This window comes from Hyla sarda, chromosome 6 (assembly GCF_029499605.1).
Source record: "Hyla sarda isolate aHylSar1 chromosome 6, aHylSar1.hap1, whole genome shotgun sequence".
Taxonomy (NCBI): domain Eukaryota; kingdom Metazoa; phylum Chordata; class Amphibia; order Anura; family Hylidae; genus Hyla; species Hyla sarda.
The window spans coordinates 36,881,337-37,025,515 of NC_079194.1; the positions used below are offsets into that span (position 1 = coordinate 36,881,337).

General features: G+C 43.9%; 2 protein-coding genes and 1 long non-coding RNA gene across 3 annotated transcripts; 1 reads left to right on the forward strand and 2 right to left on the reverse strand.

Annotated features, from left to right (window-relative positions):
- Nucleotides 1–2,732: 2,732 nt before the first annotated feature.
- Nucleotides 2,733–66,335, reverse strand: LOC130277423 (integumentary mucin C.1-like). Its single transcript, XM_056528094.1, has 8 exons — nucleotides 66,138–66,335; nucleotides 62,937–63,071; nucleotides 60,367–60,498; nucleotides 52,378–52,518; nucleotides 52,156–52,299; nucleotides 5,092–5,232; nucleotides 4,879–5,022; nucleotides 2,733–2,770 (listed from the first exon to the last, which is right to left on the reverse strand). Exons 1-8 carry the CDS (start codon nucleotides 66,325–66,327, stop codon nucleotides 2,733–2,735), a joined length of 1,065 nt encoding a protein of 354 aa, XP_056384069.1. The 5' UTR covers nucleotides 66,328–66,335.
- On the forward strand, nucleotides 44,245–44,947 carry LOC130275485 (uncharacterized). Its single transcript, XR_008844796.1, has 2 exons — nucleotides 44,245–44,607; nucleotides 44,693–44,947. It is a non-coding gene; the product is annotated as an uncharacterized LOC130275485 (long non-coding RNA).
- Nucleotides 66,336–116,152: 49,817 nt separating the features above from the next.
- Nucleotides 116,153–142,052, reverse strand: LOC130275487 (complement factor H-related protein 2-like). The gene is made up of 5 exons (XM_056523532.1): nucleotides 141,920–142,052; nucleotides 134,245–134,427; nucleotides 130,262–130,459; nucleotides 124,037–124,234; nucleotides 116,153–116,775 (listed from the first exon to the last, which is right to left on the reverse strand). The coding sequence occupies exons 3-5, from the start codon at nucleotides 130,431–130,433 to the stop codon at nucleotides 116,771–116,773; spliced, it is 375 nt and encodes a 124-aa protein (XP_056379507.1). The 5' UTR covers nucleotides 130,434–130,459; nucleotides 134,245–134,427; nucleotides 141,920–142,052; the 3' UTR covers nucleotides 116,153–116,770.
- Between the last annotated feature and the right edge of the window lie 2,127 nt (nucleotides 142,053–144,179).

Here is a 144,179-nt window from a genome sequence, read left to right on the forward strand (position 1 = left end):
TGTATATAGTATACCTATATGTGTCCTGTATATAATATACCTATATGCGTCCTGTAGATAATATACCTATATGCTTCCTGTAGATAATATACCTATATGTGTCCTGTATATAATATACCTATATGTGTCATGTATATAAGATACCTATATGTGCCCTGTATATAATATACCTATATGTGGGCTTTATATAATATACCTATATGTGTCCTGTATATAATATACCTATATGTGCCCTGTATATAGTATACATATATGTGCCCTGTATATATAATGTACATATATGTGTCCTGTATATAATATACCTATATGTGCCCTGTATATAGTATACCTATATGTGCCCTGTATATAATATACCTATATGTGCCCTGTATATATAATGTTCATATATGTGTCCTGTATATAAAATACCTATATGTGCCCTGTATATAGTATACCTATATGTGCCCTGTATATAATATACCTATATGTGTCCTGTATATATAATGTACATATATGTTTCCTGTATATAAAATACCTATATGTGCCCTGTATATAGTATACCTATACGTGCCCTGTATATAATATACCTATATGTGTCCTGTATATATAATATACCTATATGTGTCCTGTATATAGTATACCTATATGTGTCCTGTATAGAATATAACTATATGTGTCCTGTATAGAATATACCTATATGTGTCCTGTAGATAATATACCTATATGTATCCTGTATATAATATACCTATATGTGGGCTTTATATAATATACCTATATGTGTCCTGTATATAAGATACCTATATGTGCCCTGTATATAGTATACCTATATGTGCCATGTATATAGTATACCTATATGTGCCATGTATATAGTATAACTATATGTGTCCTGTATAGAATATAACTATATGCGTCCTGTATATAATATACCTATATGTGTCCTGTAGATAATATACCTATATGCGTCCTGTAGATAATATACCTATATGTGTCCTGTAGATAATATACCTATATGTGTCCTGCAGATAATATACCTATATGTATCCTGTATATAGTATACCTATATGTGGGCTTTATATAATATACCTATATGTGTCCTGTAGATAATATACCTATATGTGCCCTGTATATAATATACCTATATGTGTCCTGTATATAATATACCTGTATGTGCCCTGTATATAATATACCTATATGTGCCCTGAATGTAATATTCCTATATGTGTCCTGTATATAATATACCTATATGTGCCCTGTATATAGTATACCTATATGTGCCTTGTATATAATATACCTATATGTGTCCTGTATATAATATACCTATATGCGTCCTGTAGATAATATACCTATATGCGTCCTGTAGATAATATACCTATATGTGCCCTGTATATAATATACCTATATGTGCCATGTATATAGTATACCTATATGTGTCATGTATATAATATACCTATATGCGTCCTGTATATAATATACCTATATGTGTCCTGTATATAATATACCTATATGTGCCCTGTAGATAATATACCTATATGCGTCCTGTAAATAATATACCTATATGTGTCCTGTAGATAATATACCTATATGTGCCATGTATATAGTATACCTATATGTGTCCTGTATATAATATACCTATATGCGTCCTGTAGATAATATACCTATATGTGTCCTGTAGATAATATACCTATATGTGTCCTGTATATAATATACCTATATATGTCCTGTATATAAGATACCTATATGTGCCCTGTATATAATATACCTATATGTGGGCTTTATATAATATACCTATATGTGTCCTGTATATAATATACCTATGTGTTCCCTGTATATAGTTTACCTATATGTGCCCTGTATATAATATACCTATATGTGTCCTGTATATATAATGTACATATATGTGTCCTGTATATAAAATACCTATATGTGCCCTGTATATAATATACCTATATGTGCCCTGTATAAAATATACCTATATGTGCCCTGTATATAATATACCTATATGTGCCCTTTATATAGTATACCTATATGTGGGATGTTTATAATATACCTATATGTGCCCTGTATATAATATACCTATATGTGCCCTGTATATAATATACCTATATGTGCCCTGTATATAATATACCTATATGTGCCCTGTATATAATATACCTATATGTGCCCTGTATATAATATACCTATATGTGCCCTGTATAAAATATACCTATATGTGCCCTGTATAAAATATACCTATATGTGCCCTGTATAAAATATACCTATATGTGCCCTGTATATAATATACCTATATGTGCCCTGTATATAATATAACTATATGTGCCCTGTATATAATATAACTATATGTGCCCTGTATATAATATACCTATATGTGCCCTGTATATAATATACCTATATGTGCCCTGTATATAATATAACTATATGTGCCCTGTATATAATATACCTATATGTGCCCTGTATATAATATACCTATATGTGCCCTGTATATAATATACCTATATGTGCCCTGTATATAATATACCTATATGTGCCCTGTATATAATATACCTATATGTGCCCTGTATATAATATACCTATATGTGCCCTGTAGAGAATATACCTATATGTGCCCTGTATATAATATAACTATATGTGCCCTGTATATAATATACCTATATGTGCCCTGTATACAATATACTACATACTATATTAAGGGGGTTTGCGACTTTTTTACGAAAGTCTCAGTTGATAAATTCATTACCACTGCACAAGACTAGCCCTTAACATCGATGTAAATCGAAAAGGTACAGCGATATGCCTAAATAGAGACAAATCTACACACAAAAACAGCTCTAAAGACAATGATAAAGGCCCCAATTATTCCTACTAATGGAGTCTCAACTAAATATTGATAAGCACTGTATGGCAGTATTATATAAGCACTGTATGGCAGTATTATATAAGCACTGTATGGCAGTATTATATGAGCAGTGTATGGCAGTATTATATAAGCACTGTATGGCAGTATTATATAAGCACTGTATGGCAGTATTATATAAGCACTGTATGGCAGTATTATATAAGCACTGTATGGCAGTATTATATAAGCACTGTATGACAGTATTTTATAAGCACTGTATGGCAGTATTATATGACCACTGTATGACAGTATTATATAAGGATTGTATGACAGTATTATATAAGCACTGTATGACAGTATTATATGAGCACTGTATGACAGTATTATATAAGCACTGTATGGCAGTATTATATGACCACTGTATTACAGTATTATATAAGCACTGTATGACAGTATTATATAAGCATTGTATGACAGCATTATATAAGCACTATATGACAGTATTATATGACCACTGTATGGCAGTATTATATAAGCATTGTATGACAGTATTATATAAGCACTGTATGGCAGTATTATATGAGCACTGTATGACAGTATTATATAAGCATTGTATGACAGTATTATATAAGCACTGTATGGCAGTATTATATAAGCTATGTATGGCAGTATTATATAAGCATTGTATGGCAGTATTATATAAGCATTGTATGGCAGTATTATATAAGCTATGTATGGCAGTATTATATAAGCACTGTATGGCAGTATTATATAAGCACTGTATGGCAGTATTATATAATCTATGTATGGCAGTATTATATAAGCACTGTATGGCAGTATTATATAAGCACTGCATGGCAGTATTATATAAGTACTGTATGGCAGTATTATATAAACACTATATGACAGTATTATATAAGCTATGTATGGCAGTATTATATAAGCACTGTATGGCAGTATTATATAAGCACTGTATGGCAGTATTATATAAGTACTGTATGGCAGTATTATATAAGCTATGTATGGCAGTATTACATGAGCACTGTATGACAGTATTACATGAGCACTGTATGGAAGTATTATATAAGCACTGTATGGCAGTATTATATAAGCACTGTATGGCAGTATTATATAAGCACTGTATGGCAGTATTATACAAGCACTATATGGCAGTATTATATAAGCTATGTATGGCAGTATTATATAATCACTGTATGGCAGTATTATATAAGCACTGTATGGCAGTATTATATAAGCACTGTATGGCAGTATTATATAAGCACTGTATGGCAGTATTATATAAGCACTGTATGGCAGTATTATATGAGCAGTGTATGGCAGTATTATATAAGCACTGTATGGCAGTATTATATGAGCAGTGTATGGCAGTATTATATAAGCACTGTATGGCAGTATTATATGAGCAGTGTATGGCAGTATTATATAAGCACTGTATGGCAGTATTATATGAGCAGTGTATGGCAGTATTATATGAGCAGTGTATGGCAGTATTATATGAGCAGTGTATGGCAGTATTATATAAGCACTGTATGGCAGTATTATATAAGCACTGTATGGCAGTATTATATGAGCAGTGTATGGCAGTATTATATAAGCACTGTATGGCAGTATTATATGAGCAGTGTATGGCAGTATTATATAAGCACTGTATGGCAGTATTATATGAGCAGTGTATGGCAGTATTATATAAGCACTGTATGGCAGTATTATATGAGCAGCGTATGGCAGTATTATATAAGCACTGTATGGCAGTATTATATGAGCAGTGTATGGCAGTATTATATAAGCACTGTATGGCAGTATTATATGAGCAGTGTATGGCAGTATTATATAAGCACTGTATGGCAGTATTATATGAGCAGTGTACTGCAGTATTAGGAGTAGTTTAGACAGTATTTGAGTCTGTCTGAGATTCTGCATATTCACAGTGAATGAATAATTTTAATTAAGAAATGTAAATAGCAAGTTAGGTCTTTATCTAAATCAACTAGATTAGGAGGGGAAAGGAAGGGAGGGGTAAAGAGGGGTATAAAATAACGTCTTACTCCTGTCTTGTGGAGCGTAGCACCCTTTTCCTCCAGGAACACTTGAGTTGAAGCAGCATCCTTTGTCATAACACTCTCTGGCGCTTATTCCGGGGTCACCACATGCTTTCCTGTTATAGCGGTTCACACTACACTGGGCCTTGTCTGCAACACAAAGTCATTACTACTGATGTATGATTACTGGACCCATGTCTGCAGTGCTATAGTACTTACTAGTTGTCTGTTCATAGAAGCACGAGATCGCCCCAATTTTACTGGAGTCATAGCAGCACTTTCTCTTTTTGCAGTCTTCAAGACTAATCCCTGGATATCCACATTCCCGTCTTTGCTGAGGAGATCCTCCACACTCATTAACTGTTACCAATAAAAAAGAAAACATTTTTTGTGGCCTTATAATACGACTTGAGTTGATTTACAGTATTCCTGAATCCTCTACAGTAAGGAGTCTACTGTGTCATGGTATAGACCCATAAAACAGTGTCCATGCATTTCTATGGGCCCATCTTCATATGACAGCAGTTTTATATGATAGTATTTAAATGGGTATTCTGGGCAAAAACATCTTATCCCCTATCTAAAGGATAGGGGATAAGATGTCTGATTGCAGGGGGGCCCGCTGCTGGGACCCCCCGCGATCTCCCTGCAGCACCCGCAATGCGGGTGCTGCAGGGAGATCGCGAGGGGTCCCAGCAGCGGGACCCCCCCGCGATCAGACATCTTATCCCCTATCCTTTTGGATAGGGGATAATATGTTTTTGCCCGGAATACCCCTTTAATGCATTCAATCAAGAAGTCTTCACTTTCGTTTTTCACATTTTGTTACGTTGCGCCTTGTGCTAAAATGAGAAAAAATGAAGTTTCCCTCATTAATCTGCACTCAATACCCCATAAACAAACAAAGTGAGAACAGAATGTAAGACATGTTTGCTAACTTATTGAGAAGGAAACTCAAATGTTGCAGTGACATAAGTATTCAGACCCTGAACCTTTACTCAGTACTTAGTTGAAGTCCATCTGGCAGTGATTACAGTCTCCTTTCTTCTTGGGGCTGATGCCACAAGATTTACACACTTGGACTTGGTGATTTTCCTCTATTCTTCTATACAGACCCTCTCAAGCTCAGTCAGGTTGGATGGGGACCAATGGTGGAAGCCATTTTCATGTCTCTACAAAGATGTTCAGTTTGATTCAAGTCAGGCTAGGGTCTGGCTGGGCCACTAAAGAACATTCACAGAGTTGGCCCTAAACCACACCTGTGTTATCCTGACTGTGTGCTTAAAGGGGTACTCTGGCCCTAAGACATATTATCCTTTCTCCAAAGGATATGGGATAAGATGTCTGATCGCGGGGGTCCTGCCACTGGGGACCCCCGCAATCTCTCATGCAGACACCCACCTGTGCCAATGTTCGCTCTGTGTCTGAAGGGTGACGACTACAGGGCCAGAGTTTTGCGATGTCATGACTCCGCCCCTTGTGATGTTAAGCTCTGCCCCCTCAATACAATTCTATGAGAAGTGGAGTGACACCCTAAAGTCTGGGGGTGTTTCTTCAGGACCATGACAAACTTGCTCCTCTCCTCCCCCCTCCCTTGCCATGAGGTTTGCCAAACATTTTTACATTTGCAAAGCTTTGTGCCTAAAGTGCATGCATAAGATTCCCAGTTGCCCGCTCTATAACACCCTTGTTTACTTGCCCTGTCAATTGGATCTCACTATATGGTGCCCACTTCTGCCACCCCAGCTCCATATCTAAATGTACTTTGTTATGGAAAAAGCATTTATTGTGTTTCTCACTTTATAATGCCATTGTAGCTTTAATGTCATGTGAAAAGTTGATGGCATTTCTTTATGAGGATGGGTAGAGAAACCACATGAGCAGTCCAACCAATCAGGGCCCTCCAACCCTGCCTCCACCCAGGTCTGACTAGACAGGGAGGAGTTGCCCAGCCCAAGACCAAGTGCCTAAATTATTGGATTAAGAGCAACTATACTCTTAACACAGACCCCTGTGACCAGGTCGTCAGTCCAGTCTAAGTCAAGCTTTGGGGAAAAATAAAAGTATCTGACAGGCCCCATAGCACTCAAGTATAAAAGGTGTGAAGATTAAATGACTCAGATCAGCAAAATCATAAAGCATAACAAACAAATAAAAAGCAAATGAAGAATAAAAAATGAGCAATTTAGTTAATTCTTTAATAATAGGAGATTTAGAAAAAAGCCACATCTGTCCGTTGTATTCCACCCTGGCGGTAAGCACCAAAATTGGAATTGTGGTCGTGGCTTAGATGGAACACGTACTTACCAACGTATGTTCTAACAACCTACCCTACGGTCTGAGGTGTACCAAAACCGTAAAGCGTGGGCACGCCTATAGAGGGCATGCCCTACTGAAAGCTGAAATAAAGGGCGGGATTAGGGTGGGTTTCATACAACCCACATACGCCCTGATTGCTGCAGGAGGGGGGTATTTATAGGAAACCGCCCCCTCCCACAAATACAGCCCAAGGGCTTAACACTTGTGGCCGTGGCTTAGATGGAACACGTACTTACCAACGTATGTTCTAACAACCTACCCTATGGTCTGAGCTGTGCCAAAACCGTAAAGCATGGGCACGCCTATAGAGGGCAAAAGACAACGTGTTTAGGTAAAATATTTATTTAGATCGTAAGCAGTTACAAAGCCAAATACGTAAACACATGAGCCACCTCGACATGCGGGTTGGGAATGTACCTGGCATAACAGAACGACTTCCACCTACCCATGGCCTTGATTAAGTATGCAGGCACTTTGTGCTGGGAAGCAGCTGAGGCTGCCCCCATGTGAAACTAATGACCCGAAATGAGCTTCGGGTCATGCCCTAAAGCAGCCACTAGAGTGCGGACTTTCTGAACGAAGCAGGAGGTGGACAGCGGCAGCTGACCCACCGGGAGTAGCAGACTGGTAGGAGAGGCGTGTGCGCTGGCAACTAGGAGGGCGTCCAAGACTGTCACCGGGCACCACCCGGTGGGAAAGAAGGTGACCTGAACCTCATGCCGTGACGTCTTGGTGGAGGTGAGTGTGAGGACCCTGGTGTGACCCCTGCTGGACAACTGTCCTCTGACCAACCCTGTCCCTGTGTGGGAGGAGTGTGTGTACTCCCCGGTTCGTAGGAACCCGTAGAAGCCCATGTAAATGGCAGCTTTAATGACTAGGCTAAGAAGTAAACCGAAAGGGGAGGAGTCCAACATATCGGACATGCCCCTATACAGCTCTCCTGAGACAGGAACCCTGGTGGGCACCTTAGCAGGTGCCACATTGCTGATGCCCTTCAGTATGGCCTTGATAGGATGGGCCTCAAACAGTGAGGGAGTACCCGGGTGCTGCATGGCCGTAAAATGTTGAACCCCTGCTAAATACCCCTTGATGGTGCTGTGAGACAGTGCTAAGGTAGAGTGGCAAAAAGCAACAAATCTAAGTAGGGAAGGGATGTAACCGGTATTGTCCTCTGGGTGTGCAGCCAGAAACTGCTGATAAGCGTTCCAAGCTACCTGGTAACGACATTTGCTGGTGGCTGAGAGGGAACTGGTGATGAGGTTATTGACCAGAAGTCTGAACCGAGTTAGCCCATCACCAGCGACTGGAACAGGGGTACTGGTGTGCCGACTGGATCCGCCCCTGGTGACACCTGGAAGAAAAGAACTGTGTTAGCCCGTGAGAGAGCATCAGCTGCAATGTTGCGTGAACCCTCGATAAAAGTGGCCGTGAACTGAAAGTTGTAACGCAAGGACAGCCACACCAACCTCCTGCGAGGACTTGGACCTACCCTTATTGAGAATCTCCACTGTGGCCTGGTTGTCACACACGAACATGACCAGTTGGCGAGACCAGCCCTGCCCCCACACCTGAGCTGCCACCACTATGAGGAAAATTTGAAATAAAGCCGAGCACGTAGCAAAGACCGGGATCTGAATGACCTGCTGCGGCCAACGATTGACCACCCAGTGAACAACAAAAATAGCAGCGAACCCGATTAAAGAGGACGCATTGGTGAACACCCTAGGAGACGAGTCTGATGCCACTGGATCAAAAAAGGACACGCCATTCCAGGATTCTAGAAACTGCTGCCACATCAGAAGATCCTCTACCGCCTCATGACCTACCTGAATGAGGCTGTCCTGGCAGGGTGCTGCTGACAACAGAGCCAGCAGCCTGGAGACAAAAGCCCGACCCTGAGGAATGATCCTCATGGCAAATGCCAGCATGCCCAGTAGACTCTGCAACTCTACCCTAGTAGTATCTTGGGACCGGGTGAACTTACCTATCACCGTCCTGATCCTATCCAACTTCTCCTGGGGCAACCTAGCTTCCATCTTGGCCCCGTCCAACACTACCCCTAGAAATATCAGACAATTGACGGGACCCTCCACTTTCTTAGGAGAAACCGGAACCCCTAGAGACTGGAAAAGCTGCAGCTAGCTGACATGGGACAACCCCTGGTGGCTCAATTAGCAGAAAGTCATCTAGGTAGTGGAGCACATGTCTGCACCCCACCACCCGCTCGAGAGCCCAGTGTAGGGCTATAGCCAGCTGGTCAAAGAGCCAAGGACTACTCTTCGAACCGAATGTGAGCCTGACTGCGAAGTAGTACTTGTCCTCCCATTTGATGCCACACCACTGCCACAGGTCCGGTTTGACTGGAAGGAGCTTGAAGGCATCTGCGATGTCGATTTTAGACAAAAACACCCCCGGCCCTAACAGAGGGTTAACCTCTAAGCGCAGCACAGCAACATCGGCAGCACCTCAGCTCACACTGAGCGGCGCGAGCTGCTGCCTGCCCTCCCCTAAAGCCACGCCCCCCGCAGAGAAAACCGCCTCCCCTGCAAGGGATGTGACCGCCGGGTGTAGACATGCCCAGAGCGGCGTCCCCGCTACACAGCTATGCGGCGCCAGCCACACCTGAACTGGCGGCGCGACACACCGCGAAGTGGAGCGCACCGAGAGGTACGTGGGAAACCAAGTACGAGGCCCCGTGAGTACCCGCACCCATCCCCGGAGGCCCCCCGTCCTGACGTGATGCGTAGCGTGCCCCCCCGCTGCTGCAAGCGAGTAAAGCCCGCAGTGGGGGAGACACTGATCACAACAGAACTGGGCACAATTAGGAGTGAAATGAGAGGGATGTGACAAGAGCAGGGACCCCTTGGGGACAGCGGCTGGCACGGCAGCCAGTGACATGTAGACAACATAGCAGGGCCGAGACGGCGCTTACCTGACAAAACGCCGGAGCGGGCAGGAACAAAACACACGGAGGAACACACGGACACGTGGAACAGCATCGGGAACGTATGAGCTAACTGCAGTGTAAACACTGCACAACGCCACATACGCCCTGATTGCTGCAGGAGGGGGGTATTTATAGGAGACCGCCTTCTCCCACAAATACAGCCCAAGGGCTTAACACTTCCTATTGTGAAGCAGCTCAAGTCACCGTAAGTCAACTCCCATTAAGTCAAGTCTAGTCAAGTCTAGTCAAGTCATAGTCGGTCAAGACTACAAGTCCCAGCCAGCCCTTAAATGCAACTTAGGTTTCTTGCTTCATCCACTGCTACAATTGCACATCTGTTTGTGCCTCTGAACTGTACTGTCTACATTACTATCCTGCAATTGTTCCAATTCCAGTTACAAGTGGTTAACGTAGCCTGGCATTTGATGAATTATTTCCTAGCACTTGGTGACCGGCAACCACTTTCCTTGGAGTCTGGTAGGTTAACACTCCTGGTATCATGAACATTCACTAATAGTCACATCACTCACAAGTCTACAATACACACCATTCCTTTACCCTACTATAGTGGCATTCGCTGGGGTGGAGGTGAGTTGATCGCAGACCCGACAATGACACTTGGAGATATATATAGCAGGACTGTCGGGCTGCTGATCTGTACATGTATTATATTCCTTCGTGTCCCGCTCTGCATCTCTTTTAGAAGGCATTATCACAGGTCCTCAACGTACAGATCCTGGACTCTGTGTTGATAACTAGAGATGGGCGAACTGAAGCTGACGAAATTGAATTCGCACTGAATTTCTTGAAAAATTTGATTCTGAACGAATCCGAATTTCCTCGTGCTTTGTGGTTACGAATCGCTTCATTCACTACATTTTGTGCGGGCCGGGGGGCTAAAATGGCATGTGAGGACATGGGGCATGGAAGTCTGGGAAGGTGGGAAGGCGGGAAGGCGGGATCACCCTGAATCACATGGTGGCATGCAGCCAATCAGCAGCCAGAAAGCCCTGTGATATCACAGTCCTAAATATTTGGCAGCCATTACCGAAGACGGGCATTTCTCAGAATGTTTTGCTGAGAGAGCAGAGACTGTGTGTGCACACTAATCACCGTTACTGACAATACAGATCTTTTAAGCAGCAAATCCATTCACCTCAAGCCCGCATTCGTTCTGGCTAGAGAGAGAGCAGACACTGTGTGGTCACTAATCAGCATTACTGACAATACAGAGAGATCAGCACAGGGGAAATCCATTGACCTCAAGCCCGCATCACTGCAATCAGGCAGGGAGAGTTTAGAAGTCGTTTCATAATCTGCAAATTGAGATCATCACAGGAAGCACTCCCCATTTAAAGACTGCAGGCAACCATAGTGCAGGCAGGGACAGTTCAGAGAGAGAGAGTACACTTTTTTCTGTTGCAACTGTACTGAGGTTTATTGCTGTAAAAAAAAATTGAAATATATACACACTCCGCAGTTCTACGTTTTTTCTGGTTAAAGCTAAGAGGGGGCAGTAAGTGTAAAAGCACTAAAAGACTTACGCACTAGATTGTTACGCTTATATATATATATACGCACTTCGCTGTTGCACATGTTTTCTGTTTCAAGCGTGTTGTGGTTTGCTCATTTAAAAGCAGGGCTATATATATATATACACACATTGAGTGTTCCGCAAGTTTCTGTTGATTGGTTAATTCGTCATCCACTTCATCACAAGTGACATCCGACACCAAGCACTTGCACAGACATTTTGGAGGGAAGGGGCTCAGGTAAAAAGGGCACTTCTCATAATTTAAAAAATGTCTGTCAGACTTATTAGGTATGCTCTGCAGAAAGCAGGAGTGACGTCACAGGAGAGAGGTGCTGCGGCCCAGGGACACAGTGGACCTCTTGAAAGGCCTCCTTGACATTTCTAGCCCTCATAAAAGTGGTTGTTTTTGTAAAATAAAGTCAAGAACAGCTTCTGTGAAGGTATGTCATGTATATCTACACTTTGGCTGTGCCCCCAGTTTTATTTACAGAAATCATGTGACAGATGCACTATAATATACGGTATTATAGAGGAGATTTATCAAAACCTGGGCAGAGGAAGAGCGGTGCATTCCTCCATAGCAACCAATCAGATTTCTTCTTTTATTTTGCAGAGGGCTTTTCCTCTGCAAAGGTTTAGATAAATCTCCCCTAATAAGCCTAGGTCTGACCTTCATATGACAGAATGTGCACCGTACCCGGCCTCACCCATCACCGATTACCAAGCACCCACTCCATGTGGGAATCTCCACACAGTCCTAGTTCTCACACTGAAGAGATGGGCACCACACAAATATATGCTACAATATACTAGAATTGGCAAAAAAAAAAAAACTAGGATGTGAGAACAAAGAATTATAAATATGCAGAAGATAGGCGGGCATAGCACGGCATACAGGACAGAGGCAGGTAAGTTTGGCAAACTGACTCCGCCTCCATTGCGCACAAGACTGACTTTGCATACTAGCAATGGGGGCAATATCTAGAAAACGGCTGGACTTATTTTAGTAAGTACAACATTATTTTTCTCATGTTCACCTGCACTATAACACTGTGTATTGGGTTTAGTGCAAGTAAACAGCCTATAAGTATCCCTTCAATTATATACCGTACCCCCATTAATCAACTATATAGTATTATTTAACCCCTTGGGGACCGAGGGTTTTTCCATTTTTGTACTTTCGTTTTTTCCTCCTTACCTTTTAAAAATCATAACCCTTTCAATTTTGCACCTAAAAATCCATATGATGGATTATTTTTTGCGCCATCAATTCTACTTTGTAATGACATCAGTCATTTTACCCAAAAATCTACGGCGAAACGGGAAAAAATATCATTGTGCGACAAAATTGAAGAAAAAACGCCATTTTGTAACTTTTGGGGGCTTCCGTTTGTTTTTCCTTAAAAATGAAACCTTATCTTTATTCTGTAGGTCCATACGATTAAAATGATACCCTACTTTTATAGGTTTGATTTTGTCAAACTTCTGGAAAAAATCATAACTACATGCAGGAAAATTTATGCGTTTAAAATAGTCATCTTCTGACCTCTATAATTTTTTATTCTTCCACGTATGGGGCGGTATGAGGGCTCATTTTTTGCGCTGATTTCTGAAGTTTTTAGTGGTATTCATTTTGTATTGATCAGTCTTTTTGATTGCTTTTTATTCCTTTTTTCATAATATAAAAAGTGACCAAAAATACGCTATTTAGGAATTTTTTGGTGCGTACGCCATTGGCCGTGCGGTTTAATTAACAATATATTTTTATAACTCGGACATTTACGCACGCGGCGATATCACATATGTTTATTTTTATTTACACTGTTTTTTTTTTTAAATGGGAACAGGTGGGTGATTCCAACTTTTATTAGGGAAGGGGTTAAATGATCTTTATTCACTTTCTTTTGCAGTGTTATAGCTCCCATAGGGGGCTATAACACTGCACACACTGATCGTTTACATTGATCTCATAGGAAACAATTGATCGATGATTCTGCCGCTTGACTGCTCATGCCTGGATCTCAGGCACTGAGCAGTCATTCGGCGATCGGACAACAGGAGGCAGGTAACGGGACCCTCCTGCTGTCCTACAGCTGTTCAGGATGCCACGATTTCACCGCGGCAATCCCGAACAGCCCACTGAGCTAGCAGTTTACTTTCATTTTAGACACACCGTTCAACTTTGAACGCTGCGTCTAAAGAGTTAATAGCGTGTGGCAGCGGGTCCCGGCCTTGTTAGAGTGGCCCCGCGTTATAGAAAGGGAATGGGCGGAGGGCGTACAGGTACGCCCTTCGTCCCCAACAGGTTAACTATATATCATGCCACCATTAAGGATGTATACACTGTGCCAGCATACATGAAGAATATATTGTGTGTCACGATGCCGGCTGGCAGGTAGTGGACCCTCTGTGCCAGAGAGGGATTGGCGTGGACCGTGCTAGTGGACCGGTTCTAAGCCACTACTGGTTTTCACCAGAGCCCGCCGCAAAGCGGGATGGTCTTGCTGCGGCGGTAGTGACCAGGTCGTATCCACTAGCAACGGCTCACCTCTCTGGCTGCTGAAGATAGGCGCGGTACAAGGGAGTAGGCAGAAGCAAGGTCGGACGTAGCAGAAGGTCGGGGCAGGCAGCAAGGATCGTAGTCAGGGGCAACGGCAGAAGGTCTGGAAACACAGGCAAGGAACACACAAGGAACGCTTTCACTGGCACTAAGGCAACAAGATCCGGCAAGGGAGTGCAAGGGAAGTGAGGTAATATAGGGAAGTGCACAGGTGATTACCCTAATTGGAACCACTGCGCCAATCAGCGGCGCAGTGGCCCTTTAAATCGCAGAGACCCGGCGCGCGCGCGCCCTAGGGAGCGGGGCCGCGCGCGCCGGGACAGAACAGACGGGGAGCGAGTCAGGTAGGGGAGCCGGGGTGCGCATCGCGAGCGGGCGCTACCCGCATCGCGAATCGCATCCCGGCTGGCAGCGGGATCGCAGCGCCCCGGGTCAGAGGACGTGACCGGAGCGCTGCAGCGGAGGGAGTGAAGCGAGCGCTCCGGGGAGGAGCGGGGACCCGGAGCGCTCGGCGTAACAGTACCCCCCCCCCCTTGGGTCTCCCCCTCTTCTTGGAGCCTGAGAACCTGAGGAGCAGACTTTTGTCAAGGATGTTGTCCTCAGGTTCCCAGGATCTCTCTTCAGGACCACAACCCTCCCAGTCTACTAAAAAAAAAATTTTCCCTCTGACCTTTTTGGCAGCCAAAATTTCCTTGACCGAGAAGACGTCCGAGGAGCCGGAAACAGGAGTGGGAGGAACAGATTTGGGAGAAAAACGGTTGAGGATGAGTGGTTTGAGAAGAGAGACGTGAAAGGCATTAGGGATACGAAGAGAAGGAGGAAGAAGAAGTTTATAAGAGACAGGATTAATTTGACACAAAATTTTGAAAGGACCAAGATAGCGTGGTCCCAACTTGTAGCTAGGGACACGGAAGCGGACATATTTAGCGGAGAGCCATACCTTGTCTCCAGGGGAAAAAACGGGGGGAGCTCTTCTTTTCTTATCCGCGAACCTCTTCATGCGTGAAGAAGCCTGTAAGAGAGAATTTTGGGTCTCTCTCCATATAATGGAAAGGTCACGAGAAATTTCATCCACAGCGGGCAGACCAGAGGGCAAGGGGGTAGGGAGGGGGGGAAGAGGGTGACGGCCGTACACCACGAAAAATGGGGATTTGGAGGAAGATTCAGAGACCCTGAAGTTATACGAGAATTCGGCCCATGGAAGGAGATCTGCCCAGTCATCCTGGCGGGAGGAAACAAAATGTCGCAAATAATCACCCAAGATCTGGTTAATTCTTTCTACTTGTCCATTGGATTGAGGATGATATGCAGAGGAAAAATTTAATTTAATCTTGAGTTGTTTACAGAGAGCCCTCCAGAATTTAGACACGAATTGGACGCCTCTATCCGAGACAATCTGCGTAGGCAACCCGTGAAGACGAAAAATGTGTACAAAAAATTGTTTAGCCAACTGAGGCGCAGAAGGAAGACCAGGAAGAGGGATGAAATGTGCCATTTTGGAGAATCGATCAACGACCACCCAAATAACAGTGTTGCCACGGGAAGGGGGTAAATCAGTAATAAAATCCATACCAATCAGAGACCAAGGCTGTTCGGGGACAGGCAGAGGATGAAGAAAACCAGCGGGCTTCTGGCGAGGAGTCTTATCCCGGGCACAGATAGTGCAGGCTCGCACAAAGTCCCCAACATCCGTCTCCAGAGTCGGCCACCAATAGAAGCGGGAGATGAGTTGCACAGATTTCTTGATGCCCGCATGACCTGCGAGATGGGAGGAGTGACCCCATTTGAGGATTCCGAGGCGTTGGCGTGGAGAAACAAAGGTCTTTCCTGGAGGAGTCTGCCTGATGGAGGCAGGAGAAGTGGAGATCAGGCAGTCAGGTGGAATGATGTGTTGCGGAGGGAGATCAACTTCTGAGGCATCCGAGGAACGAGAGAGAGCATCGGCCCTAATGTTCTTATCGGCAGGACGAAAGTGAATCTCAAAATTAAATCGGGCAAAGAACAGAGACCACCGGGCCTGGCGAGGATTTAGCCGTTGGGCAGACTGGAGGTAGGAGAGGTTCTTGTGGTCGGTGTAGATAATAACAGGAAATCTTGATCCCTCCAGCAGATGCCTCCATTCCTCAAGTGCTAATTTAATGGCTAAAAGCTCTCGATCCCCGATGGAGTAGTTCCTCTCCGCTGGAGAGAAGGTCCTAGAGAAAAAACCACAAGTGACAGCATGCCCGGAAGAATTTTTTTGTAGAAGAACAGCTCCAGCTCCCACTGAGGAGGCATCAACCTCCAATAGGAAGGGTTTGGAAGGGTCAGGTCTGGAGAGCACGGGAGCCGAAGAAAAGGCAGACTTGAGTCGTTTAAAGGCGTCTTCTGCTTGAGGAGGCCAGGACTTGGGATCAGCATTTTTTTTGGTTAAAGCCACGATAGGAGCCACAATGGTAGAAAAATGTGGAATAAATTGCCTGTAATAATTGGCGAACCCCAAAAAGCGTTGGATAGCACGGAGTCCGGAGGGGCGTGGCCAATCTAAGACGGCAGAGAGTTTGTCTGGATCCATCTGTAGTCCCTGGCCAGAGACCAAATATCCTAGAAAAGGAAGAGATTGGCATTCAAACAGACATTTCTCAATTTTGGCATAGAGTTGGTTGTCACGAAGTCTCTGAAGAACCATACGGACATGCTGGCGGTGTTCTTCTAGATTGGCAGAAAAAATTAGGATATCGTCCAGATATACAACAACACAGGAGTATAACAGATCACGAAAAATTTCATTGACAAAGTCTTGGAAGACGGCAGGGGCATTGCACAGTCCAAAGGGCATGACCAGATACTCAAAGTGTCCATCTCTGGTGTTAAATGCCGTTTTCCACTCGTCCCCCTCTCTGATGCGGATGAGGTTATAGGCGCCTCTTAAGTCCAATTTAGTGAAGATGTGGGCACCTTGGAGGCGATCAAAGAGTTCAGAGATGAGGGGTAAGGGGTAGCGGTTCTTAACCGTGATTTTATTAAGACCGCGGTAGTCAATGCAAGGACGTAGGGAGCCATCTTTTTTGGACACAAAGAAAAATCCGGCTCCGGCAGGAGAGGAGGATTTACGGATAAAGCCCTTTTTTAGATTCTCCTGGACGTATTCGGACATGGCAAGAGTCTCTGGGGCAGAGAGAGGATAAATTCTGCCCCGGGGTGGAGTAGTGCCCGGGAGGAGGTCGATAGGGCAATCATAAGGCCTGTGAGGAGGTAGAGTCTCAGCTTGTTTTTTGCAGAAAACATCCGCGAAGTCCATATAGGCCTTAGGGAGACCGGTTACTGGAGGAACCACAGAGTTACGGCAAGGGTTACTGGGAACCGGTTTTAGACAGTTCTTGGAACAAGAGGACCCCCAACTCTTGATCTCCCCAGTGGACCAATCCAGGGTTGGGGAATGAAGTTGAAGCCAGGGAAGTCCAAGGAGAATTTCTGAGGTGCAATTGGGGAGGACCAAAAGTTCAATCCTCTCATGATGAGCTCCGATGCTCATAAGAAGGGGCTCCGTGCGGAAACGTATGGTACAGTCCAATCTTTCATTATTTACACAATTGATGTAGAGGGGTCTGGCAAGACTGGTCACCGGGATGTTGAACCTGTAGACGAGAGAGGCCAAAATAAAATTTCCTGCAGATCCAGAGTCCAAGAAGGCCACCGTAGAGAAGGAGAAGGCAGAGGCAGACATCCGCACAGGCACAGTAAGACGTGGAGAAGCAGAGAAGACATCAAGGACTGTCTCACCTTTGTGCGGAGTCAGCGTACGTCTTTCCAGGCGGGGAGGACGGATAGGACAATCCCTCAGGAAGTGTTCGGTACTAGCACAGTACAGGCAGAGGTTCTCCATACGGCGTCGTGTCCTCTCTTGAGGTGTCAGGCGAGACCGGTCGACCTGCATAGCCTCCACGGCGGGAGGCACAGGAACGGATTGCAGGGGACCAGAGGAGAGAGGAGCCGAGGAGACGAAACGCCTCGTGCGAACAGAGTCCATATCTTGGCGGAGTTCCTGACGCCTTTCAGAAAAACGCATGTCAATGCGAGTGGCTAAGTGAATAAGTTCATGTAGATTAGCAGGAATTTCTCGTGCGGCCAGAACATCTTTAATGTTGCTGGATAGGCCTTTTTTGAAGGTCGCGCAGAGGGCCTCATTATTCCAGGACAATTCTGAAGCAAGTGTACGGAACTGTACGGCATACTCGCCAACGGAAGAATTACCCTGGACCAGGTTCAACAGGGCAGTCTCAGCAGAAGAGGCTCGGGCAGGTTCCTCAAAGACACTTCGGATTTCCGAGAAGAAGGAGTGTACAGAGGCAGTGACGGGGTCATTGCGGTCCCAGAGCGGTGTGGCCCATGACAGGGCTTTTCCGGACAGAAGACTGACTACGAAAGCCACCTTAGACCTTTCAGTGGGAAACAGGTCCGACATCATCTCCAGATGCAGGGAACATTGGGAAAGAAAGCCACGGCAAAACTTAGAGTCCCCATCAAATTTATCCGGCAAGGATAAGCGTATCCCAGGAGCGGCCACTCGCTGCGGAGGAGGTGCAGGAGCTGGCGGAGGAGATGACTGCTGAAGCTGTGGTAGTAACTGTTGTAGCATAACGGTCAGTTGAGACAGCTGTTGGCCTTGTTGCGCTATCTGTTGTGACTGCTGGGCGACCACCGTGGTGAGGTCAGCGACAACTGGCAGAGGAACTTCAGCGGGATCCATGGCCGGATCTACTGTCACGATGCCGGCTGGCAGGTAGTGGACCCTCTGTGCCAGAGAGGGATTGGCGTGGACCGTGCTAGTGGACCGGTTCTAAGCCACTACTGGTTTTCACCAGAGCCCGCCGCAAAGCGGGATGGTCTTGCTGCGGCGGTAGTGACCAGGTCGTATCCACTAGCAACGGCTCACCTCTCTGGCTGCTGAAGATAGGCGCGGTACAAGGGAGTAGGCAGAAGCAAGGTCGGACGTAGCAGAAGGTCGGGGCAGGCAGCAAGGATCGTAGTCAGGGGCAACGGCAGAAGGTCTGGAAACACAGGCAAGGAACACACAAGGAACGCTTTCACTGGCACTAAGGCAACAAGATCCGGCAAGGGAGTGCAAGGGAAGTGAGGTAATATAGGGAAGTGCACAGGTGATTACCCTAATTGGAACCACTGCGCCAATCAGCGGCGCAGTGGCCCTTTAAATCGCAGAGACCCGGCGCGCGCGCGCCCTAGGGAGCGGGGCCGCGCGCGCCGGGACAGAACAGACGGGGAGCGAGTCAGGTAGGGGAGCCGGGGTGCGCATCGCGAGCGGGCGCTACCCGCATCGCGAATCGCATCCCGGCTGGCAGCGGGATCGCAGCGCCCCGGGTCAGAGGACGTGACCGGAGCGCTGCAGCGGAGGGAGTGAAGCGAGCGCTCCGGGGAGGAGCGGGGACCCGGAGCGCTCGGCGTAACAGTGAGCCAATATAAATGAAATATAAACTGTGCTTTCATGAATTCCCTTTACACTGTGTTTCAATAAATTTCCTATATACTGTGCTTACACGTCTCAATTAATTCCCTATATACTGTGCTTACATTCCTCTATTAATTTGCTCTATACTGTGCCTCCATTTATTCCCTACATAAATATGCACATACACATATATACTGTACACTGGAACCTACATATACACATGCATACAAGCACATTACAGAAAAGCACATACAGTACATATGAAATATTCACATACAAATGGACAGTGTGACACATACATACAGGTACAAATATACATATAAAAACATATATACAAACACATATATAACATGGAATATATACAAACAGATATAGCGAACAGGCACATCATATATACAGGTACACACATACATTTACATATATATATATATATATATACTGTATTTATTGGGGTATACCACACACCAGCCTATAACACGCACCCTCATTTTTCCAAGGAAATTTGGGTAAAAAAGTTTTTTTACCCAAATATCCTTGTTAAAATGAGTGTGCGTGTAGGTGCGTGTATAAACTCTGGCCACGCAAAAGCTGCTGCAATAACTGCAGCGGCTTCCGCGGGGCCAGAGTCCTCCCACCGCCGCCCGATTCTCACCCCATCCCCGGCTTTCATATTTACCTGTCCTGGGGCATGTTCCTGCAGGCTCTGGTATCGGCGGCGTCCTCCACTGTCGCTGTGGGATGTGCGCTGCGCAATAACGAGTGACATCTCATTGACGTCTCATCAGTGCACAGCAACAGCGTAGGACGCTGCCGATACCGGATCCTGCAGGAGCATGCCCCAGGACAGGTAAATATGAAAGCCGGGGATGGGGAGGGAATCGGGCGGCGGCGGGGGACTCTGGGCCCGCAGAAGCCGCTGCAGTTACATGATTTAAAGCGGCCGCTTTAAATCATTAAACCGCAGCGGTTTCTGCAGAGCCAGAAAGAGTTTATCGGCGTATAACATGCAGATAGACTTTAAGCTAAAAATGTTTGCTTAAAAAATGTGTGTTATACGCCGATAAATACGGTATATACACAAACACACACATACATTCACTCCCATATATACAAATAATTACTTACACAGTAAGTAGTTATTTGTAATCTGCACAGGCAAACACATACAGGTGCACACAAACACACACATATAGACACATCATACAGGCACACATACATTCCCACACACACACATATATATATATATATACACACAGACATACAGATACATACAGGTACACACATACATTCACTCACATATATATATATATACACACCAGTATTTCCCAACCAGGGGGCCTCCAGCTATTGCAGAACTACAAATCCCAACATGCCCGGACATGCCCAGACAGCTGCGAGTTTGAAAGGAAATTACCTGCGGGGAGAGGGTGACACCATGTTCTAGCGCACCAGGTGACACCAATCCAAGCTATACCACAGGCACTGATCAGTGTTATCGGCTCTTCATTAGGAGCACTAATCGGGACAAGCCAGAGACAGGACGGGATCTTCCGCCCATCCGCTGAGCTGTTTTGGACCCAACAATTTCACTGCAGTGGTCCTGATCTAATCTAATCCCCTGAGCTAATTTATTTCCACATATCTAGACGCAATATACACACATAGCTCCCAACCGTCTGGGATCCAGTAGGATATTCCCGCTTTTTGGGGTGATGTCCCGCCGGCCCGAAACGGCCCCCATATGTCCCACATTTAACTGTAATTGCCTCCTAATGAGACTTCTACAGTTAAATGTCGCACTCAGAGGGGCTTTAGCTTGCCATTGGCTTGTCACCCTCTTATTCACACTTGTGCTTGTGGCTGCATTAAGCCAGCAAAACACAAAAGAGAGAGGCTTAGCACAAAGAAAGAAAAGTGGAGAGAAGAGGCAGAGTGGAGGGAGCTGCAGTAGCTGAACGGGAAGAAGACAGAAGACAAGAGCTGCAGGAGGTAAGTATGTGGGTAAGAGTGGAGGGAGACTGCTGCTGCCTACTATGGGGAACTCGCTGCTGCCTTTTATGGGGGAACTGCTGCTGCTTACTATGGGGGAAACTGCTGCTTCTTATTATGGGGGAAACTGCTGCTGCCTACTATGAAGAAACCGCTGCTGCCTACTATGGGGGAAACTGCTGCTGCTTACTATGGAGGGACTGCTGCCTACTATGGGGGACTGCTGCTGCCTACTATGGGGGAAACTGCTGCTGCATACTATGGGGGAAACTGCTGCTGCTGCCTACTATGGAGGGAGTCTTCTGCCTACTATGGGGGCAATCTTTTGCCTGAAGTGCAGGACAACTGCTGCCCACTGTGGGGAAACTGTTGCCTACTATGGAGGTACTGTTGCCTACTATGGGAGACTGCTGCCTACTATGATGGGAATCTGTTGCTTACTATGAGGGGAATCTGCTGCCTACCTAATGTGGGGACATCTGCTGCCTACTATGGGGGGAATCTGCTGCCTACTAGGGGAGGACTTCTGCCTACATAATGTAGGAGGCCTTTTGCTGCCTTCTATGGGGGATTTCTGCCTACCTAATGTGGGAGACATCTTCTGCCTACCTAATGTGGGGGGCTTCTGCTGCCTACCTTATGTGTGGGACTATCTACTACGTTTCTGCCTAGCTAATGTGGGGGCTACCTACATAGCTTACATGGAGGTTTTCATACAGGAGATACAGCTATCTGGGGGATTTACCTACAGGGAAAACACTCTTTGGGGTGTGGGGGGGGGGGGGAACCTACCTACTTGAGGCGAGGCACCTATGTGATGGGAGAAACTACCTGAAGGGACCTGTCTACCTACAGGAGTGACCTAATCCACTTATCTACCCACTCAACTAAGGGAGGCATCATTCTTTATTACAGTTTGGGGCATAATTGTTCTGGGAAAAGTGCAGAGCCTAAAATGTTTTTTCCCGCCATGCTCTCCAGAGATGAGTCATAGCTGGAAGAAATCATCATGGCGGTCCAAGCTAGATGGAGAAGGGAAAGAAAAGTGAACAACTTCAGAGAATCAGAGAAGATGTCTCCTGTGAGTCATCATCCTGTAGGCATGGTTAGGGCACAACTGAGGGTGTGGTTAGGGGTGTGGCTTGTCCCCCTTTTTGATTTGTTAGGGTGCCCAGGTCCTTAAGTGCAGCAGAAATGTTTTGTACCCTTCTCTAGATCTGTGCCTTATCACAATCAGTTTCTGACCTCTACAGGCAGTTGTTTCTCCCCTTGGCTTGTCAGCTGTGAGACCTTATATAGATAGGGCCATGTTTTTCCAAATCATGTCTAATCAGCTGAATTTACCACAGCTGACTCCAACCGAGATGTAGAAAATCTTTAAGATGATCAGAAGAAATAAGAGGCCCCCAGAGCAAAATTTCAAGTACCATAGCGAAAGGTCTGAATACTTATGTCCATGCTTTTCCTTTTAAATAAAATTGCAAAGATTTCTAAAATCTTGTTTTTACATTCTGATTATGGAGTCCTGAGCTCAGAATGATGGGGAAAACTTGATTTTTTAAGTTAAAGGGGTACTCCGGCCCTAAGACATCTTATCCCCATCCAAAGGGGAGGAAATAATGAAAATGCAAAAATAAAAATTCCTGTGTCCTTAAGGCCAAAATGGCCTGTGTCCTTAAGGGGTTAAAATTTTCATTTATCTTTTGCTTATGTACAGATTATCTGAAATATATATATATTACATTTCCTCTTATATACTTTTTCATGTTATTGTATTTTATAATATGAAGGATTATTGTTCCATTTTAGCTCCCTTGGTGAAGTTACGAGATCCATATTAGTATTCCACTTTGAATCCTTTCATATACTGCCGATCTATACCAGGTTTTATTTATACCTAATGTTGGTAGCTAAAGGGAGGGTTATCTTCTATATATAAATCAGATATGCAGACCCCTGAGCTCATGATATTATTATACTGCTGCTGAAGAAAGCATCTACGGAGGTCCTGAAACGCATCAAGCTATAGTGTGCCACCACCAGTATAAAACTATATTGCATTTCTGCTTATAGGTCCATAAGGATTCATCTTTGCCATCAAAAATGTCACACAGGTACCTGATGTTAATCAAAGTATCCAGCGCACGCTTCCATTGTATTCCACGAGGACGCCGCCGACTGACTCATCCCTGGACCGCACCTATCCCCTCTAAGGCCCCTTTCACACTGTCATTGCTCCATTAACCCCTTCAGGACGGAGCCCATTTTGGCCTTAAGGACCGGAGCGTTTTTTGCACATCTGACCACTGTCACTTTAAACATTAATAACTCTGGAATGCTTTTAGTTATCATTCTGATTCCGAGATTGTTTTTTCGTGACATATTCTACTTTAACATAGTGGTAAATTTTTGTCGATACTTGCATCCTTTTTTGGTGAAAAATCCGTAAATTTGATGAAAAATTTGAAAATTTTGCATTTTTCTAACTTTGAAGCTTTCTGCTTGTAAGGAAAATGGATATTACGAATACATTTTTTTTTGGTTCACATATACAATATGTCTACTTTATATTTGCATCATAAAATTGATGAGTTTTTACTTTTGGAAGACACCAGAGGGCTTCAACGGTCAGCAGCAATTTTCCGATTTTTCACAAAATTTTCAAACTCAGTATTTTTCAGGGACCAGTTCAGGTTTGAAGTGGATTTGAAGGGTCTTCATATTAGAAATACCCCATAAATGACCCCATTATAAAAACTACACCCCCCAAAGTATTCAAAATGACATTCAGTCAGCGTTTTAACCCTTTAGGTGTTTCACACGAATAGCAGCAAAGTGAAGGAGAAAATTCACAATCTTCATTTTTTACACTCACATGTTCTTGTAGACCCAATTTCTGAATTTTTACAAGGGGTAAAAGGACAAAATTTTTACTTGTATTTGTAGCCCAATTTCTCTCGAGTAAGCACATACCTCATATGTCTATGTAAAGTGTTCGGCGGGCGCAGTAGAGGGCTCAGAAGGGAAGGAGCGACAAGGGGATTTTGGAGAGTACGTTTTTCTGAAATGGTTTTTGGGGGGCATGTTACCTTTAGGAAGCCCTTATGGTGCCAGAACAGCAAAAAAAAACCACATGGCATACCATTTTGGAAACTAGACCCCTCGGGGAATGTAACATGGGATAAAGTGAACCTTAATACCCCACAGGTGTTTCACGACTTTTGCAAATGTAAAAAATAAATAAAAAATTTAACCTAAAATGCTTGTTTTCCCCCAAAAATTTTATTTTTAAAAAGGGTAATAGCAGAAAATACCCCTAAAAATTTGAAGCCCAATTTCTCCCGATTCAGAAAACACCCCATATGGAGGTGAAAAGTGCTCTGCTGGCGCACTACAGGTCTCAGAAGAGAAGGAGTCACATTTGGCTTTTTGAACGCAAATTTTGCTCTGGGGGCATGCCGCATTTAGGAAGCCCCTATGGTGCCAGGATAGCAAAAAAAAAACCACATGGCATACCATTTTGGAAACTAGACCCCTCGGGGAACGTAACAAGGGGTTAAGTGAACCTTTATACCCCACAGGTGTTTCACGACTTTTGCATATGTAAAAAAATTTTTTTTTTTTTACCTAAAATGCTTGTTTTCCCAAAAATTTTACATTTTTAAAAAGGGTAAAAGCAGAAAATACCCCCCAAAATTTGTAACACAATTTCTCCCGAGTACGGCGATACCCCATATGTGACCCTAAACTGTTGCCTTGAAATACGACAGGGCTCCAAAGTGAGAGCGCCATGCGCATTTGAGGCCTAAATTAGGGACTTGCATAGGGGTGGACATAGGGGTATTCTACGCCAGTGATTCCCAAACAGGGTGCCTCCAGCTGTTGCAAAACTCCCAGCATGCCTGGACAGTCAACGGCTGTCCGACAATACTGGGAGTTGTTTTGCAACAGCTGGAGGCTCCGTTCTGGAAACAGTGGTGTACCAGACGTTTTTCATTTTTATTGGGGAGGGGAGGGGGGCTGTGTAGGGGTATGTGTTTATGTAGTGTTTTTACTTTTTATTTTATTTTTTGTGTTAGTGTAGTGTAGTGTTTTTAGGGTACAGTCGCACGGGCGGGGGTTCACAGTAGTTTCTCGCTGGCAATTTGAGCTGCAGCAGAAAGTTTGCGGCAGCTCAAATTTGCAGCCCGATACTTACTGTAAGCCTCCGCCCATGTGAGTGTACCCTGTACGTTCACATTGGGGGGGGGGGGGACATCCAGCTGTTGCATAACTACAACTCCCAGCATGCCCGTTGGCTGTCGGTGACTGCTGAGAGTTGCAGTTTTGTAACAACTGTAGGCACACTGGTTATGTATCACTGAGTTTGTGACCTAACTCAGTGTTTCACAACCAGTGTGCCTCCAGCTGTTGCAAAACTACAACTCCCAGCATGTACGGTGCATGGTGTACGGCGACTGCTGAGAGTTGTAGTTTGCAACAGCTGGAGGCACACCGGTCGTGAAACACTGAGTTAGGTAAAAAAAAACTGAGTTTCACAACCAGTGTGCCTTCAGCTGTTGCAAAACTACAACTCTCAGCAGTCACCGACAGCCAACGGGCATGCTGGGAGTTGTAGTTATGCAACCAGCAGATGCACCACTACAACTCCCAGCATGCACTTTAGCTGTTTGTGCAAGCTGGGAGTTGTAGTTATACAACAGCTGAAGGTACACTTTTCCATAGAAAGAATGTGCCTCCAGCTGTTGCAAAACCATAAGTCCCAGCATGCCCATAAGGGAATGCTGGGAGTTGTGGTGGTCTGCCTCCTGCTGTTGCATAACTACAGCTCCCAGCATGCCCTTTTTGCATGCTGGGAGCTGTTGCTAAGCAACAGCAGGAGGCTGTCACTCACCTCCAACGATCCAGACGCTGCAGGTCAGTCCCGCCGCCGCAGCTGCTCCTGGGGCCCCGATCCCAACAGGGGCGCCGGGGATCGGGGTCCCCAGCACCGGGGGTCGTCTTCCCGCACCCGCTCACGTCCTCCAGAAGAGGGGCGGAGCGGGTGCGGGAGTGACACCCGCAGCAGGCGCCCTGATTGGTCGGCCGGTAATCCGGCCGACGAATCAGGGCGATCGTGAGGTGGCACCAGTGCCACCTCACCCCTGCAGGCTCTGGCTGTTCGGGGCCGTCAGAGACGGCCCCGAACAGCCAGTAATTCCGGGTCACCGGGTCACCGGAGACCCGATTGACCCGGAATCGCCGCAGATCGCTGGACTGAATTGTCCAGCGATCTGCGGCGATCGCCGACATGGGGGGGGCATAATGACCCCCCTGGGCGATATGCCGGGATGCCTGCTGAACGATTTCAGCAGGCATCCGGCTCCGGTCCCCAACCGGCTAGCGGTGGGGGCCGGAATTCCCACGGGCGTATGGATACGCCCTCGGTCCTTAAGGACTCGGGATTCAGGGCGTATCCATACGCCCTATGTCCTGAAGAGGTTAAAGTCTCTCTCTCTCTTTTATTTATTTTTTTTTTTTGTGTGACTTTAACGGCCGTTCTCGTGATGGGGCACAGCGGGCAACAATGGGTCTCAACAGCTCCCATTTACTATTATGGGGGCCGTTGGGCACCGTTTTTTTTACGGGAATAACGGAAGAAAAAGACGGCGCAAGCAATTTTTTTTCTTCCGCTATTCTCCCCGGCTCCCCTGACGGATGTCACGCTGCCGTGTCCTAACGGCAGTGTGAAAGAAGCATAAGACTCTCCCCTCTAAGAAGTTTCTGCAGCTACAGCCGTCTGTGACAGCGCTTGCCCGCTCAGTGGGCGGGAGCGATATCCATCCAGCGCTCAAATTGTGTCAGTCACGGGCTGGCGAAGACCAGCCTGCACCATCCAACAGACAAGCCGGGAACCAGGTCAGGTGTGCGGTACATAGTACCTTGGCTTCCCCATACAGAGGATACCTGGACCGGAGCTTTAAAAGCTTAGTTGTGGAAGCTATTTAACTGAGTTATTAGTCCATTTCTAAGCCGGAACTTAGCATTAACCCCAATTACAACAAGCGATAACCCCCAATTACCCTGGTACCCACTGCCACAGGAGTGCCGTGAAGAGACGGTACCAACAAGCCTGGAGCGTCAAAAATGGCACTCCTGGGCCAAGGCGGTAACAGGCTGGCATTACTTAGGCGGGGAGGGCCAGTAACAATTGCCTGGTATCATTAGGCTGTTGCTGGTTGGTTGGTATTTGGCTGAGAATGAAAATATGGGTAACCACACATGTTTTTTGCAAAAACAAACAAAACAAAAACAAAACAAAAACATGTGGTTCGACTCATTTTTTTTCTCAGCCAGATACCAAACAAACAGTAACAGCCTGAAGTTACTAGGGTGGGTGAGGACCATTGTTACTGGCCCTCCCCAGCCTAAATAACGCCAGCCTGTTATCGCCTAGGCCCAGGAGCGGCTCCTTTGTCTGGCTGTAATTTCATATTTCCTACAGGAGCTGTGATCACTTGATAAATCCCTGACCACTGTGTTGTGTCCCGGTACCGTATTGCATACAGTACCTAGTGTGGTGGTCCCCAAAGTCAGAGTAACTACGCTCAGGTAGGGTCCCCAAGGTGGGACAGCCCCTAGTCGTCTCTTCTCAACTCTATTTATATACTGTTAATATGTATATATTTCGTAATAATGTATATTTAATATAATGTATAGTACTTACCTTGTTTAGCGTTGCAGGACCTTCGGTCATGTGACCATGTTAATATCCTCTATGGTATGTTGGAGGACCTTTGGAGGTCCTTGGGTCACGTGTTACCCACAATCCTTTGAAATGGTGATTGACACAAGTATGGACCAATTAGCATTAGTGCAGCCCCTGCCCATATAAGGGAGCTGTAGCCAATTATCGCTCTCTTGGGTTGCTGCTCTCGTGGATGCCAAACTAGCAGGATGGATCTGCGCAACTTGCAAAGACATGCTGTGCCTGAAAAACCTACCGGCCTCAGCGGAACTTAAACTGTGAGTTCTAAACTACCCCCGCTAAAGCTAGCGTGACTACTGGACCGCAACTAATCCACTAAATCCAATGGAAGAGCGCATATTTTCCTAAAGACTCTAAACTGCTAAAGTCCCAACCTTTGTCAATCTCCAAAGAAAGCTTGCATGTATAGCAACTGTTCCGGTTATGAAGCTTGCATAAAATCTTCAGTAAAAGTTACAACTGTTTCAGAAAACTTTCCGGTTGTGGACATTCCATTATAATCTACCTCCCTATCGCTCTTGGGAAGGGTGGCGGTAGCACAAGCATTACTGAGGAGCAAGCAAAAGGTATAGATCAGCTCACCAAAGTCCATATGAAACAAGCATCTGGTTGAAGTCCAGGAGCACGGATGCAGGGAGCCGTCACTCCCCGTAGTACAGAGAAAGGAAAGATAGCAAGGGTCCAGCTCCCGGGTATGCAGAGATCCAATAAAACCTAACCTTTAATTCGTGCACATTAAAAACATGGACAAGATTGCCACATGGTGGTAAGTGACATGTCACTTAAAAAAGGGGGGGGGGGTGAAATGCCGACGCGTTTCGAGCTATCGCTCTTAGTCATGGCGTTGGCACCTTGTCACTTAAATAAATATTTACACTGGCATATAGCCAGGTCCCACCATGAATCAAACTCCCCGCCTCCCGTCCAACAGGATGTGACGTGGCGTGGAAAGAGTAGCTGGGTGAAAAATAGACCAGGTGAAACCTAATCAAAGTGTTGCATGGAGCTAATTAACCCATGAATAGCCTTTAGTATAAGATAGTGAAATGAAATTATGATATAACACATACAAATACCAAACTTCCCCTGATTGCACACTAGAATGTATGTGTGCCTATCATATATAGGGAAAATGTACCAATAATATGATGTCACAGACAAGGTATACACTTGATCTATATATATATCAGTGAATAGTATAAAAAAAAAACACCTGTATATTGAAAAAATGTGCTATGGCCCCAAGAGAAAGACGTCTCGTATTATAAGGCTATATGATGTACCGATATATGCATATGCATATGTGCCACATAATGTGTGCACTCATGTCCTACACAGCGCATGCACATACTTATCCATATGGGATATTTAAAAAGACAAAAACAATACCATAAACCAGGATCAAACACTGACTTTTCACCCAGCTACTCTTTCCACGCCTCGTCACATCCTGTTGAGTTTGATTCATGGTGGGACCTGGCTATATGCCAGTGTATATTTAAACCCCCCGAGTGACTAGGTGCCAACGCCATGACTAAGAGTGATAGCTCGAAACGCGTCAGCATTTCACCTCCCTTTTTTTAAGTGACATGTCACTTGCCACCACGTGGCAATCTTGTCCATGTTTTTAATGTGCACAAATTAAAGTTTAAGTTTTATTGGATCTCTGCATACCCGGGAGCTGGACCCGTGCCATCTTTCCTTTCTCATTACTGAGGACCCCTCATCCTGGCGTCACGAATAGCAAGGGTTAACAATCACCCTTTAGTAACCGCACAGCTACACTCCCCATACCCAACTCCCCCAGGCTATCACATAGCTTTTTGGCATCCTACGAACAGGATTCGGGTGTGTGCCTACAGCTGTTGCCACCAAGTAAAGTGTACTCCCCCTATGTAAAAGACTGTATTAATGTGTTACGAAGCACCATCCAAGAATACGGAATTGTGTGTATGGGGCCGCGTGCAGAGAGTACACGCGAAAAGTAAAGGGGGAGGTGAAAATTTATTTGCTGAGACAATGTGTAAAGTGAGAAATTAATTTATGCTACGATCCTCTGGTCCGGTCAGCAATGCAAGAGTTAATCCGCTGCCGGAAAAGCACGCGAAGAAAGCCTGCGCTGCGCCATGACCTGCCCCTGGACGTGGCTACCAAGTAAATGTGTCGCAGCCGAAAGGGAACTTAAATTCACTGCTGTTGTTTCCGGGGGGACAGGAAGTTGGGGCTCCGCCAATGATGTCCTTCCGGACGGCAGCCATTTTGGCAAAGCCCATTATAAAGGGAGCCCTGCACAGCGACCTCTGTAGTCTGCACAGAGGAGAGTTAAAGAGTACAAACATGGCAGAGATCAGCGTTCCACATGGCGTGAGCATCAAGATGGCACCGGAACAAAGGAAAGTTGCGGCGGTCGCAGCCCAACTGTTCCACGATCTTTCCGATCGTCTGCAGTGGTTATCATTGGATGAAGAGGGGGCCTGCAATCTTCCCCCACTGCCCGATGATGAGGACGACTGGCCGGATACCCCTCCAAGAAAAGCCGCTGGGACATCTGGAGGATCCTCACCAGTGAGACTGTCCCCTCACCACTGGACATGGGGTTCGTGGGCTGAGATCCCGAAGGAGGAATCCTCTGTAAGTACACCATCAGAGGCTGTCTTCTCTTCCTCCACCAGTCCTGAGACAGAAATTCCCCTGTCCGCCTTGCAGAGTGCACGACCGTGCTCACCAAAATTGCCCCAATGGGTCTTTGGGGATGAACCTGATTTGATATAATACATGCATGATGTTCTTCAACCCCTGCCTGGGAAACCCCTTCCACCGGTTCCTAAGGCACAGCAGGAAAGGGCCTGTCAGGAGGCCGAAGTAGCCGACTTGATGGACAAGCTAAAGGCCAGAGAACACAGAGAACAGAGAACTTAATGCCCCTAAACATGTTCATCTGCCTCATGAGGAGAGGATCCGCTATCAAGAGAACACCAAAGAGATGGAGGCACTCTTCATACGCATGTGGGATCATCCCCGAGAAGAGGAGAAGCCCTTGGAACGTCGTAGAACAACAGTGGCCAAGTTCGACAAGGTCAGAGGTTACGGTACCCTTCTTGATTGCTGCACCGGCTATACTATCCTCGTAAACCAGCGAGCTGTACAGAGGCCATATCTCCACAAAAAGTTCCATTCCCTGGAGGTGGGTGAGATAGTGGAGTACACCCCCGCCCAGGGCCTGCGAGGAGAGTGGGCTGCCGCAGTCACCAGACCAGCCGCTCCAACCCAGCTGCCTTTCAAGTACTTTCCTTCTAATGATTGGGAAGCGGACCCCTTCCAGCTGAGGCCAAAATTGCCTGCTCCTTATGCCTCCACCTACGAACCCAAGGAGGAGTCTCTACAGCAGCAGCCACTTCCTTCTACCTTCAACAAAGTACCCTGGCCTACTCCTGTCCAGGAGGTTTGGCCTCGACCACGGGTACCAACCGAAGTACCTAGGCCTACTCCTGAAGAGGAGGTTTGGTCTGCCCACCAGGTACCAACAAAAGTGCTGTGGCCCACTCCCGACAAGGAGGTGGGGCCGAATCAACCAGCACCAACTGTAAGTCTCAATCCTACAGTGTCACACTCTACCCTTACTAGTGTGGTGTGGGAGAGCCACATTAACTATTCACCTGCTTGTGATCCTAAGAGGGGTAGAGTCTCTAGGCGAGGAGCAGGATGTCATCGCCAGAGTTTTGCCTGAACTATGACACTATTTTTGTCTTAAAGTTTTTGTCTTCACAGACTTTTTGCAATGTTTAAAGGGGTACTCCGGTGAAAACCTTTTTTCTTTTAAATCAACTGGTGGCAGAAAGTTAAACATATTTGTAAATTACTTCTATTAAAAAAACTTAATCCTTCCTGTACTTATTAGCTGCTGAATACTACAGAGGAAATTATTTTCTTTTTGGAATGCTCTCTGATGACATCACGAGCACAGTTCTCTCTGCTGACGTTATTATAATAATAATAATAACGCTTTATTTATTGTTGTCCTTAGTGGGATTTGAACCTAAGTCCCCAGCACTGCAAGGCAGCAGTGCTAACCACTGAGCTGCCCTTAGCATACATCTGCTATGCATGGTTGCTAAAGTGGACAGAGATGTCAGCAGAGAACACTGTGCTCGTGATGTCATCAGTGTTACAAAAAGAAAGGAATTTCCTCTGTAGCATTCAGCAGCTAATAAGTACTGGAAGGATTAAGATTTTTTAATAGAAGTAATTTACAAATATGTTCATCTTTCTGCCACCAGTTGATTTAAAAGAAAAAAGGTTTTCACCAGAGTACCCCTTTAAGCAATGTGCCTAGCAGGACTATGCTAAGACTGTTCAAGTTGAAACCCTAACCGTCAAGCTTTTGTGCCTGGTCCTTAGACCAAGAGACTCCTAGTGGTAGGAGATTCGTAAGTGTGTGCCCGGCTACTAGGTCTAGCCGTGAAGTTTAGACTCTTAGTGCAGGTGGACTACTGATCCTTGCGCGTCCGTTTACATGTATATACCTCAATAGTAACGTGACATTCTTTGCACTTATCAGGTGAATGCACCTGAACCCTGTTGGAGTGTTTAATAAATGTTTGTGCTAAGGTAACTCAATGCTAATGGTTATTGTACACGGATAAAATTAGCCTTGTACACGTGTACATAAAAAAATTTAAATAATAGGTGTTGTAAGAGTTTCTAGTAGGTGGCTTTCTCAGCTCCTCTGAGGATAACATTTTTGTTAACCCTCACTAACACCGTCTCAAAGGTCCACTTACCCGTAAGGTATCAAGACTGACCTCTGACCTCATAGTACTACACACAGAGTACCCCAAAGTAATCACTTAAGTGTACTTACCTCACTTAAACTTAGTACACCATACAAAAAAAAAGCATCTCACACTCAAGTAAATGCTTTTGGGAATTGTAGCTAATGTCATTTTCCAATTCCTGCCACTGTTATGTACACTAACTCTTCTCTCTCCTACGTGTGCGAGATGCCCTGCATGGCCAGTAGGTGCTCTTGCGAGCTAAAAATAATACACGTAATCAAAAGGTAACCTAGGTAAGGTTTATCTGTTGTGTTCTAGGGATAAGAGCGTGTAGCCAATGGACCCTAGTAGCCAGTTTTATTGGTAGAAAGCCTCAGGCAAGCCAGTAAAGTTTACAGTGTACTAAACAGGAAAGTAAAATGGCAAAAATGTATAGTGAGATGCAAAATGTCTAGTAAGCTTTAAAAATGTTATGTAGGATGTATTTCATGCAAATAATATCATCCTGTTACTAAATTCATGTTACCTAACAATCCTGTTCATGAGTTTACCCAAACAAATGTATGTACCTCAGAAAAAGTTAAGTAGCTTTATAATGTTGTTACCTGATCTTCACTTCGTCCCTCTGTCTTAGGGGACAGACATCGAGGTCGACTTATTTTAATTAAGGGGGTTTGTGGTATCCCAGTACCGTATTGCATACTGTACCTAGTGTGGTGGTCCCCAAAGTCAGAGTAACTACGCTCAGGTAGGGTCCCCCAGGTAAGACAGCCCCTAGTTGCCTCTTCTCAACTCTACTTCTATACTGTTAATATGTATATATTTCGTAATAAGGTATATTTAATATAATGTATAGTACTTACCTTTGTTTAGCATTGCAGGACCTTCCGTCATGTGACATGTTAATATCCTCTATGGTATGTTGGGGGACCTTTGGAGGTCCTTGGGTCACGTGTCACCCACAATCCTTTGTAATGGTGATTGACACAAGTATGGACCAATTAGAATTAGTCCAGCCCCTGCCCATATAAGGGAGCTGTAGCCAATTATCGCTCTCTTGGGTTGCTGCTCTCGTGGATGCCGGACTAGCAGGATGGATCTGCGCTACTTGCAAAGACACGCTATGCCTGAAAAACCTACCGGCCTCAGCGGAACTTAGCAACTTTTCCGGTTATGAAGCTTGCATAAAATCTTCAGTAAAAGTTACAACTGTTTCAGAAAACTTTCCGGTTGTGGACATTCCATTATTATCTACCTCCCTATCGCTCTTGGGAAGGGTGGCGGTAGGACAAGCATTACTGGGGAGCCCTCACCCTGGCATCACGAATAGCAAGGGTTAACAAGCACCCTTTAGTAACGGCACAGTTACACTCCCCATACCCAACTCCCCCAGGCTATCACAACTGCAAAGTGAAAACTTAAATTCCCTTTAGTAAGCTCTTTTGTAGCTTTTTGCTTACAGCCAAAAGCCTACTTTTTGTAAGCAAAAAAAGAGCTCTAAATCCCTTGATAAATCTCCCCCAATGTGATTATGAGTCTGAAATGCTCTAATTAAAAAGTTGCAGAAAAGTTGTACAGGGACTGGTTGTGTACACTTTGTGAGACAAATTTAGACTAAATTTTAAACTGTTTGATGATTTTCCTCAAACAGTGTGTTAAATTTTGGGGTGAATTTTCTCCATTTTAGAAGCTATGTACAGTAAATATGTCCAGCAAATTATACATTTATAAAAATAAGTCTCTCTGAAATATCAAATTTTTGTATTACCGTATATACTCGAGTATAAGCCGAGTTTTTCAAAACGATTTTTCGTGCTGAAAACACTGATGTCGAAGGCCACAGTGGTATTCAACCTGCGGACCTCCAGAGGTTTCAAAACTACAACTCCCAGCAAGCCCGGACAGCCGATGGCTGCCCGGGCTTGCTGGGAGTTGTAGTTTTGAAACATCTGGAGGTCCGCAGGTTGAAGACCACTGTATCAGACATTGACAAGCGCTGATGAAGAAGGTGGGGGGGGGGTGGCTGATGACATGTGGTGATGATGAAGGGGGGGTGTGGGATGATGACAAGGGGATGATGAAGGGGGGCTGGGATTATGACAAGGGGATGATGAAGGGGGGTGGGGATGATGACAAGGGGATGATGAAGGGGGGTGTGGGGTGATGACAAGGGGATGATGAAGGGGGGAGGGGATGATGACAAGGGGATGATGAAGGGGGGAGGGGATGATGACAAGGGGATGATGAAATGGGGGTGTGGGGTGATGACAAGGGGATGATGAAGGGTGGGGTGTGGGATGATGACAAGGGGATGATGAAGGGGGGGTGGGATGATGACAAGGGGATGATGAAGGGGGGTGTGGGATGATGACAAGGGGATGATGAAGGGGGGGTGTGGGGATGATGACAAGGGGATGATGAAGGGGGGGTGGGATGATGACAAGGGGATGATGAAGGGGTGTGTGGGATGATGACAAGGGGATGATGAAGGAGGGTGTGGGGATGATGACAAGGGGATGATGAAGGGGGGGTGTGGGATGATGACAAGGGGATGATGAAAGGGGTGTGTGGAATGATGACAGGGGGATGATGACAGGCGGTGATGATGAAGGGGGGATGATGACAGGGTGATGATGATGAGGGTGTTAATGACGGGGGTCTGGATGATGACATGGGGGGATGATGTATTTCCCACCCTAGGCTTATACTCGAGTCAATAACTTTTCCTGGGATTTTGGGGTGAAATTAGGGGCCTCGGCTTATATTCGGGTTGGCTTATACTCGAGTATATACGGTATGACAGTGACCATTTAATGGCTGCTCTATTATTTCTCTGGTATCAGTACTACTCCCCCTCCCATAGACTTGCATAGCAGGGGTGGGGCGTGACGTCACACAGGGGGCGGAGTCATGACATCGCGATACTCCGGCCCCGTGGTTGGCTCCTGGCAGTTTGTGAGCTTGCAGCGTGGTGTGCAGCTCAAAGAGGTGGGTGCCGAATGCAAGATTGTGGGGTCCCCAGCGGCGGGACGCCCGTGGTCAGACATCTTATCCCCCTATCCTTTGGAAAGGGGATAAGATGTCTTAGGGCCGGAGTACCCCTTTAACCACTTAAGGACCAAGGACGTTCTGGAACGTCCCCGCACCCTGGGCTTTAAGGACCAAAGATGTTCCAGAATGTCCTGGTGTTTCTCTGGTCTCTGCCGCGCGCCGGGCAGAGATCGGAAGCGGATGCCTGCTGAAATGATTCAGCAGGCATCCAGGGCAAACGCCGAGGGGGGCCATGTCGGCCCCCCATGTCGGCGATTGTCGCAAATTGCAAGGGAAATCGCCCCTGCGATCTGCGGCGTTGCCACGCTGATCGGGTCTCTGGGACCCGACCACCCGGTAATTTTGCTTAATCCCGGTTGTCACAGACAGCCAGGACAATGCTGAAGTATAGGAGCGAGGTGGCGATTCCGGCCCCTGGAAGTCCAGAGAGAACGAGAGGAAGACCGGAGGACGCGGCGGGGGATGGGGGAGTGCTGGGGCCCGGCCCTGGTACTTACCTTGTCCCTGAAGACCCGGATCCCGGCAGCGGAGACGGCGGCGGTGGCGACAGGTGAGTGGATCTTCAGCGGCGTTGCGGGACCTTTGCAGCAGTCCAGCCATAAAGCGATCTGGACTGCTCCATCTGGTCCCCTTACACTACAACTCCCAGCATGCCCAGACAGCCCTTGGCATCTGGGCATGCTGGGAGTTGCAGTTTTGCAACATCTGGAGGTCCACAGTTTGGAGACCACTGTGCCCTTCCAGATGTTGCAAAACTACACATCCTCAGCATGCCATTACTGTCCAGGCATGCTGGGAGTTGTAGTTCTGTAACATCTGGCCCTTCAGATGTTGCAGAACTACAATTCCCAGCATGTCTGGACAGTTTTGGCATACTGGGAGTTGTAGTTTTGCAACATCTGGAAGGGCACAGATTGGGAACCACTGTATTAGTGATCTGCAAACTGTAGTCCTCCAGATGTTGCAAAACTACAACTCCAAGCATGCTGCGAGTTGTAGTTCGGCAACATCTGGCTCTAAAGATGTTGCCGAACTACTACTTCAAGCATGCCTGAGAATGCTTGGAGTTGTGGTTTTGCAACAACTGGAGGCACACTGTTTGGGAAACATTGTCTGTTTCCTAACTCAGTGTTCCCCAACCCGTGTGTCTCCAGCTGTTGCAAAACTATAACTACCAGCATGCACTGATAGACCATGCATGCTGGGAATTCTAGTTTTGCAACAGCTGGAGGTCCCCCCCCTGTGAATGTACAGGGTACATTCACATGGGCAGGGGGCTTACAGTGAGTATCAGGCTGCAAGTTTGCGATGCAGCAAATTTTGCGCGGCAGCTCAAACTCGCAGCGGGAAACTTGCTGTAATCCCCCGTCCGTGTGACTGTACCCTAAGAACACTACACTACACTACACTAACACAAAATAAAATAAAATAAAAAGTAAAAAACACTACATATACACATACCCCTACACAGCCCCCCTCCCCTCCCCAATAAAAAGGAAAAACGTCTGGTACGCCACTGTTTCCAAAATGGAGCCTCCTGCTGTTGCAAAACAACAACTCCCAGTATTGCCGGAAAGCCGTTGACTGTCCAAGCATGCTAGGAGTTTTGCAACAGCTGGAGGCACCCTGTTTGGGAATCACTGGCGTAAAATACCCCTATGTCCACCCCTATGCAAAACCCTAATTTAAGCCTCAAATGCCATGGCGCTCTCACTTTGGAGCCCTGTCGTATTTCAAGGCAACAGTTTAGGGCCACATATGGGATATCGCCGTACTCGGGAGAAATTGCCTAACAAATTTTGGGGGGCTGTTTCTCCTTTCATCCCTTATGAAAAGGTGAAGTTGGGGTCTACACCAGCATGTTAGTGCAAAAAAAATACATTTTTTACATTAACATGCTAGTGTTGCCCTATACTTTTCATTTTGACAAGAGGTAAAAGGGAAAAAAGCCCCCCAAAATTTGTAATGCAATTTCTCCCGACTACGGAGATACCCCATATGTGGGCGCAAAGTGCTCTGGGGGCGCACAACAAGGCCCAGAAGGGAGGGTGATTTTAGGTGATTTGCACAGGGGTGGCTGATTGTTACAGGGGTTTTGACAAACGCAAAAAAAACAAAACCCCACATGTGACCCCATTTCGGAAACTACACCCCTCACGGAATGTAATGAGGAGTGCAGTGAGAATTTACACCCCACTGGTGTCTGACAGATCTTTGGAACAGTGGGCTGTGGAAATTAAAAATTTTGTACAGCCCACTGTTCCAAAGATCTGACAGACACCAGTGGGGGGTAAATGCTCACTGTACCCCTTGTTACGTTCCTCAAGGGGTCTAGTTTCCAAAATGGTATGGCATGTGTTTTTTTTTCTGCTGTCCGGGAACCATAAGGGCTTCCTAAATGTGACATGCCCCCCGAGCAAAATTTGCTCTCCAAAAGCCAAATGTGAAACACATTTTAGTGAAAAAATGTTTTTTTTTTTTTTTACATATGCAAAAGTCGTGAAACACCTGTGGGGTATTAAGGCTCACTTAATTCCTTGTTACATTCCTCAAGGGGTCTAGTTTCCAAAATGGTATGCCATGTGTTTTTTTTGCTGTTCTGGCACCATAGGGGCTTCCTAAATGCAACATGCCCCCCAAAAACCATTTCAGAAAAACGCACTCTCCACAATCCGCTCCTTCCCTTCTTTGCTCTCCAAAAGCCAAATGTGACTCCTTCTCTTCTGTGCATTGTAGTTCGCCAGCAGTGCACTTTAGGTCCACTTATGGGGTACCTTCATACTCAGAAGAGATGGGGTTACAAATTTTGGGGGGTCTTTTCTGCTATTAACATTTGCAAAAATGTGAAATTTATGGGGAAACACACATTTTAGTAAAAAAAACATTTTTTTTTTACATATGCAAAAGTCGTGAAACCCCTGTGTGGTATTAAGGCTCACTTTATTCCTTGTTATGTTCTTAAAGGGGTCTAGTTTCTAAAATTTTATGCCATGTGTTTTGTTTTTTTTGCTGTCCTGGCACCATAGGGGCTTCCTAAATGCGACATGCCCCCGAGCAAAATTTGCTCTAAAAAAGCCAAATATGACTCCTTCTCTTCTGAGCATTGTAGTTCGCCCGTAGTGCACTTCAGGTCAACTTATGGGGTACCTCATACTCAGAAAAGATGGGGTTACACATTTTGGGGGGTATTTTCTGCTATTAACCCTTGCAAAAATGTAAAATTTGGGGGAAACACACATTTTAGTGAAAAAATGTTTTTTTTTTTTTTTTTTTTTTTACATATGCAAAAGTCGTGAAACACCTGTGGGGTATTAAGGCTCACTTAATTCCTTGTTACATTCCTCAAGGGGTCTAGTTTCCAAAATGGTATGCCATGTGGGTTTTTTTTTTTGCTGTTCTGGCACCATAGGGGCTTCCTAAATGCAACATGCCCCCCAAAAACCATTTCAGAAAAACGCACTCTCCACAATCCGCTCCTTCCCTTCTGAGCCCTCTACTGCGCCCGCCGAACACTTTACATAGACATATGAGTTATGTGCTAACTCGAGAGAAATTGAGCTACAAATAGAAGTATACATTTTCTCCTTTTACCCCTTGTAAAAATAAAAAAATTGGGTCTACAAGAACATGCGAGTGTAAAAAATGAAGATTGTGAATTTTCTCCTTCACTTTGCTGCTATTCCTGTGAAACACCTAAAGGGTTAAAACGCTGACTGAATGTCATTTTGAATACTTTGGGGGGTGCAGTTTTTATAATTGGGTTATTTATGGGGTATTTCTAATATGAAGACCCTTCAAATCCATTTCAAACCTGAACTGGTCCCTGAAAAATAGTGAGTTTGAAAATTTTGTGAAAAATTGGAAAATTGCTGCTAAACTTTGAAGCCCTCTGGTGTCTTCCAAAGTAAAAACTCATTAATTTTATGATGCAAACATAAAGTAGACATATTGTATATGTGAATCAAAAAAAAAATATTTGGAATATCCATTTTCCTTACAAGCTTCAAAGTAAAAAAAATTCTACATTTTAACATTTTTCATCAAATTTTGGGATTTTTCACCAAGAAAGGATGCAAGTTACCACAAAATTTTACCACTATGTTAAAGTAGAATATGTCACGAAAAAAACAATCTTGGAATCAGAATGATAACTAAAAGCATTCCAGAGTTATTAAAGGAGTACTCCGGCACGCACTTTTTTCCTTTTATCCCGTCCGGGCTGCAAAATAAAAGAAAACACACTTTCTCTTACCTGCCAACGAGCCCCCGGAGCTCCGGTATACTCCGGTACAGGTGTTCGGTCCCCGGGCTGTATTCTTCTTACATCCTATTAGCCCGGCACGTCACACGGAGATTCAGCCTATCACTGGCCGAGACGGGACATCGCTGCAGCTGGTGATAGGCTGAAGCTCCATGTGACGTGCCGGGCTAACAGGAAGTAAGAAGAATACAGCCCGGGGACCGAACACCTGTACCGGAGTGTACCGGAGCTCCGGGGGCTCGTTGGCAGGTAAGAGAAAGTTTGTTTTCTTTTATTTTGCTGCCCGGACGGGATAAAAGGAAAAAAGTGCGTGCCGGAGTACTCCTTTAATGTTTAAAGTGACAGTGGTCAGATGTGCAAAAAACGCTCTGGTCCTAAGGTGTAAAATGGCCTGGTCCTTAAGGGGTTAAAGCATTGGACAGCAGTATTATATGTGCAGTGTAAAGCAATATCATATAAGCCATGTATGGTAGTATTATACAAGCCATGTATGTTAGTATTATATGAGCCATGTATGGTAGTATTATATGAGCCATGTATGGTAGTATTATATGAGCCATGTATGGTAGTATTATATGAGCCATGTATGTTAGTATTATATGAGCCATGTATGGTAGTATTATATGAGCCATGTATGGTAGTATTATATGAGCCATGTATGGTAGTATTATATGAGCCATGTATGGTAGTATTATATGAGCCATGTATGGTAGAATTATATGAGCCATGTATGGTAGAATTATATGAGCCATGTATGGTAGTATTATATGAGCCATGTATGGTAGTATTATATGAGCCATGTATGGTAGTATTATATGAGCCATGTATGGTAGTATTATATGAGCCATGTATGGTAGTATTATATGAGCCATGTATGGTAGTATTATATGAGCCATGTATGGTAGTATTATATGAGCCATGTATGGTAGTATTATACGAGCCATGTATGGTAGTATTATACGAGCCATGTATGTTAGTATTATACGAGCCATGTATGGTAGTATTATATGAGCCATGTATGGAAGTATTATATGAGCCATGTATGGTAGTATTATATGAGCCATGTATGGTAGTATTATATGAGCCATGTATGGTAGTATTATATGAGCCATGTATGGTAGTATTATATGAGCCATGTATGGTAGTATTATATGAGCCATGTATGGTAGTATTATATGAGCCATGTATGGTAGTATTATATGAGCCATGTATGGTAGTATTATATGAGCCATGTATGGTAGTATTATATGAGCCATGTATGGTAGTATTATATGAGCCATGTATGGTAGAATTATATGAGCCATGTATGGTAGTATTATATGAGCCATGTATGGTAGTATTATATGAGCCATGTATGGTAGTATTATATGAGCCATGTATGGTAGTATTATATGAGCCATGTATGGTAGTATTATATGAGCCATGTATGGTAGTATTATATGAGCCATGTATGGTAGTATTATATGAGCCATGCATGGTAGTATTATATGAGCCATGTATGGTAGTATTATATGAGCCATGTATGGTAGTATTATATGAGCCATGTATGGTAGTATTATACGAGCCATGTATGGTAGTATTATACAAGCCATGTATGTTAGTATTATACGAGCCATGTATGGTAGTATTATACGAGCCATGTATGGAAGTATTATATGAGCCATGTATGGTAGTATTATATGAGCCATGTATGGTAGTATTATATGAGCCATGTATGGTAGTATTATATGAGCCATGTATGGTAGTATTATATGAGCCATGTATGGTAGTATTATATGAGCCATGTATGGTAGTATTATATGAGCCATGTATGGTAGTATTATATGAGCCATGTATGGTAGAATTATATGACCCATGTATGGTAGTATTATATGAGCCATGTATGGCAGTATTATATGAGCCATGTATGGTAGTATATAAGCACTGTACAACAGTATTATGTGAGCAGTGTGTGACAGTATTATACAAAAACTTCACAGCAGTATTATATTAGCACTAGACAGCACTATTGTATGTGCAGTATATAGCAGTAATATCTTAGCCATGTATGGTAGTATTTGAGCAGGGTACTGAATTATTATAAGTACTATATGACAGTGCAGTCACCCCCGACTTACGATAGCCCCGACATACCATCATTTCAACATTAGTGTTGAGCAGCATAGGCCATATTCGAATTTGCGATATTTCGCGAATATATGGACGAATATTCGTCATATATTCGCTAAATTCGCATATTCGTAATATTCACGTTTTATTTTCGCATATGCAAATTTTTGCATATGCGAAAATTAGCATATACAAAAATTCACATATGCGAAAATTAGCACCTTCTTTACACCACACAAGCTGGAAGCAGAGAGGGATGATCACTGTGATGTGTACTGTGACAAAAAATATATTCGCATTATATTTTCGCATATGCGAAAATTTGCATATACTAAAATTAGCAGACACAAAAATTTGCATGTGCGAAAATTAGCACATGCAAAGATTTGCATAATCGAAAATTTGCGTATGCGGAAATTAGTATATGCAAATTTTCCCATATGCGAAAATTCGCATGCCAGTCTCACACAGTAGTATTAGAGCCTTCATTACACCACACAAGCTGGAAGCAGAGAGGGGTGATCACTGTGATGTGTACTGTGAAAAAAAACAACAATATTTGTAATTACGAATATTTAGTGCTATATTCTCGAATATTCGCATTGTGAATATTCGCGAGCAACACTAGTCGCGAATTCGAGAATATTCGCGAATATAGCACTATATATTCGTAACTACGAATATTGTTTTTTTTTTTTGTTTTTTTGTTTTTTGTCACAGTACACATCACAGTGATCATCCCTCTCTGCTTCCAGCTTGTGTGGTGTAAAGAAGGTGCTAATTTTCGCATATGCTAATTTCCGCATATGTGAATTTTTGTATATGCTAATTTTCGCATATGCAAAAATTTGCATATGCGAAAATAAAACGTGAATATTACGAATATGCGAATTTAGCGAATGTATGACGAATATTCGTCCATATAGTCGCGAAATATCGCGAATTCGAATATGGCCTATGCCGCTCAATACTAGTCTTGATTAGTGTTGAGCGGCATAGGCCATATTCAAATTCGCGATATATCGCGAATATATGGACGAATATTCATCATATATTCGCTAAAGTCGCATATTCGTAATATTCGCGGTTTATTTTCGCATATGCGAAAATTCGTGCATACGAAAATTTGCATATGCGAAAATTGGCATATACAAAAATTAGCATATGCTAAAATTTGCATTTGCGAAAATTCGCACGCCAGTCTCACACAGTAGTATTAGAGCCTTCTTTACACCACACAAGCTGGAAGAAGAGAGGGATGATCACTGTGATGTGTACTGTGGAAAAAAAAAAAAAAGAATTGTCGTAATTACGAATATGTAGTGCTGTATTCGCGAATATTCGCAAGTTCACGAATATGCGATATTCGGGAATAAAATTTGCATTGCGAATATTCGCGAGCAACACTAGTGAAGAATCTCCCCCATTGAGTCTGCCAGAGCCGCAGTGATCTGTGTAAGAAACCTATGGGCCCCGGCTGTTAGGGCCACCAAATGATATTACACATACTGGGGGAGATTTATCAAAACCTGTGCAGAGGAAGAGTGGTGCAGTTGCCCATAGCAACCAATCAGATTGCTTCTTTCATTTTCCACAGGCCTCTTTAGAGGCCTGTGGAAAATGAAAGAAGCAATCTGATTGGTTGCTATGGGCAACTGCCCCACTCTTCCTCTGCACAGGTTTTGATAAATCTCCCCCACTGAGTGTCTGGTTAGGAGAAACAAATATAATGTACCCACAGGGAGTAGCGCCATTTTTATAAAAATTGCCAAAAATCCCTGAGATAAGTCATGCAGAATATGTTAAAAAGCTTTTTGGATTTTCAGCCAATCAGAAAGCAACACTACTAGTTGTTTGATTTTCAGCCAATCAGAAAGCAGCACGACTCAAATAGAACTCCCGTGAGGTCACACATGTGATGTCATCACCATTGTCATTGGTGAGGGGCCTAAACTGTAGGAACCTAGGATTGCAACTTCATACCCGCCTGTGACTGGTAAGTATCACATCTTTTTGTCCAGTTCCATGTGCATTTCTATAATAAACATGTAACTAATCTCTCTTTTCTTTTCCTTTCTTAGATGCACACCTTCCAGGCTGTGGGGCAGCACATACACTGACACTTTGGCCCAAATTCTAGAGGTAACCTCCTTTAGTATGCCCAGAGGAAGGGCAGTACAGTAGCCATGGATTCCCTACAGGTTTCCTCCCCTCTGGAGGTTTTTCCTGTCCTGAGTTAGTTACTGTCCGCTCTTTGTGAGTGATGGAGGTTACATAAAATCCCTACACAAACATTTTTGTAAATAATAAATAAAGTTCCCTTTGTTTAAACTGTTCTTTGACTTGTTCGACTCATTTATTTCTGTGTGTGAAAAATATTGTTATCAAAATGTGGATGACAGAAGTGTCCAAAACTGCTGCCCGATCTGCCCCATGTGATGAGGGGAGAGGCGGCTGATGCTGGGGGGTACAGTTGTCCGGGCAACCGTAGGGCACCCAGCAAGTTCTGATGTTTTATGCCCAGAAATGGTCGGCTACTCCCTGTGTCAGAAGATTCTCATCCTAGATATGAAGACAATCAGGGATCAAAACCTGTGGAGAGGGAAAGGTGACCAGTTGCCCATAGCAACCAATCAGATCACTTCTTCTAGTTTTCAGAGGCCTTGTTAAGAATGAAAGAAGCGATCTGATTGGTTGCTATGGGCAACTGATCAACTTTTAACCTGCATGAGTTTTGATAAATCTCCCCAATAATTATTACAACCATGTCACACACTTAGGGTTGCCACCTGGCTGCTATTTTACCAGCACAGCTGGTATTTTAGACACCCTGCCAGTATTTTTAATATTAGGGTGCGTTCACACTGAGTAATTCAAGAGGAATTTACTCGAGTAATTCCTCTTGAATTCTCCGCTCCAAATTAATGCACATCTCCTCTGCCCATTGACTTTAATGTTATTTCTGCTGGCCTGTTCACACTGCGGAAATTCTGCTAGCAGAATTCCGACGCTGAATTCCGTTCCGCTTGAAGAAAGAACATGTTCTTTCGCGGGCAATTCGTGTGCAATTTGCGCAGAATTCGCGCGCAATTTGCACGGAAATGGCTGAAAAACCCTTCACTTCTTTCTCCCTCATGTCCACGCGCAATTTTGCACGCAATTTCGTGCAAATTGTGCGCAAATTTCCCGCAATTTAAAAAAAAAAAAATTTCGCCCATAAATTTTTCAGCGTGAATTACTCTTCATTTACTCCGTGTGAACGCACCCTAAAAATACCAGCAATTCAATGGCTGGTTTTTATCTAAGCCTCCTGGGCTTTGATATGCAGAGATGGAGAGGCGAGAGCTAACCCCGCCCCTTCCCTCTTCCAGCTGAGCTCTGATTGGTGAAGATTTCTCCCTCACACACAGGAGCTCAGCACACAGCACAAAGGGAGAAGATTAACCCCTTAAAGACCACGGGCGTATGGGTACGCCCATGCTCCCTGATACTTAAGGACCAAGGGCGTACCTGAATGCCCGGGAGAATTTCCATTACCCTCACGCACCACGCCGGGCAAGGACCGGACCGGGATGACTGCTGATATTTATCTGCAGGCATCCCGTGCCAATGCCCAGGGGGGTCCTGAGACCCCCCCCCCCCCCCGTGTCGACGATCGCCGCAAATCGCCGGTGAATTCACACCAGCGATTTGCGGCAATTCCGAGTGATACGGGTCTCCGCTAACCCGGTGACCCAAAAAATAAGAAGGATCGGGGGTGTCCAAGACACCCCCGGTCCCCCTGAAGGGATAGGAGTTAGGTGGCAGGGGTGCCACCCTCCTATCCCTGCTATTGGTCGATCAGAAGCGATCGACCAATAGCAGATCGGGGGCCGGGGGGTTAACATTCGGTCATCCTCCCCAAACCCCCCCCCCCGCTCTGCCCACCCACTGTTGTCCGGGCAGAGTAGGGGAACCGTTGGTGACCGGCGCCGGAGGTCACTTACCCTCGGCGGCAATGCCCGGCGGCGATGACATGCGGCAGGCTCCATGGATCCTACGGAAGCCGATGAGTAGATGCCTAGCAACATCTGGAGGGCTACAATTTGAGACCACTATACAGTAGTCTCTAAACTGTAGTCCTCCACATGTTGCAAAACTACAACTCCCAGCATGCCCAGACAGCTGTTTGCTGTTTGGGCATGTTGTGATTTGTAGTTCTGCAACAGCTTGATGGCTACAGTTTGGAGATCACTGTGCAGTGGTCTCTAAACTGTGGCCCTCTAGATCTTGTAAAACTACAACTCCCAGCATGCCCACACAGCAGTTTGCTGTCTGGGCATGCTGGGATTTGTAGTTTTGCAACATCTGGAGGGCCACAGTTTGGAGATTACTGTGCAGTGGTCTCTAAACTGTAGCCCTCCAGATGTTGCAAAACTGCAAATCCCAGCATGCCCAAACAGCTGTCTCAGCATGCTGGGAGTTGTAGTTGCATACCTCCAGCTATTGCATAACTACATCTCCCAGCATGCCCTTCGGCGATCAGTACATGCTGGGAGTTGTAGTTTTGCAACAGCTGGAAGCACATTGGTTGGAAAATACTGTTAGGTAACAGAACCTAACTGAAGGCTTTCCAACCAGTGTGCCTCCAGCTGTTGCAAAAGTATAACTCCCAGCATGCACAGTCTGTCAGTGAATGCTGGGAGTTGTAGTTTTGCAACAGCTAGAGGTTTGCCCCCCCCATATGAATGTACAGGGTACATTCACACGGGTGGGTTTACAGTGAGTTTCTTACTTCAAGTTTGAGCTGCGGCAAATTTTCCGCCGCAGCGCAAACTGATAGCTGGAAATTCACTATAAACCCCGCCAGTGGGAATGTATCCTAAAACACTGCACTACACTACCACATAATAAAGGATAAAACACTACATATACACCCCTTACACTGTCCCCACCAATAAAAATGAAAAACGTATCATAAGGCAGTGTTTCCTAAATGGAGCCTCCAGCTGTTGCAAAACAAAAACTCCCAGCATTTCTGGACTGACTGTCCAGGCATGCTGGGAGTTTAGCAACAGCTGGAAGCACCCTGTTTGGGAATCACTGGCGTAGAATACCCCTATGTCCACCCCTATGCAATCCCTAATTTAGTCCTCAAATGCTCATGGCGCTCTCTCACTTTGGAGCCCTGTCGTATTTCAAGGAAACAGTTTAGGGCCACATATGGGGTATCTCCGTACTCGGGAGAAATTGCTTTTTCTCCTTTTACCCCTTATGAAAAGGAAAAGTTGGGTTCTACACCAGCTTGTTAGTGAAAAAAAAATAAAAAATGTTACACTAACATGCTGGTGTTGCCTCATACTTTTATTTTTACAAGCGGTAAAAGGAAAAAAAGACCACCAAAATTTGTAATGCAATTTCTCCTGAGTACGGAAATACCCCATATGTGGGCGTAAAATGCTCTGCGGACGCACAACAAGGCTCAGGAGTGAAAGAGCGCCATGTACATTTGAGGCCTAAATTGGTGATATGCACAGGGGTGGCTGATTTTACAGCGGTTCTGACATAAACGCAAAAAAATAAATACCCACATGTGACCCCATTTTGGAAACTACACCCCTCACGGAATGTAACAAGGGGTATAGTGAGCCTTTACACCCCACAGGTGTTTTGAAGAGCCAGAGATACACGAGCGCTGTAAATAACCCTGCTGCATGTGCAAAGGGAGCCAGGGCACTGTAGCTGGGGACCAGCGATAATAGCAGACATGTGGCGATTGCCGCAGCCGGCTATTAACCCTTTAGATCGCAGCTGTCAAAGTTGACAGCGGCGTCTAAAGGGACATTTAAATCATCCCTGGTGGTCCAGCGGGGTGGACGGTACGGGGGGGGGGGGTACAATGTCCATTTTAGGACAGCATCAGCCGTCAAGCTGTACCTCGCTCATCCTTCAGCCAAAACTGCGTCCCGCCTCCTCCCTCCTCTGTCAGGCGTCATTCAAAACCTTTGTCATCCTTAAGTCTGTCATACCTCACATGAAAATGAAAGTGCTGAGTCAACAGAGCTTCGGCAGACCTGCTAGCACAGACAGTTTGTGATTGGCTGCCAGCAAAGATACTGTGATTGGTTGATGGGAGCGAAGGTGTGTGCAGTCCTGCTCCACTGTTTGTGGATGCAAAATGTGGATGACAGAAGTGTCCAAAACTGCTCTCCTGCACGATCTGTACCATGCACGATCTGTACCACACTTCTTTACAAACCCTAATCCTCTAATGTACCCAGCTTTTCCCGATTCCTGCAAAACAAACCTGCGCTCTCAGCTTTTCCCCTATTCCTGCAAAACCTACAGTTATGTAGTCAGCTGTAGGTTTATCAGGAATTGTTAAAAGCTGAGTAGATAACTGTAGGTTTTTCAGGAATCCGGAAAAGCTGAGTACATAACTGTAGGTTTTGCAGGAATCGGGAAAAGCTGAGTACATAACTGTAGGTTTTTCAGGAATCGGGAAAAGCAGAGTACATAGCTGTAGGTTTTTCAGGAATCGGGAAAAGCTATGTACTCAGCTTTTCCCAATTCCTGCAAAACCTAGTTATGTACTCAGCTTTTCCCAATTCCTGAAAAACCTACAGCTGAGTACATAACTGTAGGTTTTGCAGGAATCGGGAAAAGCTGAGTACATAACTGTAGGTTTGGCAGGAATCGGGAAAAGCTGAGTACATAACTTTAGGTTTTTCAGGAATCGGGAAAAGCAGAGTACATAGCTGTAGGTTTTGCAGGAATAGGGGAAAAGCTGAGAGTGTAGGTTTGTTTTGCAGGAATCGGGAAAAGCTGGGTACATGAGAGGATTAGGGTTTGTAAAGAAGTGTGTCTAAACAGTGGAGCGGGACTGCATACACCTACGCTCCCATCAACCAATCACAGTATCTTTGCTGGCAGCCAATCACACACTGTCTGTGCTAGCAGGTCTGCTGAAGCTCTGCTGACTCAGCACTTTCATTTTCGTCTGAGGCATGAGAGAGTTTAGGTTGACAAAGGTTTTGCCTGACGCCTGACGGAGGAGGCGGGATGCAGTTTCGGAGGAGGCGGGACGCAGTTTTCGCTGAAGGATGAGGGAGGTTCGGCTGAAAACTGACAGCGATTTGTCTGAGGGAGAAGCAGGGACGCCGTTTTGGCTGAAGGATGAGCGAGGTACGGCTGACGGATGATGCTGTCCTAAAATGGACACTGTAGGGGGGGCAATCAAATGCTGAGGTAGCCGGAGGGCTTACCTCTCCTCCTGTGGCTGCTGTGACTCTGAGAATGATAAAGCCTGGCAGGACCAGCTTTATCAATCAAGCACAGAGCCCACAGATCAATGTGGTTCTATGAAACCACATTGATCTGTATGAGAAATCTAATGATTCCGCCTAAAAGTCCCCTAAGGGGACTAAACGTGTAAAAAAAAAAAATATATAAAAGTTGAATAAAAAGTTAAAAAAAACACCCATTAACCCCTTTCTTATTAAATCACCCCCCTTTTCCCAAATTCCATATAAAAAAATATCTAACCATGATAAAAAATAAACATATGTGGTATCGCCGTAGGCATGAATGTCCGAACTATAAAAATGTATCATTGATTAAACCACATGGTCAATGGCGTACGCGCAAAGTCCGAAATAGCGTATTTTTGGTCACTTTTTATATAATGAAAAAATGAATAAAAAGCGATCAAAAAGTCCGATCAATACAAAGATGGTACCGTTAAAAAACTTCAGATCACTGTGCAAAAAATTAGCCCTCATACTGTCCCATACGTGGAAAAAGAAAAAAGTTTTAGGGGTCAGAAAATGACAATTTTAAACGTATACATTTTCGTGCATGTAGTTATGTGTTTTACCAGAAGTACGACAAAATCAAATCTATATAAGTAGGGTATCATTTTAACCGTATGGACCTACAAAATAAAGAAAAGGTGTAATTATTAGCGTTGAGCGGCATAGGCCATATTCGAATTCGCAATATTTCGGGAACATATGGATGAATATTCGTCATATATTCGCTAAATTCGCATATTCGTAATATTCACGTTTTATTTTTGCATATGCGAAAATTCGCACGCCAGTAGTATTAGAGCCTTCTTTACACCACACAAGCTGGAAGCAGAGAGGGGTGATCACTAGTGTTGAGCGGCATAGGCCATATTCGAATTCGCGAATATTCTCGAATATATCGACGAATATTCGTCATATATTCGCGAATATTCGCATATTCGTAATATCCCCGTTTTATTTTCGCAAATGCGAAAAATTTGCGTATGCGAAAATTAAGATATGCGAAAATTCGCATATACAAAATTAGTTTACGTGAAAATTCGCATATGCGAAAATTTGCACGCCAGTGTCACACAGTAGTATTACAGCCTTCTTTACACCACACAAGCTGGAAGCAGAAAGGGATGATCACTGTGATGTGTACTGGGAAAAAAAACAAAAAAAAAAAAAACGAATATTCGTAATTATGAATATATAGCGCTATATTCGCGAAATTCGCGAATTCGCGAATATGCGATATTCGCGAATAATATTCGAATTGCGAATATTTGCGAGCAACACTAGTGATCACTGTGATGTGTACTGTGAAAAAAAAACAAAAAAAAACGAATATTCGCAATTACGAATATATAGTGCTATATTTGCGAATATTCGCGAATTCGCGAATATGCGATATTCGCGAATAAAATTCGCATTGCGAATATTCGCGAGCAACACTATTCAACATGCAATGGCCTCTCAGAGGTCATCGCATGTTGAAGGCAGCATCAATATCCGATGCTTTTGTATGTCGGGGCCATCGCATAAATGGCTATCCGGCAGCGCAGACTGCTTCAGCTGCCACCGGATAGCCGTTTACGGTGCCCAATGTGGTCCGCTGACGATCACTTACCTGTCCTCGGGGCTCCGGCACGTCCTCTTCGGGATCCCCTGCATCGTCGGCGCTCTCTATCGTCGTCATCACGTCGCTGCACACGCCGTCCCCTCATCCAATAGGAGCGGTGTGCGTAGCGACGTGATGGCGGCGACGGAGAGCCAGTATCCCGGGGAAGCAGAGGACTTGTCGGAGCGTCGGGGACACCCCAGGGACGCGGCGACAACAATGGAAGGCGTCATCCAGGGCAGCGGTGACGAGTGGAGCGGCGGGGACACTGGGACACCTCCAATACCAGTGGTCTTCAACCTGCAGATCTCAAGATGTTGCAAAACTACAACTTCCAGCATGCTCGGACAGCCGTTGGCTGTCCGGGCATGCTGGGTGTTGTAGTTTTGCAACATCTGGAGGTCCGCAGGTTGTAGACCACTGTCCTATACTTTACATTGCACGGATCCTTCAACAAACGATGGTCCATTTGGAACGGATTACCATCGTATGTCGAGGGACCACTGTATCTGAGTCTGTCTGAGATTCTGCATCTTCGAAGTGAAATAATAATTATGCTTCAGAAATGTAAATAGCGAGTTATGTCTAAATCAACTAGATAAGAAGAGGAAAGGAAGGGAGGGGTAAAGAGGGGTATCTAGTAATTACTCACTTGGCTCTTTTGGACTGTAGCACGCTTGTTCTTCTGGAACACTTGAGTTGAAGCAGCATCCTTTGCTATAACACTCTGTGGCTCTTATTCCGGGGTCACCGCATGCTTCTCTGTCCGGGGGGTCCACAGCGCATTGGTCCTTGTCTACAACACAATCATTTGTCTGTCACTAATACTGATGTATGATTACAGGATCTATGTCTGCAGTGTTATACCACTTACCTTGTGACTGAGTATAGAAGCATGTGATCGCCCAAGCAATACTGAAGTCAAAACAGCACATTTTCTCCATACATTCTTCATAGGAAATCAATTGAGATCCGCATTGCCTTCTTAGATGAGGAGGTCCAACACAACCCTTTGCTGTTACCATTAAAAAGAAAACATATATATATATATATATATATATATATATATATATTTATTTTTATTTTTTATTATTATTTTATTTTATTTTTTTGGGGTGGGGTACCATAATGTGGCCCTATAATATTACCTGAGTTGGTGTACAGTATAACTGAATCATCTACCGTGAGGAGTCTACCATGTCATGGTATGGATCCATAAAACAGTGTCCATGTATTTCTATGGGCCCATACTGTACCTTCATAGGACTTCATGTTACTCCTTGGGGTTCATGCACCATTAATTATGGTTCTGAATAGTGTTGAGCGGCATAGGCCATATTCGAATTCGCGAATATTCGCGAATATATGGACGAATATTCGTCATATATTCGCGAACATTCGCATATTCGTTATATTCTCATTTTATTTTCGCATATGCGAACATTCGCGTATGCGAAAATTAACATATGTGAATATTAGCACATAAAAAATTAGCATACGCGAACATTCACATATGCGAATATTCGCATATGCTAATTTTCGCATATGCGAATTTACGCGCGCCAGGCTCACACAGTAGTATTACAGCCTTCTTTACACCACACAAGCTGGAAGCAGAGAGGGGTGATCACTGTGATGTGTACTGTGAAGAAATAAAAAAAAAAAAACTAATATTCGTAATTACGAATATATAGCGCTATATTCGCGAAATTCGCGAATTCGCGAATATGCGATATTCGCGAATAATATTCGAATTGCGAATATTCGCGAGCAACACTAGTCCTGAATAGATGTGCATGTGTGTTACCACCTGCAAGTTGTTGGTGGTAAAAAAAAGTGTGGAGTCAGGCTGTCGAAAGCCCAACAAGAAGGTGTATTGGGCCAAAAGAGGACAGAAATAAGACAAGTTCATGCAGATGATTTACTCGTATGTATGCAGGCAGTTATTTCTTAGTATATATGCAGTATTATATGAGCATTGTATGCCATAATTATATAAGCCATGGATGGCATTGTAACAGTCATGGCCGTAAATGTTGGCACCCTGAAATTTTTGCTATATGTTTTGCTATACACATGTTTATTCCCTTTGTGTGTATTTGAACTAAACCAAAAAAGGGAGGAAAAAAAATATCAAATTGGACATAATGTAACACCAAACTTCAAACATGGTCTCGACAAAAATTATTGGCACCCTGTCAAAATTGTGGATAAATAAGATTGTTTCAAGCATGTGATGCTTCTTTAAACTCACCCGGGGCAAGTTACAGGTGTGGGCAATATAAAAATCACACCTGAAATCACATAAAAAGGAGAGAAGTTCAATTAGTCTTTGAATTGGGTGTCTGTGTGTGCCACACTAAGCATGGACAACAGAAAGAGGAGAAGAGAACTGTCTGAAGAATTGAGAACCAAAATTGTGGGAAAATATCACTAATCTCAAGGTTACAAGTCCATCTCCAGAGATCTAGATTTGCCTTTGTCCACAGTGCGCAACATTATCAAGAAGTTTGCAACCCATGGCATTGTAGCTAATCTCCCTGGGCGTGGACAGAAGAGAAAAATTGATGAAAGATGTCAACGCAGGATAGTCCGGATGGTGGATAAGCAGCCCCAAACAAGTTCCAAAGATATTCAAGCTGTCCTGCAGGCTCAGGGAGCATCAGTGTCAGCGCGAACTATACGTCAATATTTAAATGAAATGAAACGCTATGGAGGAGACCCAGGAGGACCCCACTGCTGAGACAGAGACATAAAAAAGCAAGACTAAATTTTGCCAAAATGAATTTGAGTAAGCCAAAATCCTTCTGTGAAAATGTCTTGTGGACAGATGAGAACAAGATAGAGCTTTTTGGTAAAGCACATCATTCTACTGTTTACCAAAAACGGAATGAGGCCTATAAAGAAAAGGAGGGTCAATGATGTTTTGGGGTTGTTTTGCTGCCTCTGGCACTGGGTGCCTTAAATGTGTACAAGGCATCATGAAATCTGAGGATTACCAACAGATTTTGGGTCACAGTGTACAGCCCAGTGTCAGAAAGCTGGGTTTAAGTTTGAGATCTTGAGTCTTCCAGCAGGACAATGACCCCAAACATATGTCAAAAAGCCCCCAGAAATGGATGACAACAAAGCGCTGAGAGTTCTGAATAGTGTTGAGCGGCATAGGCCATATTCAAATTCGCGAATATTCGCGAATATATGGACGAATATTCGTCATATATTCGCGAATATTCGCATATTCGTTATATTTCCGTTTTATTTTCGCATATGCGAACATTCGCGTATGCGAAAACTATCATATGTGCATATTGGCATACACAAAATTAGCATTCGCGAGAAATTCGCATATGCGAAATTAGCATATGCTAATTTTCGCATATGCGAATTTTCGTACGCCAGTCTCACACAGTAGTATTACAGCCTTCTTTACACCACACAAGCTGGAAGCAGAGAGGGGTGATCACTGTGATGTGTACTGTGAAAAAAAACAAAAAAAAAAACGAATATTCGTAATTACGAATATATAGCGCTATATTCGCGAAATTCGCGAATTCGCGAATATGCGATATTCGCCAATAATATTCGAATTGCGAATATTCGTGAGCAACACTAGTTCTGAAGTGGCAGCAATGAGTCCAGATCTAAATCCCATTGAACACCAGTGGAGAGATATTAAAATTGCTGTTGGGAAAAGGCGCCTTCCAATAAAAGAGACCTGGAGCAGTTTGCAAAGGAAGAGTGGTCAAACATTCCGGCTGAGAGGTGTAAGAAGCTTATTGATGGTTATAGGAAGCCACTGATTTCAGTTATTTTTTCCAAAGGGTGTGCAACCAAATATTAAGTTAAGGGTGCCAATAATTTTGTCCAGACCATTTTTGGAGTTTGGTGAGACATTATGTCCAATTTCCTCCCTTTTTTGATTTAGTTCCAATACACACAAAGGGAATAAACATGTGTATAGCAAAACATGTGTTACTGCAATCCCTTTCTGTGAGAAATACTTAATTTTCTTGAAAAATTTCAGGGGTGCCAACATTTACTGCCATGACTGTATATGAGCAGTGTATGGCAGTACTATATAAGCAGTGTATGGTAGTTGAATGAATGGTAGATCAACATCCGCCATGTCATTACCTCCTGTGTTTTCATTTTACGTAGTTGGCGGCAGACCTGAGGCTTAACCTGGAAAATGGATTAATTCTGGATTTTAGTAGTGATCTGGCTTCGACTTTTTCAATCTTATTTAAGGAATTATTTTACCTCTGTGCACCTGCAAGTCAAAGTCTCTCTGAGATTTCTGGGGAGATTGATCAAAACCTGTGCAGAAGAAAAGTTGACCAGTTGCCCATAGCAACCAATTAGATCGCTTCTTTCATTTTTGAAAAGGCCTCTGCAAAATGAAAGAAGCGATCTGATTGGTTGCTATGGGCAACTGGTCAACTTTTCTTCTCCGCGGGTTTGATAAATCTCCCCCATAGTCTTTGTCTCTCCTTGTCTTTGGCTTTTAGTGTTTTATTGATTTATGTATGTGTGTATTGGCCAATATTTATTCCCTTGCATGTTTATTATTTACTTTAACACCTCAACCCCTTAAGGACACAGCCAAATTTTTCAAATCTAACCTGTATCACTTTATGCCTTAAAGGGGTACTCCCTGCTCAGAGTTTGGAACAAACTGGTCCGAATGCTGGAGCCGGAGCTTGTTACTTCATAGCCACGCCCCCTCACAATTTCACGCCCCACCCCCTCAATGCAAGCCTATGGGAGGGGGCGTGATGGCTGTCACACCCCCTCCCATAGACTTGCATTGAGGGGACGGACCGTGACGTCATGAGGGGGTCGGGGCTATGATGTCACGAGCTCCTGGCGCCAGCGGAGTACCCCATTAATAACTCTGGGATGATTTTTCGGGGGTTGCATTTCCACACAGTGCAATTTTAACTAAAAATGACACATTGGCCCTCATTTACTATTGCAAACCCGACACGTTTTGTCGGGTTGTGCGCCAGATTCTGTCGCATTGCGCCAGAAATTCTGCCTGCGCCAGATTTTGCGTCAGAATTTGCGCCAGAATTAAAAAAAACCCGACTAATTCTCCATTTTGGTAAGAAAACCCGAAAAGGGGCGTGACTGCCGGGAAAAGGGGGCGTGGTCTCCGAAATGGGGCATGTTCCCGACATTTTCCCCAAAAAGCTACATATTTACTAAGGTTTTCACATAAAGGCCCTCATTTACTAAGAGTGTTGTGTAGGTTTCTTTGTGGGTTTTAATTCCCTACAATTTATTTTCCACAGTATTTACTAAGGTTTCCCTACATTTTCCACTTTCCCTACATTTTGCTTTTTTTACACATGTTCTGATCTGTCTGGTTTTCCTCAAATCCACCACATTTTATGTGGAAACTTTAGTAAATATGTTGGGTTTTTGTGAAAATGTCGAGAACACGCTCCTTTTCAGAGACCACGCCCCTTTCCCGAGACCACATCGGCGGCCACGCCCTTTTTGGGGTTTTCTTAGCAAAATGGAGAAATAGTCGGGTTTTTTTCAATTCTGGCGCAGACAGAATTTCTGGCGCAATGCGACAGAATCTGGCGCACAACCCTACAAAACATGTCTGGTTTGCAATAGTAAATGAGGGCCATTATCTTTAACCCCTTCACGACCACGGACGTAAATGTACGTCCTGGCTTGGCGGGACTTCCCGCACCAGGACGTACATTTACGTCCTGTGTATGACCGCGAGCATCGGAACGGTGCTCGCGTCATACACGGCAGGTTCCGGCTGCTAGCAGCAGCCGGGGACCTGCCCGTAATGGCCAACATCCGCGATCGTGCAGATGTCTGCCATTAACCCCTCAGATGCCGTGATCAATACAGATCACGGCATCTGCGGCATTGCGGTAGTTTGATTGGAGGATCGGATCGCCCGCAGCGCTGCCTCGGGGATTTGATCATCCAGCATGGCGGCCGGAGGTCCCCTCACCTGGCTCCGGCCGTCTCCCGGGGTCTTCTGCTCTGGTCTGAGATCGAGCAGACCAGAGCAGAAGATCACCGATAATACTGATCAGTGCTATGTCCTATGCATAGCACTGCTCAGTATTAGCAATCAATGGATTGCTATAGATAGTTCCCTATGGGGACATAAAAAGGGAAAAAAGGTGAAAAATTTTAAAATAAAAAGTGAAAAAAAAGTGAAAAATCCCTTCCCCCAATAAAAATGAAAATTGTCAGTTTTTCCCATTTTACCCCCAAAAAGCGTAAAATATTTTTTTAATAAACATATTTGGTATCGCCGTGTGCGTAAATGTCCGAACTATCAAAATATTATGTTAATGATCCCGTACGGTGAATGGCGTAAACGTAAAAAAAAAAAGTCCAAAAATGCAGCTTTTTTGGCACATTTTATTAAAAAAAATAATAAAAATGATCTAAAAGTTTTATATATGCAAATGTGGTATCTAAAAAAAGTACAGATGACGGCTCAAAAAATGAGTCCTCATACCGCCCTATATACGGAAAAATGAAAAAGTTATAGGTGGTCAAAATAGGGCGATTTTAGATTACTGATTTTGTACAAAAAGTTTTAGATTTTTTTTAAGCGGTACAAAAATATAAAAGTATCTAGCCATGGGTATCATTTTAATCGTATTGACCCACAGAATAAAGAACATATCATTTTTACCGTAAATTGTACAGTGTGAAAACGAACCCCTCCAAAATGTGCAAAATTTTGGTTTTCATTCAAATTTGCTCCCTAAAAATTTTTTTTTTTTGGGTTCGCTGTACATTTTATGGTAAAATGAGAGGTTTCATTACAAAGTACAATTGGTCATGCAAAAAACAAGCCCTTATATGGGTCTGTAGATGTAAATATAAAGGAGTTATGGATTTTAGAAGGCAAGGATGAAAAAACGAAAACGCAAAAATAAAATTGGCCTGGTCCTTAAGGTGAAAATGGGCTTGGTCATTAAGGGGTTAATGTCCATGCAATTCCAACGATACACATTTTATATAGGTTTTGTTTTATTTTGCTAGTGGAAAAAAATATATAACTTTTGGTAACATTTAGAACATTATTAGGCTTAAAATTGTCCTCTTCTGATCCCTATAACTTTTTTATTTTTCTGTATACAGGGCTATATGAAGGCTCATTTTTTGCACCATGATCTGTAGTTTTTAACGGTACCATTTTTTCTGCTATATGAAGTGACCAAAAATGAGCAATTTTGGACTTTGCTTTTTTTTCCTTGTTTACGCCATTGACCGTGTGGTTTAATTTAATGTTTTATTTTATTTAATTCAGACATTTATAGGCAGAGATACCACCTAGGTTTACTTTATTTATTTTTTTACATAATTTTTTTTTATAAAATGGGAAATGGGGGGGTGATTCAAACTTTCATTAGGGGAAGGGGATATACCCATTCATTACTTTTTTTATTAAACATTTTTTTTTACATTTTTATTAGTCTCCACAGGGGACTATTTTATGGAATCTTTAAATTTCTAACACTGATCAATGGTATGCTATTACACAGCATTGATCATTGTTATCTGCGGATTGTTGCTCTAGCCTGCAGTCTGGAGACACAGAGAAAAGATCGGACGGCACAGAGGAAGGTAAGGACCCTCCGGCTGTCAGCTAAAGGGGTTATCCAGGAAAAAACTTTTTTTATATATATCAACTGGCTCCAGAAAGTTAAACAGATTTGTAAATTACTTCGATTAAAAAATCTTAATCCTTTCAGTACTTATGAGCTTCTGAAGCTTAGGTTGTTATTTTCAGTCTAAGTGCTCTCTGATGACACGTGTCTCGGGAACCGCCCAGTTTAGAAGAGGTTTGCTATGGGACTTTGCTTCTAAACTGGGCATTTCCCGAGACACGTGTCATCAGAGAGCACTTAGACAGAAAAGAACAACCTTAACTTCAGAAGCTCATAAGTACTGAAAGGATTAACATTTTTTTATAGAATTAATTTACAAATCTGTTTAACTTTCTGGAGCCAGTTGATATATATATATATATATATATATATATATATATTTATAACGTTTTTTCCTGGATAACCCCTTTAAGGTGATTGGGACAGCACGATTGCCCTGTTGTGATCCTGATCACCCATAGCAACCAGCTGGGAATATTGAGTTGCCAGCTTTCGGTCCCGCGATCAGCTTTGACTGCGGGATCTAAAGGGTAACAGTCTTGCAGTGGCAATCACTTCTGCAGGCTATTAGCAGCGGCCCCTGGCGGTTAATTCCAGCCAGGGGCTATATGGTACGGAGCGGGAAGACGTCACAATCCCATTCCGTAGCTGCTCCCCCCTTCTGAGGACGTGCGCATATGTCCTGGGGAGGGAAGGGGTTAATTGTATGAACCTACATAATGGCTTTTTCTTTCAATTTTTTCCCACAAATAATCTTTCTTCGTTTTTTTCATAGATTTTGTGGAAAGTGAGTGATGTCACTACAAAGTACAATTCAATCTGTAGGTTGAAAATTAAAGGCATTATGGCTATTAGAAGGCGAGGAGGAAAAAACGAAATTATAATAATAAAAAAAAACTGATGTCCCTTAGGGGTTAAACAAACAGGTTTGTGAGAGTGGGGAGAGAATTGCGCAGCTGTGATTCACTGAGCCGCAGTATAATACAATCGGGCTTCGGCGTCATGCTGCAGCTCAGGAATAGGATCACATAAAATACTTTATGACAGCATTTGAGTCTGTCTGAGATTCTGCATCTTCACAGTGAATAATTATAAGTTAGAAATGTAAATAGCGAGTTAGATCCATTATTGTATCTAAATCCACTAGACTAGGAGGGTAAAGAGGAAAGGGATAAATATGGTATCTAATAATTTCTTACGTGGCTCTTCTGGAGAGTAACATCCAGGTAAAAAGCGTCTGAAGCAGCATCCTTTCTTATAACAGTCACTGATGGAAATTCCGTCACCGCAATGTTTTTTCTTAAAGTGGCTCAAAAAACACTGTGCATTGTCTACAACACAAGCATTTGTCTGTCATTAATACTCATGTATGATTACCGGATCTATATCTGCAGTGTTAGGCTAGGATTCCACTTGGTTTTTTTTTTCCTGCGTTTTTTCACAGAAAAAAACGCCAGTGCAATTTCCTGGCGTTTTTTCTGGCGTTTTTGCATTTGAGTGGAAATTGCGTTTTTGGCCCCTTTGGCATTTAAAAAAAAAAAATTTGGGTATCAAAGAACAAGAAAAAAATAAAAAAAAGGATGCAGTAGGGATGGGAAAAAACTTATTTAACAAAATTTTGAGTTTTTTTTTTATAAGAAAATGTTAATAAATTTTTTATAAAGTGTGTGTGTTTCACTTTTTTTCCCCTATTTTTTTTAATTTTTTTAGGTAGTACTACTACTCCCAGCATGATGGGAGTAGTAGTACCTGTACTAATAGACAGATCGCCCCGGCTGTCATTCATATTTTCTGCCCAGAGTGAGGATTGGCCGCATGGTTTCAGCCAATCACAGCTCTCAGAGGGAAATGTGAATGATGGGAATTTCTATTCACATCACTGGCCGGCCGGAGTATAGTGCAGAGATGCGAGCTCTGTAGAGAGCCGCTCCGCAACTCTGCAGTAGTTCCTGCATTAATAGACAGATCCCAGCAAGTGTAACTTCTGACACCTGCTGCGATCTGTCTATAAATGCAGGTACTACAGCTCCCAGCAGAGTGCGCTCCATGTTGGGAGTAGTAGTACCTGCAGTTAAAGAAAGATCACAGAAGATGTCACTCCTGAAACCCGCTGTTATCCTCCTGTATAATGTATACAGGCTGGGCCCAAAGATAAAAGTCTAAGGGGGTCAGATCGGGAGACCTTGGGGGGCCATTCACGATGACCAATCCACTTTCCAGGAAACTGTTCATCTAGAAATGCTCGGACCTAACACCCATAATGTGGGTGTCACCATCTTGCTGGAAAAACTCAGGGAACGTGCCAGCTTCAGTGCATAAAGAGGGAACCACATAATCATGTAGCAATTTTGCATATCCAGTCAAATGGCCTCCAAGGTCTCCAGATCTGATCCCCTTAGACTTTTATCTTTGGGGTCATCTGAAGGCAATTGTCTATGCTGTGAAGATACGAGATGTGCAGCACCTGAAACTACGGATACTGGAAGCCTGTGCTAGCATTTCTCCTGCGGCGTTGCTATCAGTGAGTGAAGAGTGGGAGAAGAGGGTTGCATTGACAATCCAACACAATGGGCAGCACATTGAACACATTTTATAAGTGGTCAGAAACTTGTAAATAACTCATGAAAGAATAAAGTTACATTAAAACCAAGCACATCATTGTTTTTCCAATAAGTTTGATGTGTCACATGACCCTCTTCCTATTGAAAAAACAAAAGTTGGATTCAAAATGGCCGACTTCAAAATGGCCGCCATGGTCACCACCCATGTTGAAAAGTTTCCCCCCTCACATATACTAATGTGCCACAAACAGGAAGTTAATATCACCAACCATTCCCATTTTATTAAGGTGTATCCATATAAATGGCCCATCCTGTAGATGGGGCTGGCCACTCTTCCATGGTCCCCAGCACTGACGTGTATATATACACCTATTCATATTTGCCACAGAGAGTTTTGATTGGCTGGAACCATCTTGCCAATCACAGCTCTCTGTGGGAAATATGAATAGGTGTATATATAGCTCAGTGCAGGGTACCATAGAAGAGCGGCCGGCCGCATCTATACATTATACAGAAGGATCTCAACGGACCCGGGGAGATCTGTCAATTAGTACAGGTACTACTACTCCCATCATGGAACAATGTGTTCCATGCTGAGAGTAGTAGTACTACCTAAAAAATGTAAAAAATGAAGAATGAAAAGTGAAAAACACACACACACTACATTTTTATTATTGTCAGCTACATTTTTAGGTCCCCACCCGCCCACATAAATTGATCCCTGTTTAAAAATTAATAAAAAATGTTGTTACAAAAAATACATTTTGTTAAATACAATTTTTTCCATCACTACTGTATCTTTATTATTTATTAATTAATGGTACCCTCCAAAATGTTATTAAAAAATGTATCTCCATCACTTTTTTTGATCGCTAAAGTCCAAAAAAGAATAAAAACCGCCAGCAAAAACGCCAAAGTTAAAACCCACATGGCGTTTTTCTTGGCCATAGGCTCAACACGCTATGATTTTGCAAAACCACCAAGGAGCTGAAAAAAGAGTGAAAAAAATGCCAAAAGGATTAAGAAAACGCCAAACTGAAAAATTGGAAAAAGTGGAAAAAAGAATTTAGCGTTTTTTTTCCATTGATTTACAGTTAACATCTGGCCACAGATTTTTCGGCTAAAAAACGCCATGCGGCAGAATTGGTGTTTTTCTTGGAGTTTTTCCCAAAAAGAAACAAGTTAAATTTCAGCCTTATAGTACTTACCTTGTGACTTAGAATAGAAGCATGAGATCGCCCCTGGAATACTGGAGTTATAGCAGCAATCTCTCCTTTTGCATTCTTCAGAGCTTATTCCTTTATATCCACATTCTCTTCTTTTCGCGGGATTCCCTCCACACTCTGTTGTTATCATTAAAAAGAAAAAGGTTGTTTTTGTTATTGTAAAATGTACCATAATGTGGCCTTTTAATATTGCATGAGGTGGTCTCTACTGTAAAGAATCTACCGTGTCATGGTATGGATCCATAAAACAGTGTCCAGGCATTTCTATGGGCCCATACTGTACCTTCATATGACTGCAGTTTTATAAATCCACTAGCTGAGTACACGGCGTTGCCCGGTTTTTCCTTCCTAATCCTTGTTGGGGAGGAAAATCAACAAAGGAGGAAGTTTTTGATTTCAAATCCCATCCCCATATATTGTTGTCATACCCCAACCCCATATCCCATCCTCATATCTCGTCCTCATACCCCGACCTTCTATCCCGACCTCCTATCCCGTCCTCCTATCTCGACCTCCTATCCCAACCTCCTATCCCGACCTCCTATCTCGACCTCCTATCCTGTCCTCCTATCTCAACCTCCTATCCTGTCCTCCTATCCCGTCCTCCTATCCCGTCCTCCTATCCCATCCTCCTATCCCGACCTCCTATCTCGACCTCCTATCCCGACCTCCTATCCCGTCCTCCTATCCCGTCCTCATATCCCGACCTCCTATCCCATCCTCCTATCCCGACCTCCTATCCCGTCCTCATATCCCGACCTCCTATCCCGTCCTCCTATCTCGACCTCCTATCCCAACCACCTATCCCGACCTGCTATCCTGACCTCCTATCCCCTCCTCCTATCCCGTCCTATCCCGCCAAGCTTCATGTTAATATCTTTAGCCGTTTGGAAGTTTTTGTGGAACAAACATACATACATACATACACACACACACGTTGAGTTATATATATATATATATATATAGATATACTATGCATTCAAGGCTTGTGCTCAAATAAGTAAGTAAAAAAAGTTTTCCTCTTGATTCTGCACTCAATATCAATACCCCACATATTATAACGTTGGAAATATTTGCAAATTAATTGATAAGGAAAAACTTAAATATTGCATTTCCATACATATTCAGACCCTTTATTCACACTGCATTCACACTGTGTTCCCGTGAAAAAAATAAATAAAAAAAGGACTTTAAAGAAAAAAATAATAAAATAAAACAGACAATAACGGATGCAAACGGATGTTATCCGTTTGTATCTGTTTGGATCCGTTATTGTTCAGTTAATAAACCCCAAAAAATGTTTTCTTCTGAGCATGCTCAGAAGTAAAAACGGATAAAAAAACGGATAGAAAAACGGATGCAAACGGATGACATTAAAGGCTCATCCGTTTTCCATAGACTTCAATGTTAAGTTTACTGTTTGACTGGAGAAAAAATAATGGATGCACCGTCTTTTCTCCCGTTAAAAAAATAAAATAAAATAATAAAAATAAGGAAATGAGCGCAGACGGGTGCAATCGGATGTGAAAGGATTGTAAAAAAATCCCATTGACATTAATGGGATTATTTTACAACTGTTTGTAATCCGTTTACAAGCACCAACAACGGAACCTAAATATGGGGGGGGGGGAATGAGGACAAACGGCCGTGTGAACGCACCCTAACTCAGGATTTAGGTAAAGCCCCTTTAGCAGTGATCACACCCTCCAGTCTTCTTGGGGATGAGGCCACAAGGTTTGCACACCTGGATTTGGGTATTTTCTGGCATTCTTCTCTGTAGATCCTCTCAAGCTTGAATGTAAATATCAGAGAACAGGCATTTTTAGGTCTTTCCAGAGATGTTTGACTGGATTCAAGTCAGGGCTCTGACTGGACTACTCAGAGGACATTCTGTGTTGTCACTAAGCCGCCCCTATGTTGTCTTGGCTCTCTGCTCAGGGTCATTGTTGGAAGGTAAACTTTCAGCCCCTGCTGAGGTCTAGAGTGCTCTGGATCAGGTTTTCATTAAAGAGTAGCTCCCACCATCCTTTTTTTTTTTTTTTTTTTCTGTCCCTGCCTATTGCCCATCCATCCCTAACCCCCTCCCTGCCTTTACATTTTTTTTTTACTATCTGAGAAATGGCTTTTTGTCTGCCTGGTTTGGGGCTCACTTACCAGGCAGACTTCCCCAGCAGGCGCAACGACACTGATGCCTGCTGGGGGCTGACTTCCGCCCTTAGTTCACCTATACAGGGTGCCTCCAGCTGTTTCACCACTACAACTCCCAGCTTGCCCTGACATGTATTGGCTGTCAGGGCATGCTGGGAGTTGTAGTGGTGAAACAACTGGAGGCTCTCTGTGTTGAAAACAATAACTTTGTTAGGGCCATAACCGCGGTGCTACTCTGAACCCCGCTCTCCCCCCCCCCCCCCTGTTGAAAACAATAGTTTTGTTAGGGCTGCGGCGCTATCCCGAACCCCGCTCTCACCCCCCCTGTTGAAAACAATAGCTTTGTTATAACTGCAGGGCTACCCCGAACCCCGCTCCCCCCCCCCCCCCCCCCGCGTGCAAAAGCCATACCCGAGTGCAGAGCAGCAGCAGCGGCAACATATCAAAAAAGAAGTTTGGTGACAGTGTCCATTTAAGAATATGTAGTGTTCCATTACTAATGGTCCAGCTATTATCCACAGTAAGTTTTTATGTGGCTAAGAGAAAAAAAGGTTCAGAATTCTGCATACACATGTACAAGGTACTAGAGATTGATTTGTAAATGAATTAATGTGAATTAAACCATGTTTAAAGGGGTACTCCGTTGCTCAGCGTTTGGAACAAATTGTTATGAATGCTGGATCCGGTGCTGGGAACTCGTCATGCCCCCTCCCATAGACTTTCATTGAGGGGGCGGGGCGTGACGTAATGAGGGGCGGGTCTATGACATCACATGCTCCCGGCACCGGCTCCAGCCTTCGGAACAGATTATTCCAAACACTGAGCAGCAGGGTACCCCTTTAATGCATACCCTGAGATATTTAAAGTGTAAAAAGCGAGTTTGCAGAAATCTATGACCTGCAATCTACATTTTCTCTAGGGAAAGGACCGGCAACTAGCAACAGCTAACGGGCACAGGTGACACCTCCTAGTTCTGTCTGAAAAGTAACTGATGTATGATTACCGGATCTATATCCACAGTATTATAATACTTACCTTGTGACTTAGAATAGAAGCACGAGATCGCCCCTGGAATACTGGAGTCATAGCAGCAGTTTCCCTTTTTGCATTCTTCAGAGCTTATTCCTTCATATCCACATTCTCTTCTTTTTGCGGGATTCCCTCCACACTCTGTTGTTACCATTAAAAAGAAAAAAGTTGTTTTTGTTATTGTAAATTGTACCATAATGTGGTCTTATAATATTATGTGGTCTTATAATATTACTGTAAGGAATCTACCATATCATGGTATGGATCCATAAAACAGTGTCCAGGCATTCCTATGGGCCCATACTGTACCTTCATATGACTGCAGTTTTATATGATAGTATACAATGCATTCGGGACTTGTGCTCAAAAATCTTTGCTAATTCATTGAAAAGAATTCATTGTTGTCGGATTAATTATGTATGTACTGTAATATCAGATTAATATATTTTCCTAAATGAATTTCATTGTTGTTACATGTATTTATGTTTCCCATGTTATTGTGCCTTTAAGGGTGCTACCCATGAGACCCTGCAGTGAACCCCATGTGACCCTGCCTGCCAATGAGACCCCAAAAGTCTCCCCCGTATAGTGAGGTGCAGGGGAAAAGTTGGTCTGTCTAGTCTAGTGGCTCCTGTGCAACAGCTTAGCTCGGGTGTGCTGTGCGTCGTGTGCCCTGAGGAGAGGCCTACTTCAAATCTAGTCTCTTAACTGGTCATCCTGAAAGTGTTACTCACAAGGAGGAAATTAATGCCTCTGCGGAACGTTCTTCAGTACCTTGACAGGACCCTAGCATCCAGGATTTAAACCCTTAAAGGGGTGCTCCACCCCTAGACATCTTATCCCCTATCCAAAGGATAGGGGATAAGATGTCAGATCGCCGGGGTCCCGCTGCTGGGGACCCCTGGGATCTACCATGCAGCACCCACCTTTAGCGGCTTCTGGAACCGCTGGAGGTCCTCAGGCTGAGTCCATCTCGACCACAAGGACGGAGCATAGTGATGTCATGGCTCCGCCCCCGTGTGATGTCACGCTCCGCCCCCTCAATGCAAGTCTATTGGTCTATTGGAGGGGCGTGATAGCTGTCATGCCCCCTCCCATAGGCTTGCACTGAGGGGGCGGATCGTGACGTCACACGGGGCGGAGCCGTGACATCACTATGCTCCGTCTCCATGATCGCCAGTAATCAGACCCGGAGCGAACACGCACCGGGGACTGATTCTAACGGGGTGCGGCGTGGAAGATCACGGGAGTCCCCAGCGGCGGGACCCCCGCGATCAGGAATCTTATCCCCTATCCTTTGGATAGGGGATAAGATGTCTTAGCGCCGGAGTACCACTTTAACCCCTTAAGGACTCAGACCATTTTGGCCTTAAGGACTCAGACAATTAAATTTTTACGTTTTCATTTTTTCCTCCTCGTCTTCTAAAAATCATAACTCTTTTATATTTTCATACACAGACTAGTATGAGGGCTTGTTTTTTGCGCGACCAATTGTCCTTTGTAATGACATAACTCATTATGCCATAAAATGTATGGTGCAATCAAAAAACACTATTTTTGTGGGGAAATTAAAACGAAAAACGCAATTTTGCTAATTTTGGAAGGTTTCGTTTTCACGCCGTACAATTTACGGTAAAAATGACATATGTTCTTTATTCTGAGGATCAATACAATTAAAATGATACCCATTATTACATACTTTTATATTATTGTTGCGCTTAAAAAAAATCACAAACTTTTTAACCAAATTAGTACGTTTATAATCCCTTTATTTTGATGACCTATAACTTTTTTATTTTTCCGTATAAGCGGCGGTATGGGGGCTCATTTTTTGCGCCATGATCTGTACTTTTTTTTGATACCACATTTGCATATAAAAAACTTTTAATACATTTTTTATAATTTTTTTTAAATAAAATGTATTAAAAAAGTAGGAATTTTGGACTTTTTTTTTTTCGTTCACGCCGTTAACCGTACGGGATCATTAACATTTTATTTTAATAGTTCAGACATTTACGCACGCGGCGATACCAAATATGTCTATAAAAAAAAATTTTTACGCTTTTTGGGGGTAAAATAGGAAAAAACGGACGTTTTTTATCGGGGGGAGGGGATTTTTCACTTTTTTTGAACTTTTACTTTTACATTTTTTTTACACTTGAATAGTCCCCATAGGGGACTATTCATAGCAATACCATGATTGCTAATACTGATCTGTTCTATGTATAGGACATAGAACAGATCAGTATTATCGGTCATCTCCTGCTCTGGTCTGCTCGATCTCAGACCAGAGCAGGAGACGCCGGGAGCCGCACGGAGGAAGGAGAGGGGACCTCCGTGCGGCATTATGAATGATCGGATCCCCGCAGCAGCGCTGCGGGCTATCCGATCATTCATTCAAATCGCGCACTGCCGCAGATGCCGGGATCTGTATTGATCCCGGCACCTGAGGGGACCACGGGACCAATATTCTTCCAATACGGATAAAATGATACCCATGGCTAGATACTGTTATATTTTTGTACCGCTTAAAAAAAATCTAAAACTTTTTGTACAAAATCAGTGATCTAAAATCGCCCCATTTTGACCACCTATAACTTTTTCAGTTTTCCGTATATAGGGCGGTATGAGGGCTAATTTTTTGCGTCGTCATATGTACTTTTTATCGATACACCATTTGCATATATATAACTTTTAGCTCATTTTTTATTCATTTTTTGGGGAATAAAATGTGACAAAAAAGCAGCATTTCTTTAACTTTTTTTTTTTTTTTTTTTTTTTTTACGTTCACACCGTTCTACGTATGGGATCATTAGTATTATTTTTTGATAGTTCGGACATCTATAAAAAAAAAAAACTTTTATCCTTTTTGGGGGTAAAATGGGAAAAACGGACAATTTTCATTTTTATTGGGGGAAGGGATTTTTCACTTTTTTTCACTTTTTATTTTTACATTTTTCAACTTTTTTTCCCCACTTTTTCTGTCCCCATAGGGGACTATCTATAGCAATCCTTTGATTGCTAATACTGTTCAGTGCTATGCATAGGGCATAGCACTGATCAGTATTATCGGTGATCTTCTGCTCTGGTCTGATCAATCTCAGGCCAGAGCAGGAGACGCTGGGAGATGGACGGAGGCAGAAGCGGGGACCTCCGTCCACCATTACAGATGATCGGATGCCTGTGTGTGATCCGATCATCTTTTTTGACATGAGCATTGCTGCAGATGCCGTGATCTGTACTGATCACGGTATCTGAGGGTTTAATGGTGGACATCCGCACCATCGCGGATGTTGGCCATTCCCGGCGGGTTCTCGGATGCTGCTAGCAGCTACCTGCCGTTTATGACGCAAGCACAGTTCCGATGCTCATACACAGGACGTAAATGTACCGCCACACCAGGGCATACATTCATGTCCGTGGTCGTAAAGGGGTTAATCTACAGTCTCAAGTCAGTATAATTGTGTCCTGTGAAAACACCACAAGTCTCAGCAAGGCAACAGGGCTCCAAAGGGGTTATGCTGCACTCTATAACCAACACTAACCAAGGCTAGCTGTATGTGTTCTACCATCTGAACAAGCTCAGTAAAGACAGATATCCGTAGCCTGACGTTGGTGTGTTCATTTACTCTCTGTGACTGGCCCAAGAGAAGCTGCCTCAAACCTTGGACTGTGTATAGGATAACAGTGCCCTGGCGTCACAAAGTGATCAGGTACTCTTACTAACACCCTGTGGCTACCACAATTGCATTTCCATAAGTATTCAGACCCTTTACTCAGGATTTAGGTAAAGCCCCTTTAGCAGTGATTACAGCCTCCAGTCTTCTTGAAGAGGAGGTAACAAGGTTTACACAACTTAATTTGGGTATTTTTGGCATTAATGTGCCTACAATTACTGCTACTGTGCATACAATAACATATACAATAGGTGGTCAAAATAGGGCAATTTTTAAACATGCTTATTTTAGAAAAAAACGTTTGAGTTTTTTTTTAAAAGCAGTACAATAATAGAAAAGCATCTAAACATGGGTATCATTTATATTGACCCACAGATTATAGAAAACATTTCAGTTAAAATTTGCATAATTGCAGTCTTCTATCTAATTAATTTCTTTTTAAAATTCCCCTTATAAATAATATGTTTTTGGCTTTGCTGTAAGTGATGTACGTAGAAAGTACAATTGGTCGCGCAAAAAACAAGCCCTCATAAAAATATAAAAGAGTTAGAGTAAAAAACAAAAACTGCTAAAGTTAAATTGGCTGTGTCCTTAACCCCTTAAGGACGCAGGACGTAAATGTACGTCCTGGTGAGGTGGTACTTAACGCACCAGGACGTACATTTACGTCCTAAGCATAACCGCGGGCATCGGAGCGATGCCCGTGTCATGCGCGGCTGATCCCGGCTGCTGATCGCAGCCAGGGACCCGCCGGCAATGGCCGATGCCCGCGATCTCGCGGGCGTCCACCATTAACCCCTCAGGTGCCGGGATCAATACAGATCCCGGCATCTGCGGCAGTTCGCCATTTAAATGAACGATCGGATCGCCCGCAGCGCTGCTGCGGGGATCCGATCATTCATAACGCCGCACGGAGGTCCCCACTCCTTCCTCCGTGCGGCTCCCGGCGTCTCCTGCTCTGGTCTGTGATCGAGCAGACCAGAGCAGAAGATGACCGATAATACTGATCTGTTCTATGTCCTATACATAGAACAGATCAGTATTAGCAATCATGGTATTGCTATGAATAGTCCCCTATGGGGACTATTCAAGTGTAAAAAAAAATGTAAAAGTAAAAGTAAAAAAAAAGTGAAAAATCCCCTCCCCCAATAAAAAAGTAAAACGTCCGTTTTTTCCTATTTTACTCCCAAAAAGCGTAAAAAACATTTTTTAAAGACATATTTGGTATCGCCACGTGCGTAAATGTCCGAACTATTAAAATAAAATGTTAATGATCCCGTACGGTGAACGGCGTGAACGAAAAAAAATAAAAAAAAGTCCAAAATTCCTACTTTTTTAATACATTTTATTTAAAAAAAATTATAAAAAATGTATTAAAAGTTTTTTATATGCAAATGTGGTATCAAAAAAAAGTACAGATCATGGCGCAAAAAATGAGCCCCCATACCGCCACTTATACGGAAAAATAAAAAAGTTAGAGGTCATCAAAATAAAGGGATTATAAACGTACTAATTTGGTTAAAAAGTTTGTGATTTTTTTTAAGCGCAACAATAATATAAAAGTATATAATAATGGATATCATTTTAATCGTATTGACCCTCAGAATAAAGAACACATGTCATTTTTACCATAAATTGTACGGCGTGAAAACAAAACCTTCCAAAATTAGCAAAATTGCGTTTTTCGTTTTAATTTCCCGACAAAAATAGTGTTTTTTGGTTGCGCCATACATTTTATGATATAATGAGTGATGTCATTACAAAGGACAACTGGTCGCGCAAAAAACAAGCCTTCATACTAGTCTGTGGATGAAAATATAAAAGAGTTATGATTTTTAGAAGGCGAGGAGGAAAAAATGAAAACGTAAAAATTAAATTGTCTGAGTCCTTAAGGCCAAAATGGGCTGAGTCCTTAAGGGGTTAAAGGGGTACTCCGGTGGAAATTTTTTTTTTTTTTTTTTTTTAGCAACTGGTGCCAGAAAGAAACAGATTTGTAAATGACTTCTATTAAAAAATCTTTACCCTTCCAGTACTTATTAGCAGCTGTATGCTACAGAGGAAACTATTTTATTTTTTTTATTTTTTTTTGACACCTGATGCCTGTATCAGGAACTGTCCAGAGCAGGAGAAAATCCCCATTGCAAACCTATGCTGCTCTGGAAAGTTCCTTACACGGACAGAGGTGTCAGCAAAGAGCACTGTTGACTAGTGTTGAGCGGCATAGGCCATATTCGAATTTGCGATATTTCGCGAATATATGGACGAATATTCGTCATATATTTGCTAAATTCGCATATTCGTAATATTCGCAATTCATTTTTTTTTGCGTATGCGAAAAATTTGCATATGCATATGCAAAAATTTGCATATAAAAATTAGCATATACAAAAATTCGCATATGCAAATGTTCGCATATATGAAAATTTGCACGCCAGTCTCACACAGTAGTATTAGAGCCTTCTTTACACCACACAAGCTGGAAGCAGATAGGGATAATCACTGTGATGTGTACTGTGAAAAAAAATATATATATATATTCGTAAATGCAAATATATAGTGCTATATTCGCGAATTTCCACGAATTTGCGAATATACAATATTCGCGAATAAAATTCGCATTGCGAATACTCGTGAGCAACACTACTGTTGACAGGACAAAAAAGAAATTCAAAAAGAATAGAATTTCCTCTGTAGCATACAGCTGCTGAAAGTACTGAAAGGATTGAGATTTTTAAGTAAAAATAATTCACAAATCTGTTTAACTTTCTGGCACCAGTTCATTTTTTTAAAAAGTTTTCCACCTGAATACTCCACTGCTCAGCATTTGGAACAAATGATGTCACGCCCCCTCAATACAAGTCTATGGGAGGGGGCGTGACGGCTGTCACGCCCCCTCCTACAGACTTGCATTGAGGTGGCATGACGTCATGAGGGGGCTGGGCTATGACATAACGAGCTCCAAGTGCTGGCTCCACCGTTTGAAACAGTTTGTTCCAAACGCTGAGCAGCGGAGTACCCCTTTAAGGGGTTAATATTTCCCTTTTCTTTTGATTCCATTCAAAAACTACAGAGTCAATTTTACAAAATAACGTCCATGTGTGATATACAGGACTTATTGGTAGCCAGTTTTCCTTTTGGATAATGGATAATTTAAACTGCGCAGTGTAAACCTGGTCTTATACGTAAACTCATGATAAGGTAAATAATGTCTCACCGTTCTCCATCTGTGGAGCTGCACATCCGATCATGGCAGATATGAGCAGAAGTAAGAATCCTGATGCAGACATTCTGAGATCTCCGGAACAGAGCAGAGATTTCTCCAGATTGTTGCTTCTCTCTGCAGAACCGAATGCTTCCACTAGTGAGGTATAATGGGGAATATATTTATACAATGTTTATAAAAGTCAATATTCTCTCTCGTTATTTAACCGACAATAATGAAACCATGCAGCACCTGATGTTTGTAAGAGCAGAAAAGTAAAAATAATATCTTACATTTGTGTTGAAATTATTTTATCAGACTGTGAATAAGAATAAGACTGTGGGAACCCAGAGGAGCATTTGTGAGGCCAGACACTTATAAGAGGGCTTGGCTGCACATTATTTTTGTGGTTCAATAGTTTTTATTAGGCGCTATTTAGGCTAGGTTTCCACTTGGTTTTTTTTCTGGCAGTTTTTGGAAAACTGCCACTGCAGTTTTTGAGCCAAAGCCAGAAGTGTATTCTAAAGGAATAGGACATATAAAGGAAAGACTTATACTTCTCCTCCCTTATGGATCCACTTCTGACTTTGGCTCAAAAACTGCAGTGGCAGATCTCCAAAAACTGCCAGAAAAAAAAACAAGTGGAAACCTAGCCTTAGGCGTTTTTATTAGAAGTACAGATTAATACAATAAACAAAAAAAAAACAACAAATGGCGGAGCAATCTATAGTACATTGAGTACATTGAGGAGTAATGAGTCCAAGGAAAGGTAAGTCATACAAATATATAAAGTGCACTGATCTAAAACAGATACAATAATATTAGAGTATGTCAGGATAATAAAAATAAGTATAGTACAGGTGTTGAGACACAATTAAGTGGTGCAATAAGGTAAATTAGCTCATTCAGAACATCTAGATTTAAAGGAGGAATAAGTGCCGTTTCCCAATGCAATAATTTTTCCATACATGTAATGTCCCAGTACAAAACATGGGGGGAAATTTATCATTGCTTTTAGAGCATTTTTTTTGTCTATGTTCAGGCGCAGTTCAGGCACAAGCAGCATATTTTGAGACTTTTATGTGTCTTTTGATATAGACAGTTTTACTCTTTTTGCCTACCCGTAGAACTTTTTCTTTTTGACAATGCAGTAGTCACGTATTTATCATTTGCGACTTTTGTCAAAAGTCGCTATTTTGTGCCCAAAGGTACTTTTTTAGGCGCAAAGCTACATCACCTACCAGTAGGCGTGAGAATAATTTCTACCTTATGCAATTCAACCTTTAACCTCTTGTGGACAACAGCATCCCACTCCCCTTCTATGACACGCTCTCAGATGCTGAGCGCGGGTCATAGCTTGGTGGTCCTCACGGCCACCTACCACTAGGGCCCATCTCTAATGCCAGACATCACCGATCACAGTGATGCCTGGCTTTAACCCCTTAGACACTGCAACCAAATTTGATGGCGGAGCAAGATGGCGGAGTCCCAGTGATCCACGTGTGTCGGGAGTCCCAAGATGGAACAAGAGCCTGCCCCCGAGGGGACCAAAGCAGGAAATCCCTGAACGAAGCCGTGCCATGAGTTCCGGTGACTGTGCCCGGCTCCGGAGGTTCCAGTCAAGTACCCGCTGCTGCGCAGACTCTGACGATGCTTCTTTCAATTAAGTCGCTGGTAGTGCGGGACCCCTGTGTATGCTCACTAGTGTCCAATGCTGCCCCCAGAGACTACCACCACAAAGGGGAGACACTATCTAGGGGGTCCCACATAGTCCAGTCCAGGCCATTGCAGCCCCAACTACCCCGGCCGCCGCAGCCCTATTCTAGGGCCCTTAAAGGGCCAGTAGCCCACACGTTATCGAGGGCCCAAGCCTAAAGAAGAAAACAGTGGGCAAAAATGTAAGTGCATGCCACCGTGCCGACGGCAGATGGCTACGTCCTCTGTCTCAGTTGTGCCGCATTGTTAAAGAAGTGCAACAATCAGGGCAAAACGACCTATCCTGACCCATATCAACAGGTCTGTCAAATTCGTACAAAGATAATAGAGACTCTGACCCGAGAGGTTCAAACACAGGCCCTAAAGGAGATTGTTCACAAACTGATTGCAGGCAGCATAGGCCAAAGTGTCAAAAGGGCCTGCCAAGCCATCTGTCCTCTACAAACTGTTCATTTCAAAAGAATCAAACTGGTAACCTAATAGCCTGGGGGCCTGGCCCAGTCCACTCCAGCAGCCACAGAGCTGAGGCCGGATCTACAGGCCTCCACAGGCGTACCCAAGGAGCCCACTGTAGCTCCACCATACTTGTCTAAGTCGACAGTAGAGATGAGCAAATCGAAGCTGACGAACCTGAATTCATTACGAATTTCACAACAAATACGAATATCGCCGCGATTCTATTGCGTGAATCGCTTAATTAAACAACATTTTACAGCATTCCAGGCTAAAGGAGACCTAAAATGGCGGATCCACATGTACGTCGGGAAGGGAGGTATGCGGGATGACTCTGAGTCACTCTTGAGACAGCCTATCAGCATTCATTCACCCCTGTGATGTCACTGCGCTATGTAATCCCCATTCATTTTACGGAGGCTCATTTCATCCATGCACTCAGAGAGAGAGAGGACGGAGCCTGCGAGTGTGTGTGTGTAGTGTACCACAGACACGCTGAACTTAATAGCACAGTGTTTCTAGCCAGCCAGTGCTGTTCAGTGCCGTTCCGCTCGCCGTTGTTGTAGCGAGACTGCAGTGCGCCTGTGTGACATTGGAAAGGATTTTTACAACCTTTAACTTATAGTCACTGAATTCAGCCTTTTATCAGAGAGGGGCAGATTATATATCATTGCCTCATACATGAAAACAAGCTGCCTCAAGCCTCTTGAACCTTAGTATGAAAGGCTGGTGGGATTTTCAGCGCAATTTTGTGTATCTTTTCCCACAAGAAAGAATCTGCTGTTTCATAGTAGTGTTTAGATGGTATATATAATAACCAGCAGTTCATTACCTTGTTAATACTCTCTGACAGAGTGCAATCTTGTGTTTAATACACTTTTTTCATATTTTTTTTCCTTGTTGCTGCAGTGTTGTGTACCGGTGTTCTGCAAAAATACGTATTTTCAGCAGACTGTAGTGCATATTTCTGCTCTCATACGTGCATACCACATATGCACATTAAAGCGGTCTACTATTTTGGAGCTGTAAATCTGTAACAAGTGTACATACTGGGAAAGTCCATGCCAAAGTAATCACTGGCAGTTGTTTTACGAAAATACGTTTTCCAAGTATATAATATATATATTTTTTTTTGCTCTCTCATATGTGCATACCACATACCTACATCTAAGTTTTTGTTTCTTTTAATCCATAACAAGCCCCATACTGTGAAAGGCCTGGGAAAAGTAATCACTGTCTGTTTTAAGAAAAATATGTTTTCCAAGTGTACTTTAGCGCATTTTTTGGCCCTCATACGTTAATACCACATAACTACACCTAAGAAGTGTGCTTTTTTGTACCTGTTAATCCGTAACAAGCCTACATACATTGAAAGGCCAGGGAATAGTAATCACTGGCATTTTTTTTTAGGAAATTACGTTTTCCAAGTCTACTGTATATCACATACCTACAAATAAGTAGTTAAGTAGTGTGATTTTTTTTGTACCTGTTAATTCAGTGAGGAAGATGTATTAGAAGAAAGTCAGCAGCTACTGCCCAGCCAAGAAGTGGAGGAGATATCTACCGCTTCCTACGCTAGGCGGGCAATTATTGATGAGGAGGGTGACGTGGGAGGTGGTGTTTCCAGCATTCAGTACACTTTTGAGAAACCTGAGGAGGACATCAGTGATGTGCAGACAGAACTCGATGATGATGATTAGAGATGAGCTAATCGAAGTTGACGAACCCGATTTAGTTACTAATTAAACTCCATTTTACAGCATTCCAGGCTATTGGAGACCTAAGATGGCTGATCCACATGTGAATACATGGGGCAGGGGATTATGGGAGGGTGGGAAACAGCGGCGGGAATGAAGGTAGGCGGGCTGACCCTGAATCACATGTGAGATGCAGCCTATCAGTGTTCACTGACCCCTGTGATGTCACAGCCCCTATATAATCGGCGGCCATCTTGCCTCTCTTCATTTAATCTATGCACTCAGATAGAGAGGACGGGACTGTGTGTGTGTGAATAGCTCATACCACAGCGTTACACTGCAACTGCTGGTCACATCAGCATTAGGGAAAGGCAGGAGTGCAGAGTGCTTTGCTGTTACTCTGAGAAGGATCATTGATAGCTAAACCTCCTATTCACGTTATTGAGCATTGCAGCAGAGAGGGGCAGATAGCTGTCAGCTGCCTCATACAGATCTCCAAGCTGCCTGAACTTTCTGAAGAATCTTATCTCCTAATTTTTCAGCCCAATTGAGTTTTTTATTTTTTATTTTATTTTTATTTTTTTGCTCCACAAATCTTCTGCTGCTCAGAATTGTGTGACAGAGTGCAATTTAGGGTTTAATCCCTGAATTCTTTTTTTTTGTGGTGCTGCACTGTTGGGTCCTGCTGTTGTTCACAAATACATGATTGTTCAGTGGACTGTAGTGCATTTGTACCATTTTGTACCTGTTAATCTGTCAAGGGGCTACATACTGTGCAAGTCCAAACAATACTATTCACCGGCTGTTCTTTTAAAAAAATCGAGTTTTTTCTGTGTATAGTTAGGCATATTACTGCCCTCATCAGTGCATACCGCATAGGTACATGCAAGTATTGTACCATTTAGTACCTGTTAAGCTGTCAAGGTGCTCCATACCGTCAAAGTCCAAACAATAGTATTCACCGGTTGGTGTTTTACAAAAATACAGAGTTTTTTCTGCATATAGTTACGCATATTACTGCCCTCATGAGTGCATACCGCATAGGTACATCCAAGTATTGTACCATCTAGTACCTGTTAATCTGTCAAGGGCCTACATACTGTGAAAGGACAGCCGTAAGTAATCACCTGCTGCTGTTCTAGATAAATACTGTTTAAAGAGTAGTGTAGCTGTTACGCCGAGCGCTCCGGGTCCCTGCTCCTCCCCGAAGCGCTCGCAGCGTTTCTCTCCCTGCAGCGCCCCGGTCAGACCCGCTGACCGGGAGCGCTGCACTGACATTGCCGGCGGGGATGCGATTCGCATAGCGGGACGCTCCCGCTCGCGAATCGTATCCCAAGTCACTTACCTGTCCCGGTCCCCGACTGTCATGCTCTGGCGCGCGCGGCCCCGCTCTCTAGGGCGCGCACGCGCCAGCTCTCTGAGATTTAAAGGGCCAGTGCACCAATGATGGTGCCTGGCCCAATCACCCTGATTACCTTGCACCTGTTCCATGCTCTACTTATACCTCTCTTCCCCTGCACTCCCTGGCCAGATCTTGTTGCCTTGTGCCTTGAGAAAGCTTTACTGTGTTACCCATACTGTGTTCCAGACCTCCTGCTATCCCACCTTTGACTACGAACCTTGCCGCCTGTCCTGACCTTCTGCTACGTCTGACCTTGCTCTTGTCTACTCCATTGTACCGCGCTTATCTCAGCAGTCAGAGAGGTTGAGCCGTTGCCGGTGGATACGACCTGGTTGCTACCGCCGCTGCAAGACCATCCCGCTTTGCGGCGGGCTCTGGTGAATACCAGTAGCAACTTAAAACCGGTCCACCGACACGGTCCACGCCAATCCCTCTCTGGCACAGAGGATCCACCTCCAGCCAGCCGAATTGTGACAGTAGCGTATTGTAATACCCTCATAAACGCACTAAGTATGTCAGGCAGAGAAGTGCCAGGACATGCACAGAGGAGTGGCAGAGGCCTAAATACTTCAGGCAGAGTTGGCAGCAGACTTGGGGCGAGTGGCAGCAGGAGTCGCAGCGAGAGGCCTGAGCTCCCGTTATCAGCCAGCGGTCGTGTCTCCACCAGCAACCCATCTGCCGTCGTCGATTGGTTAACACGCTCATCCACATCATCACAAGTGACATCTGACACCCCCAGTCAACAGTCGGTGGGTTCTTCACACACAACCGTCAGTTGGCATGGCCCAGCAGCAGTCCGTGTCCTCCCATTGCCTTTGTCCTATGCTGTTCCCTCTCCTAAAGAAGTATCTTATGCTGTGGGTTCAGCTCCACTATTTACTGAGGACGATCTAATAGAGGACAGTAAGCAGCTACTGGACAGCCAAGAAGAGGAGGAGACATGCGCCGCTTGCTCCGCTAGGCGGCCAAGTAGTAGTAGTGCAGGGGCGAAAGCTTCAGGGGTGCTGGAATACAGGCGCTGACAAAGAAGGGGACCAGTGAAGCCAGGTAGCTATCAAACAGCTTTAATCCAATGCGACGCGTCGCATTGGATTAAAGCTGTTTGATACCTACCTGGCTTCACTAGTCCCCTTCTTGGTCAGCACCTGTATTCCTGCACCCATGAAGCTTTCGCCCCTGCATTTCTCTCGATTCCAGGAAGGCTGCAGACCCAGTTCACTATACTACAAACGCAGATCCTTGTTGTGTGGGAATTTGCACAACCTGGCAGGGTGAGCCTTCATTTTTACCATCCCTTCTCACGCACCTGTGATCCCGTTGATTCTCCACAAGGGAGCGCCTGTTCTTCTTTTGTTTTACAAGTAGTAGTAGTGGAAATTCAGGAGCCAAACGTGCCCGGGGGAGACCACCTGCTTCGCGGCAGCCTACCTTTCCGGGAGGTAGTGGAACATGAGTTCCTGGAGACGGCGCCAGTAGCAGTCAATTAGTGCAGACTGTGGGTGGGAAAATCAGCTACTCGGCGGTGTGGAAGTTTTTCAGAAGGCATACAGAGGAGGTTCACGTAGCCACATGCAAGATCTGTCGGCAGAAGGTGAAGCGTGGCCAGGGTCCCAATGTCAGCACCACGGCCCTGCGTCAACACATGCTTCGCCACCATAAAGTGGCCTGGCAGAACCGTGGCTCCGATGTAGTGGTCCAGCCTGCTGCATCACCCAGTGGCCATCCGCTCCCTCCTTCATCCAGCCAAGGCTCCACCACCTCAGCCGAAGGGAGCTGTGTGTCAACCCTGCTTCTGTCACTCCTGCTTCTCCCGCTTTTAGTCAGCCATTACGCCAGCAATCCATCGGCGATGCCATGTCCAAGAGACAACAGTATGCGCCCACTCATCCAATGGTGCAGAAGTTGAATGTGCTCCTGTCCAAGTTACTGTTGTGCAGTCCCTCCCTCAAGTGGTGGACTCTGCACCTTTCAGAGAATTGATGGCTTGTGCCGAGCCGAGGTGGAGAGTCCTAAGCCGTTCTTTGCGAAGAAGGCAGGACCAGCCCTGCATAAGTTTGTACAAGGGAAGGTGGGCCAGTCCTTGAGCCTGTCGGTGTGTTCAAAAGTGCACGGCAGCGCCGACGTGTGGAGAGGTAACTACGGGCAGGGACAATACTTGTCTTTTACGGCCCACTGGGTAAATGTGGTTCCTGCACAGCCACAACAGCAACTTGGACAGGTCACCCCGCTTCCTCCTCCACGCTTTCGCTCCCAGGCAGTTGGTCCTGTTACAGTGTGCGATGCCGCCTCCTCATCCTCCACCATGTCCTCGGCCTCCACTGCACGTCCAAATCTCGGTGGCCCTTCATCGTACCATGTGTGTAGGGCACGGCGGTGTCAAGCTGTTTTTCACATGGTTTGCCTTGGAGAACGGAGTCACACAGGGGAGGAACTGCTAAAGTTCATTCATAAAGAAATCCGAGTATGACTTACTCCACGAAATCTGGAAATGGGAACCTTGGTGACCGACAACGGGAAGAACATTGTGTCCGCGCTGCGACAAAGAAGTGTGAAAGATGCGCCCTGCATGGCACACGTGTTTAATCTGGTTGTCAAGCACTTGCTCAAGTCTTCACCCCATTTGCAAAAAATCCTGAAAATGCCAAGGAAATTGTGCATGCACTTCAGCCACTCGTACACTGCCAAGCACACCTTCCTTGAGCTGCAGCGTCAGGACGGTATCCCACAACATAGTCTTATTTGTGACATTGCCACACGTTGGAATTCCACCCTCCATATGTGGACAGACTATACGAACAAAGAAAAGCCATCACCGATTTCTTGATGATCCAAGCCGATAGGAGTACTCCCCTGTGTAACTTCAATGTGAACCAGTGGCAGCTCATACGTGACACCTGCCGTTTGCTGAGGCCCTTTGAGGAAGCCACATTGTTTATGAGTCGCCTGGATCACGCCATGAATGACGTAATTCCACTCCTACATTTCCTACAACAAATGATTGAAACCATGGCTGGTCACGGTAATGGAAATGTTGCACCTACATTTTAAGGCTACATGAGCCCTGTGGGGGCTGAACTGGAGGAGGAGGATGATGAGGGGCAGAGCGGAGCACAGTTTAGGTTGGATGAGATGGCCGGTGTTTCTAGTCATCGGACAGGAGAGGAGGAGCAGAAGCAGCCAGAGGAGCTGGAGGGTTATGAGGAAGTTGAGACAGAGGACCCAGACACACCCTCTGCGCTCACCTTCCACTGCCATGGCTGCTGGGGACCGGAGGAGTGGCAGGAGCAGTGCCAGCTCAATTAGCAGCAGCCTGAGTCTACAGTCGCTGATGAGTAGCTTTCTTCACCCGCATAGTGAAGCAACTCATCAGCAGCAGGTAGACATGGAGCATGACCTGAACCAGCAGGTGGTGGCATACCAAACCAGATTTATGGCCGCAACTAGCGGAGTTTGCCCTGGAAAAGCTGTCCTGCTCGGCCAGTAGTGTGCCATCAGAGCGGGTGTTTAGTGCGGCTAGGGCCATAGTCACCCCAAGGCGAACTCGTCTGTCCGCTAAAAATGTGGAAAGACTGACGTTTGTCAAGATGAATCAGGGATGGATCAGCCAGGATTTCCAGCCACCAATGCCAGAGGCCTCAGAGTAGATTGACCATGCTGCTACACCAACATTTCCCAATTATGGTTGGTTATGAAACCCTCTTGGGTTATCAATTAGGGTAATCTTTGGTACTGTGATTACCTGCTCCTGGCTCATCCTGTGTCTTTCAGGAACTACTTGCCTCACTGATGCTTCTGGCCTTGGGCCTTTAATTTTTGGATGTTTAGCAGTAGCTAAATATATGCTTAATGCAAATGTCAACATTGATCTTTAAATGTAAGGGGTTATGAAACCCTCTTGGCTACTGCGAATGCCTGCTCCTAACTCATTCTGTGTCTTTCAGGAGCTACTTGCCTCCCTGGTGCCTCAGGCCTTGGGCCTTCAATTTTTGGATGTTTAGCAGTAGCTAAATACATGCTTCATGCAAATTTCAACATTGATCTTTAAATGTAAGGGGTTGGTTATGAAACCCTCCTGGGTACTGCGAATGACTGCTCCTGACTCATTCTGAGTCTTTCAGGAACTACTTGCCTCCCTGATGCCTCAGGTCTTGGGCCTTCAATTTTTGGATGTCTAGCAGTAGCTAAATACATGTTTAATGCAAATTTCAACATTGATCTTTAAATGTAATGGGTTGGTTATGAAACTCTCTTGGGTACTGCTCCTGACTGCTCCTGACTCATTCTGTGTCTTTCAGGAAATAATTGCCTCCCTGATGCCTCAGGCCTTGGGCCTTCAATTTTTGGAAGTTTAGCAGTAGCTAATACATGCTTAATGCAAATTTCAACAATGATCTTTAAATTCTCGGCACTCTGCCAGGGCCTTCTCCTACCATGCTGGGGCCAATCCGAGGACCTCACTAAACCATCCAATCAGTAGTAGAGACATGCGGTGTGTACAAAGGGCAGGGACTTAAGGAACCCAAGCTTATGACCCGCGCTTAGTTGTGATTCTTCTTTCCTGGCAAATAATTGCAATCCCTGATCCCTATCGCGAACAGGGTTCAGCGGGTTACCAGGACCTGTCGGTGAAAGATAGACACACGCTGGTCCGTTCAGTGTAGCGCGCTTGCAGCCCCGGACATCTGAGGGCATAACACACCTTTTATTGCTCTATCTCGCGAGTGATCGTGCAATGTAAGAGGTTATTAAAGCCTCTTGGGTACTGCTGATGCCTACTGCTGACTTCTCCTGTGTCTTTCAGGAACTACTTGACTTCATGATGCTTCTGGGCTTGGCCTTTAATTTTAGGATTTTTGAAATACATACATACATGCTTAAAGGGGTTCTCCCTTGCTTATACTGTTTTTTGTTATTATGTTTGTGTGTTATGTGTGTATAAATATGTGTTTTTTTATGTGTGTTGTGATTATGTATATATGTATTTTCTTACCTTTTGTGAAGATCCGGAAGCTGGCCCCTTTTTCTTCCAGTGGCTTGCTGTGCACCTCAGCCTCCACCATGTTGTGTTCAGTAAGTGGGATGTTGGGGTGTGTGTTCTTGCTTCTGTCCTTCCTATCTTCTGATGTCCGAGGCAAATCTTTTCTTCCTGTTTCTTCCGTGGCTCAGAGACGAATCTGCGGCTTCTTCCGGTGCATGCGCAGGAAGTTTTTTTTTTTTTTACCAATAAAGTTTTTTTTGTCTAATTGACAAACTGTCTGCGCTTGCGCGAAGCTACGCTATTAGCGTAGACCTAACGTACGCTACGCTGTTAGCGTTGAACTTGCGTACTCGCGCATGCACAGATAGTTTGTCAATTAGACAAAAAAAACTTTATTGGTTATATTCAGGGTTTTTCCGTTTTTGCACTTTCGTTTTTTCCTCCTTACCTTTTAAAAATCATAACCCTTTCAATTTTCCACCTAAAAATCCATATTATGGCTTATTTTTTGCATCGCCAATTCTACTTTGCAGTGACATTAGTCATTTTACCCAAAAATGCACGGCGAAACGGAAAAAAAAATCATTGTGCGACAAAATCGGAAAAAAAACGCAATTTTGTAACTTTTGGGGGCTTCCGTTTCTACGCAGTGCATATTTCGGTAAAAATTACACCTTATCATTATTCTGTAGGTCCATACGGTTAAAATGATACCCTACTTATATAGGTTTGATTTTGTCGCACTTCTGGAAAAAATCATAACTACATGCAGGAAAATTTATACGTTTAAAAATGTCATCTTCTGACCCCTATAACTTTTTTATTTTTCCACGTACAGGGCGGTTTGAGGACTCATTTTTTGCACTGTGATCTGAACTTTTTATCGGTATGATTTTCGTTTTGATCGGACTTTTTGATCACTTTTTATTCATTTTTTAATGGTATAAAAAGTGACCAAAATACGCTTTTTTGGACTTTGGAATTTTTTTGCGCGTACGCCATTGACCGTACGGTTTAATTAATGATATATTTTTATAATTCGGACGTTTACGCACGCGACGATACCACATATGTTTATTTTTACATTTTTTTACACTGTTTTATTTTTTTTATGGGAAAAGGGGGGTGATTCAAACTTTTATTAGGGAAGGGGTTAAATGACCTTTATTAACACTTTTTTACATTTTTTTTGCAGTGTTATAGGTCCCATAGGGACCTATAACACTGCACACACTGATCTTTTACACAGATCACAGGCGTGTATTAACACGCCTGTGATTAGTGTTATCGGCGCTTGACTGCTCCTGTCTGGATCTCAGGCACGGAGCAGTCATTCGCCGATCAGACACCGAGGAGGCAGGTAAGGGCCCTCCCGATGTCCGGTCAGCTGTTCGGGACGCCGCGATTTCACCGCGGCGGTCCCGAACAGCCCGACTGAGCAGCCGGGTCACTTTCACTTTCACTTTAGAAGCGGCGGTCAGCTTTGACCGCCGCTTCTAAAGGGTTAATACCGCACATCGCCGCGATCGGTGATGTGTGGTATTAGCCGCGGGTCCTGGCCAATGATGAGAGCCGGGACCGACGCGATATGATGCGGGATCGCGGCGCGATCACCGCTTCATATCGCGGGAGCCGGCGCAGGACGTAAATATACGTCCTGCGTCGTTAAGGGGTTAAAAAAAAAAAGCTTGCCAGCGGAGTTCCCCTTTTAAGCATTGGTCCCCAACCAGGGTGCCTCCAGTTGTTGCAAAACACACGGACTGATATCTTTCAGCCCTTTGAATACTGTAGTAGTTAGTTGCTTGAAGAAACTTAAGTTTGATTCTGGAGTACCCCTTTTAACCAGCGGTTCCCTCCCAACCAGGGTGCCTCCAGCTGTTGCAAGACGGACTGATATCTTTCAGCCCTAAAAAGGGCTTTTTTGGGTGCTGTCCTTAAAGCAGATGTTACACTAGTGCTTTAGAAGTAAACTGGACCCTGAATACACCACCTAGCAGCAACCTAGCTATCGCTTTCCCTATACAGCAGGAGCAGCTTCTCTGACCCTCTACTTCCTAAGCCTGCAGCATCCTGAATGAGGGTAAAATGGCATCCGTGCAAGAGGTAGGAGGGTCTGGAAGGGAGGGACTGCTGCTGATTGGCTGTAATGTGTCTGCTGACTCTGACTCACAGGGTCAAAGTTTACTGCAATGTTAAAGTATAGGGGGCGGATCGAACTTCACATATGTTTGCCCGGCGATGCGAACGCGAACATGCGAAATTCGCCGGGAACTGTTCGCCGGCAAACAATTCGCAACATCTCTACCCGTCAGAACTCTGTCAAGAAAGTGACCTTTTTTGACCCGTAACGAGCCGCTTTCTTGTTATGACATCATGACCTGGCTCGGACGGTATGGGGATGTGACGGACATGCCCAAGAAAAACTTTGATGAGCACGGGATCTGGTCTGGGGCCTGGACGTTTTCCGTCAAACTCAAGCGTTCAGGCAGTACGGTTACCCACATTCCGTCAGCCGCCTTCCTTGGACGTGACAGGATTCAGGTCTTCTATCTAAGGTCTGTCACAGGTGTGGCAGCCCCACCCACTTTAGCGCAGCCTGTACTGTGCAGGTCTGCGCTTTGTGTGGTGGGGTGGGTCATCTGGCTGCATCCTGTCGGCAGATCCGGTGCCACCTGTGTGGTGTCCTTGGACACCCTTTCAGCTGTTGTCCATAGCGCCTTTGCCTGTGCAGCGGCCGCTCTGGCTGAGGAGAGCTGTGAAGTTGCCTCGGCTGGGGAGGGTATGGGCAGGGATGGGGGCGCAACAGGACTTGTGAGGAGGAAAAAGTGCCTGCCAAACTAAGGCAGGAGGAAAATCGTAGAAGGAGTAGGGAGCTGGAGAGTGCCCAAGTGGCGGGGGTAGCTTCAGCCCCTGCTCCTGAAGCTGGCCATGTAACCGCTGAAGCCCTGGAGGAAAACGTGCTGGATGAGGAGATCAGGAGGCTGCACAAAGAGGAAGGCAATATGGCCGACCCTTCTGATTCCTCCCACTATGAAAGTGTGGATGAGGAGAGTGGGGAGGGGCCTAAAAAAAAAGATAAGGGCAAAAGGAATGGAAGAAAGAAGAGGTCAGAGTCCTCTGTTACTTGTACTACGGGCCAGGTCCAAAACGGATGAGGAATTCGTCCCTCCTGGAGGAAGTGGAGATAAGACAGTCCTTTGAGGATTTTCTTCAGAGTCAGGTACCTTTACTGGACCTATGTAGTAGTAAGTCACAGTGGTGGGAGATATTCAAGAAGCGGGTTGTGGGGTTCTTCCGCCAGCTCTCGAGCATCAGGTCCCTGAACAGGTATCGCCTGTATCAGGGTCTGAGGAGGAAACTCAAACTTCTCGTCTCGACTGGAGGTAGCCGAGAGGATATCTCCAGAGTGAAGTCCTTGCTGATGAGGTGTCAGTACGATAGGCACGCATCTTTGGTTTTTGAGAGGGATTACGGGAGGTACTGCTCGCCCGACCCTTACAGAAACTGCAAGATGTCAGTGAGTAGTAAAGTAATTTCAGGACTGATTGATAGTACGGGATCTCTGAATCGGTCCAGATTGGGGATCTTTGAGGTCGTCAGATCCTTCTACTCGCACCTCTTGGGGAGGAAGGATCTAGATCGAGACAAGATATCGGTTTTCCTGGCTGAAACCATTCCTGAGCCAGGGGTAGACCCCTCTCTTGGCATTTTGGCAGAAGAAATCAGGGAAGAGGAAGTGAGACTGGTGATCGAGGGGCTTGCCCCCAAGAAGTCGCCAGGTTCGGATGGCTTAACATTTGAGTGGTACAGGACCTTTAAGGAGTCTTTAGCTCCCCTCTTGACTGAGGTATTCAATGAGTGTCTCTCCACAGGCACTCTACCGAAGTCAATGAGGAGGTTAGCCCTGATTCTTCTCTCAAAGGGTAAAGATCCTAGCCATATTGAGAATTGGAGGCCCATAGCTATTCTCAATACGGACAGGAAGCTACTGGCTAAGATACTGTTTAATCGGTTGGTGAAGTTTGCACCCCGGCTCCTTTTGGAGGCCCAGCACTGCACTGTTCCAGGCCGAAGTGCTGTCCTTAGTGTCAGGGAGGCAGTGGAGCGAAGTAGTGCGGGTTTCTGTAAGGGGTACTTGCTGTCCTTGGATCAGGCTAAAGCATTTGATCGGGTAAACCACGAGTACCTCTGGCCCGGTCTTCTGAGATATGGCTTACCGAGTACTTTTGTTAATTGGCTTAAGATCTTGTATGCAGGGGCAGAGAGTTTTCCACTGGTGAACGGGTGGTCTGGCCACTCTTTTGGAGTGGGGTCCGGAGTCCGTCAGGGTTGTCCTTTGAGCCCGCTGTTATATGTGTTTGCGATCGATCCCTTCCTTAGGAGGGTGAGTCGCGGACCATTGGCGGGAGTCGGGATGAGTCTGGCGGAGCCGGAGGCCATCCAGAGGGTAGTAGCGTACGCTGACGATGTCACTATTTTCGTCACCGAGAGAGAGAGAGAAGGTCGATGTGGTGATGTCGGAGGTGGAACGCTATTCGGAGGCATCCGGGTCTAAGATCAACCGGGATAAGTGTGAAAGTCTCTGGCTGGGAGGGGGAGATCCCACGTTTGATCTCCCGGACACCCTTCCAAGGCCCCAAGAATCAGCAAAAGTCTTAGGCATCACATTCGGCCAGGATGATTATTCCACCAAAAACTGGGATGGTAAGCTCCAGGATGCCACTCAGAAGGTGGACCAGTGGAAAGGTTGGTTTTGACCCTCAGGGAGAGGGTACACCTGATCAAATCGTACCTGCTCCCCTTGTTTATCTATCTGGGCAGTGTATGTATCATGCCAGAGGCCTACTACACTAGGATCTACAGCATGTTTTTCCAGATGTAATGGGGGAACAGGATGAACCTAGTCAAGAGGGAGGTTACGTACCGCACGAGGAGACTAGGGGCTTTATCTATGGTAAACCCGGTGGTGTTCTTTACGAACACCTTCTTGAAAGCTAACATCGCAAACCTCTGGAAAGAGAGGGCTCCTCCGTGGGAACTCTCCTGAAGTGAATGGTTTCGGCCTTTCTTCCAGGAATGGGAGAGAGGAGGGCGAGTGAAGGACCTCCGTACGCCCCATGGATATCTTCCGGCTAATGCTACCCCAACCCTGAAGGCGATAAGTCAGTGGGGTCTGGGAGTGTGGGAGATCAGTACCCAGTCAAGGCAGTTCCTTGACAAACGGGTTCTGTTGACCCACATCCAGAAGCCTCTGGCGCTCAGGGACTGCCCAGGTCGGGATCTGAGGGTGGGGTTGTACCTATTAAACATGAAAAGGATCCCCCAGAAGTTTTGGGACTTGGCCTGGCGCTGCTTTCAGGGGAAGCTATATGTAAGGGACAACCTGAAGTACTGGAACTTTGATGACCGGTGATGTCCCCGAGAAGAGTGTGGGGACACACTGGAAAGCATGGACCACTTCCTGCTTCATTGTCCCTTTAATGTAGGGGTCTACAACCGGGTGGGCGCTTCCATCGGCTGGAGTCCACTTGCCGGCCTTACCTACCCGGAATCGGCTTATGGGACATTTAGGAACTTGGGTGGCCGAGACCGGGGCACTTTATTCTTAGTTAGCTTAGTAGTTAGGTACTACACGTGGAATGCACGGTGTTTAGTGTCGACCCAGCAGAAAATCCTCTCCGAGGTGGAGGTCTGTAGGAATATCACCGGTGGCCTCGGGAAGATCAGGTCTTTGGAGTATGGCAGTCTTGGTACCAGTAGGGCTTCTCTCCTGTGGAGAGGGTTTTCTTTTGATGTGCCCTAGGTACTAGATCTTTTGGGTAGAGTACCTTTATTTTGGATAGGGGCAGTGTTATAGGGATAGAGATAGGGTGAGAGTAGGGTTAGTTTTAATGGAGGGATAGAATTAGGGAGAATTGTAGGGGGAGTTAGGAAAAGAGTTTAAAATTATTTTGATGTATCGAGTCTGCCATCCTTCTTCCTGGTGGTGGGCTAATGCATGCACACACTAGATTTTTGTTTTGTTTTAAGCTGATATGGATTAAAGGGCTTACAAGCGACCAAACTTGGGCCTAAAGTGGGTTGTGGTTCAGTGTGAGTACCGTATATACTCGAGTATAAGCCGACCCGAGTATAAGCCGAGACCCCTAATTTCAACCCAAAATCCCAGGAAAAGTTATTGACTCGAGTATAAGCCTAGGGTGGGAAATACCTCATCCCCTCATGTAATCATCCAGACCCGTCATTAACATCCTCATCATCATCCCCTTGTCATCATCCCACACATCCCCCCTTCATCATCCCCTTATCATCCCACACATCCCCCCTTCATCATCCCCTTATCATCCCACACATCCCCCCTTCATCATCCCCTTATCATCCCACACATCCCCCCTTCATCATCCCCTTATCATCCCACACATCCCCCCTTCATCATCCCCTTATCATCCCACACATCCCCCCTTCATCATCCCCTTGTAATCATCCCACACCCCCCCTTCATCATCCCCACCCCCCTTCATCATCCTCTTCTCATCATTCGCCCTCAGTGGTCTTCAACCTGCGGACCTCCAGAGGTTTCAAAACTACAACTCCCAGCAAGCCCGGGCAGCCATCGGCTGTCCGGGCTTGCTGGGAGTTGTAGTTTTGAAATCTCCGGAGGTCCGCAGGTTGAAGACCACTGCGGCCTTCAACATCATCCAGCCCCCTCTCACCCCCTTTAGTTCTGAGTACTCACCTCCGCTCGGCGCTGGTCCGGTCCTGCAGGGCTGTCCGGAGAGGAGGTGGTCCGGTGAGGAGGTGGTTCCGGGCTGCTATCTTCACCGGGGGCGCCTCTTCTCCGCGCTTCCGGCCCGGAATAGATGCGTTGCCTTGACAATGACGCAGAAGTACGTTGGCAATGAACGCACCTCTGCGTCGTTGTCACGGCAACGTGACTATTCTGAGGCCGGGCCCGAAGCGCTTAGAAGAGGCCTCCCCGGTGAAGATAGCAGCCCGGAACCACTATCCCACCGGACCACCTCCTCTCCGGACAGTCCTGCAGCACCGGACCAGCGCCGAGCGGAGGTGAGTATTCAGAACTAAAGGGGGTGAGAGGGGGCTGGATGATGTTGAAGGCCGCAGTGGTCTTCAACCTGCGGACCTCCGGAGGTTTCAAAACTACAACTCCCAGCAAGCCCGGACAGCCGATGGCTGCCCGGGCTTGCTGGGAGATGTAGTTTTGAAACCTCTGGAAGTCCGCAGGTTGAAGACCACTGCGGGTGGGGGAGTTCACTCGAGTATAAGCCGAGGGGGGTGTTTTCAGCACGAAAAATCGTGCTGAAAAACTCGGCTTATACTCGAGTATATACGGTAAGTTAGTATATATAAGTTTGTGTATAAGTTGGTTGGGTGGAGTGCTAGGTGGGGAGGGTGCATTTGTGGGTGGTGGTGTGTTTTTGGGGGACCTGACATGGGTCAGTTAGGGACAGGACTTTGTAAACTGTAGAGGAACGGTATGGACTCTGACCCATGTGCAGGAGGGGTGGTGTGGGTGAGAGCACAGTTCTAGTGTAGGGATTTTCCTAGGGATTTTTGTTGACTTTGTAGGTTTCTGTAAATAGGGTGCATACATTTATGTTTACATACTATATTATATTTATTTCTATTAATGTGATTTTGTATCTATATGGTTTTGTATCTATATTGTTTTATATTGTCTCATAGTCATGGCAGTCGGACCAGTTGTTGTGTTGATATGTGTTTTTGTTTATTTATTTTAAAAAAATGTTCTCCTTTGTTTTGTTTCCCGAGTATGGATGGTTTTGAGTTACAGCCAGGTAGTGCTAATTTTATGTGTTGATAAGCCAAGTTGTGCTGTTTTTTATTTTTATTTATTTATTTATTTATTTATTTTTTCCCTGAGTATGGATGGTTTGAGTTACAGCCAGGTAGTGCTAATTTTATGTTTATATTTTGATAAGCCAAGTTGTGCTGTTTTTTGTTTTTTTTAGTATTTTTTTTTTAAATATAGTTTTTATTAAAGCATTTCAAACTATACATATAAAGTATAAGTGATACATTTAAAAGAAAAGAGAGGTAACATCGTATTTCTCCTATACATAAAATATAACATCACAGGGTTCATACATCATCCATCCTATAGAATATCAGACCTCGTGTCTAAGTTAGATACAGAATGTATTTAAGAATACGTATAAACAGTAAGCATCAGAACATATTATAGCCTCAATTCTCATCTGGCAAACGCAGGGCTCCAAGTGTGCCTTTCAAATTCTCAGTGTTATACCAAGAAGTGTGTCGAAATGGGTGTACAACAGCTGTTATCTCTGAAGGAGTAAGATGAGATATTATAAAAGTTTGCCATTTTTTGAAAAATTTCTTGGTCCCTGAGTCCATATGATTTTCTGCATCAATTCTGTCTATACCCATAAAATGTTTCAACTGTGTCATGAGTAAAGGCAAATCAGGAATATGTGATTCGAGCCATGTCAGTAATAGGCATCTCAATGCAACCAGAAGCACAGCGTGGATAAATTGGGGATGTCTCCCCTCCCCCCCCTCCTCAGCTCCCCCCTCCGGCGGGCGTAGTTGATGAAAGAGCAACGTTTGTGGAGTGAACTGAAGTCGTACTTTCCAATGACCATGCACATAGGAGCAAATAGTGCGCCAATAAGTCGCAGTAAATGCACAGTCCCACACCCCATGGTAGAAGTTCGTAAGTGGTGCCTGGCATTTCGGTCAGTGAGTGATCCTATCAGGAAAGGTCAGCGAGGGGAGTATGTTAAAGCCATATATGGCTGCATGAGCCATTTTAAAATAGGTCTCCCGCCATCGTTCGTTTATAACGTTTTTGCGCACCGCCTCCCATCCCGACAGGATCGTAGCAGCGATGTCAGCGTCATTGGTCCACCGCTCCACACTACATTAGGATGAATTTTTGAGAAGCGGGAACGAAAAGCTAGATATCAGGAGGATATAGATGCCCTCCTCGGATCAGCACCTACTATGTCATCAAAAGCGTGAGAGGACGCTTCTTTGGACGGATCTCTAAGTCTCGACATACAAAATGTATAAGTTTGGTTAGCATACAGCACGTGAGAGCGGGGGAGACCATGTCTGGTAAGTATTTCATCAGGCGTCAACCACCTCCGCCCCTCAGCGTCTAGTAAAGATGCTATCGTCTTTATCCCTTTGTCTCCCCAGTGGCGTAACCAGTTAGAAGATCTTCCCTGAGGGAATTCGGGGTGATCAAGAAGTGGCAAACGCTTCAAAAGTAAGAAGGGAAGACCAAACAGCTTCCGCATTTCTTTCCAGGCAACAATGGTATCCCTGAGAATAATCGAGCCTTTCACTTCAGAAGGTAATTTGGCATAAGCAGTGTGAAGGAGCGCTGGGAGAGACCATGGTGCAGTTAAAGCTTTTTCAACAACTAGATTGGAATAATAAGTGGTGCCATGCAGCCAATCCATGACATGCCGAAAAATACAGGTCAGATTGTATCCCCGAATATTAGGGAAATTCACCCCCCCCCCTCTGTTTTGCCTAACATCAGTTTTTGTAGAGCAATCCTAGGGCGTTTACCCTGCCATATAAAATGTGTAAAGGCCGAAGACAGTCTTTTCACATCCACATGCTTGAGCAAGATTGGGAGTGTTTGCAAGGGGTACAACAGGTGCGGGAAACTTATCATTTTTATCAAGTGGCAGCGCCCTAAAAAGGATAAGGGCAGATTTTTCCCATTGCTTCAGCTCAGTTATAATTTTGTGAAACAGGGGCATATAATTGAGAGAATAAAGTGTGTCAGGGGTACGTCCTATTTTAATGCCCAAATAAGTGATGTGAGTGCTAGACACCTCCACCCTCCCACCTCCTAGGGTTTCCCGATCCCTAATAGGTGATGGCCCTAGGGGCAACAAAACGCTCTTGGAGGCAATTATTTTGTAGCCTGTGAAGTCGCCGATTCTAGCTAAGCTATTGAGAACCCTTGGCACCTCCTCCCTCTGATTAGTAAGGTAAAGGAGGGCATCATCAGCAAACAATGACAATTTAAGTTCCTCACCGCCCACCATGATGCCTTTGTACAAATTGGCGAGATCAGAAAACGCGCCAAGGGCTCAATCGCTAGGTCAAACAATAAGGGTCATAACGGACACCCCTGTCTCGTACCTTTCATGACTGGTATCTGTCGGGAGAGAATGCCAGGCGTGTAAACCCTCGCTATCAGGTCCTGATACATGCCTCGGATATAAGCTGCGAAACAGCCAGTAATGCCAAATTTAGTTAGCACCAAGTCCAGCTATTCCCATCTCACATTGTCGAATGCCTTTTCGGCGTCAAGTGTCAGCAGTGCAGTACGGGAAGCAGAGCAAGGATGGGAGCCAACACTATCCATCACCACTAGGACTTTACGGATATTGGTGACCGCCGAGCGCGACTTCACAAAGCCTACTTGATGATCTCCAACTAGGATGGGCAATAATTTGGCCTGCCTATCCACCAGAATTTTCGACAGCAGTTTCACGTCTTGATCGATGAGGGAGATTGGTCTATAGGAGCCAGGATCCATTGGATCCTTCCCTGGTTTAGGAAGAACTTTTATGTACGCTATCTTCGCTGCCGAAGGAAGCGTGCCTGACTGTAAGATGGCATTAAAGAATCCTGTTAGCGTGGGAAATATCTGTTCAACCAGGGGTTTAAAAAATTCGCTAGAATAGCCATCCGGGCCCGGGGCCTTCCCATTAGCTAAGGAGCAAATAGTTGCCCGCACCTCCTCCTCCGTCACATCAGCATTTAGCACCTGACGTTGTTCGTCCATCAGACTAGGGAGTTCCAAACCCGTTAAGAAGACCGTCCCTTCCCTCGTCGCATCAGGATCAGCCGAGTATAACTTGGTATAATAGGATCCAAGAACCCCGTTAACAGTATGAGGATCTGAACAGGTGCGTCCCAGGTCATCCCTCAAAGTCAGTACATGCATCGGGGTGTACGCTCCCTTCGCTAGTCTGGCCAGTAGTCTCCCTGATTTATTCCCATGTCTAAAAAGGTCTGCTTCAAAATGCGATCGATACATGCGTTACCTCCTATCCAACCACAACTCATAGGAAGAACGTGCCTCCTGCCATTTTAGTTTATGAGCGGGGGTTGGAGAAGCAAGAGAAGCAGCATAAGCTTCTGACAGGGTCGCACTAGCCCTGGCATGGCCCTCCAAAGTCTTGCGTTTTAAGGAACTAGTGTAAGCCAGAATCTTACCCCGCAAGACAACTTTCGCCGTCCCCCAATACAGCTTCGGGTCGTCCTTGTGTTGGGCATTGTCCACCTCAAACTCGAGCCACCATCCCCTCAATAGGCCCAAGAAAGATTCATCCTTGGTTAAAAAGGACGGGAAACGCCATAAAAAGTCATTGCCCTTGGGGGATGACGGCAGGAGTTCTAGAACCACTGGGGAGTGGTCAGATATCACCATGTCCAGTATATCAGTCAACTTCAGTCTGGCACATACAAGTGGGCTGGTCAAAAAATAATCAATACGGGACCATGAGTTGTGTACGTGAGAAAAATGTGTGAAGTCCCCATCGTCAGGGTGCATATGTCTCCAAGCATCTGTCAGTCCCGTATTGGTAAGAAAAGATGGGAGCACTTTGTCACTATGTCTTGTGGATAAGAGCCTGTGAGAGGTACCTTTACGGTCAACTGACGGGTCACCCACGGAGTTGAGGTCACCACCCATGATCGTGAGGGATCCCGCCTTCTGTTGTACTATATCTGTCAAGGAAGCAAAAAAAGGGTGATTATCTGTATTCGGGGCATAAACATTATATATACTGAAAGCATCACCATTGAGTTCCAGTTGCAATTGAGACTGCCTACCACTCGTGTCAGCTTCATGAGAAAGAATTTTGCATGCAAAGGATTTATGTAGCAATGTCATCACTCCTGCTTTACCGTCCACCGTTGGTGAGCCCAATACTTTCCCCACCCACAGCTTTTGCATTCTGGAAAAGTCCGCTGCCTCAAGGTGGGTCTCTTGAAGAAGAACCGCAGGCCGCAAACATTTCAAAAAACGCAAAATTTTCATCCTTTTATGTGGTGATTTTAACCCCTTCACATTCCATGTAATAACTTTACACATACTGGTAGATATGTCTCATAGAAGGGAGGGTGAAAGCGAAAAGGATACTAGGAAATAGAGAGGGCCATTGGGGGGGGGAGGGGTAAGAGCGTGTAGGAAAGAGGAGAAGGAGAATGTAAGCTGTAAAAACAGTATCATTAAGAGAATCACGGATTCGTACAAATATTGAGGTCTAAGCGACTCCGAGAACAACCCTGCATATTGCATAGTGACATTACGGCCTCTCAGAAACATAGCCATCAAAAACAATGAGAGGAAATTCCCCAAACCAATAACAGAAAAAGTTAAAAAAAAAAAAAAAAACAGCAGTAAACATCAGAACATAACAGTCTCCATGATGGGAGATAGGAGACCGTCTCTTGTGTTTGTGACTTCTCTTTTTTCGGGCACATAGCAGAACCAGGGCCCCCCCTCCCGGATCCCAGAGTAGCGGCCATATCAGAGTGACCCTGGCCACCATAGATTTCTCGGCTCTGCCCCCCTGCTATGTGGTCAACTACAACATTTCCCAACTAACTATAGAAAAGACAACTGAAGAGCCTCCGCTCCATTTTAGTCCCCTTTCTCAAAAAGTCTCAGTTACTAATAGGCAGAGCAGTGTCTCTAGCAAGACTCAAGCAGGTCCCCCTCTGTAGGAAAAAAAAGAAATTAGCATGTTAGGTATAATACTCAATCTGGCGAAGAAGATCTGCTGCTCCTGCTTCTGCTGCGGCCACCAGCCGACTTCTTTCTACGCCGTTTATCGGACTCCAGATCCTGAAGATCCTCTCTGCGTCTCGGGGGTCTCGGGGGCAATTCTCCTCTTGGTCGCGGAGAGGCTGCACTTTGCACCGGTGAGCGAACTCTAGATGGACAATCACGTTCTTTCAGAGTGTCTCTGAGGGCAGCCTCCGCAGCAGCCAGAGTCTGGTAGGTCACAAAAGTCCCATCGTCCCGAAAAACCTTAAGGTAGCAGGATATGGCAGCTGAAATCTCCTCTTAGCTTTAAACAGATCAGTACATGTCTTTCTGTAAGCTCGCCTTTTCTTAGCCTCAGACTTTACACATATGGAGTCAGATGCTGTCCCTATTGGTCACTGGCGGTATAGATGGCATTGAAGCTCTGTAATATGGTAAAGGCTTCGTCTGTAATCTCTAAGTCCACATTCGTCATCACTGGTGTGGCATTCTCGACGGTCGTCTCATACTTCTTCTTTAGGCAAGGCAAAACACAACACTCAACAAAGCAAGCTAATCAGAATTATAGGTATCGTTATTTTACCGGTCCTGTATTGGCTGAGATATATATATATATATATATATATATATGCAACAGGTCTCCCCAAACAATTTAATTAACCCCCTTTTTCATCTTACACCATACATCATATCTAATGCCGTACCATTTTGGAATGTTATAGCGGACGTGGCTCTTAGTTGTTCGGCCTGAACTTAAAGAGCTTTTACAAAGAAATGTATTAATTTCTGTTGGTTATAATAGATATAATTAATCTTGCTCATGGAAATCTGGGCTATTATTGACTCAACTCCGGCTTTTACTTGACCTATAGCTATAAAGTCATCTGGGACCCCCCTTGGGACTCCTATAACATCAATATACACAAAGGGGTCAAGAATCCCAGCAGGGGTGGCACATTTACTTCTAGAGTGTGGTTTGGGTTCCTTTGTAGGTTTGGTAATGGAAGTGTTCCAGTTCAATTCCCTTCTAATACGATTCTCAGCTTTATATTCCCAAGTATCCCATACTTTACAATAGTTACCATTTACTCATCCCGCTAGCAAGGTCTATCCTTTCTGTAATCTTACACCAAGTATTCCTTTTCTTTATATCCTTATCACCCACTGAAATACTTATTCCCCCCCCTCTATTTGTACATGTTCACCCACTGATTCTCCTCATACAACGTCACATCCTAACAATCCGTTGTGATAATCTTTCCCTTTGGAACAACCATGGTTATGTACAGACATAGATTTAACAGTTATCAGAGAATATATATCTTAGATACATCTATATGGGATCATCATGTGTAAGCATCTCTTTTCTCACTTATTTTCTGACACACCCTCATAGGTTTTAAAGAAATGGGTGACAATTACAGAATCTGAACTAGGCACAATTTACAAAAGGTTCTTAATTGTATACTTTACTGTATCTTTGGTTAGGGATCAGTACAATCAGACAAGGACATACTGATATTGGCTCACCCCAGGCAGTTAGATGAAGTCTACTCATATTCTCTGAAACAGGTAAGATAACTATGGAGTGTGTTGGTCAGGTACATTTATTGTTTTACCTAGGTCATAACATGACATGAGAAAATGATGACATCTGTAAAACCTTCTTTCTGCATTGTTGAATCCTGAGGCCACCCAATGTACGGACATTACTACACACATAGCTCCCCTCTGCTTAGTGTATGGGGTCTAATATGTTACCATGGGGTACAAGTCTGCTGGCACACACAGTTTCTTACCAACTCACCAGATGCCCTGTACCACCTCTTTCTTCTTCCATTAGTCTCTCTCAGCATGCATTGCTGGTTCCTGCAAGAGACCTAAACAGACAGATCCACACTCCCCATGCACCTGTACACTCTGTACCATCATTGTGGGAGGACAGGAGCACTGCAGTCTTGGCAGCCTCCTTCACCATTCAGTCCCCTTGGCTTCTGGGGCTGTTTCCTTCTTGTGGCTCTGATCTTTACGATAGCCACCTTCTCTGGCACTCTAATGATTTGAACACCTGAATTACAAACTACAGATTGGTTTGCCCAAGGATTCAAGAAAACCTTTACTTCAATAGGCCAATACATGTGGGCGGTAATTAAAGTGTACCCGTACTCATGGTGTCATACCTTTACATATCTTACACATCTCAGTGAATACCTTCAACTCTACTTCTCTGAACCACCAGCTCAGATCGAGTGGTTTATTGTAGTTGATCTTCATTCTGCGTGTGGTCACCATATATCCTGTTTTATGTATTACATCTTTACATTACTTAGTAAAAGAAGGAAAAAAAGAGAATGGTGCGCCCCTCGTGCAGGTAAAAGGGGTACAAAAGAGAATCAGATATGAATGAATTAAGCCCAAATGAATGGACCCGTACCTTATGGTGTTATGCTGAGGACATAACACCTAATCTGGCATGTAGAAAGTCAGGGTCGCAGCATCCTGGTTCCTCTGGATCCTCAGCAGCGAGTTCCAGTGTATAAGGAAAGAGGGAGGTGATCAGCGGATGATCGAATGGCAGAACATCAGAAGGAGCGCGGAACTCTTGGTAATGGCAAAAGATGCTTTATTATATAAAAAGAGTGCACCCTTTTTATATAATAAAGCATCTTTTACCATTACCAAGAGGTCTGCGCTCCTTCTGATGTTCCGCCATTCGATGATCCACTGATCAACTCCCTCTTTCTCTATCTTTAAATTACTTGGAACAAGCTTACATTACTAACTCAGCATCAACCATGGATTCTCTGATATCCTATCATGGCTCTTGAATTATTATATTTTTAACCTTATAAGTTTAAGAGAATCAGCATCTTCCTGTTACATTAAATTATCATTATAAAGTTATCCACTCAAAATTGATGTTATTCAAATAAATACAATGTAGAATGTATAGGTATATCACATTGTGTATGCAGGTACTATAAACACATTCAAGTTTAAACAGTAGCTATGTAGTTTCTTCAATTTAATGTGACTGTGTTTCAGTAGTCCAAAGCTATTCTGTCAATCTTCCTATAAGCCCTGCCTTTCTCCTCCCACTCCTCTATGTCACTGGTCACCACCCCTTTGAGTCTGGCTTTTTGTCCTCCCTCCGGTTTAGTCATTCCTCAATCACGATCGAACGTCTAGGTGCCTTGATCCCTGTGTTCCTTTACAAGGACACATACAATACACATGTAACATGTAACAATACCAACATTTATAAATACTCAACGTACAACACACAGAGCCCACATTCTTACAAAAAACAAAATGTAAAAGAATAAAAAATATACAGAGCTCGTTCAAAAATTGGGAAATATCACCTTCAATGCGCATCATTCATAATCAATGAACCATTAGCTGATTTTAAATGCTCAAGGTAATATTCATTAATTAAATAGTGATCACTTTTTAATTTATTTTACGTTTTATTTTATTTTCCTTGGCCAAACTTCTTGTCTAGTTACTCCTATAATATATAAATAACAACAAAAAATGTGGTCTCAAATGGCTGGAGGTGCTCAACCCCAAATGCAGTTGTGCATTTATACTGGGGGAGCAGATCCTGCCCTTGTAGTCCGTTGCTAGGGGCGATCCCCAGCATAAAAATGCATACAATGGAGGATGCCTGCAGTGGACTACAAGTGCCACAATAGAATCCTACACCAGATAAGCGGTGTGGATGTGTAACAATTAGAATAATACAATACATAAATTTAGGTGCACTACTGTGGTAGATGTATAGAATTACATTGGCTATCCCTCAACACTGATGTTAAAATTGAGACATTCGCCAGTGTATCCTTATATGAAGGACATACCAGAGCCCGCACACCAACGTTTCTCAAATGGCACAGGACCTAATGCTAACCTACCTGTGCGTAATAAACAAAAACCAGGGGCCAGTGGGCAATTACAGCAGCATTAGGCTGGCATGCAGCCTGCTCCCAGTTCCCTCCAGTGTGACTGAGCACACATACAATGGGAGGAGGGAGAACCAGGTTACAAGCCCCACCCAAGTTGGCTGATATAGGTGCATGGCCTCACAGGTGTAACCTTAATGCTGCCTGGAAAATGTTCAATTAACATATGGAGTTTACACACCCCCAAGTATACATTTTTAAGCAACAACAAAAAAGGTGGTCTCAAATGGCTGGAGGTGCTCAACCCCAAATGCAGGTGTGCATTTATACTGGAGGAGCAGATCCTGCTCTTGTAGTCCGTTGCTAGGGGCGATCCCCAGCATAAAAATGCATACAATGGAGGATGCCTGCAGCGGACGACAAGTGCCACAATAGAATCCTACACCAGATAAACGGTGTGGATGTGTAACAATTAGAATAATACAATACAGAAATTTAGGTGCACTACTGTGGTAGATGTATACAATGACATTGGCTATCCCTCAACACTGATGTTAAAATTGAGACATTCGCCAGTGTATCCTTATATGAAGGACACACCAGAGCCCGCACACCAACGCCAAGGTTTCTCAAATGGCACGGGACCTAAGGCTAACCTACCTTTGCGTAATAAGCAAAAACCAGGGGCCAGTGGGCAATTACAGCAGCATTAGGCCAACATGCAGCCTGCTCCCAGTTCCCTCCAGTACTCCTATAATATAATCAGACCATTAATTGCATTTCCTTGTAAACTTTTTTTTCAATCATCTTGCAAACCTGTGAAAACAAAACTTTTTAAGAAATTAATAAAATATCATCAAATAGTTTTATTACAACATAAACACTTACATAAACAGCTTCACCAGAAACCATTCACTGGTCATACTCCATGTATTCCTAATTCATTTAATCTACATCATACATACTTCACTATACTAGGTAGCTAAAATGGCTGCCGGGGAGTGGAGTTGGGAATAATTGGGGAGCTAAAATGGCTGCTGGGGGAGGAACTTCACTTCTGGGGGTGGTCACATGGCTGCCCCCCCATACGGAGCAAGCATCGGATATACATGGAGGAAGAAATCATGGGGGTAGTGATTTTAGGGTGCTGCTGGTGCGTACCACAGCTATAACAAGTATCCCTCCATAAAGGATTTTTAACCTGTTCTGGACGCCGGGCGTATGCATACGCCCTGCATCCCGAGTCCTTAAGGACGTGGGGCGTATGCATACACCGGTGGGAATTCCGGTCCCCACCGCTAGCCGGTTGGGGACCGGATTGGGATGCCTGCTGAAATCATTCTGTCAATTCAGACATGCGATTTTCTGATATTCCGGGCTGATCGGGTCTCTGGTGACCCGATCACCCGGAAAATATCGTTGATTGGAGCTGTCAGGGACAGCCCCGATCATCTTGAGGGCTAGGAGTGATGTCGCAGAGTTGCGATCTCCTCCTATCCCCTGCCATTGGTCAGAACTGATTCTGACCAATGGCAGAGCAGGACAGTGGGTTGCCATGCCAACCCCCCGTTCTCCCCTCCCCTAGATGTTGAGGGGATCGTGGGAAGAAGATGGAGGCCGGTACCTGCAGGAGACGATGCCTGGAGATCCCCGATCGTTGCTGGAGACTGCTGGATCCTGGGTCAGGTAGGGAAACTACAGTGGGGGGTGGGGGGGAATTGAAAGTGAAAGTAAAGTGATCTTTACTGTGGCAACCACTAGGAAGGCCAAACTGTAACTCCCAGCATGCCCAGACAGCCAAAGGCTGTCTGGGCATGCTGGGAGTTGTAGTTTTGCAACATCTGGAGGGTCACAGTTTGGAGACCACTGTTACAGTGGTGCCCAAACGGTAGCCCTCCAGATGTTGTCAAACTACAACTCTCAGCATGCCTGGACTGCCCAGGCATGCTGGGAGTTGTAGTTCTGTAACATCTGTCCCTTCAGATTTAGCAATTTTCATGAATTATTTGAAAATTGCTGCTCTACTTTGAAGCCCTCTAATTTTTCAAAAAGAAAAAATATGTCCATTTTATGATGCCAACATAAAGTGGACATATTGTATTTGTGAATAAAAATAAAATTTATTGTGAATAATCATTTTCCTTACAAGTAGAGAGCTTCAAAGTTAGAAAAATGCAAAATTTTCTAAATTTTCATAAAATTTGGGGATTTTTCACCAAAAAAGGATGCACGTAACGCCAAAAATGTACCACCAAAATAAAGAAGAAAATGTCACGAAAAAACAATCGCAGAATCAGAATATTTGGTAAAAGCGTTTTTGCGTTATTGATTCGTAAAGCGATGGTGGTCAGAATTGCGAAAAAGGGCTCAGTCCTTAAGGTGAAAAAGGGCTGCGTCCTTAAGGGGTTAAGCACCACAATGGAAACATGACCAATAAGAATATGGCGGTGGCTGGTTAGGTTACTCCCTCCAACATTGGATACAGATGGCAGGAAAGGTATTTCATCTGTATTTTCACACTCCCCCCCCCCCCACACCGCTCACTCAATCTCCATTATCCCCCACCCTTATACATAGGCTCTCTTCATTTTATTACCTAAATATTTTTATCATACTTTCAGGCAACAACAACTTCTGCCTATCTATACCCCTTCAGATGACTACAATATAACTAAGTTAAATCACAATTGTTCTCAATAATCACACTGCTGTATATAACTGTATATAACACTGCTATATATATATATATATATATATATATATATATATATGGACCTTCTTATCCATCAACCATCAACTTTCAACTACCTTAATATCTATAATTCATCCATTCCATTCTGAACGCACCACGTTTTCTGTCCAAACTTCATTTAATTTTTTTCCCCTTACTCTAGTACAACTCTCTGCATTTCCCTTCCTGTCAGCAACTCTATCAATGGGATAAGGTTACATCTGCAGACCTAAGGCCCCCGGCTTCTCATCTAGAGCCCACAGCCTCCTTCCTGGTGGAACTTATTCATGGGCCTCCAGCCGTTGCACAACTAAAACCCCTCTTAACCCCTCTTGTACTTTAGGAGATATCTTTAAAACACTAATACATTAGGATTCAATTAATACCAACACATTTAACCCATTTTTTACTATGTCTAGCCATGGAAAGGGGGAATTTACCCCCTCTCTTCATCTAAAATTAGCTAGCTTAACATTAATCCATGGACACATGAAGACAAGACATAACACATACACCACATATTCAATCAGTTATATTGGGACAAGTTCCGGAAATCAGTTATTGCTGGGAATCCCTTGTACTCCCAGTCCTAGACACAATCTATTTACGACTCTTATAACAGGTGTCCTGCGCCCCTCCAAGTCCTAGACCACTATCTATTTACGACTCTATCCTAAACATCCCGATGACGTTTACTTATGACATTCTCTGTCCTAAACATCCCTATGCTTACTTACGACAATGTTCTCCGCAACTCAACTCCCCAAGGAACAGTCCCAATTCCACTTATTCACTCACTCACATTTCATACACACTCGGGCAGTAGTTACTTTATGACAGGTACAAGGGTAATTGGCTTTGGGCGAGATTATTACCTGTCTCTTCTTAGTCACAAACCAGTCAACTTAAGGCATCAAGATAAACCAAAGGAGAGACAGGGGCACTGTGGCTAGGTAAAAGAAGGTGTCCTTACCGTACTTCCGGAGATGATCCACTGCCCGCCTCTGTGCCATCTCTTTTGGTTCAAAATGATACCCCATCGGCGCGACTTGATTATGATCGAAAAAGCCAGTGCCCCACTTTGATTGAGCGCCAGTTGATATAGATTTTATCAATGCTCTTGTAACTATCTTACTCCCGGACAAATCCGTATACAGAATTTATATACCGAAGTATACCAAAGTAAATCTAACAGAGCCATGTCAGTTTCAAATGCTTCTCCTCCTTTATTCAGTTGTTCACTTGCTTATATCACCTCTGTAAATAGCATAAGTTCCCACCCTCACTAGTGGGATGTTCTTAGTCTTAGCATATCATATGAGGTATAGTCCTTTGTTAAACTTCAGGGGCTTCAAATCCTCTTGCGTGCTAGCCAGCAATTTCCTCTACTCGATGGTGGGGGCGAGATAGGAGAGAGCAGATGGGGGAGGGGTGAGCTAGTAACAGAGAAGCATGGAGTCCCCATCCCAAATGGGCATTTTTGATATATATAAGTATACCCATATACATCCATTACAATAGCAGAACTCCCAGTAATAAGATCAGGTTCCTCTCACCCAGTGCAGCATATCTTCCCTCGAGCAGCATCTGTTCCTGTGTGCCAGCAGGAGGAGGAGCCAGAGGAGCAGAGAGTAGGCAAGAGAGGAGAGGCAGCCAGGAGTGTCCTGTCTGTACTGTAGGTCATACTCTGTAGACTCCACTCACTATGTGAACATGTCGGTCTTTTCCAGACAGGAGAGAAGAGCAGAAGAGCTGCCCCATGGTTGCTACAGCTCTGCCTGTTAATACCCAGCAGCCAGTACCAGTGGCAGCTCAGTGGGGGGGGGGGATAACTTCATTACAGGTCCCCCAGCAGGAATTCCTGTGGGGGATCCATCCTCCCCAGTTCCTACGCCCTTGGTTATATGTATGGTGATAATATTCCTCCTTGTATTCTGGTATTATATGTAACATTGGTCTCTGTATACAGGATTTGGTCAGCAACAGTATGACTGTATGTATGTATGTATGTATGTATGGTGATAATTTTCCTCCTTGTATACTGGTATTATTGGTAATATTGGAATTGCAGATTTTTGTTCACATTAAATTACAGAAAAAAAATGTATAAAAAGTTATCCAGAAAAATTATAGTGGTCCATTTATTTGCTAAATACTTAAAGGAGTACTGTAGTGAAATACAATTTATCCCCTATTCTAAGGATACTCAACTTGTCGTGTTTGGAGAAGAAAGAATGCTGAGTTGCATCCAAAGTGCACCATACCTACTTTGAAGCATGGGGGTGGAAACATCATGCTTTGGGGCTGTTTTTTTTAGCAAAGGGACCAGGAGGTCAAACTTTTTAAACGGGGGGCCAGTTCACGGTCCCTCAGACCGTTGGAGGGCCGGACTATAGATAACAAAACATGAATAAATTCCTATGCACACTTATATATCTTATTAGTGGACTACCACTTTAAGTACACAGCACAGTTCCCCCCACATTAGGTTGGCAGTATAGATCCCCCACATTAGGTTGTAGTTCCCCCACATTAGGGTTGGCAGTACAGTTCCCCCACATTAGGGTTGGCAGTACAGTTCCCCCACATTAGGGTTGGCAGTACAGTTCCCCCACATTAGGGTTGGCAGTACAGTTCCCCCACATTAGGTGCAGTACAGTTCCCCCACATTAGGTGCAGTACAATTCCCACACATTAGGTGCAGTACAATTCCCCCACATTAGGTGCAGAACCATTCCCCCACATTATGTGCAGTACAATTCCCCCACATTAGGTGCAGTACAATTCCCCCACATTAGGTGCAGTATACTTCCCCCATATTAGGTTGGCAGTATAGTTCCCCCACATTAGGTAGTAGTCCCCCCCCCCCCACATTAGGTGCAGTATAGTTCACCCACATTAGGTTGTAGTTCCCCCACATTAGGTGCAGTATAGTTCCCCACATTAGGTGCAATATAGTCCCCCACATTAGGCTTGCAGTATCTTCCCCCACATTAGATGCAATATAGTCCCCCAAATTAGGCTGGCAGTATAGTTCCCCCACATTAGGTGGAATATAGTCCCCCACATTAGGCTGGCAGTATAGTTCCCCACATTAGGTGCAATATAGTCCCCCACATTAGGCTTGCAGTATCTTCCCCCACATTAGGTGCAATATAGTCCCCCAAATTAGGCTGGCAGTATAGTTCCCCCACATTAGGTGGAATATAGTCCCCCACATTAGGCTGGCAGTATAGTTTCCCCACATTAGGTGCAATATAGTCCCCCACATTACGTTGGCAGTATGTTCCCCCACTTTAGGTGCAATATAGTCCCCCACATTAGGCTGGCAGTATGTTCCCCCACATTAGGTGCAGTACAGTTCCCCCACATTAGGTGCAGTATGTAGTATGTTCCCCCACATTAGGTGCAGTATAGTTCCCCACATTAGGCTGGCAGTATGTTCCCCCACATTAGGTTGGCAGTATAGTCCCCCAAATTACGTTGGCAGTATGTTCCCCCACAGGCATATAGCCTCCAGCGATACAGTATGGCTGGAGGTTGTATGCCTGTGTACTGCCCCATTTCAGTGTTCCGACCACCGCTCCGGCCATAGCATAGACCGGAGGATCGGTGGTCAGAACACCGAAGGAACACGCCGCTGGTAAACACTTACCTACTACCAGCGTGCGTCCTTGCTTCTTCGCTTCTTCTCCGCGCTCGGTTGCCATGGGCGCACGCATGGGACATTAGTGACGTCGCTGCGTGCGCCTGCTTCCAGCGGTCCCCGCGTTTTTAAAGTAAACGCAGGCCGCAGGGACTTCACAGAGGCATCCTTGTGTTCCGAAAGCATCTTTTGGAACACAGGGATGTCCTAAGGCAAAAACACCCAGCGGGCCGGGTAAATGCGCTCCGCGGGCCGCATGTGGCCCGTGGGCCATAGTTTGAGGACCCCTGGTGTAAAGGAAAGAATGAATGGGGCCATGTATCGTGAGATTGTGAGTGAAAACCTCCTTCCATCAGCAAGGGCATTGAACATGAAATGTGACTGGGTCTTTCAGAATGACAATGATCCCAAGCACACCGCCCGGGCAATGAAGGAGTGGCTATGTAAGAAGCATTTCAAGGTCCCGGAGTGGCCTAGCCAGTCTCCAGATTTCAACCTCATAGAAAACCTTTGGAGGGAGTTGAAAGTCCGTGTTGCCCAGCGACAGCCCCCAAAACATCACTGCTCTAGAGGAGATCTGCATGGAGGAATGGGCAAAAATACCAGCAACAGTGTGTGAAAACCTTGTGGAGACTTACAGAAAATGTTTGATCTCTGTCATTGCCAACAAAGGGTATATAACAAAGTATTGAGATTAACTTTTGTTATTGACCAAATATTTATTTTCCACCATAATTTGCAAATAAATTCTTTAAAAATCAGACAATGTGACTTGGATTTTTTTTTCTCATTATGTCTCTCATAGTTGAGGTATACCTATGATAAAAATTACAGGCCTCTCTCATCTGTACCTTTGCTACATGTGTTATACACCCATTCATAAACATTATTACCATATGGGGGCCCCCCATTATCATGTAATAATAAAAAAAAAAAGCCCAGAGTGGGGAAGAGGTAATGCCAATATTACAATACCAAACCCCAATTACCAAAGGTGACGGGGTATAAAACCTCTATATTAAAGGGGTTCTCCAGTGCCTAAACATCTTATCCCCTATCCAATGGATAGGGGATAAGATGCCTGATCGCAGGAGTCCCGCCGCTGGGGACCCCCGGGATCATGCACGCGGCACCCCGTTTGTAATCAGTCCCGGCGTGTGTTGCATTGAGGGGCAGAGCGTGACGTCACACGCCGGCGCAGGCGTGTCGTCACACGCCGCCCTGTAGTCGCCGGTAATCAGTCCCGGAGCGCTCCGGGGACTGAATACAAACAGGGTGCCGCGTGCATGATCCCGGGGGTCCCCAGCGGCGGGTCTCCCGCGATCAGGCATCTTATCCCCTATCCTCTGGGGATGTTTAAGCACCGGAGAACCCCTTTAACAATTCCCCCTCTTGTTTAATTTTATAGGTGTATTAAGACATCACTTTTATTATCACTTATTAAAAGGTGCAAAATAAAGTGTTTACAAACACCAGCAAAATCCCTACATAGACAGATTCAACTCTCCTATTTGGAGTAATATCGATGTATCAACGCCTGCAGTATGTCTCATTAGGGACTGAATACTGTTATTAAAATCACAACTACTATGTCTCCCCTAAGGAGTTTTATACCCCGTCACCTTTGGTGATTGGGGTTTGGTATTGTATTATTCCCATTATCATGTGCACCGTAGCACTTCCTTTGTGTCTTTTATCATTCATTTGTCACCATATGATTTATCTGTCACCATACTACCTATGTGCATGTGAACTTTTTATTTATTTTTATCACATTATTGATTTTACATTTAATTTTTTGTGTCATCTACTATACCGTCTTGTGCTAAATTCTATATCACCTTTATTTATTTTTACGTTATAGCACATTATATTGCACCAATTATGATATATATATACATGCTCTACTTCATATTATAAATTATGTATGGCTCTTCCCTATGATCACATTTTATTCTATATTCTCACCATCAACCTATTTGTATAATTGCATCATTTCCCCTGTCCCCTTTTTTTCCCCTTTATTCTCATTTCTTCACCTCTTGGACACAGTGATATCTTTTCCAGTATTACATCATTTATTCTTATTTATCTTTCATTCTCCCTTATTACTTGTCCCCTCTCTTTTATTTTTATCATCATGTCAAGTCCACATTCTTATTATGACTTCCTTCTTTCTCCTGTCATCTTTATTGAAAATATATATACAGCAGGATCTTCGGCCATTTTTCTGTAGCCACAATCATAGTTACCTCTTGTGTTCATCAATGCGTGCATGTGCAATTGAACATATTGCGGCCATTTCCTTTAGTTTAAGTACAGAGCAGAACTCATTCCCTATCCTAAGGATAGGGGATAAGTTTAAGATTGCGGGGGGTCCGACCGCTGGGGCCCCCGCAATCTCCTGTATGGGGCCCGGCTCACTGGCCAGATAGCGCATGTTGACCACCGCACGAAGTGACGGCCAACACGTCCCTCAATACAACTCTATGGCAGAGCCGGAGATTGCCGAAGGCAGTGCTCCGGCTCTGCCATAGAGTTGTATTTAGGGGGCGTGTCAGCCGCCACTTCATGTGGTGGTCAACACGCCCCCTTCCCGCGGGCTGTCGGGGCCTCATAAAGGAGACCGTGGGGGGCCCCAGCGGTTGGACCCCCGCTATTTGAAACTTATCCCCTATCCTTAGGATAGGGGATACGTTTTTCCCCACTGGATAGCTCCTTTAACATGCTGACTAGTAGCGTTTATCGCAATATCCCGCTAGTGGGATCGGGAGTGATGCCCTTATTCGATCATTGGCGTCTGAGGTCACGTCCGGCCTCTGTTCCAGTCTCTGCTCTATCTTCTCCTAAAGGTCAGGTGTGTTCTCTGTTCTCTCAGTTGCGCATTTATTACATAAATAGAATGGTCATCCCAGTCCACACCACTCCTGGAAAAAGCCGCTCCTGGCGAAACGTGTCGGAGTTGTGGTGTGGGGCTGGGGTGAGTCCTGTCTTCTTTGCACGAGCTGACTATCTGTATTACTGGCTGCTATCTTCACTGTAATTGCTGCTGTTCACACAGTCACTTGTTCTTTTGTTGCTGCTATCTTTATGGTACTTGCTGTTATTTGCACAATCACTGGTTCTCTTTGTTTTCTGTATATATCACATGAGTGCATTTTATTTATGAATTGACTTAGCACTATCTTTGCACTTGGTTTATTTGCATAGTAATTGCACCCTTATAGCACCAGCACTTTGTACAGTAGAGTCAGGTCTCTATATCATATATCTAGGTAATATCTATTCATTTACCTGTTCTCCTACTCATACGGGACTTCTCACCCAGTACCCCCTTTCTTTTAATCAATATACTTATATTTTTAAAACATTTATTTATATGTATGTTTATTGATTGATTTTTGTATGCATACCTTATAAAACATTTAATAAAATGTTCTTAACCATACATTGTAGTTGGTTTTACTTCTTTGGGCTTCACATACTGGTGTGTCTTACACACCTTTAGGTGTTATGTTAAATAGTTGGTTCTTGTGAACCCCTAATTTATCTAATTTTTTTTTATCTTTTATTTATGGAGCTTACATATAGGAAGGACAGTTTCTTTGTCAACATTAGGCATAGGGGCAAAGCAAATGCAATGGATCAGGACCTGTACCATGGTGGAGCATAAAACACAAAAAGATCAGGATACAAGTAAGGATACAGGTTCAGGTAAAAACTATTCAGAACAGAGAACACACCGGGCAAGGTGCAAAGCCAAAAGCAATGGAGCAGGACCTATACCGTGGTGCAGAACAAAACATAAACAGGTCAGAAAATAAGTCAGGATACAATTTCAAGTATCAAAACTGATCAGATACAAACTAGACAAGATAAAACCAACCAAGTACAGAAAGATCACAACACAGACAGGACAAGGCTAAAACATAGATAAGTTGGTTAGAACTGCAAAGCCATGGCAAAATCAAAGTAAAAAGTCAGAACTGAAACTAACAGGACTGAAACCAGAACAGAGCTGAAAAATCATGCAAATTATGAGCAAGAGACAGAATGCTGTGAAGGAATTAAATACCCCACCTCAGCTGCTGATTGGCCCAGGCCTGTACCTGACCAGGGTCAAAGCCTGAGCAGGTACAATCCTTACATAATGATAGTAAGATTGTGGGTTGTGCAGGTAACTTATGTAATTCTGTAACAAGGAGGTCACTAACTGTTACTATATCTTTTTATTACCTGTTGTTTCTTCATTGTCAGTTTAAATAATATAAACAAAGTATATCATTGTAAAAATGACTGTAATAAATAGCATTCCTAATTGTCTCTTACTTGGACATACTCATAAAAATCACCAAATATTATTTATATGGAAGCCAAAAAAAACTTGTTTTACACTGAATTGATGCATGTGAAAGTTTATTTTGAAGTGAAACCACAAGTAACAGAGATGTTAGAGAGAAATAAGAAATAAAAGATATACAAATAAAAGAAGGGTATGTTCATGCTGAGAATTTCCCCTTGGTTGAATTCTGGAAAGAGATTCTCAGTGCAGCAGGCACCGCCGATGCTAGGACAGCGCAGACTTCTGCCATTACTATTGACATCAATACAGAATACAGAATTCCGCCAAAAGATTAAACATGTTCTTTCTTTGAAGCAGAAATTCTGTAGCCAAATTTCCACAGTGGAAGTTCATCATCAAAATTTCCATATGGGAGGCTGCTGCAAAGTGGATTGCACACTTGGAAATTCCAGGCAGAAATTCTCAGTGGTGTGTCTGCACTGAGGTTTTTTCCTTATGGCACAGACAGAAAACTTGGATCTTTGCCCAATGCATAGATCTTTTAACCCCTTCATGACCCAGCCCATTTTCACCTTCATGACCTGGGCATTTTTTGAAAATCTGACCACTGTCACTTTAAACATTAATAACTTTGGAATGCTTTTACTTATCATTCTGATTCCGAGATTGTTTTTTCGTGACATATTCTACTTTATTTTATCGGTACAATTTCACTGATATTTGTATCCTTTCTTGGTAAAAAATCTAAAAATTTCATGAAAATTTTGAAAATTTAGCATTTTTCTAACTTTGAAAGTCTCTGCTTGAAAGGAAAATGGATATTCCAAATAAATTACATATTGATTCACATATACAATATGTCTACTTTGTGTTTGCAATAAAAAATTGACAAGTTTTTACTTTTGGAAGACACCAGAGGGCTTCAAAGTTCCGCAGCAATTTTCCAATTTTTCTCAAGATTTTCAAAATCGTAATTTTTCAGGGCCCAGTTCAGGTTGGAAGTGGATTTTAAGGATCTTCATATTAGAAATACCCCATAAATGACCCCATTATAAAAACTGCACCCCCAAAGTATTCAAAATGACATTCAGTAAGTGTTTTAACCCTTTAGGTGTTTCACAGGAATAGCAGCAAAGTGAAGGAGAAAATTCTAAATCTTCATTTTTTACACTCGCATTTTCTTGTAGACCCAATTTTTTAATTTTTACAAGGGGTAAAAGGAGAGAAATCACCCTAAAATTTGTAACCCAATTTCTCTCGAGTAAGGAAATACCTCATATGCGTATGTAAAATGTTCGGTGGGCGCAGTAGAGGGCTCAGAAGGGAAGGAGCGACAATGGGATTTTGGAGAGTGAGTTTTTCTGAAAGGGTTTTTGGGGGGCATGTCCCATTTAGGAAGCCCCTATGGTGCCAGAACAGTGGACCCCCCCACATGTGACCCCATTTTGGAAACTATACCCCTCATGGAATGTAATAAGGGGTGCAGTGAGCATTTACACCCCACTGGCGTTTGACAGATATTTGAAACGGTGGACTGTGCAAATCAAAAATTTTATTTTTCATTTTCAAAGACCACTGTTCCAAAAATCTGTCATACATCAGTGGGGTGTAAATGCTCACTGCACCCCTTATTACATTCCGTGAGGGGTGTAGTTTCCAAAATGGGGTCACATATGGATATTTATTGTTTTGCGTTTGTCAGAACTGCTGTAACAATCAGCCACCCCTGTGCAAATCGCCTCAAATGTACATGGTGCACTCTCCCTTCTGGGCCTTGTTGTGCGCCCTCAGAGCACTTTGCACCCACATATGGGGTATCTCCGTACTCAGGAGAAATTGCGTTACAAATTTAGAGGGTCTTTTTTCCCTTTTACCTCTTGTGAAAATGAAAAGTATAGGGCAACACCAGCATGTCAGTGTAAAAAATCTATTTTTTTACACTAACATGCTGGTGTAGACCCCAACTTCACCTTTTCATAAGGGGTTAAAGAAGAAAAAGCCCCCCAAAATTTGTAAGGCAATTTCTCCCGAGTACGGCGATACCCCATATGTGTCCCAAAACTGTTGCCCTGAAATACGACAGGGCTCCAAAGTGAGAGAGCGCCATGCGCATTTGAGGCCTGAATTAGGGATTTGCATAGGGGTGGACATAGGGGTATTCTACGCCAGTGATTCCCAAACAGGGTGCCTCCAGCTGTTGCAAAACTCCCAGCATGCCTGGACAGTCAATGGCTGTCCGGCAATACTGGGAGTTATTATTTTGCAACAGCTGGAGGCTCCGTTTTGGAAACAGTAGCGTAGCAGACGTTTTTAATTTTTTGGGGGGAGGGGGGCTGTGTAGGGGTATGTGTATATGTAGTGTTTTTTACTTTTTATTTTAGGTTAGTGTCAGTGTAGTGTAGTGTTTTTAGGGTACAGTCACATGGGCAGAGGTTCACAGCAAGTTTGCCGCTGGAAGTTTGAGCTGCAGCGCAAAATTTGCGCCATCTCAAACTTGCAGCACTCACTGTAAACCTCCGCCCATGTGAGTGTACCCTGTACATTCACATTGGGGGGAGGGGGCAAACATCCAGCTGTTGCAAACTCCGAGCATGCCCTTTGGCTGTCCGTGCATGCTGGGAGTTGTAGTTTTGCAACAGCTGGAGTAACACTGGTTTGGAAACACTAAGTTAAGTAATAAACTTTCAAGTGTTTTGCAACCAAACTTAGTGTTTCCAAACCAGTGTGCCTCCAGCTGTTGCAAAACTACAACTCCCAGCATGCATGGTCTGTCAGTGCATGCTGGGAGTTATAGTTTTGCAACAATTGCAACAGCTGGAGGCACTGAGGTAGGAAACGAACAATGTTTCCCAACTAGTGTGCCTCCAGATGTTGCAAAACTACAACTCCCAGCATGCCCAGACTGCCAAGGCATGCTGGAAGTTGTAGTTCGGCAATATCTGAAGGATCAGATGTTGCCGAACTACAACTTCCAGCATGCTTGGGCAGTCTGGGCATGCTGGGAGTTGTAGTTTTGCAACATCTGGAGGTCCACAGTTTGGAGACCACTGTATAATGGTCTCCAATCTGTGCTCTTCCAGATGTTAGAGAACTACAACTCCCAGCATGCCTGGACAGACTGAGCATGCTGAGATTTGTAGTTTTGCAACATCTGGAAGAGCACAGATTGGAGACCATTATACAGTGGTCTTCAAACTGTGGACCTCCAGATGTTGCAAAACTACAACTCCCAGCATGCCCAGAAAGCCAAAGGCTGTCTGGGCATGCTGGGAGTTGCAGTTTTGAAACTCTCAGAGGCAGCAGTGAGATCGCTTTACGGCGATCTCACTGCTGCCAATGAAGATGCCGCACTGCTGCCGGAAACTCACCTCCGGGACGCAGCGCAGCCAGGACCGCATGGAGGACGCCGGGACCGCTCGGGACACCGCTCCGACGGGTAAGTGACGCCGGGGGACGGGTCAGGGACACTTAGCAGAGCAGTGTGTGTCCCGATCCCCGTGATCGGAACTCACACACCGCGCTGCTAAGTATTCTGATAGCGAAACGCTGCTATCAGCTAGTCAGATTTGACCAGCTGATAGCAGCGATCGCTGGGGGGGGTGGGGGACGAAACCCCCCGTGGTCGCACGGTAAGATGGCTGGCTATCAGTGATAGCCACCATCTTTCCGGGCGCTGCGGGATGCCGCGAGTAGCGGCAGTAATGTCCATGACGTACCTGTATGTCATGGGTCGGGAACACCTTGCCACCCATGACGTACAGGTATGTCATAGGTCGGGAAGGGGTTAACCCCTTAACGACGCAGGACGTATATTTACGTCCTGCGCCGGCTCCCGCGATATGAAGCGGGATCGCGCCGCGATCCCGCATCATATCGCGTCGGTCCCGGCGCTAATCAACGGCCGGGACCCGCGGCTAATACCACACATCGCCGATCGCGGCGATGTGCGGTATTAACCCTTTAGAAGCGGCGGTCAAAGCTGACCGCCGCTTCTAAAGTGAAAGTGAAAGTGACCCGGCTGCTCAGTCGGGCTGTTCGGGACCGCCGCGGTGAAATCGCGGCGTCCCGAACAGCTGATCGGACACCGGGAGGGCTCTTACCTGCCTCCTCGGTGTCCGATCGACGAATGACTGCTCCGTGCCTGAGATCCAGGCAGGAGCAGTCAAGCGCCGATAATGCTGATCACAGGCGTGTTAATACACGCCAGTGATCAGGATGAGAGATCAGTGTGTGCAGTGTTATAGGTCCCTATGGGACCTATAACACTGCAAAAAAAATGTAAAAAAAAAGTGTTAATAAAGGTCATTTAACCCCTTCCCTAATAAAAGTTTGAATCACCCCCCTTTTCCCATAAAAAAAATAAAACAGTGTAAAAAAAATAAAAAATAAACATATGTGGTATCGCCGCGTGCGTAAATGTCCGAACTATAAAAATATATCATTAATTAAGCTGTACGGTCAATGGCGTACGCGCAAAAAAATTCCAAAGTCCAAAAAAGCGTATTTTGGTCACTTTTTATATCATTAAAAAATGAATAAAAAGTGATCAAAAAGTCCGATCAAAACAAAAATCATACCGATAAAAACTTCAGATCACGGCGCAAAAAATTAGTCCTCATACCACCCCATACATGGAAAAATAAAAAAGTTATAGGGGTCAGAAGATGACATTTTTAAACGTATAAATTTTCCTGCATGTAGTTATGATTTTTTCCAGAAGTGCGACAAAATCAAACCTATATAAGTAGGGTATCATTTTAACCGTATGGACCTACAGAATAATGATAAGGTGTAATTTTTACCGAAATATGCACTGCGTAGAAACGAAAGCCCCCAAAAGTTACAAAATGGCGTTTTTTTTTCGATTTTGTCGCACAATGATTTTTTTTTCCGTTTCGCTGTGCATTTTTGGGTAAAATGACTAATGTCACTGCAAAGTAGAATTGGCGACGCAAAAAATAAGCCATAATATGGATTTTTAGGTGGAAAATTGAAAGGGTTATGATTTTTAAAAGGTAAGGAGGAAAAAACGAAAGTGCAAAAACGGAAAAACCCTGAGTCCTTAAGGGGTTAAAGGGGTACTCCCATGGAATTTTTTTTTTTTTTTTTTAAACACTGGTGCCAGAAAGTTAAACAGATTTGTAAATGACTTATATTAAAAAATCTTAATCCTTCCAGTACTTATCAGCTGCTGTATACTGTATAATTATTTTCTGTTTGTTCTCTGCTGACACCTCTGTTTATGGCCAGAACTGTTCAGAGTAGGAGCAAATCCCCATAACAAACCTCTCCTGCTCTGGACAGTTCCAAACATGGAGCAAGGTGTCAGCAGAGAGCACTGTGGTCAGACAGAAAAGAAATTCAAAAAGAAAAGAACTTCCTCTGGAGTATACAGCAGCTGATAAGTACTGGAAAAATTAAGATTTTCAAATAGAAGTAATTTACTAATCTGCTTAACTTTCTGGCACCGGTTGATTTAAAAAAAAAAATAGTTTTCCTCTGGAGTACCACTTTGAGTCCAATTTTGGTCTGTCTGCATTTTGAAGTTTACTTATAATTTATTTAACACATTCACAAATTTGCATAAATAATCAGTTTTGCAACAATTATCTGAACCCATAAATCTATCTCTAAAACATCATCATGGAACCAACCTAAACATTCACCAGTTCCCTTTTACAGCATAAGGCTAAGTTTCCACTTGTTATTTTTTCTGGCAGTTTTTGAGCCAAAGTCAGAAGTGGATCCATAAGGGAGGAGAAGTGCAAGTCCTTCCTTTATATGTCCTATTTCTTTTGAATACACTTCTGGCTTTGGCTCAAAAACTGCAGTGACAGATATCCAAAAACTGCCAGAGAAAAAACCAAATGGAAACTTAGCCTAAGACAAAACAACTAAATTCACTAAAAACATCTAGTAAGGTTTATGTTCTAAATTCTATATAATCAATATACCAGAGAATATAATACATTTGCAATCTATGATTGGCAAAAGCAAAATTGATTTTTTCCTATCATTACAGAATCTATTTTGAATGATATGTGAATAACATTTGTTTGTAATCATCATCTTTTCCATGTCTTTCGATGTCTCACAGGGGCCACAAAGCTCTCATTGAGGTTTACTCTATAAAGAGAAAAAGAAAAAACAAGAAAATAATATAAAAGATTAATAGCAGTGTATCTAGTCTTATATATATATATATATATATATATATATATATATATATATATATATACATAAATATGGAGACGATCTGACTTTGTCAATTAATAAATTAAATATAATGATTCCTGGAGAGATTATCCCACACCAACCAATCACAGCTTAGCTTTCAGTTTACCAGAACTCATTAAAGGGGTTTTCCACATAAGGTGATTTAAGTATGTACATGGCAGACAGTAATGGATATGTTTAGGAAGGATCTGCACTTGTCTTGGGGATAACTGGCTATGTTGTGAGATTACCATAACACTGTGGCTAGCTTTTTGTGAACTGATATTTCCTGTTTGACTTTTCTTCTTTTGACTACAAATCCCTCAATTCTATCTTCCTCCCTCCCACACATCAGCCATTGAAACAAAATTGAGCTGCATCCATTCAAAAGACCTGTGGTTTTCAATCAGGGTACCTACAGCTGTTGCATTAGTTGCAGATTGATCTCTCTCCCACCAAGCGATCGCTCCACCCATTGAAGCAGACAGGCTCCCTGTCATCAGCTGACTAGTGAGTCAGGTCTCGGCCGCATTGCAACCTGGGAAAAATCTGAGACAACAGTCATTTTGTATGCTGTTAAAAATAAATATTGGGGTGAAAATAACAGAAGAATTGTGAGAAAACCATCCCACGCAGGTACAGACACTATATTATGAACTACACTAACTTTACAGCCCAATAAAAATAAAAAAATCCTGGAATACCCCTTTAAGAAATGAAAGCTGAGCTGTGATTGGTCACTGTGGGCGAAATCTGTCCAGTTTTTCCTCTCACCCAGTTTGATAAATCAGTAATTATATTGTGATATATCCATATCTAGTAATATCCATTACTAAATGAAAAATGTTCTGTGTTGCTATAGTCCAATGGGGGAAATTTACTTAGATCGACACTTCACACACCAAAATTTCACATGTAAAATCCTGCTAGCTTTAGACTTGCCTCATTTTTAAATGGGCACTGTCAGATATAAAAACATATATTGGCAAAAGATTAGTTTTTCTAGTATACTTATTTTAAAAAAATTCACATTTTATTAAAGAAAACTGACTTTAAGAATACCACCACTAGGGGTCCCCATACGAGATGGCTGATTGACAAGGCTGCAGGAGGAACACAGTCTGCAGCAACGCTGCTGTAACACACAGAGCTTTACCAAACATATGCCTTCAGCTATTGCAAAACTACAACACCAAGCATGCCTAGACAGTCAAAGGATGTTTGGGTATGCTGGGAGTTGTAGTTTTGGAAAAGCTGTAGACACACAGCTGAAGGCAACACTGCTGTAAAAAGAGTTATCCAAACACTGTACCTCCAATTATTCCAAAACTACAAGTCCCAGCATTACAGGACTGCACACTAAGGATGACACACAAGAATGACATATGAAGATGTAAGTTATATTCACACCTTATTGTCTTTGGTAGAGTACAGACAATCCCCAATGATCAGTGTGTTTTTTTTTGTGTGTGTGTGTACAGCATGAATCCAGAAAGGAAAGGGTTACAGAGCAGGGCTGCCAGGTTCACTCCACAGAGCAGTGAGTCAGCAGATTGACGGAGGGGGAGGAGTCATCACAGCAAGATAAGGACACGCCCCCTCCCTTTGACAAGATGGAAAAGACATTGAGCAGCTCTGATATCAGTGATAAAGACATTAAAATTACAGGTACCGAGTAACATATAACAGTTTTTTTTTTTTTTTTTTGTGGTATCTGGCAGGTATGCTTTCAATCTGGCACATCTTTTCATTGGATTTCAGCTAGTACTTGGGCCTGTTTCAGGAATAAGGTTTAGTAAATATGGTAGTTTCTGGAGGCCATGCCCCCTTTCAAATAAGCCACACCATTTTCTAAGTTCCACCTACTTACCAGTTATGGCATAACCTTGAAAAAAAGAATTTTGTTTTCACAAATAATTGCTTCCCTTAGTCTTGATTTTACTCCCACTCTTATTTTTGGTCTTATTTTAGACCCTGCACTAATGTATCTGATCTGACCCATGATATTTTCTATTTCAGGGCGTTGTGAGAGATTTATTACTGGTGAACAGTACGTATGGATTTCAGTCTCATTCCCGGTGCAGCCAAGGATGTCAGGTCAGTTTTGTTTCCGTACTTAGACCATGCCCTTGGGAGTGACCTAATGTCAGACTGGTTGGTTAACACTGTGGGTCCATCTGTTGGTTGTTAGTGTGATCAGTAGATGCCCAATAGTTTAGAAGCTGCCCAGGTATATAGTGTGCAGGAAGGTTTGCCTGATAATTAGGAAGCTGCTCCCGGTAGCAGGGTAGGAGGTGAGTGATCAGTGCCAGCATACAGGTGTACACTAATGGATAGATTTAAAGGGGTACTCCCATGGAAAAAAATCTTAATCCTTCCAATACTTTTTAGGGGCTGTATACTACAAAGGAAATGCTTATCTTTTTAGATTTCTCTGATGTCATGACCACAGTGCTCTCTGCTGACCTCTGCTGTCCATTTTAAAAACTGTCCAGAGCAGGAGAAAATCCTCATAGCAAACATATGCTGCTCTGGACAGTTCCTAAAATGGACAGCAGAGGTCAGCAGAGGGCACTGTGGTCATGACATCAGATAAATCTAAAAAGATAAGCATTTCCTCTGTAGTATATAGCCCCAAAAAATACTGGAAGGATTAAGATTTTTAAATAGAAGTAATTTACAAATCTGTTTAACTTTCTGGCACCAGTTGATTTAAAAAAAAAAATGTTTTCCAGGGGAGTACCCCTTTAATAATGCTACATACATAGGTATTCCCTCCTATCACAGTCGATTAATATAGTGGGGGTATAGGCTGTGTGGTCTGAAGGAGTTGATGCTATGGCCACAGGTATTTATAGGAATGATCAGGGCCATGAGGCATTCCAGGGTCTGACTGTCACACATAGCTTTCCCTGCTTAGTAATGACACATTTTCAGCCATTTTGGAGCCTGGTAAAGCTGTTTGTTACAGTCAGACCCTGTAATGACTCCTGGTAGGGATAAGCGAATCGAATCTGACGAATCCAAATTCGTTACGAATTTCAGGAAAAATTTACAATGAATGCCAATATCGCCGTGATTCAATTGTGCAAATCGCTTCATTAAACTCCATTTAGTGCGGTCCAGGCTCTAGGACATCTAAAAAGGCCAATCCAGATCTGAGGACATGGGGCAAGGAAGGCTGGAACAAGGGTCGTTGGGGATGACCCTGAATCACATGCAGCATGCAATCTATCAGCAGCCAGTCACCCCTGTGATGTCACAGCCCTATATAATCGGCAGCCCTATATAATCGTCTTGCGGACACTCACATCAGTGTTCTATTGCAGAGAGAAAGGGACAGAGAGCAGTGTGTTGCCCAGAAAAGCTTTTTTACAGCAGCGATTCACCTCAAGCCCAAATCAAACCTAGAAGCACTGATAGGGAAGGGAGTGATATTGAGAGAGAGAGAGAGAGAGAGAGAGAGAGGGGGCAATTTTCGGTGTAGTACACAGCGACTGTGTGCTGCAGCACTGGTATGTACAACAACTGAAAAGCTAATAGCCAGCCAGTTAGGGTGCGCAGAGCACTAAAAGCATATAGTGCTCTATTAAGTGTAACCTGTGCGTACATTTAATTGGTGTACAATTTTTTTCCTGTAAAAGTCTTAAGGGTCTAGTTACTGTGAAAGGCCAGGCCAAAGTACACACCCGCTGCTGTTCTAGACAAATACTGTTTTAAGCATACTGGAGCTCATTGTACTCCCCTCATGAGTGCATACCACATACCTACATCTACGTGATGTACCATGTTGCTCCTGTTAAAGTTTTAAGGGCCTAGTTACTGTGAAAGGCCAGCCAAAGTACACACCTGCTGCTGTTCTATATAAATACTGTTTTAAGCGTAGTGGAGCGTATTGTACTCCCCTCATATACGCACTAAGTATGTCAGGCAGAGAAGTGCCAGGACATGCACAGAGGAGGGGCAGATGCCTAAATTCATCAGGTGCAGGCAGAGGTCACAGCAGACTAGGGGCGAGTGGCAGCAGAAGTTGCAGCAAGAGGCCTGAGCTCCTCGTATCAGCCAGTGCTCTTGTCCCCACCAGCAACCCATCTGCTGTCTTTGACTGGTTAACTTGGTCATCCACTTCATCACAAGTGACATCTGACTCCCCCAATCAACAGTCGGTGGGACAATCTACTAGAGGACAGTCAGCAGCTACTGCAAGACAAGACATCCCTCGTTTCCTTTGCTAGGCTGGCAAGTAGTGGCTCCTGAAGCACATACTGTTTAGGAACCTTGAGTGGCGTGCAGACACAACTCGATAATGATGAAGCCGATTGCACTTAGGAGCCGGGTGCAGAAAGGGTTTCATCATCATCAGGAAAAGAGGGTGGCAGGTTGCCCCTGAGGCAGCAGTTGAGCCAGCAAGGCGGTAGCATGGTTGGGAGTCAGCATGGTGGCATCAGTGGGAAGTCTGGAGCTAAAAGTGCCAGGGGTAGACTACCTGCTTCGCTGCAGCCTACCTGCTCGGGAGGTAGTGGAACAGGGGTCCCTGGAGTCAGCGGCAGTAGCAGTCAGTGTGGACTGTTGGGGGGAAAAATCAGCTACTCTGCGATGTGGCTTGGCCATTCTGCCACTATATAGTCTCCTTATGCTCCTGCCACCTTCCGGCTGTGCCATTGCGCCGCCATGTGGTCCCCTCATGCTGTTGGCAAATTAAACTTAATCTTAATCTATTTTAAATCTTCAAGTAAAATTTTCCAAAATATCTTTAATCTTCGTCAGGCTGCTGCCACCTCCAGGCTGGGCGTTTTGCCACTATGTGGTCTCCTCTTGCTGCTGTCAATTTCAGGTTGTGTCATTCTGCCAGATTATGGTCTCCTCATGCTGCTGCCACCCCCAGGCTATGTCATTGTGCCCCCATATGTTCTCTTTATGCTATTGGCACCTTAAATTAACCTTTTAAAATTGTAATCTATCTAAAATCTTCAATTTACATTTTCAAAAATATCTTTAATCTTTTCTATTGTGAGGCCCTATGGTCTCTTCAGGCTGCTGCCAACTCAAGGCTCTGTCATTGTGCCGCCATTTGACTCCTTGTTATATTGGGTTTTGTGGTCATACAGTATTAGTTCAAAGTAAACGCTTCGAGCACCTGGGACATTAAACTTGTGAATCTAATCAAAATCTTAAATTAAAATTTTAAAAAATCTATGTAATCTTTTCAAGACTTTGGCCCTCTGGTCGTCGACGTCACATATTACCTGTAGAATTACCACAAGAATTCAATCAAACAGGTTGGAGAAATAACAATGAACCATGACTGATTAAATGAAACATGAGACACTCACACTTTCACAGTCGGGGGGGGGGGGGGGGGTGCTTACTGAGAGGCATTGTTTGCATAACAACCTTTTCTGTGGTACTAAGTCAAATACTTTTGAATCTAGATGCACAACACTTGGCCAGATTTACGATTGGTGCATTGCACCACAAATAGTGTCTGGGCCAGAATTTGTGCCGAAAAATTTGAAAAACAGACCAACTCTCCATTTGACTCAGAAACCCGAAAAGGTTGTAAAAAAACTAAAATGTAGGGAAAACATTAGTAAATACTGTGGAAAAATGTTTGTAGGGAATTAAAAACTACACTCCACTCTTAGTCACTGTTTATTGCCTGGAGTCTGTATTATGTATTTAATGTCTAATGTTTGATAAATGTTGCATTGTTCATGAAGTATAGCTGTCCTAATGTCCAAAACGTGTTGTACAAATAAATATACCCAATTCTCCTAACTTATTGTATCTTGAAGTGAGTTCTGCCAGTCAAACAACTGCCCCCCCCGCCTGCTTGGACACATACCAGTCCTGCATCATCACCTACATCATGGACACACTTCCTTGATTGACAGCTGTGAGCGCAGGGATCACAGCTGGAGGAAAAATCCTCCCACTGTCAGCTTGTGTCCCACTACTGTCAGTGAGAAAACAGCTGGTTCTGTGAGCCCCTAGCAAGGTTCCCGCAGAACTCCGTCAGAAAAATCTGATTTTGGCTAAGAGGCGCACACCCTAGTATAGTGCAAAGAAGCAGGCTTTATTAGTCCATAAAACATGCAGTGTGAACAGGACAACGCGTTTCAAAGGTTTTCCTTCTTCTTCAGGTCCTTTTACTACTGTCAGTGAGGACAAGCTGGGAGTTGTAGTTTTGTTAAAGCTAGAGGAGATGTGAGCAGACAGCATACTGAGGGAGGGGGCGGAGACCTGCACAGTGAGGCCACGCCCCCTCCCTTTGAGAGGAATTCAGACTAGTGAGCTAAATTAAAAGTGTAATAAAAAATAAGTAAAGGTGCTAGACATAAAAATTAGATATACATGGTCAGGATTAGGTACTGAGTGATATTATATAAAAAAAAAATTTTTTGTTGGATCTGACGTCTACGCTTTAAGATGAGAAACCAATAGAAATTGGGCACTATGCATTATGTTGAAAATGATCAGTAATAGGAGCCAAGTGTCCAGTCTTTTGTAGATTAATGCCTATACAGCTCAGTCCCACAGGTAATATCTTACTGGTTGTCTTTAATGAAGTATGGATGTGGGATTTAGAGTATGGGAGCAAGCTATAACCCCTTTAAAGAGGTTGCCAGGCAAAAAGGTGTTTTTTTTTACAAATATGCATAGGCTGCTTTCTTTAAAAACAAACAAACAAAAAAATTCCATACCTCCCATGCTCCCCTGCTGCCTCCCATATCACTGCTTGGGTCCCTGATGCTCCCCACTTTCTGCTTCCAGTGATGTCCCACCTCATCCAGTGATTGGTTGAGCGGCAATGTGACATATTTGGCCCCAGCACTATTACCCCAGAAGTCTTCTTCCTTGTGTTGGGCCTAATACATTACATTGCTGCTCAACCAATCGCTAGCTGCAATGGAACATCACAATGGCCGGAGATTGGCACATCGACCCCCAGAAGCAGTAAGAGGAGAGCACCAGAGACCGAAGCAGCAATACCTGAGGTATAAGGTGATACACTTGGTATAAATGAATACATTTCAGTTTAGCACATAAAATGGTATTGTGGATGTAAAAAAGTATTTAGTATAATATGGGATGGCATGGTAACCAGTGCACTAAATGCACTTGATGGGGGACACGATTTTTCAGTAAAATATAAGATTTTGACACTTACTTCCTTTGACACATTTTGGGTAATCCATGTTTCCTTGATTACAAACAATTCTCATGTTAGTGTTAGGAGGAGCTTTATATCCAGTTTGACACATAAATTCTGTGGTTTGGCCATGTTCACTGTTAATCGTTTTATCGTTTTTCCACCTTAACTTTATATTATTTTCCTTCATGTCTTGTTCACTTGTAGAACATGGCTCTGAAACACAAAATAAATATTTTACCCAAATTTCTTTTCATATATTTAAATGGCCAAAATCATTTGCCAAACTTTTTATATAATGTAGATAATAACATTCTATGTATATTTTGAATACACATTGGTTACAAAATGTGTATATTTTTGGGTGACAAAATGCTCTATGCTCTTACCACTAGGGATCCCTTCCTTATCAAGAAGACAGAAAAAAGTGTAGACAGGACAAGCAGGGCTCTGTGCTTGCTCCTGGCATGTCAATCCGCCTACTGTGTAAGCCTGGGGCATGTCACAGAACCTCAATACACAGAGCAGCCACTTATCAGCTTTGAGAAATAGAGGGGAGGAAGTTCCCATATGAGAAGGGCAAGGGAACACCCTCCTCCTCAGTGAACTGCATGCAATGTGAGTAACAAAAACAAGATAATTAGGAGCCATAAAATAATGAAACACAGGATTTAAGCACATTGACAGGATTAGCACCAGGTAAAGAGTAAGTCTGGAGCATTTTTTTAACCCCTTCACAACGCCGGACGTAAATGTACGTCCCGGTGAGCTGGTACTTAAGGCACAAGGACGTACATTTACGTCCTATACATAACCACGAGGATCGGAGCGATGCTTGGGTCATGTGCAGCAGGTCTAGGCTGCTGATGGCAGCCAGGGACCCGCCGTAAAGGCAGACATCCTCAGATGCCGTGATTAACCCCTTAAGGACCGGGGTTTTTTCCGTTTTTGCATTTTCGTTTTTTGCTCCTTGCCTTTAAAAAATCATAACTCTTTCAATTTTGCACCTAAAAATCCATATGATGGCTTATTTTTTGCGCCACCAATTCTAATTTGTAATGACGTCAGTCATTTTGCCCAAAAATTGTGCGACAAAATTGAAAAAAAAACGCAGTTTTGTAACTTTTGGGGGCTTCCGTTTCTACGTAGTACATTTTTCGGTAAAAATGACACCTTATCTTTATTCTGTAGGTCCATACGATTAAAATGATACCCTACTTATATAGATTTGATTTTTTAAGACTTCTGGAAAAAATCATAACTACATGCAGGAAAATTAATACGTTTAAAATTGTCATCTTCTGACCCCTATAACTTTTTTATTTTTCCGTGTATGGGGCGGTATGAGGGCTCATTTTTTGCGCCGTGATCTGAAGTTTTTAACGGTACAATTTTTGCATTGATAGGACTTATTGATCGCTTTTTATTCATTTTTAAATGATATAAAAAGTGACCAAAAAAGCACTATTTTGGACTTTGGAATTTTTTTGCGCGCACGCCATTGACCGAGCGGTTTAATTAATGATATATTTTTATAATTCGGACATTTCCGCACGCGGTGATACCATATATGTTCATTTTTCTTTTTATTTACACTGTGTTTTTTTTTTTATTGGAAAAGGGGGGTGATTCAAACTTTTAATAGGGGAGGAGTTAAATGATATTTATTCACTTTTTTTTTTCACTTTTTTTTTGCAGTGTTATAGGTCCCATAGGGACCTATAACGCTGCACACACTGATCTTCTATGCTGATCACTGGTTTCTCATAAGAAACCAGTGATCAACGATTCTGCCGCATGACTGCTCATGCCTGGATCTCAGGCACTGAGCAGTCATTCGGCGATCGGACAGCGAGGAGGCAGGTAGGGGCCCTCCCGCTGTCCTGTCAGCTGTTCGGGATGCCGCGATTAGCCGCGGCTATCCCGAACAGCCCGACTGAGCTAGCCGGCCACTTTCGGTTTCACTTTTAGCCGCGCGGCTCAGCTTTGAGCGCGCGGCTAAAGGGTTAATAGCGCGCGGTGCCGCGATCGGCACTGCGCGCTATTAGAGGCGGGTCCCGGCTTCACTATGACGCCGGGCCCGCGCGATATGACGCGGGGTTACTGTGTAACCCCGCGTTATATCAGGAGAGCAGGACCAAGGGCGTACCTGTACGCCCTTGGTCCTTAAGGGGTTAATACAGATCACGGCATCTGCAGCATTGCGGTCACTAAAATGGATGATCGGATTGCCCGCAGCACTGCGGCAGTGATCCGATCATCCAGAATGGCAGATGGAGGTCCCCTCACCTGCCTTCGCTGCCTTCCACGGGTCTTCTGCTCTGGTCTGCTCGATCGCAGGGGGGAGGGGGGGGGGGAGGGTTTGTGGTAAGATAATGATTTTACTAATAATTCATACTAAGTCTGACACACAAGTGTACAGATTCAGTACACATAGTACTTACAAATAAGTGTCAGCTATAATAGAGAATATAGGAGAGGCTACCCTCTCTCTTCCTCCTTGACCTATTGATACCGCTGATAATTTTAAGTGTATGTCATTAGGGTATATATGTATTTAAATTTAGTATTGGTTTCTAATAAAGTATTCAATTTTACGGGGGGTTTCTAGTAAGGGTTGTCCCCGCAAGGGGTTTTACCCCTTAAAGGTTGTTTATGATTTATTGCCCTGGAACCTTCAGGGGTTTTCTTTTGGTTTCATATTTTCCCTATTTCACCCCCAAAAAGTGTAAAAATAATATTTGATATACATATTTGGTATTGCCGTGTGGGTAAATATTTGAACTATTAAAATAAAACGTTAGTGATACCGTACGGTAAACGGTGTGAACGTAAAAAAAAAAAGTCCAAAATAGCTGCTTTTTTTTTTATAACATTTTATTCCCCCAAAAATTTATAAAAAATGTATGAAAAGTTTTATATAAGCAAATAAGGTATCAATAAAAAGTACAGATCACGACGCAAAAAATGAGCCATAATACCGCTGCTTATATGGGAAAATGAAAAAGTTATAGGTCTTCAAAATAGGGGGATTTTAAACTCACTAATTTGGTTAAAAAGTTTGCGATTTTTTTTTTGTACTGACAGATACGGAGCCATTAACTATTATGGGGCTGCAGACCCGATCGTAGTCTGCTAGTGACTACGATCTGGTCATTTTCTCAGCATGTTAGATTTTTGACACAGACTGAAAATCGTGGTCTGCCACGATTTTCAGTCTGTGTCAAAAAATCTGACATGCTGAAAAAATGACATGGACGCGTTGCCATGCGCGGCGGTCACGTGACCGCGCATAGCCAATAGCAGCCAGCACAGTTCGCAAGATGTGAACATTGCGATCCGTGCTGGCATATCATAGCAGAGCTGACAGCCGCTGTGACGTGTTGTATACTGCTGTAGCCCCTCGGTAGGGAAAAAAAACAGATATACAGGTGTGTGCACATCTTTAGATAATTATAGGGAAGTATAGGAGCCTGTATAGATATTCGGGCACTCGTGGGGGAAATGATAACTAGTGAATATAATAGGTTAGCAGAGAAAAGAAACCCCTGTGTGAAGTGTCCACTATATGGACATAGGGGCAGGGAGAACAGGTAGTTAACTGTGTGATCTAGTGTGTACATAAATGTACAAGTGCGCTCATATAGCTAAACAAATAAATATACAATAAAATATAATATAATAAATGCACCTAAAATGGGAATAAATGCACATAAAAGCACATAAAGGTAATGGGGAATAAATGCACATAAAAACACATAAAAGGTAGTTAAAATAGAATATTCTGATAAGATAAAATACAGTACTCATAAAAGATGGTAGGGATAAATGACTGTGAGTACGGACATGATGGGAGTACAACAATAAATACGTATAAAATTAGGATAAAAATAGTGGATTATGCGTATAAAAGAAAGAAAGGGGTGGGGATGATTAGTGGATCACAGGGAGCACTCAATAAGTTCATTCAAACCAGACGGGACCAAGGTCTGTAGTTTATAGATCCAGTAGTTCTCGCGTCTGCGAAGGGTTATCCTTAGGTATACTTTCAATTGGGGTCACAGTAATGCAGTTAAAATCCTGCTTGTGGTGTTGGGTCAGGTTTCTGGATACACTGTGTAGTGTAAAACCATTTTCTGTGTGGTTTCTGTGCTTCGTGATCCTTTCACGCAGGCACCTGACCATTCTGCCCACATATTGGGTGCCACAGGCACAATCCAGAAGATAAACTACATATTGCGTGGAGCAGTTGAGGAGGATATAAATTAGAAAGGTCTCACCAGTGCTTCTGGTAGCGGTGCTTGTATGGGGTCTCGGGTAGCACCAAGTTTTTCTAATCTCATTGCTAAACTCCCTGTTTACACTCCTCTTCCTACTTCTCAGACCGACTAGTCTTGGCATTAAGGGCCCCCTAGGCCAATCACTGATTGAGCCAGCTGTTGCAGGGGGAGCCCTGAGGGACCCAGGTAGGTTTGAATGTATTTTACTTTCATATTCATATCATACATAACCAGCAGTAGCATGCAATATATGAAAATACCATTATTGGATATGTGCAGTCCAATACATAGGTGTAAAGAAACGTATCTCATTCATTGATGTCAGAAATTAACTTTTTCCATCTACAGAGCCATATAAGCGCTCATTATTTGCTGGACCAATTGTAGTCCCCCTGTGATATCTAGAATGGGATCTGTCTCTTATCTCTTAGCGTTCCTGCCCCACCTTTCAAGACCAACTGGTCTTTGGAGTGAGGGTCCGCTCCACCAATCACAGTGGGACATCATTGCGGCTGGTGATTGGTAGAGCGGGCCCTCACTCATCAGTTTGTCTCGGAAGGTCGGGACTGGAGTTCTCAGTGGCTGCTGAAAGCAGAATACCTGGATCATGCCTCCTTCATGCTGCCAGAACATAAATGTACTTCCTTAAGCGTGAAGAAATTAAGGATGTAGATAATTGTGGCTTTAGGAAACAATCTTCAGGTATCTTCTGTAATTCAACAACCCCCCGCGATTATACACTATGCTGGGTATAAGTGTTAAGGGCCCTTTATATGCTAAGGTTTCTATTGATTAATATATTTTAACAGTTAGATGACCCACATTTTAGCTGTCTGGGGCGTGGGGACTGTTGACTTGACTTGGGAGAGAAGCTGGAGGTAACAGAAAAGTAACCAATGGAAATGGTGATACACAAGGGAATAAGTTTGACAGTTGAACATTAATTGGTAACACTGAGCAAAGTGGACATAGAAAAGTACCGTATTTTTCGCCATATAAGACGCGCTTTTTCTTCCCCAAAAATGGGGGGGAAAAGTCGGTGCGTCTTATACGGCGAATACACCCCTATCGCAGCGGTCCCTGCGGCCATCAACGGCCGGGACCCGCGGCTAATACAGGACATCACTGATCGCAGTGATGCCCTGTATTAACCCTTCAGACGTGGCGATCAAAGCTGACCGCCACGTCTGAAGGGAAAGTGACACTAACCCGGCTGTTCAGTCGGGCTGTTCGGGACCGCCGCGGTGAAATCGCGGCGGTCCCGAACAGCCCGACTGAATAGCCGGGTCAGTGCTTACAGGACATCGGGAGGGACCTTACCTGCCTCCTCGGTGTCTTCTCCATTCAGGGATCCCCTGTATGGCCGGCGCTCTCCTTCCTCGTCATCACGTCGTCGCGTACATGCGTCGGCGTGTGTAACGACGTGATGACGGCGACGGAGAGCGAGGATACCCGGCCGGCAGAAGAGACGTTCCGGAGCAACGGGTACACGGAGACAGCGATGGAGCGACATCCAGGGCAGCGGTGACGGGTCCGGAGCGGCGGGGACACATGAGTATTACCTCCTATGCAGTGGTCTTCAATCTGCGGACCTCCAGATGTTGCAAAACTACAACTCCCGGCATGCTGGGAGTTGTAGTTTTGCAACATCTGGAGGTCCACAAGTTGAAGACCACTATTGAGTTCAAAATCTTTATTTTTTAAGATTTTGCACCTAAAAATTGGGTGCGTCTTATACGCCAGTGCGTCCTATAGGTCGAAAAATACGGTAGTTAGTAGTAGATAGTATAAAGTAGATAGCAGTTTGGACATTAGAGAATGGCAAAATTAGCTTGGTAACAAGTGCCAAGCAGCTGCTACTGAGGAGAGTAAAATCATATGTTGATAATAGGCCTAAAGTGCATTGTGGGAATATCTTTTAGCAAAATTTTTAATTAAAAAAATTAAAAATGTTGGCACTTACTTGCTTCGAGGCATTTAGGAATGTTCAGCTTGTTATTGTCACAAACAACTCTCATCTGGGTGCCAGGAGGAACGGCGTATCCAATTTTACAAGAAAATTCTACGGTTTCACCAAATGCACTCTTAATTTCTTTATCCTTCTTCCACTTTAGCTCTACATTATTTTCGTCCATATCCTTTTCATCTGTAGTACACGGTCCTGAAACATGAAATAATCATTAATCATTTATTTTCATTTCCTGTCATAAATTTAAAGCCAAAAACATATGCAATTATATAAATATTCAATTCCACTATGAAAACTGTTGGTTCATTTTAGAGCCACAAATATATCAATGCAGAAAATACACAAATAAGAATGAAAAGACAAAAATATTCAAACTAAATCTAGAAATAAATTATAATGAAAAATTACATTGAACATAAAATATTCTCTTTATACTATTAGACAATACCAGTATATAAGACTCCAGGAGCACAAAAAGTTATACTTGAATAATGCCAATTTCCTGGGCACCTAACACCAAGAAAGTTATTTATCAATTGGCATGCACCTGCAAAATGACTGGCACAGTGTGTCTTTATTCTGCGCATTGTGCCTTTTGGGAGAGATATTCAAAAACTTCTCTAATGTCTGTTATACCGATATCAATCACACTTTTTTTTCTCTTCTTATTTTGAAAAGTCTCTTGGGCTGCTTTGAAAACATGAACATTTGTTAGAGTTCATTTTTGTGCAACTTTTGTTTTTTTTGCACCAAAATTTTTGCGCTAAATTGTAAGTCACAGAAAATTCTGAAGTAATCATCTCACGTAATATTCCATGATTACCAGAGCCCATAAGAGCAATAAGTGCAGGTGCCGTGACCATTAAAAAGATAAGAAAAATATATTTTTTTTTCATTTTTAATTAACATTTTCCAATAATAATAATAATAATAATAATAATAATCTATTTAGCAATAATTTATAACCATTTCTGTCATTTCTACACTACAAGAGCTGGTTTGAAATTGTTGACATAAAATGGACTCTCAGTGCTTTGAAAATATCATGTAAAACATGAAATTTACATCACCATACCCACTTTAGCAAAATTGGTAGTTTAAAGGGGTACTCCACCCCTAGACATCTTATCCCCTATCCAATGGATAGGGGATAAGATGTCTGATCGCGGGGGTCCCGCCACTGGGGACCCCCACAATATAGCATGCGGCACCCACCTGTTTCTTTTCCGGAAGCGCTGGAGGGTCTGGGTCTCGACCACCGGAATGGAAGTCTGTGATGTCACGACTCCTCCACTTTACCTTACTGTTTTGGCCTGTATGACAATTGATATACTCCTATGGAGACATATCTTTATGCTTTTGTTTTCCCTTTCTTCCCCCCTTTTTTTGAAATTTTTGTACCTTATTTATTGTATTATTCTTCAAATTAAAAAATTTGAATGTGAAAAAGTTTGTGCTAATTAGAAATTCCCCCCCCCCCCCCAAGTGAACCTGCAGCCTTTGCATTTCTTAAAAATATTAAAGGGGAACTCTGTTGCAAAACAAGTGGGAAACAAATGTTTTCCTATCAACTGGTGCCAGAAAGTTAAGCCTATTTGTAAATTACTTCTATTTAACCTGTTAAGGACCCATGACGTACGCGTACGTCATGAGTCCGCTCCCGATCTATAACGCGGGTCGTCATAGCGGGTCGGCCCGGGACCTGTGGCTAATAGCGCGCAGCATTGATCGCGGTGCCGCGTGCTATTAACCCTTTACTAACAACTTTGAACGCCGCGTCTAAAGTGAAAGTGAAAGCATGCCGGTTAGCTCAGGGAGCTGTTCGGTATAGCCGCGGCGAAATCGCGGCATCCCGAACCGCTTACAAGACAGCCGGAGGATCCCTACCTGCCTCCTCGCTGTCCGATCACCGAATGACTGCTCAGTGCCTGAGATCCAGGCATGAGCAGTCTAGCGGCAGAATGATCGATCATTGGTTTCCTATGAGAAAAAAGTAATCAATGTAAAAGATCAGTGTGTGCAGTGTTATAGGTCCCTATGCAAAAAAAAAAGTGAAAAAGAAAAGTGAATAAAGATCATTTAACCCCTCCCCTATTAAAAGTTTGAATCACCCCCCTTTTCCCATATAAAAAAACCACAGTGTAAATAAAAATAAAAATAAACATATATGGTATTGCCGCGTGTGGAAATGTCCGAATTATAAAAATATATTGTTAATTAAACCACACGGTCAATGGTGTACGCGCAAAAAAAATGTTATTTAACGAAATGTATATATTTTTTAACAAAATTTTTACTATTTTTTAATAAAGTCTGTGTGTTTTACTTTTTTCCCTCTATTTTTTCATTTTTTTTAGGTAGTACTACTACTCCCTGCATGGAAGTAGTAGTACCTGTACTATAGACATATCGCCCTGGGTGTCAGTCTTGTACTCCGGCCAGTGATGTGAATAGAACATTACTCATTCATATTTTCCGCCCAGAACTGTGATTGGCCGGATAGTTGCAGCCAATCACCGCTCTGAGGGAAATATGAATGAGTGAGTGGCAGGCAGAGATGCGAGCAACGTATACAGCCGCTTTGCATCTCTGCTATAGACAGGACGATCAAAGTGGGTGTCAGTAGTGACACCCGCTATGATCTTTCTTTAACTGCAGGTACTACTACTCCCAACATGGAGTACACTTTGCTCCATGATGGGAGTTGAAGTATCTGCATTAATAGACAGATCGCAGTGAGTGTAACTTCTGACACCCACTGCGATCTGTCTATTAATTCAGGTACTACAGATCCCAGCATGGAGCAGAGTGTGCTCCATGTTGGGAGCAGTGGTACCTGCAGTTAAGGAAAGATAACAGCGGATATCACTACTGACACCCGCTGTGATCCTCCTGTATAATGTATAGATGCGGCCGCCCGCTCTTCTATGGTCCCCTGCACTGACGTATATATACACATATTCCTATTTCACACAGAGAGTTGTGATTGGCTGGAACCATCTGGCCAATCACAGCTCTGCGGGAAATATGAATAGGTGTATATATACGTCAGTGCAGGAGACCATAGAAGAGCGGCTTGCTGCATCTATACATTATACAGAAGTATCACAATGGGCGATCTGTCAATTAGTACAGGTACTACTACTCCCATAATGGAACAGTGTGTTCCATGCTGGGAGTAGTAGTACTACCTAAAAAAAATTAAAAAATAAAGAAAAAAAAGTGAAAAGCACACACACACACTACATTTTTATTATTGTCGACTACATTTTTAGGTCCCCGCCCGCCCACATAAATTGATCCCTGTTTAAAAAGTAATAAACATTTTGTTATAAAAAACATACATTTCGTAAGATACAATTTTTTCCTTCACTACTGAATCTTTTTTTCTTATTTTTTTTAATGGTACCCTACGAAATTTTATTTAAAAAGTCCAAAAAAGAATAAAATCCGCCTGCAAAAATGCCAAAGTTAAAACTCACATATCGTTTTTCTTGGAGTTTTTTCACTCCCATACACTTCTATGGTAGAAAAACGCCACAATTTTGACTAAAATATCGCCAGTGGCTCAACATGCTGCTATTACCAAGTATCTGAAAAATGCCCAAAAAGAGTGAAAAAACGGCAAAAGAATTTAAAAAACGCCAAAGTGAAAAGCGCCAAGTGGAATAAGAATTTTGCGATTTCTCTTTGATTTACAGCTAACATATGGCCGCAGCGTTTTTTGGCCGAAAAAACGCCATGCGGCAGAGCTGGCATTTTTCAGAAACTTAGCCTGAGGCAAAGTTTCCACTTGGTTTTTTCTCTGGCAGTTTTTGGAAAGCTGCTACTGCAGTTTTTGAGCCAAAGTCAGAAGTGGCAGTGGCAGATATCCAAAAACTGCCAGAAAAAAAACCAAGTGGAGACTTAGCCTGATAGTTATTTCAGTTTTTGTATGTCATTTGTGTGCACACTGTGATGAAGTATAATGGACATACCTAGACAACTGGGTGCTTCTTCCTAAACATTTTCCACACACTTAATAACCTTGTTTCCTTTAAGAACACAGTCATTCGGGCATTTATATTCTATAGTTTCACCAGGCTGATAGGTATTTTTCAGCTCCCCCACAGTCTCTCCGAATAGGATTGCCGGTGGGTGACCACAAACTTTAGCAGTTTCTGAAAAAAAGATAATTGAGTAAATGTACATGTATATTTGGATATAATAATTGCTAAATAAATTGTTTTATATGTGTGTTTTTTCTTTAGTGTTACCTAATGTGACTGAAAGACTTGTCTGTATTTCGTCAATGTCTGTGGTTTTCTACTGCTATCACTTATCATCTTATTTCAAAAATCGTTGGCATAATACAAAGACTCTTCCTCGTTTCCTCTCTGAAGTTTGGCCATGTGGCTGTGCACATGCTTTCCCACAATCCCAATTACTAAGAGGCTTACTCAGCCTTGTATATTTAACAGGTCCAACAAGACCCAGGCCTAGGGTGACACTATATGAGGGGGCGGCTGGGGAAAGGGATCTTAGGACAGTACTTCTCCAGAAGGGGGGTGGCCCAAACATTAGAGCTGCCTCACCTCACACCACTTATAACAACCTGAACATCACTGCCAGCTCAGCATTATCTAATGAGGCACAGTTCGTAGATAGCCAGCACGGCACTACTTCCCTATTTGAGTGTAGAACAATGATGAAATGGCAGACTTGGACTAGGAATGCTGGAGGTGGTGCTCTGATTGGCAATAGTGCATGAAGACGTTTCAAAGAAGCAGGAAAATAATGGGCAACTCACCGCAACCAGCTGAATAAATCTTGTTTTATTTCATACTCACAAATAGGTTACATGGGAAGAGGGTAGTGGGGGGACACAGGATGGCGACCAAGCTCCGTTTCGCACGGTGATCGTGCTTCCTCCGGCGATGGCCGGAGGAAGCACGATCACCGTGCGAAACGGAGCTCTTCTGATTCGATAATGCAGAGCTGGCGGCGATGCTCAGTTTAAAAAAAAATAATACACTATGGGGGCGATCTATCAAAACCTGTGCCAGAGAGTGGTGTAGTTGCCCAGAGCAACCAATCAGACTGCTTCTTTCATGTTTCAGAGACCTGATTGGTTGCTATAGGCAACTGCACCACTCTACCTCTACACAGGTTTTGATAAATCTCCCCCTATATGTATAGAGGTCGTCCCCCTCACAAAAAGTTCTGCCCTGAATCCATGAGGCAGCTGTCAGTGGCACCTCTGGAGTAGTCAAGACCCCAACCCCAGACTTTGTCAGGGACCGAATTATCATAATCTAAATTTTTAAGTTTGGCTTTTGCGGCTATAATTTTGCTGGCCCAGTTTTCAAATATGCTTGTAATAGGTTGAATTTGGTATTATGCATCAGTTTACGCCAATTTATCTTAAAGAAGCAATCTCCTACTTAAAAGCGTGTCCGTTCCATATTTGAGACACATTTTAGATTGCCAGGGTTAGGGGGCGGGATCCAACTGCTGGGTCCCCCGCAATCTCCTCTATGGAGCCCTGGCTCTCCTCGGGAGCGGCGTGCCACGACCGCCTAAAGCAGGGGCCGCCATGCCCCCTCTATATATCTCTATGGGGGAGCTGTTTGCCAATCTTCGGTTCTCACATAGAGATATCAGGAGGGGCTTGGCGGACCACACTTCGGGCGGGGATCCTAACATGCCGCTCCCAGGAAGAGCCATGGCTCTGTACAGGAGATCATGTGGGACCTGGCAGTTGTACCAGGTTGTGGTGGTGCAGTTACTGCTGCATCACTGAATTTGACAGCTCTTAGCCAACTGATGGTATGTGTTTAACCTTAGTAGAAGACACCTCCATTATCACCATTATTTCTTTTAAATGTTGTCCATACCTTGCACTCTCCCACAGTGGAGAACAAGTTGTACAAGGTACATGCCACCATCGACATTTAGAGCAGCACATGCTCCCTGCATGGTGAGCTGGGGAACTTGACAAATCTCTTTGTGTCCCCCACACAAATTTTAGTCCCCCTCCCCCATTGTCCATGAGGACATGAAAATTTTAAATTAATTAAATTATATAATGACAAAAATCTGCAATTTTAAAGGTGTATCCTGTACTTTCAGCTAGTTTCATGTGCAACCATTAAAGAGTTCCTCTCATGATCTTGTTAAACGTTATAATACTCAAAGTTCACTGCCCCTATTATGATAAACCACCCCCTGCCTTTATTTTTATTAATTTTTAGTTTTCTCCTGTGATATTGCTCTGTATTTTCTTCTTAGTCTGATTCACAGACTGGGAAGGGGCATTACCCAGTAGGTGACATCATCTGAAGCCATACAGGGTAAATCTTCCTCCCTCATCCTGCTACACACAGCCCAGAGAAGTTCAGTGTGAGATGAGCTATGATTGGCTAAAGCTGTACACAACTTCTCAGCACTCCAGACTGCATTTCCTGATTTTGGACTTCTGCCAGGCCAGCAGGAGTCCAAAGTATTTGCAAGAGATGAGGCGAAATGTGCTCTGGACATGGACAAGTATGGAGACACCTAGGGGCAGCATTTTTAAACACAAATAAAACATAGAAAACTTCATTTTATTTTAAAACAAAGTACATTAGAAAGATTCATAAAGAGGAAAGTGCTGCTGAGCATAAAAAATAGCCGGTGCCGTTTAGATGGATAGTCTGTCAGTATAACACCTGCTGCTCTGAGAGGGGTGATGGGCGGTGCGGCTTCGGCACAGTAGTGCTTGTACGTAGAGTAAAATGCTTCAAAGACAGTAGAAATGAAAAGAATCACATTCACCACAGCAACGCCCTCGAAACATAGGCTCTTTATTCCAAGAAGCAAGTGGAGCAACATATATAGGAACAAGCAATTCCTTGGAGCGGGGACTGAGATCAGCCGCTCTCGAGATACAGGGGCACACAGGAGGAGTGTGTGCCCCTGCGTCTCGAGAGCGGCTGCTCTCACTCCCCGCTCCAAGGAATTGCTTGTTTCTATGTATGCTGCTCCACTTGCTTCTTGGAATAAAGAGGCTATGTTTTGGGGTTGTTGCTGTGGTGAATGTGATTCTTTTAATTTCTACTGTCTTTGAAGACATTAGAAATATTTTTTATTTACCATAAAAAACAGCAAACATTTTTTTAATGAGAGTGCCCATTTAACCCTTTAAGGACTGAGGGCATACCCATACACCCCCATTTTTGAGTCCTTAACCTGTTAAGGACCAAGGGCGTACCTGTACAGCGTGGCCCCGTGTTATAGCGGGTCGGGCCCGGCCTCTAACAACAGCTCGGACCCGTGGCTAAAAACGCTCGGCACTGATGGCGGTGCCGCACTATTAACCCTTTAGACACGGCTAGCTCTAGCGGTTAGCTCAGGGGGCTGTTCAGGACCGCCGTGGTGAAATCACGTCCCGAACAGCTGTAGGACTCAAGGAGGGTCCCCTGACCTGCCTCCTGGTGTCTGATCGCCAAATGACTGCTCTGTGTCTGAGATCCAGGCATGAGCAGTCAAGCCGCAGAATCATCGATCAATGGTTTCCTATGATTAACCATTGATCAATGTGAAAGATCAGTGTGTGCAGTGTTATAGCCCACTATAAGAGCTATAACATTGCAAAAAAAAGTTGGAAAAAAAGTCAAAAAAGATCATTTAACCCTTTCCCTAATAAAAGTAAAAATAATAGTAAAAATAAAAACAAACATATGTGGTATCGCTCCATGCGGATATGTCCAAATTATAAAAATGTATCACTAATTAAACCTCACGGTCAATGGCGTACGCACAAATAAATTCCAAAGTCCAAAATAGCGTATTTTTGGTCACTTTTTATTTCATGAAAAAATGAATAAAAAGCAATCACAAATCAGATCAATACAAAAATGGTACCACTAAAAACTTCAGATTACGGCACAAAAAATGAGCCCTCATACCGCCCCATACACGGAAAAATAAAAAATTAATAGGGGTCAGAAGATGACAATTTTAAACGTATAACTTTTCTTGCATGTAGTTATGATTTTTTACAGAAGTAAGACAAAATCAAACCTATATAAGTAGGGTATCATTTTAACCATATGGACCTACAGAATAAAGAGAATGTGTCATTTTACAATGTACTGTGTAGAAACGGAAGCCCCCAAAAGTTACAAAATTGTGTTTTTTCTTCAATTTTGTAGCACCATGATTCTTTTTCCATTTCGTCTTAGATTTTTGAGTAAAATGACTGATATAACTGCACAGCAGAATTGGTGGTGCAAAAATTAAGCCATCATATGAATTTTTAGGTGCAAAATTTAAAGAGTTATGATTTTTTAAACGTAAGGAGGAAAAAATGAATGTGCAAAAATGGAAAAAACCCTGGTCCTTAAAGGGGTACTCCGCCCCTAGACATCTTATCCCCTATCCAAGGATAGGGGATAAGATGTCTGATCGCAGGGGTCCCCCTATGGGGACCCCCGCGATCTCCCCTGCAGCCCCCCTGAGTCATCAGCTCTCCAGAGCTACGTTTGCTCTGTGGCTGATGACTCACGATACAGGGACCAGAGGTTCGTGACGTCATGCCTCCGCCCCCTCATGCCCCGCCCCCTTAATGCAAGTCTATGGGAGGGGGCGTGACTGTTACCATGTTGCATGACTTCCTGAGTTGTGGAGTCATGACATCACGAACTGCCAACCCCTGTCATCAGCCACAGAGCAAACTTAGCTCCGGAGAGCTGATGTCTTGGGGTACTGCAGGAGAGATCGCGGATGTCCCCAGCAGTGGGACCCCTGCGATCAGACATCTTATCCCCTATCCTTGGATAGGGGATAAGATGTCTAGGAGTGGGTTAAGGACTGAGGACATATGGGTACGACCATGGCAATTCCGGTCCCCGCCGCTAGCCGGTTGGGGACCGGACCAAGATGCCTGCTGAAATCATTCAGGAGGCATCCCGGCACATCGCCGAGGAGGGGTCCTGAGACGCTCCCATGTCGGTGATCACCGCAAATCGTCAGTCAATTTAGACCGGCGATCTGCAGTGATTCTGGGTCATATGGGTCTCCGGTGACCTGTTGACCTGGAAAATAAGGGGGATCGGGGCTGTCCAAGACACACACGATCCCCTTGAAGGGATAGGAGTGAGGTAACAGGGGTGCCACCCCTCCTGTCCCTGCTAATGGTCGGTCATCTAGCCCTCTAGATCTTTCAAAACTACAACTCCCAGCATGCCCACACAGCAGTTTGCTGTCTGGGCATGCTGGGATTTGTAATTTTGCAACATCTGGAGGGCCACAATTTGGAGAACACTGTGCGGTGGTTTCTAAACCGTGGCCCTCTAAATCTTACCAAACTACAACTCCCAGCATGCACAAACAGCAAACGGCTGTTTCGCCATACTGGGAATTGTAGTTGCGTACCTCCAGCTGTTGTATAACTACATCTCCCAGCATGCCCTTCGGCAATTAGTACATGCTGGGAGTTGTAGTTTTTCAACAGCTGGAGGAACACTGGTTGGAAAATACCGAGTTAGGTAACAGAACCTAACTAAAGGTTTTCCTACCAGTGTGCTTCCAGCTGTTGCAAAAGTACAACTCCCAGCATGCATGATCTGTCAGTTCATGCTGGGAGTTGTAGTTTTGCAACAGCTGGAGGTTTGTACAGGGTACATTCACACGGTTGAGTTTACAGAGAGTTTCCTGCTTCAAGTTCCTAGCGGGAAACTCACCCTAAACCCCCTGCCTGTGTGAATGTATCCTTAAAACACTTCACTCCACTACACTTACACAAAATAAAGGTTAAAACACTACATATACACCCCCTTACACTGTCCCCCCCAATAAAAATGAAAAACGAATCGTACGGCGGTGTTTCCAAAATGGAGCCTCCAGCTGTTGCAAAAACAACAACTCCCAGCATTTCCGGACAGCCACTGACTGTCCCGGCATGCTGGGAGTTTAACTGGAGGCACCCTGTTTGGGAATCACTGGCATAGAACTCCCCTTTGTCCACCCCTATGCAAGCCTTAATTTAGTCCTCAAATGTGCATGGTGCTCTCTCACTTTGAAGCCCTGTTATATTTCAAGGAAACAGTTTAGGGCCACATATGGGGTATTTCCAAACTCTGGATAAATTGCGTTACAAATTTTGGGGGGCTTTTTCTCCTTTTACCCCTTATGAAAAGGAAAAGTTGGGGTCTACACCAGCCTGTTAGTGTAAAAAAAAATTTACGCTAACAAAATTTTACACTAACAAGGTGGTGTTGCCCCATACTTTTATTTTCACAAGAGGTAAAAGGAAAAAAAGACCCCCAAAATTTATAATGCAATTTCTGAGTACAGAAATACCCAATATGTGGGCATAAAATGCTCTGCGGAGGCGCAACAAGGCTCAGGCTCGAGAGTGTCATGTATATTTGAGGACTAAATTGTTGATTTGCACAGGGGTGGCTTATTTTACAGTGGTTCTGACAGAAACACACAAAAAAAATACCCATGTGTGACCCCATTTTTGAAACTACACCCCTCATGGAACATAACAAGGGGTATAGTGTGCCTTAACACCCCACAGGTGTTTGACAAATTTTCATTAGAGTTGGATGGGAGAATGAAAAAAACTTTTTTTTAACTAAAATGGTGGTGTTACCCAAAATGGTTCATTTTCACAAGGGAAAATAGGAAAAAAAGCCCCTTAAATCTGTAAGCCCATTTCTTCAGTGTAAGAACATACCCCATATGTGGATGTAAAGTGCTCTGTGGGCGAAATACAATGCTCAGAAGAGAGGGAGCGCCATTGGGCTTTTGAAGAGAAAATTTTCCGGAATTGAAGGCCATGTGTGTTTACAAAGCCCCATAGTGCCAGAATTATGGACCCCCCCCATGTGACCCCTCACGTAATGTAATAAGGCGTGCAGTGAGGATTTACGCCTCACAGGTGTCTGACAGATTTTAAGAACTGTGGTCCGAGAAAAAGAAAATTTAATTTTTCATTTGCACAGCCCAATGTTCCAAAGATCTGTCAAACGCCAGTGGCATGTAAATGCTCACTGCACCCCTTATTAAATTCTGTGAGGGGTATAGTTTCTAAAATGGGGTCACATGTGGGGGATCCACTGTTCTGGCACCACGGGGGGCTTTGTAAATGCTCATGGCACCTGACTTCCTTTCCAAACAAATTCTGTCTCCAAAAGCCAAATGTGACTCCTTCTTTTCTGAGCATTGTAGTGCACCCGCAGTGCACTTAACATCCACACATGGGGTATGTCCATACTCAGAAAAAATGGGGTTACAAATTTTGGGGGGCATTTTCTCCTATTACCCCTGCCACTGCAGTTTTTGAGCCAAAGTCAGAAGTGGATCCATAAGGGAGGAGAAGTATAAGTTTTTCCTTTATATGTCCTATTCCTTTTGAATACATTCCTGGCTTTGGCTCAAAAACTGCAGTGGCAGCTATCCAAAAACTGCCCGAAAAAAAACAAGTGGAAACTTAGCCTTAAGGGGTTAAAGACAAATAACAGGTGTGTTCTTATGTAGTTGAATTTTGTTGCTGTGTTGTATTTTCCTCTCTTCTGCAGCAGATCACCTTTACTACAATCCATATAAAATATATTATCTAATTTCACCCATAAAACACAGAATAATTGAAAAGTTTTTATACATAAATAATTTTGCACTTACCTTGATAATCATACCACCATTTGCATTTCACATGTGGTTTTTGATCAGCGGTGTATTCTTTGTGACAGGAATACTTTACTATCTTGCCAGTTGGAATGTGACTTTTTATTATCTCAAGCTCTTTCTTGAAATCTATAATAAAAGTAAATGAATAAATAAATCATTAAGTCTTTAATATTTCCTACATATGACAAAAAAAATAAAAATAAAATAAAAAATCTGACTTTATTGAGCCTGAAAGAGGGCAGTTGAGTAACCTCCTCCTTAAAGGGGTTATCCGGCTAAAGAGCAGCACCTGCATTTTATGCGGGGCTGCACCTCCAGTCTCAGAAAGCTCTTTGCTTCAGGGACTAGAGACATGACGTAACACCACGTCCCCTCCGTTCATGTCTAAGGCCCCTTTCACACTACAAAATTACTCCATTTTAAAGATCTGCTCGGAGTTCCATCTGAAAATCGGCTGTGTAATTCTCCCGTTACCATCACCCGTCACAAAATAACGTCCGTTATTAATAACGGGCGATAACGGGTTAAAATGGCTATTAGAAAAATCCCATAGACTATAATGGGATTTTCTAACGGCCGTATAGGATTTTGTAACTGCCGTTTTACAGCCGATTCTCAGACGGAACTTCGAGCGGATCTTTAAAACGGAGTAATTTTGTAGTGTGAAAAAAGCCTTAGCCTAAACCTGGTCTTATACATAAACTAATCATAAGGTAAATGATGTCTCACCATCGTCCATCTGTGGAGCTGCACATCCGATCATGGCAGATATGAGCAGAAGTAAGAATCCTGATGCAGACATTCTGAGATCTCCAGAACAGAGCAGAGATTTCTCCAGATTGTTGCTTCTCTCTGCAGAACCGAATGCTTCCACTAGGAGCTAAAATGGGGAATATATTTATACATTTTTATGAAAGTCAACATCCTTGTTATTATACTGAAATTGATGAAACCATGCAGCACCTGATGTTTGTAAGAGCAGAAAAGTAAATACATTATATAAGGCCTGTGATGAAATAATAATATCAGACTGAACATACATCATACGGATTAAAAATGAGATTTTGAAATATGTGGGAATTTTTGCCTTTTTATCCAGAGGCGCATTTGTGAGATCAGACCCGGATGTTGGATGCGAGACACTGGCATATGATGTCCATTCCAGTTCATAATAAAGGTCTATGATGACTTTGAGGTCAAGGGGTGTGTGCGGCCAGTCAGGTTCTTACACCAAACTTTCCTTTATGGACCTTGCTTTGTGCACTGGAACAAAAGAGGGCCAAACCTAAAGTGTTCCCATAACAGAGTACAAAATTGTCTGTATCTACACACCAGATAATATGCCAGAAAAACTGCCAAAATGCAGGAATAAGCTGTGGCAGTGTTTCTGGTATTCTTTCTGACGTTTTTTCTGGTGTAAAAAAAACCAACAAGTGTACATTGCTCCTCAGCACTCAGTAACCCCGTCCTGTAAAGTAATGTGGTCACCACTTCATGGCTAAATTACTCTGGTTCCCCAATGCTTCCACTTTATAATAATACCTCCTCAAAGTTGATGGTGAAAGCAACACGCTGTTATGGTACGTTCACACAAGTGGATCCCCAGTGCGTATTACGCTGCGGATCCGCCGCTGAAGGACCTCTGTATGCTGCCTGCTCAAAACGGCAATACGCCACTACGAGCAGACACATTGCGATGTGCGATTAGCCTTGCATATGCGCAGTATACTCGCACATCGTGGCAGCTCTCTGCCTAGCTCATAGGGGGTGCGGCCGTGATGTGTGCGAGTACACCGCGCATGCGCAGCGACTCGCACAGCGCTTCAGTGTGTCTGCTTGTAACTGCATATTGCCTCTCCGAGCAGGCACCTGTAAAGGCAGCATACAGAGGTCCTTCAGCGGTGGATCCGCAGCATAAAACGCGCTGGGGATCCGCTTGTAGGAACATACCCTTATTCACAGAGCTCTTTAGAACAACCTATTCTTTCACAAATATTGATAAAAGCTAATGCAATGGTAGGTGCTGTGGCAACATGACTGAATAAAACATCTACATTCAATGATTGAAAGGTGGGTCTCAATACTTTTGTCCATAAAATGTATTTTTTGGGTTGGGAAGGTCACCTTATTAAACCTTCTCATCAATGGGCTTACAGCTCCCAATGGCATACTATGTTCAGCTGCCAGGTTACTGGATAGATGTTGTCCACCTCTTGGATCTGCATCTATCTCTATAAAGTGGGCTCCCTGGCCC

Coding starts and splice junctions, on each gene's coding strand:
- LOC130277423 (XM_056528094.1), bottom strand. CDS start 66,327: ATGGTACAATTTACAATAACAAAAACAACTTTTTTCTTTTTAATGGTA. Junction 52,519..60,366: donor TTACTCTCCAGAAGAGCCAC/GTAAGAAATTAT, acceptor TAATGGTAACAG/CAAAGGGTTGTGTTGGACCT. Junction 5,023..5,091: donor CTTCTATGAACAGACAACTA/GTAAGTACTATA, acceptor TTTGTGTTGCAG/ACAAGGCCCAGTGTAGTGTG.
- LOC130275487 (XM_056523532.1), bottom strand. CDS start 130,433: ATGGACGAAAATAATGTAGAGCTAAAGTGGAAGAAGGATAAAGAAATT. Junction 124,235..130,261: donor TCCTAAATGCCTCGAAGCAA/GTAAGTGCCAAC, acceptor TTTGTGTTTCAG/AGCCATGTTCTACAAGTGAA.